Source organism: Acomys russatus, chromosome 8 (genome assembly GCF_903995435.1).
Source record: "Acomys russatus chromosome 8, mAcoRus1.1, whole genome shotgun sequence".
Classification (NCBI taxonomy): Eukaryota; Metazoa; Chordata; class Mammalia; order Rodentia; family Muridae; genus Acomys; species Acomys russatus.
The window spans coordinates 73,608,935-73,753,113 of record NC_067144.1 but is presented as its reverse complement, the minus strand read 5'-3'; positions in this window follow the sequence as shown (position 1 = coordinate 73,753,113).

The following is a 144,179-nucleotide window of genomic DNA, read 5'->3' as shown; positions in this document are numbered from 1 at the left end:
ACATCTGAAACCCCGTTCCAACCCCATCCCAGGGTTCTGGTAGCCGCCTGCTATGCCACATGCGTATTCTTCATTCTCTAGCTCCAGGGAACATTCTGGAAGAAGTAGTGTGGCCATATTGACTACATACTTGACTGCAGTGTTGCATGGAAGGTGCCAGGAGGAATGGCCCCCTATTTTAGGAAAGACTGGTAAAACAAACTGGAAAAACAAATTCTTCATAGCTTCCCCTTGAGACTTTCACTTAGAGGAGGATTAAGGGAAAAGGTTGGTTCACACCAGGCTGCTGGCTCTCAACTGTGACAAAATCACCGTGTATACCTTACTGAGGCTGAGAGCTGTCTACCCCCCACCCCTACCCCCGCTATTAAGGATTCTGCAAACTAGAAATGGCTTTCCTATGGATATTTCTCCCCACCTCCATGACAGTCTTTGCATCATGTCTTTTCCCTCTTTAAAAACCTCTGAGGGCAGATGTTCTAGAGCTTCCTCAAAAATTATGGGATGGGATAAGTGATAAAAAAGAGTAAAGTCAAGCACAAAAGGGGAGTGGGCTTTCCTGGAGGCCTGAGGAGCAGCAACCAGCCTGGCTGGCTGCACCCGCATGCCTTTCTCCATCCCAGGGTTGCTGGGTCACGTGACAGGCGGGACTGGAGGGTCACTGTACCATTAGCACTGAGTACACGCAGGGGACAGGGTGCATACCATTCCTTCTGTCTTTCCAATTCGGTTTCAGCATTTCGTCTAGGTGAACAGCTGGAAGCTGCGAGGTGGGGAGGCTCCCAGTGTGGAGTTGTGATGCTAGCAGGTGGCAGCGGAAATCGATCGATCGATTGGAGATGACTTACTCTGATGCCTTAGACATCCACGTGCCGCGCTTCCCTGCTTTGCATCCCATAACTTGCCTCTGAAACAGAAACAGGAAAAAAGCTGAGAAAATGGTAAACAGGTAGAAAATTAAAAACAAACAAAACAAAACCTCCTTGGGCAAGGTTTCAGCTGGTTTTGTTCTTTGTAAAGATCAAATCCTGACGTTTCCCTGTCTGGCCTTTCAAAAAGCAAAAAGCAAGAGTCTTAGGCTAGAAAGGGAACAAGTTGGTACTGTCTGTACCCACACTGTGTAATGCGAGCTCAGCCAAGAACCGGAGCTGCAGGAAGATTTCCTTGTGGCCAGACTCTACCTCCACTCACGGTACTCCTCCAGAGACCAGGCCCGGAGCAGGGAGGGGCCTGGCTGCTGCTATTATCGGTGTGGTTTTCTGGCCTTTGCAACTGTGCACCAAGAAAGTTAGCGTCTTCACAACTTGAAAGCAAAGGAAATCATTAATTTGGTTCCTGTAGGCCAGGAGCTCTAATCGATCAGGACTCAAAGCATATAGTCTGTTTTTTTGCTTTGTTTCATTTTTAATTTCAGTTGATGAAATATGCAACTCAATAACTTTCCTTTATCTTAGAGCCAAAATCACCAGGACTAAGATAAACAGGAAGATGCAACAGTTCTGAGTTACGTGACCAGACCCCAGTGTCCAGCAAATGGACACCTCAACAGCCTCTGTGCCAAACCTTCCTCTCGGCAGCCAGCCACCCAGCGCCATCAGCAAGCCTGGGTCCTGGAAGCAAGGTGAGGTACGGAAGAGGCCTGGCTCTCTCTGGGGGTTGTGGATTAACTAAAGGAGGTAAATTAGGAGACAGAAATAAACCTTAATACACACGGAGAGCAAGAGCTCCATGGAGATTAAACGCTTTAATCAAGGAGAGGTTAGACAAAGCAGGAGGATTTCAAATAAGCCAGGGAGACCCCGTGAGGGCGTAGGCAGGGAGACCCATGCACGGTCGAGAGAGGTGGCTCCGTTCTCTGGCAGTGAGGAGGCTTTCTTCTCGCAGAGATTCCAAGTGTGATCTGTGGGGTTCGTGTTACTGTACAAATTGGGAACCCTCTTCTCTAAGCACAGTACATAATGAGGGCGAATATAGAAAATTCTCTTTATAGCATGACAAGAGCTAACACAAAGTGGGAACCTCCTGACACAGCCCGTTGGGAGGGATGGAACTCTCGTTCTAAACCTTACTCCACTATGTATAACCTGGATCACCAGCCCCCACTCGCTCGGTCCACACCCACCTGGAATCTCAGAGGACTATGATATTTGGAAATAAGACTTAGCAGATGGAATTAGTTCAGCACCCAGATGAGAATATGCTGTATCACAACAGATTTGAGGTCTAATAAACAGTCCCTTAACGAGTCAACAGAGTGATGCAGAGAAAGTCATGTGAAGTCGGAGGCAAAAATCAGAGCGTGCGGCTAATGAGTGACTAGGGAAAAATACAGTCCCCTGGAACGCGCAAAGGTAGGTGGTCCTGAAAACGCCTTGCTACTTGGATTTTCACCCTCCAGAATCATAGGAGAATAAATGTTGTTTTAAGCCATTGGGTGTGCAGTAATTTAGATAGAGCTCCTCAAAAAACAAAGAAAAACAACAACAAAACAAACAAACAAAAAACCCAGTTAGACCCAGTTCAAAATTCAGAATATTTTCAGTCTCTGGGCCTGTAGACCAACTGAAAGAAGGGAGAAGCCGAAGCCACGAGTCATGACACCTGACTGGGGAAGGAGTCCGTGCATTCACGTTACCATCTCTGTCTCCACATCCACCACCTGAGGAAAACTCTTAGGCACTAAATAGGCTGGAGGCCCAGGCAAAGCCTGGGAGTGGTGCTCCTGAAGTTTTGAATTCTCTGTGTTCTCATGAAGAAAAGCATATGACCACAAAATGAAAAGAGACCTGCAATTGGCACAGCTCGGTGTCAACAGCAGCAAGGGACTGTGGCTTCAGTGAGCTCAGCTGATGCAGGTTGAAGCTGTCAGGCCCCTGGCTCTGAGTTCTGATTGACGTGGAATCTTCTGACCATAGCACAGTTATCAAGATTGGGGTTTGCCATTGGCACCATCTTTACCTAGTCCACAGTTTGTACACACATTTTGTTAATTTTCCAGATGTTTCTTTTATAACATGATATTGGTTCACCCCACTATTCTTATTTTCAGTAATGTTTTTCACTTGATTTAAGCAGAACAACTGGATGTTTCCTCATTAAATTACAGGCCCCAGCCCTCCCCAGCCTTCCCTAGCCCTCCCTAGCCCTCCCCAGCCCTCCCCAGCCTTCCCCAGCCCTCCCCAGCCCTCCTCAGCCTTCCCCAGCCCTCTCCAGCCTTCCCCAGCCCTCCCCATCCCTCCCCAGCCCTCTCCAGCCCTCTACAGCCTTCCCCAGCCTTCCCCAGCCCTCCTCAGCCCTCCCCAGCCCTCCCCAGTGGCTCTTCACACCCAGCCCGTGGAGTACAGGATGTAGCAGGCTCTCCCCCAGGGCCTTCAGATACTCCAGGAAGGACAAGAATCACTCTGAGCGACCACATGGATCCAGAATCACACGAAGACTTGGCCTCATTTCCACAATCTGTTATCTTTTGTCTTTAGAAGTACTTTTGATATATTTATTTTTGCCTTTGCTACTGTCACTTAATTATCCTTCAAGTGTTCTCCCAGAAGTCTAATAGTATTATAATTTCAGAAATAGCATATTTATTAAACATTTAAATTTTCAAAAATTATTTTTATCTATGTGTGTGTGTTTGTGTATTTGTGTATGCACACACAAATGCAGGTGCCCATAGTGGCCAGAAGAGGGCATCATATCCTGTGCTGCCTAGTTTATGTCAACTCAACACAAGGTAGAGTCTTTATAGAGGCTCTCTGAATCCCTCTTTCCTAGCTGGGCTGCCTTGTTAGGTTTCAGTGGGAGAAGATGTGTTTAGCCCTGATACGACTTGAGGTGCCAGGGTGGGTTGGTACCCTTTGGGGACCTCCTATTTTCTGAGAAGAAAGAGAAGAAAAAATGGGGGGGGGGCATGAGGGTGGGAATGGGAGAAAAGGGAAGGGGCTGGGATCATTCTGTAAAATGATTATAGATCAATAGATAGACAGACAAACAGACAGACAGACAGATAGATAAAAAGAAATAAATGACCTTTATGGCCCTCCCAACACAGCAGAAGCTGGCTGTCAGAGGCCTCTCCACACATCCTTGGTTTTGCTTAATCCACTTCCTACCCCTCCTTTCCTTTCTCTCAGCCATGCCTGTACCCCCTACCTGAACCTTAAGCCTTGTCCTTTCTTATCACATATGTCTTTCTATCCTGTCTAATTGTATTTCATATTTCAGTTGTAATTCCATAAGTTTCCATACAGCTTTTAAGTATATACTTCACAAGCAAGCACTGGGGGAGAAAGGACATCAGTGGCCTATCCATCTCTGGGTCCTGCACAGTACAATAAGGACCTGCCAGGCAGGGCGTTCCCACTGGTACAAAGGTGGCAGGACTATTTATGGGGATGACCACTGTTTTCTTGGTTGGATTTGAGGCCTGCCCCACAAAAAGGAATTTATACCTGGTACTGAAAACACCATCAAAACTATGGTTACAGTGCTCATACACCCTGCAGGGAACTTGTTATTTTTGGTAAGTGGTCATGTTGTCAAACAGCCTTCTAAATACTTATATTGGTGACCATAGATTTTGTTGTCCTTACCTTAACCATGGTCAGAGGAGCCCCATATCCCAGAGAATGGTGGGTGATACCCATAACTGTTTCAAGTGCTAAGAATATGTGACTGTGTTCAGATGTAAATGGGGGATAGGAGCTTACTTAAGCTTCAAAGCTTACCCCCAGTGACACACTTCCTCCAGCAAGGCCACAACTCCCAAACAGCACCACCAAACGGAGATCACGTGTCCAAATGCTCAAGACTATGGGGGCATATTCCACTCCTGGCCACATCATAACACAAAAGGCATTTAGTCCAACTTCAAAAGTTCCCAGTGTCTTGGGCTTACAGTTAGGAGGAGTAAAGAGTCCATGATGGCAGAACAGAGGCTTGTCAGCTGAGGGAGGACACCAGGGGCTCACATCTTCAAATCACTAACAGGAGCAGAGAGAGCAAGCTGAGAGTAGCACGAATCTTTCTAGCTCTCAAAGGTCACCCCAGTGACACGCTTCCTCCAACAAGACCACAGCTCCCAGACTAACCACTAACTTGGGGTCAAAGTGTTCAGATGTCTGAGACTGTGGGAGACATTCTTATCCAAACTCCTGTGAACTTCATGGTTGAGAATTGAGCTCTCACAGTTAAGTTCAGAGTCCTGATGACACCCAGAACTCTGCTGCTCCTGAACACTGTGCTCCTGGTCTTAGAAGTTACGCAAGTCAGTGACCTCGCTGATGGCTTAGGGCAGTGGGCGCTGAGCTTCTACCTTTTACGTGTGAAAGAATTCTAGTGACGTAGCCAACAATAACTTGCCAATGAGTGATCCACGTATGTTTTAAGTGGAACGCTCTGCCCAGAGTCCCAGACCCCATGGGAACAAACACAGTGAAGCAGCTCATAGCCTTGGGTGGCTACAGTGGGTTCTGTCTTCCAAGCTCAAGAGCATCAACACCCTCTCTCTCTGGACACCAGCTTGCCAGACCTCCCCCACCATGGGGTGACCTGCTGCCCATCACCCTGACAGTCTCTCCATGGGGATGTGAAGGAAAGGGAATAATTTTGTTCTTTCCACAGGTTTTGGGCAAGCAGAAGTCTCAACTCTGGCCTCTGACCAGTCATATCAAGAGCAGAACTTTCTGGAAGCCGACTCCAGTCTGAGCTTCTAGTCCAGGAAGCTCGTAGGAAGAGATCACTCACCCAACAGTTGTCTTGCCCCAGTTCCCAAACACTGAGGCTGGAGAGGCAAAAAGCACACAGCCACAGGTGCACATGCAGCCACAGGTGCACCTATCTTAAACACAGACTTTTGTCTGTTTTTAAGGGCAATACTTCAAGTTTTCTTCTCAAATATTCTTTATTTTTATAATCATTTCTTTACCTTCACTTATACACACACACATGTGTGTAAGTGTGTATATATGTGTGTGTATGCCACTCTGTGTGTGTGTGTGCATGTGTATACAGCCTCTCCTGTGTACTTGGCTTTCTTTTCTCTTGCTGATATTCAAAGCTGACTCGCTCATTGTTACCATCTTTTCCTTTAAACCTTTGTACGTACTTACAACAGTTGCGCTACAATCCTTGTGTCTCCACAACGTTCCTTTCTAGCACTGGCGTCTTTCTGTTCCGTGAGTCACAGTTTATTTCTACACGTGCCTACAACTGTCTCTGCACCATGAATGACCCTGTTTTAGAGAAGCCCTCCAAGGCCGCTGAACCGCAGCCTCCGCTCTCGCAAGCTGCCTTCCATCCCCTCCATCCCTGAGGCTAGAGGTCTGCTGGGTATGAACGACATCTCTTGACTTCACACACCATGAGGCCGCAGGCGTCTGTGCGAGCTCTGCCCATCTCCCCGGACAAGAAGCCACACAACATCTGCCCACACCCAGCAAGTTTCCCGCTGCTGCGAATAACCAGATGCAGATTCTATCTGCTGCTCTTCACTCTTCTGTTCATTTGAGCAAGTTTGCAAACTCGGTCACAGCTCACAGCCATTACTTGGTTAGCAGCATGTACGCTGCTCTGTAACATCCATCAGAGGGGAACAAAACTAGGCCCACCTCTCCACGCTTGAGTTACCTACACTCTCCTGCACATGGTTAGGGCTGAAACTCACCACGACGCTCAGCCTGATTTACTTTCTATAAAAGGATAAAAAGGGGAACAGAGCATTCACCGTTAGAACCTGTGTGCTGCCTTCCTTTTCCATTCTCAAGTTTTAAGTTAGAAAGGGCGGACAGCTGATTTGCTTGGGTTGATGTTGGGGATATTTGCCTTTACCCGCAAATTGTAAAGGAAAACTAGGCAAATGTGCGTCCCCTTGCTCCTCAGAATGTAGTATGGTCATTAAGAGGGTGACCGTGGGAGTCAGATGCCTGGATTTCAGTCTTGCATCCACCTGTTACTGCCACGTGAACATGGAAGTACCTTAACTCCAGAGGGATTCCTTCCTCGGCTGTAAAACTACCTCACCCAGCAAACTGGACACAGGGAAAGTGCTGCTCTTACTAGATCTTTAAGCACTCAGTGTCCGTTGCTACTGGTGTTATTGCCCCAGATATCTTACCTAAAATAATGTGGCATTTCACTTTATCTATATGTCAGCCCATTGTTCCCCAAGGCCTTTGTCCGTGCAAGGCTCTCCTCACTCATTTCTTCTGTGCAGAAGAGAAAAGCACGGACCCCACTGACTTGTACACAGAGGCTGGAATAAAGCAGAGAAGACAGGGGTGTCACCAGCACTGCAATGCTGTGATGTGCTCTGGTGACTTGGCAGCTGTCCTTTTTATTTTTTTAATCTGTGACATGGGATAAGGGTATATCCAGGGGTTGGGGCTGGGTACAGCGAGACTGCCTGTCAGGCTCTTGACACGCACATTTGCTAAGACAGTATGGGAGAGTCCTGTGTGCGTGACCTAGAGAAGGGAGGCATTAAGCCTGACACTAGTGGAGGAGCTCAAGGGTCCCCCTCCTTGAAGCGGGCTTGTTGAAAGCCCACTGAGTAGGCACCGTAGGCCTCGGTAAGCAGGGATGGGGGAGTTCTCAGCTGTGGTGCTGCCTCCTAAGGACACTTAGCCTCAAGATCTGTCCCACTCTGTTCTGTCAAGGTCCATCCATCGTTTGTCTATGTTAGACACCCCTGTAAGCTGCCACTCTCCTTCCTGTCTCTCCTCCCATCTCTACTTCCCATAGTTTGGTGGAAACGTAAGCCGTCAACCACCTAAGCTATCTCTATAGTCCCTTAATGGAGCATCCCCACTAAGTGACCCATCTTTAGTGACCCAGCAACCCAAGTGGCATTCTAAAAAGCACTGAACATAGACAAGATTGGTCATTGATTGCTTCTGCACACCAGCAAGTGTGGCTCTGTCCCTCTATTGTTGGGGCGCAATGGAGCTAGCCATTTGAGGGAGGAACCAGAAAGGTCCATCTCCCAGAGGTGAAACTTTTAAGCACAGCAAGTCCCTCGGTGACCTGCTCTCTGCTGACACAGCGGTTTCCTTCCTAACCTTTCTCCAGTTTGAACTCATGGTCTTCCCACCGGCAGTTTCAGGGAGCCTCTGGATTCACCAGACCCTCCCTGCTGCTGAGCTTCTTTGGTCACTGTCCCTGTGAAAACTTGGGCAGATTTAATTGTCCCTCCTATATTTGGACCTTGCTGAGGGGTCACAGGATCTGTGCACATGCTGAGGTCCCCAAGCTCTCTTCTCGGGCAGCAAGTGCTGTGTAGGGGACACTTCCTGCTGGCAGTGACTCAGCACCATTGTTTCCTCCTCTGTGTGGGTATTTGGCTGAGCCTCAGCTTGGGTTTCACTGGTCTCTGCAGGTGTGTGTGCTCAGGTTTGGGCAAAGAACAGTCAGGACATGCCGGAAGACAGAAACAGTAAGCTGATTTCTCATCTCCTGGGAGGAAACTCTCAAACTGTGGCAGCCTCTACAGACCTGAGGATTTTGTTGTGTGCAGCTGTTTGTTGAATCGATGTTAAACAAACAAACTCCTCAGATAAGGGCCCCAGGCCCTTAGGGGCTGTTGGAGCATCTACAGTGCAGGAGAGAAAAAGACACAGCACTAAGCAGGTCTTTGGATCTTTCTTAACCTCTGAGGACCAACTGGGTCAAGCTCCTCTCCTCCACCCATCCTTGTGCACACACGGCCCCCGCCCCCCGGCCTTCCTAGGCAGGCTCACAACCCTGCGCGCCCCATTCTCTACATTTGGTGTGACCAGCACTGATCCTGGAAGAGTGAACTCAGGTGGTTCGTGTACAACTGCAGGAGCACTGGCCATTTAGGAGAGCTGTGGAAAAAGTGACACTGAGATGACATTAAGGGACAACCCTTCCTACATCTATAGCAGGGAAGTGTTTACTTGCCCCACCCCCACTCAACCTCCTAGCTCTTGCTGCTGAGATGAAGTGTCTTCCTGTTCAGGCCAGTGCAAAATCCAGTTCCCACTGATGTCCCTGTGAAGGCCTTGAGGAGACAGCTACAGCTAAGCTGCTGCTATCTGGAGACACAACTCTCTGTATCCATCGTTTGCAATTGTAAATGTGCTATCAGTCTGAGAGCCTGGGCCTCGGCTCTCTGGGCAGTTAACAGCAAGCTCCAAGAACAAGACAGAACGAAGTGAATGTGACAGAGAGCACAGTCCACTCTCCCTTTGCCCTCCTGGCTCCTTGTCAGCCAACTAAAAGGCAGTTCCTGGCCGAAAGTGCAATTCTTGTCAACGCTTTTCAGATTTTAATTTATTTTGCAGAAAATCATCTTTAAAGTACCATGAGGAATTTCATTATAAGAAAAAAAATCCTTAAACTGTGCTTTAGGGAGAAATAAACCTTCCTACCCTTCAGACATGGCCAGAAAACCATTGCCCGTGTCTGAGCATTTCGCTTTATTGTTTCATTGTTGTTTGGGGTCAGGAGAATTATTCTCACTTAGATTTAAGATGACTTCTATGGCCATCCAGAACTATAAGGGTGGATGCAGCACAGTCCCCGTACCGTCTCCTCCATGTCTCCCTATGGCTGGTTCAACCACAAACAGCCAAAAGATTACAATGTTTAATTAAGGGTCACAAAGTCCTTGAATTAAAATTTGACCTTGGGGCTTGGAGAGATGGCTGGGTGTTTAAGTGCTTGTTATTCTTCCAGAAGACTCAGTATCCGTTCCCAGCACCCAGTCAGGCAGCTCCCAGCTGCCTGTAACTATGGCTCTGAGGGACCTCATACACTCCTCTGGCCTTTGCAGGTACCTATGCACATACACCCCCACACATAAAAATGATCTTTTAAAAAGACTTAACTTTATTTATTTCAACCTAAAAACTACAGCTATTAATGTTTTCCTTGTTTATAAATAATATTATATCAGCCACTTTCTAGAAGAAGGCATAGTGCTACTTAAGTGGACTTCTTTGAACAATCTATAAAACAGATTGAATGAAATCACAGAAGTTGGTGACAAATGGCGTCATCTGAGAGGACGGTGTTGGTAATTAACTTGCGGTGAATGTCTGTAGTGCCCTGCACAGTGCTGTTTACTTGGCAATTGCTAATCTTCATTTACTCCTCAGGACAATCACATCGGAGCTCTGCCGTTCCGTCAATAGTATTAAAAGAGCTGAGTCAAAAATCATAACTTGAAAGTGAGGCGCACATGTGCTTATGAGATGGGTGGGTCACCGCCCCGAACAGTCTAACTTCTTCCTGACTCTTCTGACGACACTCCCTTCCCTTGGGCACACAAGTTAGGTTTCCAATTTATTATAATAGATACCACAGGGAAACAGACAGATGGTCCCCACCCAAGAGTTTGTTCCTCAAAGTTCTTAAGAGGAAAAGACACACCGCGCCATGGGAAGCTGATGGAGAAGCACACGGGCCACTCAGGAGGCCGAGAGGAGGAGGAGCTGAGGCAGAAAGCTTTGCCTAGGTTTGAGGAGAGGGATGGGTAAGGAACTGTGAACGGACCAGGCGGGTGTAGGACACTGGATGGGGACGCCTGTAGGACATCTTGGCGTGTACAGGTGTCTCTGACTGTCTGGCACCTGTCTCAATCTGATGGAGGAGGCGGCCCAGCCTCCGGCCTCTGAGATCACTCCTTTGTTCCAGCACAAGCTTTGGCATCTTTTTTTTTTTTTTTAATCCCCTCACCTGTATCTTCCCATTTTTCTCTCCTTCCCTCCCTCTTTCACCTTATTCCCCTCCCCTAGGTCTGTGACAGAAGGGAACATCCTCCCCCACCATATTTGAGTACTTCCCCTTGGTAGGGAGGCCTGGTGGAGAAAGGATAAGCAGGCTACCAGGGTGAGGCTTTGGTATCTTTAGGGCTTGTCTAACCCTGGGAGGGATGGCCCCCTACCAGTGTCTCCATTCTTTGCCCCTAGTCAAGTCCCAGGTGCCAGAGCATCAAGAATACAGTTCTTGTCGGGCATGGTGGTGCAGCTTTAATCCCAGCTCTTAGGAGACAGAAGCAGGTGGATCTCTGTGAGCTTGAGGCCAGCCTGGACTACAGCGTGAGTCCAGGACAACCAAGCCTACACAGAGAAACCGTGTCTTGAAGAACCAAAAAAAAGTAAGAATACAGTTCTTGTTCATTATTAAATAAATATCACCAGTCTTACAAAGAAAACAAGGAAACCCAGCATTTGGCAACAGAATAAACTGAAAGGGTACTGGCTTCCCCTGGACACATAACCGACGGGTGACGGGCACGGACTTCCTAAGTCCTCACAAAGCCGTCATTTTACTGTAACCATCTCAGCAGGAACAAAGATGCCTTATGCCTCGATGGTGTAGTTGCTGCTGCACTGACCCCACTGAAGCCAACAACCCCATAGCCGGTGCCCATGCGGGTAACCCTGATCAAACACACTCGGTTACACACAAATACATAGAGGGGCTTGAAAGCAGGAAGGGACTTACGAAGAAGATGAGGGATTTTGTGGGAGGGAGACGGGCGGGGGGGGGGATAAAAAAGGAGTAGGGAAGACCTTGATCAGAGAGCATTATGTGTATGCATGGAACTACAAAAGGATAACATTTGAGAGCACGTTTAAATCAGCACTGGTGTCCCTTCCTCTGGCTATCAAAGAATGAACCCCAAGGAATTGCAGTTTCCCCAGGAGGCTCTCACTGGGGAAAGAAAAAGCAGAACCTCTGGTGCCAGACTGGAAGACGTTGACTCCCAAAAGAGATGTCACTGAAGCTTGCCAGTCTGGTGATGGAGAGACGGAGGCTAAGGCCCCAGTGATGGGCAGAACCACACCTTGACCAGGACGGCTTAGTTACGTGTTATCTTTTATTTAACCTGAACACGTCTGGACCCCAAGATGGAGTTGAGGGGTGCTGGAGCTCTTTGTTATGTCCTCGCTGTGGCTGGGTCGAACCTGTCTCCTTTCTCTGCCATTTACTATTGCTTTCTCCTTAGGCTATGAAGGACAGGTGGCCAAGCCTCACTTCTTTAGAGATGCCCAGACTCGAGTTCTGATCCTTACAACCATGGTGGCATCACCACGGATGCAGATCAGGATTAGGACACTATGCTCCTGTGTCCTCTCCTGGTTCCACTGGGGTTCGCTGGCATAGAGAGACCCCACAGCGGGCTTAGCCGAAGCTCCATGTGGGTTTCCAAACTCAAAGGGTTGACAGAATTGAGCTCCTTGTGACTGCAGGAGTGAGAGCCACTTTGTCAGTCACAGTCATGTTAGCTACATGGCCACTGAGATGGACAGCCCAATCGTGGCTGCTTTCCTCTTCCAGGCCCTCAGATCACGACTCTCTCTCTCTCTCTCTCTCTCTCTCTCTCTCTCTCTCTCTCTCTCTCTCTCTCTCTCTCTCCCTCTGTCTCTCTCTCTCTCCCTCTGTCTCTGACTCTCTCTGTCCGCCCTCCTCTCTCCCTCTCTCTCCCTCTCTGTCTCTCTCTGTCCCCCCTCCTCTCTCCCTCTCCCTCTCTCTCCGTCTCTCTCTCTCTGTCTCCCCCCCCCCAGAGGAGGACACCTGAGTAGCTCAAGCCCACTAAGGGTAATCTCCCTTCACATGAACTGTTTAGAGACCTTGACCCCTGTGCATGCCTCATTGTGCTGTCACAGAAGCCATGCCTCATCCTGCCCACAGCCCCCTTCCTCACTGAAGGAGACGGAATCATTCAAGGTCATGGTCAGGTTGGAACTCTACCCATCGCAGATGAACATCACACGTCTCCGGACAACGCTGAGAGCAAGCTGTCAGCAGAGTTTTCTCTTTTCTGTCTGGAGTGCTTTCTGTGTTTGAAATGGGTCTGGTTGTTGAGAGAAAGGCTCAGCTGGTGCACGGTTTCCTGGCAAAGAGAATGGACACTCCCCTTGGAAGTTACCTAACCCTTGACTCATCTTCAGAGCCTTTCTACTCTTGACTCATCCTGAGTCTAGTCTAAGACCCGCCGGTAACACAGATGTCCCAGAGGGCTGGCGAAGGTGCCTGCAGCTAGTGCGGTGCTGGGGAAGTGGGGTGCTGAGGACCCACATAATGGAACAGTGTTCTGCACACAAAAGGCACCCTGAAGGGAGCAATGTCTGAGTGGAATGCCTCTTCTTTCAGCCAGGTATGCAGTCCTTAATCCCAAACACTGCTCAAACTTTGGGTGTTTAATGCTAGAATGTGTTAATGATGACAGGAAGGGAATATGGGGAAGGGAGGTATTCCAGCTTCTGTCTGGCTACCTTTTGTGGGCAGAAGATTTAGATTTTTTATTTTTCCTGGCTGCTCTTTCCAGGGCCTCTTATTTGTTCTTTCAGGCTACTTGTGGTAGCTCCTCTAAAGGACCCAGGATGAGGTACAGCTAGCTCCTAACAGTTATTCCTGAAGAACGCTTTACAAATGGCTTTGTCCTCATCACCTCTACTTTGAGCCAATGTGAGAGGCCATTTCATGACTGGTCCTAAAATATCTGGGAAATTTAGGTGAATGCCGGGTTTAGTCCAGAGGGGATTTTTTTTCTTCTTCTTTTTTTTCTGGTCTAAATTTAAATTTAATTGCAGCAAGATCTTTATCAATTCTGGAGTTACCAGAATAAGTCAGCAGTTCTTGGCAGAGGATTCTTTTGTGTTTGGACTGATAGAATGGTGATTTTTTTTTTTTTTTTTTTTTTTAACTTTTACTTTTATTGTCACAACAAGAGGTCACTGCTGGCATCTAGTGGTGGAGGTGAGGGTTTGTTTCTGCCATCTCACAGAGTCCGAAGGGCCACTGTCCAATGTCAAATGTCAATAGAGTTCATCTTGAGAAATTTTGGATTTAAACATATTTTGGAGCCAGCACAGGCTGTGTGACTTCCATCAAGGCACAGCGAGTCTCATGCACAGGGTTTACTAAACTGGGATACCCTCCTGTGGCTCTGTGTCCTTTCCCAAGCCGGGACAAGCACTTCCTACTAACCCCTGGAGGCCCACCCTGTGCAAAAATTCACCAGGCTGGGATGGGGAACTGGGACACAAAGCTGGCCTTGAACCCTGGCCATGCTGACTCCTAGGGGCTCCAAGGACTTATCATCATCTCCTCTGTAAGACTGAATTCTCCCCACAGAGGTGCGCCTGAGGTGTCACAGGTGTCAGTGATGGGTGCTCTCAGCGAATGAACTGACGTAAGGACCACATGAAAAAGGAAGGCAACATGGTTAGCCTCCTGCCAGTCTTTACAATTTAAGGCAAAAGCCCAGAAACAGTCCTGTCTTCTGCCTTTCTGTTAGGAAGACATGAATGGTGTTTTTCTTCCCTTACAGCTCTGGGTTAGAGAAATAGGGCTTAAACTTCTCGCCTTGTGACCTTGGGTGTGGTTTAGTGGCTTTAGACCAAATTCAGCCAGATGAAGTGACTTATCAGCAGAGTGTCCTTGAGTATATGGCTTAGCTTTTGCCTCAGTTTCCTTACTTATCAAGTGGAGATAATAGTCCTGCCTACAGACAGGGCTGCCATGATAGTGGTGTGGGTAAATATTTATATGGTGCACCTGACCTTCAGGTAAACTTGCCTACATGTCTGAGTGTGTTCTGCGGTCTCTCCCCAGCTGGAGCACTCAGTGAGTCAAGGGTGTTTTTACAGTATTAACTGACTGAGTGAAAATTCACCCACAGCCCAAATCCTGTTTCAGTCAGCAGCCGACTCAGAGCCAGCACACTTGTGTTTCCTGGGCTTGACTTCCTCAGGGGTGCATGCTCTTAACTGAGCCGTTTTCACCAGTAAGGGTGAAGCAGAGAAGTCTTTGCTTAAGAGGACTTTTTCAAAACTTCTATTCACTACTCTGGAGCCTTTCTTGCCGGACTTCTTACCACCCCAACCCCATGGTCCTTCAGCTTCTATCCTGATATCTTTACTCTTCTCTACCCTGGGTGCAGAGAAAATTTTGTTTGGAGTTGGGATTGCTGCAGAAAGTCCTGGAAAGAATACGGAGACAGCAAAATCTAGCAACTCTACGGTATCCCAGGAGACAGAGGCCTGGAGAGGGGAGACCCAGGAACTAGCCAGTGTGGAAGGGTTCAGTCCCGGCCATTCCTAGATCCATCACAGCCTGGATTACACGGAGGGGAGACTGTGGGCAACCAAGGGTGGTCCTGCTCCCTCCCTGGGGTGAGAAGAAACAGGGTCCCAGGCAACTCTGGGGGCAAGTATGTACCCTCCTTCCCCGTTGGGCTTGGTCAGGGACTGTGGGGACAGCATCCTGTTCTCAGCTCTCCAGACCCAGGACCAAGTCAAACTGTCCTGAGAACACTCAGCCTCTAGTGCCATCGTCTCTGCTGGTGGGAGGAGACAAGAGGGGGCCACACAAAAGGAGGGGCTGACCTAGGGTAGTTCTTAGTAAGGCGCTTTTACCTCTAAAGTGCCCCGAGTCAGAACAGAACTTTACTTTGATCTGATGCCACCTCAGCATCTCTCCAATTGCAGTTGGGCAAATGTCTGTGGCTTCCTGTCCAGGGTGGATGTCCACATGGACCAGGAGTGAGAGTAGGTGGGCTAATTGGCCGAACAAGGGTGCAATGAACTATGCATGGCCTCACCTTCCTTTTCCTGAGGAGTACCAGCCTATGGTGAAGGTGGGGTGGGACATGTATGGCGAGAACACTGGGTGATTCTGAAGCAGGCATCCCAGTGCAGGAGGGAGGGCAGGCATCCCAGTGCAGGGGGGAGGGCAGGCATCCCACTGCAGGAGGAAGGGCAGGTATCCCAGTGCAGGAGAGAGGGCAGGGCAGGCATTGTGGGGTAGGGAGCATGGCAAGGCTACTGCATAGAGAGTGGGAAAAGGTGATTAAGGGCCTGGGCTTGAGGCCTGATGCTAGCCCTAATAGGTCAGTGTTTTGTTATTTTCAGCATCTGTGGGATGGTGGTTCTGATGGTCCTTTGCAGTGCTGGGAGGGAGGCTAGGGGCAAGATCCTGACCTGTCTGCTCCACTGCGTAGTACCCTGTGTTGTCACTGCATGGTATCCAGTCGATTGTCACTGTGCCATCAGTGGCCTGACACCACAGGTACCACTGCACGGCAGGTTCCATAGCTGAACCTGGACCCCATCCCTGTGTGACCCTTCCTGGGGCCCGGCATCCAGAGGCTCCCGCATGGTGTCCGTTTACTGACAGAAGCAGCCGCTATGCAAATGGCTACAGACGTCAAGCTCCTCCTGCAACGTGTCCACTTAGAGCTCTTGAACTCATGGGACCGATGTGACTCTGGGCAGTGAGAGGCTTTAACCATCAGCTTCTTTGGGGACTCACAGTTAAAGAAAGCTGTGTGAGGGGAGGAGGCACGGTTAGGAGGGACAGCGTGTGAAGACAAGCCGCAAACAGCTCACCGGAGGGAGACAGGAATCAAACAAACACCCCCAAACCTGCAGGTGGGCTTAAATACTGGAATCAAATGAGGTCTCCCCAGAGGCTGGAGCTACCGTCATACTATCTTCACATATAAGTCATTAACAGGTGGCCCTGGTCTCCCTCGAGGAGGACAGGAAGGCCAATTCAACCACTACGCTGTGTCCTCTCTCTCCTTAGTGTGGGGGCAGCTGCCTTACTGGGAGCAGTGCGTACCCGGAAATGGCCATCTGGGCCCTGGGTGCTGTTGAAAGTTGGCACCTCCATGGCTAGTACGCGAGCTCTGGCAGAGCAGCTGCTGATGAGTGACTCTGATGGACCAGGGCCTCATGGGGCGAACGCTGTGTCAAGGGACGGTGTACTTGCCTTGAGGCATGTTAGGGTAGAGAGTCAGGGAATCTCTCAGGCAGTTGAGTAGCCCTGTAAGGGACAGGGCAGGAACTACATGGCAGGGAACTTTCTGGCTGTTGTGGACTCAGATGTGTGCATACCAGCTTTGGGACTGGAGGTGATCAGAAGGAATAAAGTCTCCTCTAGCTGTACGTCCCGGTGCACATGTTGATAGAATACGTGGTGTGCATTAACAGGAGGTGCAAGGCACCGTGGAGTGTGTTTCTATCGTGTGCTCACGGAGCAGGTAATCTGTTACCAACGGGGCATGTTATTACAGCGATATAAAGAACGCATCCGGGTCGTGCACTGTGCGCTTGCTGTAAAATGAGGGGTTGATGACGCAATGTGGCATGTTCAACACTGAGACAGGTAGTAACTGGGTAGTGGTGCAGTATGTAATGAGCTGCTCACATAAATGCTTGCTGATATAATCCGTACCATCACTGTAGCACGCAAGGGGTTGGTCAGTACCGTTGCAGGTGTTAAGTATGTGTGATGTGTTCTTGGTGTGATATAGAGGTTACTGGGCACCACTGTGAGGCCTTGTGATGGTGGGTGCTGACTATCAACACTGAGGAGACAAGCATCTAGGCATCCGTGTGAGAAAGTGAGATGGGAAAGGCTAGCCTCTGAGGGTGTCTGGAGAGAAGGGTCTACATTGTGCCAACTAATGTGGGATCGCCTGTCTCGGTCATGGACAAGCCATCCCCGTGTAAATGGAGGTGGTGGTCTGAGTGCTGGCACATGTGCATTGGCTTGTTGCCCTCTGTCCTGACTGTGGGTGCAGTATGTGCCCACTTCTCACAGGCTCCTGTCACTTTGTCTCCCCTGGTGTGGTGAGCTGTGACCCAAACTGTAAGCCAAACAAATTGTTTTCTCCTAAGTTGCTTTTCTCAGGTTTTTGCTTCTGTTTTTTATTAACACAGTGTATATTTTGGTATAGTATATAAGGTATTAATGTCATGTATAATATATGTTGATACAATATGTAATTGTCACTATAGCATACCATATGTACTGATATAATGGCTCATGTGTTGGTGTGGTGCTTATTAGTGTGATATGTAATATGTTAACAGTATGCGTGACATGTAATATGTGTAATATGTTAACAGTATGTGTGACGTGCCTCAATATGTGGCTGAAGTCACAAGGGGTGTGTGACGACTGCAACATGTAACGTAAACGGGACGCTATCAGAGCAGGAGTGATGGCGAGGACGGCCGGCCTGGACTGAAGCCTTGCTCAGGCAACCTATCTGGGTGCAGTTCTTTCCTCAAGGTTGTGTGCAGACAAAACACACCAATCCAAAGTCCGGGGAAGACCCAGACTTTCCACAGCCGAAGGGAAAGTCCACAGGAACTAACCAGGAGTCAATCAGCTGCACATTCACAGGGAAGTTCACAAACCCTTAAACACACACACACACACACACACACACACACACACACACACACACACACACACACACAGATACACACACACCACCACATTGTCAAGGAACAATAACTTACAGCTCCCCTTGCTCTATGACTCCCTGATAAGAATTACACTAAGGGCAGGAAGACAGCTCAGTGGGTAAAGGCCTGTGTCTCCAAACTGATGGCCTCAACTTGACCTCCAGAACCTACATACATGAGAGGACAGATCCCAGCAAGTTGTCCTCTGACTACCCTGCATGTACTATGTGCCCACATGCTACACACACACACACACACACACACACACACACACACACACACACACACACACACGCACCGGAATCTTTAAACCTATTTTAAAAGTTTTCAGAATTATGGTCTTTCAAAAGACCAGGTGTTCTATGTCTAAAGCCAAACCCTGAAATTACCTCATCCCACCTATCAAAAGACTAAGAGTTTTAGTTGCATTTTTTGAGGAAAGATGGTTGTTATAGCTGAATAGATGAAATATACATAGAGACCCGGGATTGGTTGATAGATAGCAAATAGCTAGGTGACAGACAAAAGGTAGATGGATAAATATTAGGTAGACTAGGTTCACAGGCGTGGATGATAGTAGGCAGATGGGAGACATACAGAGAGAGAGGTGATGGGTACATAAGTAGACAAATGCCAGATGGTAATAGATTCACCACCTCAACAGGGGGCCTTCCTGTGCTGTGCAGCCTCCTATGTAGCGGCCTCTCTGGCCCTACCAGAAACACAAACAACCCAAAATATCTCAGACTTGCTAAGAGACCTCGTCAAATGCACAGCCAGCCACGATTGGGACGCTTACTTCCCGTTCTAACAGACAGCACAGTCTCAGGCCCCAGAAGGCCAAGGTCTTGGTTCTGGTCCTCCTGACTGCTGGCTGCGCCATGTGCTCTCCGCCACTCCTCCTCGTCCTCATCTGAAGGATGCTTACGGCTGCACCAGCTCTGGCACTGGACCTTTGCTCAGCGAGTTAGAACGTGGCGAGTTTCCGCTACAGATGCTGACACAAAGTTAGAGCTTCACCCCTCTTGCTTGAGAGCCCCAGGGGCATCAGATGGCGAGGGTGAAGGAAGTGTTGCCTAAGCAGCAAGGAGGAGGATGCTGGGCGTGAGAAACGCTGGCATGCACTTTGAATACTAGCTAGAGATGCCATCCTTGGGGGCCACCACCCGAGGGCATTCATAGGTAATGGCATCTTTAGGCTAGATTTGGGACAACAACACGTTTCAGGAGCAAGACAGTGGTTGGCACGGCATAAGATAGATGCCCCATGGAGCTTGGCATGCTGCACTTATCCAGTGCCAAATCTCTGTTGTGTTTTACAATTAGCAGCTAAAGTTGATCCCAAGCTCTCCAGATTTTTTTTTTCCAGATCACCCCACTGCCTTGAGTCTGAGGTCTGTGGTCACCTTCCCAACACCCAAGACCCCATGTGTTGGCTGGTGACAGAGTCACGCAGTTAAACCGCACGGGACGGCAGCACGACAGGTGGTGATGACAGGGTCTCACCGGTTCATTTCCACTGGGAAACAGTCAAGCGTCAGAATGTCGGTTCACTTTCAGAAGGGTGGATTTCTCTTTGTACTCCTGTGTTTGCGTAAGGGACCAGCACAGAGCTTGATGGCCCCTGGGTGGTGAGAAAAGTGCTAGTTATCCAGGGAGGACAACTTGGCTGGAGGAGGAGAAGCCACAGTACCAGGTGGCCACCCTGCCCTCATGAGGGTGCGGGGACAGAGTGAACAGATTTCCTTGTCTACAGGGAGCTCTTACTTTCAGATACTCCACAGAGGAACAGGCAGGAAGTTAGAGGCTTAGGGCTTACGGGTGTTTCAAACAAAACCAAAGTTCCCCAAAGCAAGCAAGCCCGGAGGATGAACTTTTCCTCGAATATCCCATTCCTGGGAAGAATAAGGCACCAGGGGAAGGTCAGTGTCACCATCTGGTCTCCAACTGACTTGGCAAGAAACACACGGCAGCAATGCTGGCCTTCAGTACAACCGACCACTGTTGGCTCACAGATGAAAAACGAATTAAAAGGAGCCAGATTTTATAATTGTTGGTGAATCTGTTGATGATTGGTGTTGAGACATCTATGACTCCTTTCTTCCCATTTATTACCGTTTGTCATACTCCTCACCCCATGCTTTGGGGACGGTGGCCAGATGGGGATGAGACCGCAGTCATTAAGCAGGTGGGGGACAGATGGCTGCGGAAGGAGAGAGACAGGCAGCTTCAGGGTGGGGCAAAGCTCTGGCTGAAGGCCCAGCCTTCCTTACCCAGGTTCCAAGGCCACGGCAGAGTCACCTAGGACTCTCCGAGAACTGAGAGAGATCCACCTGGCCCCTGTGTCACAGTTAAGGCCAGGGAACACGCCATGGTTGTTTATCTGGGGGAGAAGAGTAAGGTGGTGCCACAGGCTTCCAGTAACGATGCCCCAATGAGTGTGGCTTTCCATCAAACCTTAGACTGTAAGGACAGCGGGAAGAGGGGGCTCCAGGGGGAGGGGGAGGGTTGGGATTCTCCTATCTGTGCTTATCGTTTGAGTTTCTTTGTATATAACACTTCTCAGCCAACTCCAGCCAGGCAGCGCTGGAAGAGCGGAGGCCATACTCCATAGGAGTCATACACCTTCATGAGACTGCTGGCTAGGGTGGAGTGGAGTACTTTGTCTACAAACAATTCTAACCTTGCTGTGCACATGCCTCTGAGAACATAGAAGCTCTAGAATAATCGTAAGGCAAAAATCAAATTTAATTTCATACTTCTGGTGCCATCATCTAATCACAGAGATCTTGAGAAGAAGGGCCTTGGGCCCAGACAGCTGTGTATCACGAAACTGCCTCCCTTGGAGACAACTGTTGATAAGCTCTTCAAGACACTCTTACTTAGAGATCTCCCATCAGCAACTGCTTCATGAGACCATATTTGGGCTTTGTTTCTGAACCGCCAGCCCAAAGCCCAGCCCCACCTGCTGAGCCAGCCTCCTGCCTCCTCCTCCTCCCAGCTGGATGCTGGACCACCCTGAGCATGGCAGCTCAGAAGTGGGCCCAACAGACCCGTTAAATCATCGTTCTTTATGTTACATTCTTGTGCGTTGAAAGGGGCGTGGGACGCTCTTTCGTTCTCAAGAATCGAGGGATGTGAGGTGAGGACTGGAGAGACGGCTCGGTGGTTAAGAGCACATACTGCTCTTCTAGGGGACCAGAGCTTTGTTTTTGGTGCCCACCGCCACCTGTTCCTCCAGTTCCAGAAGATGTGATGATGCCGTCTTCTGGCTTCTGCCAGCACTCACATATATGTGAACATATATACATACATGTGGGTGTGCACATCGGTAACTTTAAAAAAAAATCATAAATAAATAAGAATCAAGAGATATAGGTTTTCAGATTGGAGGACACTACCAGAAAGAATGAGACAAAAGAAAAAGGGGGAAGTAAAATTGACATAGATTCCTAGGGTGGTTTGAATAAAAATGGCCCCCATAGGCCCTAGGGAGTGGCCTTGCTGGAGGAAGTGTGTGGCTGTGGGGGCAGACTTTGAGGTCTCAGATGCTCAAGCCAGGCCCAGTATCACTCTCTCTTCCTGCTGTCTGCCAATCCGGATGGAGAACTCTCAGCGTCTTCTCCAGCACCACGTCTGCCTGCCTTCATGCTACCATGTTCCCCACCACGATGATAATGATGGACTAAACCTCCGAACGTAAGCCAGCCCCAGTGAGATGCTTTCCTTTGTAAGAGTTGCTGTGGTCATGATGTCTCTCCACAGTGGCAATGGGGGCCCTAACTAAGACAATGCCAGACAGCAAGGGAAGGACAGAGGGGGACCAGGACAAGAGGACGCGTGGTCTGGAGACTGTTGAGTGTCACAGAACAGGGAGCCTGAAACATTCTCTCAGACACTGTCTGGTTATTTTTGTTTTGCTTTTGTTTTTTTGCTTTTCTTTTCTGAGACACGCTCTCACTCTGTAGGCCGAGCTGGCCTCAAACTTGCAAAAAATCTGCCTGTCTCTGCCTTCCAAGTGCTGGTGGTATGTGGCACGATGCCTGGCTTGTTAACTCTTGACAGTGGGGTCTTTCAGGAGCCCCTTTGAGTCCTCGAAACCTCAAGTTGAGGCATATTGGTGTTGGGAGGTGAGGGATTCACACAAATCTTAAGACTGTGACATGCACACTACCTGTAGTCTGGCTTTGCAGTGGCCATCATGTCATGCTGAGTACATGACAGCCTGTTCTTATATTCATGGTCCTTAAGTGGGCAGAAAAAAAAAAAAAAAAAGATCCTTGGCCTTTTGTGCTCCCTACCACACACATCGAGGAAGAGAAGGTGGAAAGCGTGTGAGAGCTGGAGGTGAGATTGAGATCGAAAGCTGTGAGATGCCGTCTCCTGGACATGAGCCCCCCATTGGCCTCACAAACTCACAGTAGCTGTTGTTACCTGCACATGACCCAGCCAGTTAAAATTCCAGCATGGTTGGGGCCCCTCCCCTAGCTGGAGAGCTACTAGAGGTTGCTGGCCGCTGGAGGAGGCAGAGCCAGTTTTCTTTGGAGGTGTTGCCATACCCCAGCAATGGCTCAGCAGGTGGACCCATGCCCGTGTGCACTGGTTAGTTTCAATGAGTTGTTTTTTTAAAATATTATGAAGTTGGAAGGAAGATGTGTCGAGAGGGCAGAGGAAGCTGGAGAGAAGTAACGGGGGTGGACATGCTCAAAACACACCAAGGCATGGATAGCATTTCTAATAAAACATTAAAGCTATAGTTCAAAAGAATCCTGCAAGTTTGAAATTGACCAATAGATCCCCCTGCAGTAAACAGTTATAAATACAGACATTGCTGCTGTATAGCAGCTGCGCAGGAAATAGACATCTTATTACTTGCATAACCATGTATTTCAAGAACTAGGTGTAAAAAGTTAATTAATTTTCAGGCAGATCATTGCTGTTTACTGGCTTGGTGCTCAGCGTTCAGGCTACCTGCATTTGCTAGGTGAACCCACGTGATTTCATGATATCCCACAATCCCATGAGAGGTTTTTAGCAGTTCTGCTTTGCAGCTGAGAATGCTCATGCCAGAGAGCACTCCTGCTTGCCCAAGATGGCAGTTACTATACGGGAAACCGAAATTCCACTCAGGTCTGCCTTGTTCCCTGGTCACCTCACCAGAGTGGCTAAACCATGGGTCCCGGTGTGAAATGAAAACACAGCACTCTGTTTACACAATACTAAGACGGTCAAGGTGGCCAAGAAGAATATGAAAGTGAGAACTGGGGTTTTCTGAATTGGGGTCCTTGCATAACTGCCCTGGCAGAGCCCTTTATCCTATTTGTGCGTTGACATAGATTAACTTCCTTAGGGAGCATATGGGAATTATCTGTGAGAAGAGTCTCCCCAAGGAACTTCCAGAAAATGCTGTGCTTTAGTGTCACCAATAACTGTGTCATATCTATACATTATGCAAGCACCAAAAAGGGGCTTTTCTCAAGGGCACAGCTTCACAGGAAGGCAGCCAGCATGCCAGTTCCCCGGGCTCTGAGTGTTTGGCTGGCTCACCTTCCTGTTTTTGTTGACAGGTCAGGGTCCTGCCCAGTGCAGTACCACAGGCTGCTCTCCAGCCTGGAAACCTCCGGATGATGAACAAAATCCAGCTGCATCTTAAAGTGGTTTGCCGGGAGCAGCAACAACACAGGATGTTTGGGAAATGGTTTCCTCCACAGACCTCCATCCCATTTCCTTAGGAGAGCAGTGAGGTGATCTTGTTTGTATGGCGGAGCTCACCTTGAGTTCCGATAAAGGTTTCCTGAGATCATTCAAATTGGAATGGCGACAGCTGCTCGGACTAGCATATCCTTTGTGGCCCTGTGTCTTAGACTGCTTGGTGGTGTAAAAGCACCCACTGTACCACCCGCCTGTTGTCTCTCCCCTCTGCCACATCTCACCCACAGTCTTGCCTTGCTTCACCAGCCTGATGCCCTGGGCCATCAGACAGCCATGCCAAAGGTCTCAAGTCAAGGAAAGCCACTCCAGTTGAGTGTGTCAGCATGCCGGGCCCCGTGTTACTCTGGGGACTCCTGGCTCTGGTCATTTGGGCATACTTCTTTGGTTGGTCGAGAATTTCATAGCACTGACAACACCCAAAGATGCCTCCAGGGAGCACATATTTCCAGTGCCAGCATGCGTTAAATATCTCCCAGATCTATGAGTCTTAAATGTTTACTGAATGTAAAATCAGCTGCAAATACATTGTGCATGCCTGGGATGTACACAGAGTGTCTAATCCCATAGGTCTGAGCTTGAGTTTGGCCAACTGTCCCTGGGAATTCCCAAGCAGGGTGTACCTGGCATCTCAAAAGGGGACTCATCTGTGTGTAAGAGAGCCTGCACATCTGACATAACTGTGCATGATCTCTAAACACCTGTCTTCTGGAAGGTTCCCCTGGAGAGCTACTTCTCACAAATAATTCCCACGCTCGGTACGGAAACGAATCTGTTCTGATGCACAGACTCTCACGCAGAGCACTGCAGAAAGCGTGCGGGTTTTCCTTCCGGGGAGCAGGGAGCAGTCCGCGGTTAGAAGAAAACGGGTGAATTCACTGTCATCCAGTTCCTCTCTCCTGGTGTGCCTTCGGCGTGTCCAGTGCATCTGTGCTTCCCCACGTATGGTCACCTTCAAATGAGGTGCCTGGCTAATCCTGTCAGAGGATTCCTACAGACCTCAGGGACCTCTGGACATTACTCTGTGAGCTCCATCTGTGAGCAGAGTGTAAACCTCCAACCCAGAAGATCTGATCAGCTTTGATCAGCTCGGTCCAAAACTTTTGAAACGGGGAAAGGAAAAGGGAGGAGGGAGATGGCTCAGTGGCTCAGTGCTTGCTGTGCAGTGTGAGGACCTAAGTTTAGATCTCCAGAAATGGAGTTTCTGGAGCTTCCATTCCCTCTGTGTGTACACTGCATCCCGGGCCCTACCCACTGCATGTGCATTCTACCCCAGACCCCTACCCACTGCGTGTGTACTACATCCCGGGCCCTACCCACTGCATGTGCACTGCTCCCCAGGCCCCTACCCACTGCATGCGCACTGCACCCCAGGCCCCTACCCACTGCATGTGCACTGCACCCCAGGCCCCTACTCACTGCATGCGCACTGCACCCCAGGCCCCTACCCTGTCCCTGCTTGTTTAGCTCCCACCACAGCACATTGGAAGAGGCATGGGCTTCAGATGAAGGCAGGAGAGCCTTCCAGGGTCCCAAGTCTGTGAGCACACATATACATACACAAACAACACACACACACACACAGAGAGAGAGAGAGAGAGAGAGAGAGAGAGAGAGAGAGAGAGGGAAAAGAAAAATCTGAAACACTTTAAAGTAAGGACCCTTCCTTCCCCACAGATCTCTTGTGCACACTAATCAGACTGTCTCGAAGAGACTTCAAAATAATTACAGGTCCAGGAGACAGGAAGAGTAAAAGGTGTCAAATTACATGGAGATGGTGCTTGCTTAGGAGAGATAGCTGGTGAGGGAGGGATCTGAGAGCACTTTCCCCATGTCATGTGACCCCTGTCCTGACTTCCCAGTTCCCCAGGAAAACAGGGAGTGCTGCTGCTGCACTCAGTCCCAAATTTCAAGAAAGTAAATGAGTTGCCTAGGTGACCACCTTGCAGGACAACACAAGTGCCCCTCTTTTCCATGCAATTGGTGCCCCCTAGTGGCCGTGTAGATCTCCCCTCCCATTGCACATCTGAAGCCAAACACTGAGCTGGCCACAACCAACCCTGTCCTTGGAATTTCTCACCAGTGGCTCTCCAGGAGTGGTTGTGAGGTCACAAGAGACTGGGGGTCAGGAGTGGGAGAGGAAGCCTCTTCTCTGACTTGTGGCCATACTATGTGCTGGAGTTAAGAAAGTTGTGAGCTCTCTAATGCAGGCACTGGAATTTGAACTCCGGTCCTCTGGAAGAGCAGAAAGTGTCCTTAAGCCCTGAGCCGTATCTCTAGCCCCAGAGATTTGATCCCTTTTCCTTCCTACATTGCTGTCACACGGGTGGGTCCAATTCTCCACGCCCCTGCAGAGTTCTTTATGCCCTCGTTAGACAGCACACAACTGTCTATAACTCCAGCCACAGAGGACTCAGTACCCTCTCCCGGCACCCACAGACACACAGCACTGACACACAGACACATAGATAAAGATGAAGACACTAAGTCTCTGTGTGCAGATGGGATTTCCCCCGAGCAAGGGTAGTGAGCTAACCAGCAAGCAAAGCCTCCACTGACCAAGTGGACAACCTGAGTCTGAGCCTGGACCGCACACTGCGGAATGAGTGGCCTGACCCATTGCTGCCCTCCACATGTGAGCTGTGGTGAGTACCCCCTCCCCAAATTAATTCATTAATTTCATTTTTGCGTATGGACTTTATTTATAATAAGCTGCATGTGTTAAGAACGGTTATGGACCAACCAAGAAAGCCTCACGTAAAAGTTACATGAAAACATTTAGCTCACTTGTGTTTGGCAACCTTGAAGAAAATACTATCCATCCTATCTAGGTGAGTCTAAAGTTTTGTACTAAATTGTTCTCTGTCATAACTCATACTTATCAACTTAAAAAGCATCTTCCTAGACCTCAAAAACATTGTCTTAAATTCTAAACAACTTAAGCCTGTGAACTTCGAATGAATAAAATGAGTCCTCTGAATAGCTAAGGGACATGGGATAGGTGAGAATTGGAATATGTCCCCGGAGCTGGGCTCCCTCTAGTAGCTTGAGGCGTAGTGTAGTCAGAACTAGCCTCATCTGGGCAGGTGCCTCTCATGCCACCAACTCACCAGCCTGAAGGGCCAGACCTCGGCACCAGAAGAGGCCAGAGGCAGCGAAGAGTAACTCTAAGGAGACAGCAAGAAGCAGTCTCACATGTGCCACGTAGCAGGGAAATCTCTATGTGAACAATGTATGTGTCTTCTTGGTTTGTATTTGCTCAAAGCTCAGGCTGCTAATGACATTGGGGGGTCACAGAGCTATATTGGGGTCATGGAGCTATGGGGTGGTCATGGAGCTAATGGGGGATCACGGAGCTGTAGGGGAGTCACGGAGCTATAGGGGGGTCACAAGCTATAGTGGGGTCATGGAGCTATGGGGTGGTCATGGAGCTAATGGGGGGTCATGGAACTGTAGGGGAGTCACGGAGCTATAGGGGGGTCACAGAGCTATAGTGGGGTCATGGAGCTATGGGGTGGTCATGGAGCTAATGGGGGGTCACAGAGCTGTAGGGGAGTCATGGAGCTATAGGGGGGGTCACAGAGCTATAGGGGAGTCACAGAGCTATAGGGGTCACAGAGCTATAGGGGGGTCACAGAGCTATGGGGGTCACAGAGCTATGGGGGGTCACAGAGCTACAGGACGGTCATGGAGCTATGGGGGGTCATGGAGCTGTAGGGGGTCACAGAGCTATAGGGGGTCACAGAGCTATAGGAGGCTCACAGAGATATAGGGGGGTCACAGGTCTATAGGAGGGTCATGGAGCTATAGGCAGCTCACAGAGCTATAGGGGGTCATGGAGCTATAGGCGGCTCACAGAGCTATAGGGGGTCATGGAGCTATGGGGGGTCACGAAGCTATAGGGGGGTCATGGAGCTATAGGGGGTCACAGAACTATGAGGGGTCATGAAGCTATAGGGGGCTCACGGAGCTGTAGGGGAGTCATGGAGCTATAGGGGGTCACAGAGTGCTATAGGGGGGTCATAGAGCTCTAGGGGGGTCATAGAGCTCTAGGGGGGTCATGGAGCTCTAGAGGGGTCACGGAGCTATAGGAGGGTCATGGAGCTATATGGGGTCACGAAGCTATGGGGGATCATGGAGCTAGCATCACAACTGAGCAGCACAGACATATTGAGGCCAGAAGGGAGTGGTGTAAGAGGCTGGAAGCAGGTGAGGCAAGCCAGGCTGAGAATCCACAGACAAAGGACGCTATACATACCATCCAGTCAGCAAACCAAAACCACGCCTAAGTATGGATTACTAAACCGCAAACCCAAGTGACTTAACTAAGAGCGAGACCTATTGCCAGCAGCAGTCAGTCAGCTAAACCCACCATGACTGGTAAAGGAGTCCGTAGAACTGACAGCCGAAACGCCCCTTCCGTGTAAATCACTGGGTTTGGAACGCATAGAAACATGAGTGAACACAGTGAACAGCGTGAGTTCACACAGGCCTGGCGCTCAGCGCACACACAGTATCCTAAAGCACACACTGCCCGCCATTCCCACTGCTCCTCTTGCGCGACGCCTGCACGCAGACGGCTGCTGCTCACCTGTGGATCCTCAAGTGCAGCAATCACTGACAGCTTGAGACCAGGTCGCTGAGTAGACACAAACATTTCACCTGTTCTATTTGCCCATCAGCTTCAGATTAGTAAAGCCACGCCGCATGCATCAGAGGACTCTAATTTGTTGTAATGCTTTCAACGTGTGTGTGTGACTCTGTGTGTGTGTGTGTGCGCGCGCGCGCCCGCGCGCATATGCATGCATGACTTTGGCATTTACCGTATTTTTCAGACCATAAGATGCACTCTTCCCCCCAAAAGTGGCGGGAGGGGGTAATTAGGGTGTGCCTTACCGTCGATTGCTGTCCAACGGGCATCGACTAACTAAGAGGTCACTTACCCATGTCTTCAGTGTGCCAGCTGAGGAACACGTGCAGGGTTCAGTGTGTCTGCGGGAACAGGAAGAGGCGTGGTCTGTATTGCCGAATGCCCCACCCCCACTATCGCGTTATTCTGAGCTGAATGCTGATCTTAGCCTGCAGGTGCAGGTGCTTGTCAGCTTGTTGCAGGGAGTGGGGCAGGGGCAGTGCAGTAAAATGTGTAGCAATAAGGAAGCTCCCATTTGTCCCTCCTTGACTCCAGTGGGGCCACATTGCCATGCAGAAATCCCATGCATATGGGAGAAGACAGGATTGTTCATTCTGCATATGTGAGATGACAGATGGATTGAAAAAGTATGGTCCAAATGTCCTGGAGGGCTTCTGAAAAAAAAATCTGCTTTATTAGTGCTTGACCAGTTCAGAGCACAAATTAGCAAAACAACAAAAAACAGATTTAAAGAGGGGAAGAGTCATTTAGCTGTAATTCCTGGGGTCTGACCAGCCAGTTGAAAGTTCTCAATGTTTCAATCAACAAACCATCTAAAGTCATTGTGAGAGAAGAGTAGAACAAACAGATGGCTGCTGGGAGTCATGGTCTGACTCCAGCAGAACAAATGAAGACGCCTGCTATCACTCAAGTGTGTGACTAGGTAAAAACATCAAGGCAGTCAGTGAAGGAGGAAATCGTTATACGATCATTCTAAGACTGTGGCGTTAGCAATGCCTTAGATGGAACTGAAGATGACATCATATATGAAGACAGCGAGGAAAGCGATGCAGGTGATTGCCAGCAGCTGAGCTTCCTAGATCTGACACGAGCCGTGATGAGCTTTTGGGGTTTCCAGAGGACTAGAGAAGTTCTGGAGTCTCTAAGTCTCTCCTCCTGTTAACACTGTTCAGCATTACCGTATTTTGTTATATTTCGATAAATATTTTATTATACTAGCACTAATTTGGCTCAGAATATTTTTTTTCTCATTTCACTGCTCTAAAAACTGGTTGCGTCTTATGGCCAGATATGTCTTATGGTCTGAAAAATACGGTATACAGTAGACTATCCTATTTTGCTCTGAATCATTTTTCATATTTATTACACTGGAGCTTATGTCAATATTACCTCTGGATTGGCCAGCCTCTCACTAACCCTAACCCTCACTAAACTCTAACCCTATCTCTAACCCCAACCCTAACCCCTAACCACCTAACCCTAACCCAGCTGAAATTTAAGTTACCTCCAAGAAGCCTAAGCACAAAATGCCACAGGGTGGAGGCATCATTCTCATCTTTATGCTAAACAAGAAAAAGGGGAGCATGATGGATCATCTTCTCCTAAAGCATCTCACAGTGTTGTGTCACAATCATGTCTCTGGAGATGACTGACCGCCAAACCCCAAGACTGAGAATTAGTCCCAGAGCCACAGACCGTGCTGTTGGCAGATAGGTTGAGAACACTGGCTTAGCAGCGGTTCCCAGAGCACCAAGAAATGGAATCGAAGGGTTCACCACCACCCTGGTAAGGGCTCAGCAAAGAGCACAGTTGCTGGCATGGCAGAAGGAAGGCTTGGGGGAGTATGCCAGTCGTTCTTAAAGTGTATCTCAGGTCTCAACCTTCTGAATCCCAGAAGCATCCTCCAATTGACTTCTGCCCACCCAGTGTCCCTGTTTTTGTAAAAGCACATAGAGCAGAACCATTACTGGAAACCCAGAAGAAGCAGATTGTTACTACATAGCCTCAAAAAATATTGTAATTTTTCAAAGCCTGTCTCAGTAGGCAGCATGGCCAATACTGCCTTTATTTAAACGAGATGATGCAAATCAGATGCAGATTATTAAGCTTTTGAAACCACCTAGCACACATGAAAGATGTTTGCACAATGAGGTCGATCATAGCTTTTATTGATGACAGCTTTGCAGTATGTGTTCACTGGACATGGAAACAAATGAGAACTAGCAATAAAAATGAGCTTCAAGAGAGATGCCACAGCATGAACTGGATGGACTTTAGGTCTTGGCGTGGAGAGCCTCATCATTCCAGAACATTCTTGGTTTCCAAGTTTTCTCTGTAAAACAAAACAGAATAGTTTTAGAGTTAATAAATCCACTGATTTGGGCAGAATAAGTCGTGTTGGCTCAGGCAGGGATCCAGGGTCACTTTCTGGTAGGTATTGTCTTACTGCCCATTGGGTAAAAGTCAAGACCTCCATTCAAGTCCCCTAAGTACATGGCCTCTGCTCAATATACACTGTATCAACACACTTTCCATTCAAGTCCCCTAAGTACATAGCCTCTGCTCAGGATACACTGTATCAACACACTTTCCATTCAAGTCCCCTAAGTACATGGCCTCTGCTCAGGATACACTGTATCAACACACTTTGCATTCAAGTCCCCTAAGCACATGGCCTCTGTTCAATACACACTGTATCAACACACTTTCCATTCAAGTCCTCTAAGTACATGGCCTCTGCTCAGGATACACTATATCAACACACTTTGCATTTAGGTTCCCTAAGTATATGCCCTCTGTTCAGGATACACCATACCAACACACTTTCCTGACCTTACTCTGAATTGTTACTAAGCCATTACCCCTTTTTGAATGTACTAATCTTCTTCACAAATTTATATCCTTACCTTTAAAGATCTCATTTTAAACGGCTATTAAAACAATTACCCAGCCAGGCGTGGTGGTACATGCCTTTAGTCCCAGCACTTGGACGCAGAAGCAGGTGGATCTCTGTGAGTTTGAGGCCAGCCTGGTTTACAAAGGGAGTCCAGAACAACCAAGGCTACAGAGAGAGACCTTGTCTCAAAAAAACAAAAATAAAAAACAAAACAAAAACAATTACCCATATTTAATATTAAATATAATTTCATAATTTGTCACCACCTTCATCACTCACATTAATAATTTATAAAATATAATATTGACCTTTTTGGATTGCTTTTGTTGGAACTTGCTCCTTTATTTTTACCTCTGTGGACATGTTGGTTATCTGATAGTTTCTCTGAATTAAAAAAAAAAAAAAGTCTTTGTCTTTTTCATTAGGGGAGAAGCAAACTGCCATGACTGTCCTTTTCTCACTAACACAAAAATATGGTTTATTATCAACTTATAGCACTCAAGAACTTCTCCAATTGATAATCTCAAATTTTGTTCATTCTTTGTGTAAGTCAGTCCCAAAGTTCTAAGAAGTACACAGACAAATTTATATTGACAACCCCACTCCTGGTACCAATTTTCTTATTATTTGCTGTTCTGAAAGAAAGTAGCTTAATGGATGAAAAGTTTATTTTGGTTCATGATTTAAGAGAATGCAATCCATGGGGAAATCATGGTGTAAGCTCCACAGTGTTTAGAGCTGGTAGCAGCTACTTTCTCACATCCTAGCTGGCCAGAAAGGAGAGAGACAAGGGCTGCTCTACTAATGTCAGCTTTCTTTTAAACGTGCCTCCTTGGATTATGGTCTGTATCACGTCAAGTTACCACTCTGGCTGTTTATTATCCATGTATTAGCTCACAGTTGTTTCAGAATTACATGCATTCACTTACTTTCTTACTCATTCAAGATTTTAGAAATTTTCTTGGTGAAGATCACCTATATAACTCCAAAATCAATCTCAAATTTTCATACTCTAAGCAAAATTTTTATATATTTTACAGATAATTATTCTCATCTTTTTCTTTTGACTTCAAGTGAAAGCCATTTTCTTGATGTCCTTAGTGGGTTTGGCTGCTATCTTCTATCTTTCTTGAAGTCTATACTGGAGTGCATGAGCCATTGCTTTGTACTTCTTCCATTGCTGAATTTCCACCATCTTGCCTCCTGAAGCATTTTTCAACAGCCTCAATGTCCTGTCTCCTCAAAACATAACAGAGGGAAGAACTTTACCACGTCTATTCCTCAGTTATGTCCTCAGCAACACTCTCTACTGCTTGTGTTTGGTTACCTTGTGTGCTGATCACTCTCCAGTGTGTGTGTCCTCAGCAACACTCTCTACTGCTTGTGTTTGGTTATCTTGTGTGCTGATCACTCTCCAGTGTGTGTGTCCTCAGCAACACTCTCTACTGCTTGTGTTTGGTTACCTTGTGTGCTGATCACTCTCCAGTGTGTGTGTCCTCAGCAACACTCTACTGCTTGTGTTTGGCTACCTTGTGTGCTGATCACTCTCCAGTGTGTGTGTCCTCAGCAACACTCTCTACTGCTTGTGTTTGGTTACCTTGTGTGCTGATCACTCTCCAGTGTGTGTGTCCTCAGCAACACTCTACTGCTTGTGTTTGGTTACCTTGTGTGCTGATCACTCTCCAGTGTGTGTGTCCATCCTCAACTTCTCTCTAAACTTTGGATTTCTGTTTCCATCTTCTGTCTTGACACTGCCGTTCCGATGTCTGAAATACACTCACACAAACTTATGGCATAACATTCTTCCTGCTTTTATTTACTCTCTTTGCCTGTAAGGCTCGAATCCTCACTGCCTCCTCTGTGTTGTATACTTCCATTGTGCAATTGGACAGGCTGAGAACTTTCTCACAGACTACTTACCCATGATAGATGTAAGTTGTTAGAAACAGAAAGTTAATTTTCAATGCACTCGAGAAGCATTGTCTCTGTGCATAGGTTTTACTGTTATTTATAATAGTCATTTTGTGTCTATACATAGTATTCTTCAATTGATAGGCATAGTCTACTCATTCCTGAAGGAAGCCTACATAATGGATCAACTCTTGACAAGGGAATGTGTGTCATGAGTCACAATCAATATGCCGCCACACCACGTGAATTGTAGCACACAATAGAGATTCAATGGAGAACAGAGAGCAATGGAAAATTACAAGTTAAAAACCACAATGATCTAAAGGCCAATGAAGCTTACTTGACTGCCAATTTTCTGCCTTGCAGGAATAATTTCCGAGGAGCCAAATTTAGCAAGAGCGATTTGAAAGGCATTGGGCAAGAGGCTCACAATGAAATACACCAGGCATGACCTCAGGAAGCTGGTCAATAATTGCCCATTTGCATTTTAACTCTTCCTCGTCGTAACCAAAGGTGAATTCCACAAGAAAGCTCCCTGACATCTATCCAAGATGTGAAACACTGTTTATCGGTTTGCCTGCTAATGAACTCATGGCTCAACTCTGCAACTCCTGGAGCAGTGGAACCTATAATCTCTGCTAGGCAAGATAAATCAGGCACTTGGTAGAAGAAAGCATATTTTCAATGTCAACTAAACCCTTTTCCCTAAGCAAAGAAATGAAGTAAGGTCGGTGACATCCCGATGAAACTGTGACAGTTTTTAATGTTGTCCCGTAAGGATCTCAACTCTCCCATGTTCCAGCACACAGATTTCCCCCTCTTTCCTTAAGGGCCCATGCAGGGTCTGTGCAAGCTGGGATAAAGACTTACTGACTACTAGATGAAGAAGAAAGCATTTTGTTTGCATCAACTAAATTCTTACAACCCTGTGAGGAAAGCATTATTATTGTTGTAACTTTATAGGTAAAGAAACTGGGGCTTAACATGGTGAAGCATTTTTCCCGAGAGGTAGAGGTCAGCTTTGAACTCGTTGTTTGTGTAGCTCAGCCAGGGATGATTCTGTATCTATAGGGCGCAGAGCACAGCTGTCTACACTGGTCAAACCATGCTTACACATGGCGCTCAAGGATTCAACTCATGAGGCCAGGAGAACGTTTTATTTAGTCGAAAGGAGTTCACTAAAGTTTTGTATTAATGAATGGAATTTTATTGATCACGGTTTTCCAGGGGAAAAAAGAGAACCAATAAAGTGTGTGTGTGTGTGTGTGGTGTGTATATGTGTGTGGTGTGTATGTGTGTGTGTGTGTATGTTGACAAGTCTGAGTTGACAGTGTGAGCACCTTTGCTACTTTTCTTGTTGCTCTAAAACAGACAGACAAACCAAAGCACATTTCAGCAGGAAAGGCTTCTGTGTTTCCTGGTTTTGGAGAGGTAGTCCGTCCTGTGAGGGGACAGGGCATCTGGAACCTTAGCTCTGACCATGACAGCAGGGGCATGAGGCAGCAGCTCTTTACCTTGTAACCCTCAGAAGGCAGAAAAAGCTGGTTTTGTAATGGGGGCATGGGTGGGGTGGGGTATTTATTAACTATGAAGGCCCACTCCTATCATCTCCTTCCAGCAGGTGGGCCCTACTTCTTGAAGGTTCTACAGACTTCAAAAGACACTCGAAGCTGGAGACCAAACATCCCAGTCAGGAGCCTGTGGGGGATACTTCAGAGGCCACAGGCCAGCAGACTTGAGACCCAGGAAAGAAAATGTCTTCAGGTCTGAAGGCTGCCAGGCCAAAAATACAGCTCAGCCTGTGTACAGGGTGTCTCACATCAGCCTGTTAGGACACAGGGTGTCTCACACCAGCCTGTTAGGACACAGGGTGTCTCACATCAGCCTGTTAGAACATGGGGTGTCTCACACCAGCCTGTTAGGACATGGAGTGTCTCACACCAGCCTGTTAGGACACAGGGTGTCTCACACCAGCCTGTTAGGACACGGGGTGTCTCACACCAGCCTGTTAGGACACAGGGTGTCTCACACCAGCCTGTTAGGACACAGGGTGTCTCACACCAGCCTGTTAGGACACGGAGTGTCCACACCAGCCTGTTAGAACACGGGGTGTCCACACCAGCCTGTTAGGACACAGGGTGTCTCAGATCAGCCTGTTAGGACACGGGGTGTCTCACACCAGCCTGACAGGACACAGGGTGTCTCAGATCAGCCTGTTAGGACACGGGGTGTCTCACACCAGCCTGTCAGGAAACGGGGTGTCCCAGATCAGCCTGTTAGGACACGGGGTGTCCCAGATCAGGCTGTTAGGACACGGGGTGTCTCAGATCAGCCTGTTAGGACACGGGGTGTCTCACACCAGCCTGTCAGGACACGAGGTGTCCCAGATCAGCCTGTTAGGACACGGGGTGTCTCACACCAGCCTGTTAGGACACGGGGTATCTCAGATCAGCCTGTCAGGACACGGGGTGTCTCAGATCAGCCGGTTAGAACACGGGGTGTCTCACACCAGCCTGTCAGGACACGGGGTGTCTCAGATCAGCCTGTCAGGACACGGGGTGTCTCCCACCAGCCTGTCAGGACAGGGGTGTCCCAGATCAGCCTGTTAGGACACGGGGTATCTCACACCAGGCTGTTAGGACACGGGGTGTCTCACATCAGCCTGTTAGGACACGGGGTGTCTCAGATCAGCCTGTCAGGACACGGGGTGTCTCACACCAGCCTGTCAGGACACGGGTGTCCTCACACCAGCCTGTCAGGACACGGGTGTCTCACACCAGCCTGTTAGGACACGGGCTGTCTCACACCAGCCTGTCAGGACACGGGGTGTCTCACACCAGCCTGTCAGGACACGGGGTGTCTCACACCAGCCTGTCAGGACACGGGGTGTCTCACACCAGCCTGTCAGAACACAGGGTGTCTCACACCAGCCTGTCAGGACACGGGGTGTCCCAGATCAGCCTGTCAGGACACGGGGTGTCTCACACCAGCCTTTCAGGACACGAGGTGTCTCACACCAGCCTGTCAGGACACGGGGTGTCTCACACCAGCCTGTCAGGACACGGGGTGTCTCACACCAGCCTGTCAGGACACGGGGTGTCTCACACCAGCCTGTCAGGACACGGGGTGTCTCACACCAGCCTGTCAGGACACGGGGTGTCTCACACCAGCCTGTCAGGACACGGGGTGTCTCACACCAGCCTGTCAGGACACGGGGTGTCTCACACCAGCCTGTTAGGACACGGGGTATCTCAGATCAGCCTGTGAGGACACGGGGTGTCTCAGATCAGCCTGTCAGAACACGGGGTGTCTCAGATCAGCCTGTCAGGACACGGGGTGTCCCAGATCAGCCTGTTAGGACATGGGGTGTCTCACACCATTCTGTCAGGACACGGGGTGTCTCAGATCAGCCTGTTAGGACACGGGGTGTCTCAGATCAGCCTGTCAGGACACGGGGTGTCTCACACCAGCCTGTCAGGACACGGGGTGTCTCACACCAGCCTGTCAGGACACGGGGTGTCTCACACCAGCCTGTCAGGACACAGGGTGTCTCACACCAGCCTGTCAGGACACGGGGTGTCCCAGATCAGCCTGTCAGGACACGGGGTGTCTCACACCAGCCTGTTAGAACACGGGGTGTCTCACACCAGCCTGTCAGGACACGGTGTGTCCCAGATCAGCCTGTCAGGACACGGGGTGTTTCACACCAGCCTATCAGGACACGGGGTGTCTCACACCAGCCTGTTAGGACACGGGGTGTCTCACACCAGCCTGTCAGGACACGGGGTGTCCCAGATCAGCCTGTCAGGACACGGGGTGTCTCACACCAGCCTGTCAGGACACGGGGTGTCTCACACCAGCCTGTCAGGACACGGGGTGTCTCACACCAGCCTGTCAGAACACGGGGTGTCTCACACCAGCCTGTCAGGACACGGGGTGTCCCAGATCAGCCTTTCAGGACACGGGGTGTCTCACACCAGCCTGTCAGGACACGGGGTGTCTCACACCAGCCTGTCAGGACACGGGGTGTCTCACACCAGCCTGTCAGGACATGGGGTGTCCCAGATCAGCCTGTCAGGACACGGGGTGTCTCACACCAGCCTATCAGGACACGGGGTGTCTCACACCAGCCTCACAGGACACGGGGTGTCTCACACCAGCCTATCAGGACACGGGGTGTCTCACACCAGCCTGTCAGGACACGGGGTGTCTCACACCAGCCTGTTAGGACACGGGGTGTCTCACACCAGCCTGTCAGGACACGGGGTGTCTCACATCAGCCTGTCAGGACACGGGGTGTCTCACACCAGCCTGTCAGGACACGGGGTGTCTCAGATCAACCTGTTAGGACACGGGGTGTCTCACACCAGCCTGTTAGGACACGGGGTGTCTCAGATCAGCCTGTTAGGACACGGGGTGTCCCAGATCAGCCTGTTAGGACATGGGGTGTCTCACAACAGCCTGTTAGGACACGGGGTGTCTCACACCAGCCTGTTAGGACACGGGGTGTCTCAGATCAGCCTGTTAGGACACGGGGTGTCTCAGATCAGCCTGTCAGGACACAGGGTGTCTCAGATCAGCCTGTCAGGACACGGGGTGTCTCAGATCAGCCTGTCAGGACACGGGGTGTCTCAGATCAGCTTGTCAGGACACGGGGTGTCCCAGATCAGCCTGTTAGGACACGGGGTGTCTCACACCATTCTGTCAGGACACGGGGTGTATCAGATGAGCCTGTCAGGACATGGGGTGTCTCACACCAGCCTGTTAGGACACGGGGTGTCTCACACCAGCCTGTTAGGACACAGGGTGTCTCACACCAGCCTGTCAGGACACAGGGTGTCTCACACCAGCCTGTCAGGACACGGGGTGTCCCAGATCAGCCTGTCAGGACACGGGGTGTCTCACACCAGCCTTTTAGAACACGGGGTGTCTCACACCAGCCTGTCAGGACACGGTGTGTCCCAGATCAGCCTGTCAGGACACGGGGTGTTTCACACCAGCCTATCAGGACACGGGGTGTCTCACACCAGCCTGTCAGGACACGGGGTGTCTCACACCAGCCTGTCAGGACACGGGGTGTCCCAGATCAGCCTGTCAGGACACGAGGTGTCTCACACCAGCCTGTCAGGACACGGGGTGTCTCACACCAGCCTGTCAGGACACGGGGTGTCTCACACCAGCCTGTCAGAACACGGGGTGTCTCACACCAGCCTGTCAGGACACGGGGTGTCCCAGATCAGCCTTTCAGGACACGGGGTGTCTCACACCAGCCTGTCAGGACACGGGGTGTCTCACACCAGCCTGTCAGGACACGGGGTGTCTCACACCAGCCTGTCAGCACACGAGGTGTCTCACACCAGCCTGTCAGGACACAGGGTGTCTCACACCAGCCTATCAGGACACGGGGTGTCTCACACCAGCCTCACAGGACACGGGGTGTCTCACACCAGCCTGTCAGGACACGGGGTGTCTCACATCAGCCTGTCAGGACACGAGGTGTCTCACATCACCCTGTAGGACACGGGGTGTCTCAGATGAGCCTGTCAGGACACGGGTGTCTCACACCAGCCTGTCAGGACACGGGGTGTCTCACACCAGCCTCACAGGACACGGGGTGTCTCACAACAGCCTGTCAGGACACGGGGTGTCTCACATCAGCCTGTCAGGAGTCCTTTTTTCTTGACAAGTCAGCAGTTTTTGCTCTGCATTGATCATCAAGTGACTGGATGTAGCTCCCCATAGCAGGTCTCTATTCCTGTCACCTGAAATAACCAAAGTAAAGAAAAAGAAAGTCTTATTTTGAGTAGTTTCCTCTCATGATCATGTGACTCAGCTGCTTTGGGCCTGGTGGTGTGGTTCACTGTGGTACGGAGGCACAGTGGAAGATGCCGGTTCACTTCAAGAAGCCGAAAGGAAAATGGAGGTTTGGAGCACGGATAGCCCCTTCGAGTGCACACCCTCAGCGATTTAACTTCCTCCCCATAGGGCCCACCTGCAGAAGATTCCCCACTTTCCAGTAGCCCCATAAGATCTGCTTGTGGCACTGTTGAACTCGTCCCAAACACCTCCAGATTGATGTGTAAAATTTACTGTCACCAGAAAATAACTCGATCAAATGATTTGAGGTTGGACATCAAAGGTGCCCCTTGTGGTCTCCTCCCCCACATCAGCAGGACCAAGCCACCATTCTGCCCCTTGTGATGCTGAGGGAAGCATCTGTCACCCTCAGGGAGAGGACAACCTGCCCGCCACCCTGCAAAAGCAAAAAGAACCTCAGATGCTTTGATGTCTGTCCTTTTGTAAACTGGTGCTTCAAATGCATTTTTTGTTGCAGTCAGCAATATTGTATTGTTTATTACATGGGCAGCTGGTCAGACTGGAGGCCACATTAGTCTAAACTTTGTTGATGGACAGTGTTTTCCTAAAGTATATCATGGTTTTAGCCCCTCCATGAAGAAAGAATGATTCTCGAGCTGTTCATCAATAGGGGGACAGGCTGCATTTGAATTCATCCTGGGATTGATTTTTAATGCCCCCTTTATCTTAGGAGCTCCCTGGCTGCCTCCAGATTGGCTAATTTTGTCGCCCATCACCTGCCATACTTCTAAACATCGGGCTTTGGTGTCACCAAGAAGGAGCTAAGGTGCTCAGACAAACATTTTGTTCTGGGGTAAAGATTGTTTTACTGTCAATTCAGGTAAGGTGCATATACAGGTGGGGAGACGGAAAGGCTCAGGGCACAGAGTCTTGGCAGGCAGAGATGCTGCAGCCAGGATACTGTGGGTTTAAGGAGTTCACCTACAGTCAGTTACATCCCCTAGTATGCCCCATCTTCACACTACTGGTGTGGCTCATATGACCATGAGGAAGAACACAGATCTCTTTAGTAATAATCAAGGCTTCAAAACATTCAGGTCAGGATTAGGGTACACCTTAAAGCAATGTTTCCCTCACCTGGGACTTGGGACACCCCAAGCATAGCTCTATAAAACCTGGTTTGAAAAATAACATTGAAAGTTAAATGCTTTCCCTTGAGACAGTACTTCATGGTGGCAAAATGTTAAATTCTAACCGAAATAGGGTCCCTGACACATCATGACAATGTGTAGGCCTATTCTTCAAATCATGCATAACACAATTTTAAAGGCAGATGTGTAAATGCAGTATCTAAGAGTAAATGCAAGAGAAAACCCTTCTTCAAGGCAGCTCACCATGGATTCAAGAAGATGGAGGCACAAGTCCACAGCGTGGGCCGTGACCTACACTGTTACCCAGGGCACTGTACTCCCACGGGATCTGCTGTTGCTCTCCTCAAAGTCTTAATAGTTTTTTTACAAGGTCTCCAGAATTTCCACTTTGCTCTGTCCCCTCCCCTTAAACTGCACAATTCTGGAAATCTCTGTCTACTGCCAGGTGGCTAAGTGATACAAGTGTGGCTGATAGAACCCGTACTGAACATGTCTGTGATGCTATCATGCATGCTGACAGGAGACTGACAGCACAGGGATGCCTAGAGGCTGCCTCCATGTGCCCTGGTGAAGGAGTCACCTGGAAAGTGCTGAAGAGAAAAGCAGTATGCTGATAAGAAGCAAGCTGAACCCAGCTTCAGAGATTTGCTTCCTGACCAGAGGAATGGAAGCAAGGTGAGAGATGGGAGTCCTACCCCCAAGACACACTCACAGTCCCCTAAAACCTCCAATCCAGTTGTGAGTCTTGGAGAGGCAGGGATGCCTCTGACAAGCAGGTGGGCAGTGAAGGAAGAGACTGTCTTTTCAATGTATCTGATCCAGGGCGCTGTGGCCAGGTGTCAAATTCAGAGAGAAGCTGTGGAACACAGCACACCAACCGGATGAAGGATGAAGTCATGATTGTCTCAATAGATGCAGAAAACATCTCAACAAAGCTCAACATCCCTTCATGATAAGAGAATAAGATACGCATACTTCAACATAGTGTAAAACACACACACACACACACACACCACACACACACCACACTCACGGAGACGCACACAGCACACACACACACACACCACACACATACACACCACACACACACACCACACACACACACACACACCACACTCACAGAGACGCACACAGCACACACATACACACACACAGCACATACACACACACCACACACACACACCACACTCACGGAGATGCACACAGCACACACACACACACCACACACCACACACATACACACCACACACACACACACACACACACACACACACACACTTTGAAAACCTGAAAGCATTTCTTCTAAAACCACGAGAGACAAGGGTAAGCACTCTCTACCCTCTTTTTCATGCTGTCTGGGACTCAGGAAGGAGGAAGCTAAATCACCCTTTACAGGCACCACGATCCTCTATTTAAAAGTTCCAAAAGGCTCCACCAAAATCTCCTAAAATGCATAAGCACTTCTAATAAGTTATTTGGCTAAAGAAATTGCCATTTAAAAAAAAGTAGACCTTTTCTGCACCAAACTTGTTAAGAGAGGAATCAGGGTGGGGAGATTGTTTGGGTTCAGGGAAAGCTGCATACTGACCGCTCAAACACCAGACTCAGATCAGAAGACATTTCTTGATGCTGAATCGAGAACTAACCAGCCAGAGGCGCAACTGGAACTCAGGAGTCAGACCGTGCCACTGAGCCATTTTCAAAGTGAGGTTTTTAAAGGTTAAAAAAAAAAAAACAAACCTAAAAACCAAAAATCAACCAAAAGAACAAAAAAACAAAAAATAAGAGACAGAAAAAAAATCTTTTTTTTTTTTCAGGTACAGCATGTTCATGTAACTGAGAATTAACTTTCCATTGTATCCAGGTGGCTAGGCAAAGCACATTAAACTGATTGGCTGGGATTTAGGGTAGGGGAGCTCTTGGGGGCTTTCCAGCTCTCTGGGAGTAAGGAGCATAGCAGGAAGTTGAGATCTTAACTCTAATAGAACATACATTTATCTTTAGCCCAAACAGAACATGCATTTATCATCTATTGTTTTATTCTAAGCAGCAAGCCTTGAGCCTTCCCGGTTTCAGGCACACAGGGCCTGAGAACTTGAACTTAATTTCACTCTGTGATCAAAATGGAGACTTGGGAGTAAAATGGTTTCTGACAGAAGAGCTAGTCATGCTAAGAACTAAATCAGGTGCCAGTGAGGTGCTATAGTTAAGTAAAAAGTGTAAGCTGATTGTAACAGGGAACTTTTTTTGGCCCACAGCTGGTAAGCACATAGACTCACAAATCTAAGATCAGAACCACATATGGCAAGCATTGACACTCTTTGACACTTTTTGGTTGTGACAAACAAGACCTTCTCCATAGTAAAAGATTCTGGGCCAGTGGGGAAAGTAAGGCAGCTTGTTTGTTTTGTTTTGGGGGAGTATTGTTTGTTTGTTTGTTTGTTTGTTTGGGGGGTTTGTTGTTTTTGTCCCAGCTGAATTGCACACCAGCCCAAACTAATGGGCAAAAATGGTGGATGCTTTGCTTTGGTGCACAAGGGTGCTTTTTAGTCCTAATTGAAATCTCTTGCCCTCTGTGTCCCTATTGTCTGGTATTTGGAGGAGACAGAGTCTTCCTGGGGCCATTTCCCCCAAACTCCCCATTCTGTGAGTTCAGTTTACGTTTGTCTCAGTCCAGCACTCCCAAGGATGCGGACCTTTATTTGATGAATAACCCATGGCCACAAGGTCCCTTCTCTTCTCTGATTTGTGGGCTCAGCCATGTAGCAGAGTATAGATTTTCACCGTAAACAAACAAACAAACAAAAAACTAAAAGTGTTCATACAATTAGTTGCCCACTGCTGGGGAAGACAGGGGCCACTGCCTACTGCTTACGTGTGATCTAGTAGACTTAAGACTGAAGCGATGTCTGATGTGAGAAATAGAGCATTTATATTTTATTTATTTTCAAAGGGTTGTTTGATTTTTATTTGTGTACATGTGTGTCTGTATGTTGTATTGGTGCAGATGTCCTCAGAGGGCACAGGGGGTGAGAATCAGATTCCCTGGGACTGGAGTTACAGGAGGTTGTGACCTGCCAGATGTGGCTACTGGAAACTGAACTCGGGTCCTCTCCAAGAGCAGGATGTGACCTTGACCACTGAGTCACCTCTGCATTCCCGTATCGTATTTCTCATGGGGGGCACACCCAAGACACCTGCCCATCCACAGTCACAGCTGCACTAGTGATGATGGCCAGGAGACGAACCAGCCTAGTGTCCAATGACAGATAAAAGAAAGAGATTGTGAAAATGGTACATCTATGAAAGAGAACTTAATTCAGTCATAAGGGAAAATAAAACCATAACATTTACAGGTAAACTGATGGAACTGGAAACGATTAGGTTAAGTGAAATAATCCAGACTTGAGAAGACAAGTACGTCTTTTCTCTCATATATAAAATATATATTTAAAATCATTTGTGTGAATGTAAATCTGTGTATGTATATATATGCATATGTATGTATATAGTATGTATTTATATATGTGATATTGTATGGTGTGTGTGTCTGTGTGTGTGTCTGTGTGTGAGTATGTGTGTGTCTGTGTGTGAGTGTGTGTCTGTGTGTGTGAGTGTATGTGCTTGAGTATGTGTCTGTGTGTGTGAGTGTATGTCTATGTGTGTGAGTGTGTGTCTGTGTGTGTGAGTGTGTGAGTGTGTATGTGTTTGAGTGTGTGTCTGTGTGTGTGACTGTGTGACTGTGTGTGTGAGTGTGTCTGTGTGTGTGAGTGTGTGACTGTGTGTGAGTGTGTGTCTGTGTGTGTGTGTCTAGAAAAGCAATCATCAGAATGGAGTAAGAAATATTGAGGCAGGGAGGGAAAGAGACGAATTGCATACGTGTGACATGAAAACAGAAAGGGACACTGTGTGAGGGGTGACAAAACCAGCAAGTGTGTCACAAAACACAGAGGGAAGCAGTGTGGGAGAGAACAGGCTGGAGCAAAGTACGATGACATGTGCATGCAGAGACGCCACAGTGAGGGCAGCAGGACGCCTTGGTGGTGGGGAGCAGCACGTGCTGCACAGGATGACAACTCAAGTGTGATTCCCAGACTCATAAAGGTGGAAGGACAGAAACCACTCCCAAACGTTGTCCTCTGCCTCCCTCCCTCCCACACACACACTAAAAATAACCTAAAAGAGAAAAGAAAGCACCAAAATGAAACCAATTACTTTCGCAATTAACTTAAGAAGTTAATTTTTTAAAAAATGCTAAGTATATAAATGAAGTGAAGGATATACCAATTACCTGACGTAATCATTCATTTCCATTGTAAATAAAAAAATATCACCCTATGAACTATCAACATGGATTATTTAGTATGTAAAAATAAAAACTGAAACTAAAAATTAAAAAATATATATATTTTCAAATCTCCCAAAGAAATATTATAAGCAAAATTAAGTCGCTGTGGTTTAGAAGAGATCAAGGTTTCTAACTCAGTCGCTGCACAAGGACAAAGGGAAGCGAGAGCCTTGCCCGCCTCTCTGACCCAGCAGCTGGGCCCTCTCGTGTTGGTTTTGGCATCCCACTCTTTATTTGCTAGCAAATTAATTTGTGTAGCGATCCCTGTCGGGACTCTCCATGATGGCACACAGGGCTGATCTTATTACAAGAGGCCGGTTCTCCCCTGCAGGCAGCACCCTTTGCAAGGAGCCGGAGCTGGCAGAGGCACTGCCCAGCCTGCGCAAGGTCAGTGGCTCAGAAGGAGCAACACAGGTGATTTCCGGCCCCCAGATATCACCTCCTGTCCTCAGCCTTTGAATTTATGCATTGGCTCGCCCTGGCAACAACAGTCAGCGGGGCTGAGAACAGATGTGGCGAGGGATTTTGTTCTTTACTGGGGGTCCCTGTTTTCTTGTGGATGAACTTCTGACGTCTGTTCCCAATCTCCTCAGAAAGCACCCTTGGCTCCCTAACATTTCTCTCCTCGGCGGCAGGATGCTCACTGCCTTCCAATCTCATGCTTGTCAAGCCTGCATCCATATCCCCAGGGCTTTGACTTATCCCCAGGGAACCCTCTGGGCAAACGTCCCAGCTGAGGGTATTAGGAGAGTCCTTAAGAAACGCTCGCCTTTCATAAACTGTAAGACCTCCAGATATCCAGACACCCCAGCTCCAAAGACATCTGGGTGCAAGCAGGCAACAAGGAAACGGATTGGGGATAGGGATATAGATTAATATTGTTTGGGTAATTTACATTTTCAGGTAGATTGAAACAAATATCTATTCGTCCCAAAATGGGAAAAATAATTCCCCACCCACATCTAGCATGGCAAATCTAAGTTTGTTATGGTTCCTGTAGGAACATGGGCGGCTGGAGGGCAGTGCGTCATCAAAAGGCGCACCCCGGCATAGGTGCTGCTTTACAAAAGCTGTCTCAGGCTCCCCGCCCAGCTTCCTGGCAGCTGCAACAGGAACCTTCTCTCTCCAGCATCCGTTACAGCCTTCGGGCGGGGCCTGTGCATCGTGCAATTTGAAGAGCATCCTGAACTTTATGACCTTCCTGGGTGTTGTGTGTTTCCTGAGTTTCAGCAATCTCCTTCCTCCCCAGGAGGGAAGGCTTCCGTTCCTAGGAAACAGCTACTAAGGCCGCCTCGGCAACATTTCCCTACAGGCGCTTGCTGGAAGTTGAGGTAAAGTGGTTGCTGGACGCTGCCAGTATTAGCTAACCTCCCAGGCGCTTGTTTGTGACTGGTGCACTGCTTCAGCGATCTCTACTTCAAAAATAAAATAAGGAATTGAGAACTCTGTACATAGCCAAACAGAACTATTGAAAAGCTTGAAAAACAAGGCCAAGCTCGGGGCCATTTGACCCCTGCCCTAGTTCCTAGAAACCAGCAAAACACCACCTGCAGCTTTAGGAAGACACCCGGTGTGGAAAGCCCCCACACGGCCTGCTCTCTGCCTCCAGTTAACCCAGCCGAGCCAATCATCCTGTTCACAAACCTCAGATACAGCAGCCCAACCAATCAGTTTAAAGGTCAGTCCTCCCCCTGGCTTGCGGTTTTAGCCTTTGTAAGCAGTCTGTAACAGCTACTGGGGTCCTTTGCTTCCCGAGTGCTGAGAGACCCTGACACATCAACAATTGGGACTCCTGGTGTGTCAGTAATAAATTTTACCTATACCTCTCAGCTGGTGTGACTTGGGTTTCTGGTGGCGACCCCCTTACCAGATTGGACTCCCAGGGTCCAACATTTTGGGCTAGGGTCCAACACTGTCAAAGAACAGAAAAGTTCATTCAAATCAAATAATTAAAGACAGTTATCACTGAGATGAAGTTGAGACTTTTTGGGTGCCCGCCTACAGTGCCTGCCTACAGTGACTGACTGGGTTCCCCACCCGGGGTGCCTGTCTACAGTGACTGACTGGGTGCCCCGCCCGGGGTGCCTGTCTACAGTGACTGACTGGGTGCCCCGCCCGAGGTGCCTGTCTACAGTGAGTGACTGGGTGCCCCACCCGGGGTGTCTGTCTACAGTGAGTGACTGGGTGCCCCGCCCGGGGTGCCTGTCTACAGTGAGTGACTGGGTGCCCCGCCCGGGGTGCCTGTCTACAGTGAGTGACTGGGTGCCCCGCCCGGGGTGCCTGTCTACAGTGAGTGACTGGGTGCCCCGCCCGGGGTGCCTGTCTATAGTGAGTGACTGGGTGCCCCGCCCGGGGTGCCTGTCTACAGTGAGTGACTGGGTGCCCCGCCCGGGGTGCCTGTCTACAGTGAGTGACTGGGTGCCCCGCCCGGGGTGCCTGTCTACAGTGAGTGACTGGGTGCCCCGCCCGGGGTGCCTGTCTACAGTGAGTGACTGGGTGCCCCGCCCGGGGTACCTGTCTACAGTGAGTGACTGGGTGCCCCGCCCGGGGTGCCTGTCTACAGTGAGTGACTGGGTGCCCCGCCCGGGGTGTCTGTCTATAGTTAATGACTGGGTGCCCCGCCCAGGGTGCCTGTCTACAGTGAGTGACTGGGTGCCCCGCCCGGGGTGGCTGTGACTGGGTGTCATGCCCAGGGTGCCTGTCTGTAGGGCTCTGCTATTCTTGCCTTACCATGCCAAAAGAAAACTGACTGTAAAGCAATTGAGTCTGATCTTCAACTTAAATACACTGTTCTCTGGAGAAGTGTCCTTGATTGTTGCCCTCATCTTGCTTTATTTATTTATTATTTTGAGGCAGGGCCTCACTAAGTAGACCTGGGCGGTCAGAACTTTCTGGATAGAGCAGCCTAGCCCTGAACACAGAAAGATCTACTTGCCTCTGCCTCCGGAGTTCTGACTGTGTGCAGGAGTCTGTGTATGGAATTCTCTGACTGAAACATCTCAGTAGTTCCCTCATTAACTTAGGATTTAAAGCATTAGATGTTCATTTAATAAAAACAAATTTGAAAATTATGTGAGATTTGTTATTTTGTCTTTTTATTTTTATCTTTATATCTGTCTGCCTATCTCTGTCTCTCTCTTTACATTTCTGTGTGTGTCTCTGTCTCTGTTTCTCTGTTTGTCTGTATGTCTGTGTCTGTGTCTCCCTCCCTCCCTGCCTGCCCCGCCCCCCCTATTCCCTGTATGTGTAGGTACCTGTAGAGGCCAGAAGAGGGAATTCTGACCCTCTGGAGCTTCCTGACAAGGGTGCTGGGAACGGAACCCCAGTCCTGTACAGAGTAGCAAACACTTAAAAAAAAAAAAAAAAAAAAGACAGCACTCTTTATGTCAATCAATCATAACTATACTTTCATTTTATTTATTTTTTGCCCATGGGGGACATGAATTTTAATTTATTCAGATCACATCCCTTCCTCTTACTTGTATCTTCCCGTTCCCACCCTCCCTCCCTCTTGTGCCCTAGTCCCTTCCTCTAGACCCCTAACAGAAGGGGACCTCTGCCCCACCATATGGCCAGGAAAGCCTGCTTCCCCTTAGCAAGCATTCTGTCCCATCCTTGTTTTTTTTTCCCAGAAGCTGTCTCCTACCTGCACAAGAGTCTTACTTTGCTGTAATTGAAGTTGGGGTCCTCTGAAGCTGGGGTGCGCCTGCCTGTTGTCACCCATCTGGGACTTTGTGCCTGAAGACCAACATCCTGCTAAAGGCCAGGGGCAAGGCCTTCTGTGGCCTCGTGAGCTAGCAAAGCCCTACACACTTACTCAGCTTCGTCCAGAGTGAGGGCTCCCGGACTTTCATGTTTATTTCTTATATGCTTATCTTTGTTTTGGCTTTTTTTTTTTAAATCAGATTAAAGAGTCCCCATCTGTTTTCCATTTGCTTCCAGTTTTTGTAAACACTGGGTGCGGAATCCTGCTGCCTACTCAGTGTTTTTTTAGGGTAGGATTTCATATTCTGTTGTCAAGTTTTGTGTTGCTGTAAACTGAGCTAAGAAATTCCACCAATCTCTTTTCAGCTTAGACTGAGCTGATGCATAATATTGTAATCATCAGTGGTTTGTTTTGAGCCTTTCTTTCTTCTTGAGTTAACTTTGCAAAGCTATGGTTACTGTAAAACCACCCTAAGATTTGAACCCGTGGGATCACATTGGCTTGTGGTTGTAAGCAGTCACCACACTTGGTATGTCTGTTAGCACTCCCTGTGTTCTCCTGTTTTTGAGACTAACCTCACTAAAGGCTTGCATGCTTCATCAGTCCTTACAAACGCTGGCTTTGACTTCTCACTTGTTCAGCTTTCTCCATCGATTTGATTTGATCTTTCCTATCCTGCCTGCGACACAGAGTGCAAGAGCACCGGCCTGCTTCAAATGTGGCCTTCTCACACAACAACGGACATGGGCAAGGCTGGTGAAAACACAGGCAAGGGGTCATCTCACTCTGATTAGTATTAAAGTCCAGTGTGATGAAAATTACACATTCACCAAGCAATGGTCCAAACAGGGCAGAGATTACACTGGAAATGTCAAATCTGACAAGATAAATAGTAAAAGCAGGAGGGCATGTCTTGGGACTGTGAACACATATTTAAGCAAGTAATAAAAATGCCCATTTTCTGAATTCATTTATTCAATATTCATCTTACAAGTATTTACGTAGTATTTGCAGGGTAACGGAGGTACACTGGCAAACAAGTCCTCCTCGACTTTGCATTTCAGTAAAGGAGAGATACAATAAATAGAAAAATAAAAATATGTTACCTGATTTCTGATGGAGATAGGGGGTGTAAAGAAAATGCCCTTAAAGGTCAAAGGACAGGGCATCAGTCATTTTAGACTCACTCTTTACAGATAACTGGTAGTGAACCTGCTCTAGCATTTGAATGAGAAGTCCCCCATAAATCTCAGACATTTGGACATTTGGGAAGGAGGAGGAGGCGTGGCCTTGTTGGGGGAGGTGTGGCCTTATTGGAGGAGGTATGCCACTGGGAAAGGGCTTTGAGGTATCAAAAGACTTGCTCTACTTCTGGTGTGCCTCTCTGGCCCCTGCTTGAGAGGTGAGCACTCAGTTGCTGACCCAGCACCAGGCCTACCTCTGGGCTGCCTGCTGCCTGCTGCCTGCTGCCTGCTGCCTGCTGCCTGCTGCCTGCTGCCTGCCTCCCATCATGGTAGTGATGACTCCTAACCCTCTGGAGCTTCATGCCCCAAATAACCCTTCCTTCTGTTAGTTGCCTTGGTCATGGTGTCTCATTACAGTGATAGAAAGAGCTAAGATGCCTACTTCCATATTTTGTGATGCCTAAAAACAATTAAAATAGCATTTTGTACTTAAATTACCAAATACAATAGACAGAAAAGGCAATGGGAATAAAAAGGGAAATTGTATGTGTGTTGATGTGAAGACAGGAGGGCAGACAGACATCTTTGCTAAAGGATGGGTAGCTTCATCACTTTGTGAAACATGATGGGGTTTCCCCCTAATGCCTGAAGATACAGTGAGTTAAAAGGAAAACCATAGAAATGACTGTTGATATCTTTCAGGTGATATTTTTGCTCACTTGCTCACCAGGTTCTGACCTTTTCCTTCCTGTGCAGTGAACACTTCCTCAGAGCGACTTTTGTAGTCTTTCCAGGCACATAACCATCAAGCGATAGCCAGTATTCTCATTGCAATGGTTAGTTTGATGGTCAAGTTGACTGGGAGGAGATTCTCAATGAGGAGTTGCTTACAGTGTGATTGTCTTTGAAGGACTGTTTTAGGCAAGTTAATTCCTGTGCAAAGACCCAGCCCACTGTGTGGCTGGCACCATTCCCTAGACAGGGAATTCCAAACTATATAAGAATAGAGAAAGTGGGCTGAGTGATCAAACAAGCAATGAGCCTGCTTCCTTACAGACCCCAGGACCACCAGCCCAGGGATGGTACCACCCACAGTGGGCTGGGCCCTCCCACATACTTAAGAAAATGCCCTGTAGGTTTGCCTACAGTCTGATCTTATAGAGGCATTTGTTAATTGAAGTGCCCTCTTCTCAGCCAACTTGTGTCAAGGTGCCATGAAACTAGCCAGCACAGTTGTCCCCTTGTTAACACACAAACACATCACTTGTCAACTAGTTCCTTTCCTTTCTCATTTATCCCTAAGGCCATGTGTTAATATTAATATGCATAAAACATAAATAACTTTATAAACCCACAGTCTTTGCAAATTCAAACACATTAAGAGCTCGGTCTCTTTAAAAATCAACAATCTCTTTTAAAAGTTCAAAGTCTCTCAACCATGGCCTCCCTTAAAATAAAAATTAAGTTAAATACTTTTCACACTTCAAGAACGAAGAACCAAGTTGCAGTCACAGTCTGAACAAAGCAAAACCAAAGTCCAACTGGGTAATCACTCCAATGTCTGGGATCCACGGGTCATCTTCTGGGCTCCTCCACAGGGCCTGGGCCGCTTCGCCAGCTCCATGCTCTGCAGCACACACAGCTGGTCTCCTAAGCTAGGGCTGGTTCCACTCCACAGCTGCTGTCCTTGGTGGTCATCCCATGGTACTGACATCCCCAAATGCCATGCCAGGGTCTCTTGTCTCAAGGGCTGAACTTTAACCAATAGCTTGGTTCTCTCCATGGTGCCAAGACTCAACTTTTCTGCAGGACCTCTTTAATCCTGGGCCTTTAACAGCTACTGCTGCTGCTGCACCTCCACCAGTGGCCTCCAGGCCTCACAAAGCCAGGCCTCAGCTGCTCTCCATGACCTTTCATGTCTTCAAAACCAGCGCCACCAGGGTGACACACACACATGAGTTCAGCTCATGGGACAAGGTACAACCTCGCCTACCTCTGGGCCACAGCTTCTGTGTGCTGACCCCAAGGAAACACTTCCAGGAGACTTCACCTCAGTGTTTGAAAGGCCTTCTTAAATCTCCATTAATTTCTCAGTTCCAGTTGAGCAGCAGCAAGTGAGTCTTCCAGCAAAGCAAAGGTTTCACCTCAGTGCCTCTGGTATCTTGTTAATCACAGCTGACTCTACAGCCCCAGCTGACCAGAACCACAGAATCTTAATTGGTAATAGCAAATGTCCCTGATAAAGTCTTCAAACTTCCTTCTGGAACTTCACAAGCCAGGCCTCCTCATGGCCTGCACGGCTCCCAAGCCCCCACCCCAACCACACAGAAATAGCTGCACAATCCTAGTACCAATTTCTGTCCTAATTAGGGCTACTCTTGCTGTGATGAAACACCAGGACCAAAAGCAAGTTAGGGCCTGCGCTGGATGGTTTCTCGTCAACTTGACACAAGCCAGTCACCTGAGAGGGAGGGGCCCCAATTAAGAGAATGTCTGTGAATATCAGGCCATGAGCAAGCCTGTAGGGCATTTCATAATTAGTGGTTGCTGGGGCAGGACCCAGCCCATTGTGGGCGGTGCCATCCCTGGGCTGGGGGTTTGAGTTCTAAAGCAGGCTGAGCAAGCCATGGGGAGCAAGCCAGTAAGCAGCACCCTCCATGGCCTCTGCATCAGCTCCTGCCTCCGGGTCCCTGGCCTGCTTGAGTTCCTGTCCTGACTTTCTTCAGCAATGTACTATGGAAACAGAAGGATAAAACAAATAAACTCTTTCTACCCCAAGTAGCTTTGGTCATGGTGTTTCATCACAGCAATGGTAACCCTTGCTAAGACGGGAAGAAAAGGGTTCATTTGGCTCACACTTCCATACCCATAGCTCTTCACTAAGGAAGTCAGGACAGAAACTCAGACAGGACAGGAACCTGGAGGCAGAAGCTTATGCCGAGGCCATGGAGGGGGGCTGCTTACTGGCTTTCTCTTGATGGTTTTCTCAGTCTCAGGACTACCTGCCTAGGGATGGTACAGCCTCGCAGTGAGCTGGCCTAAGCCACGTCCATCTTTAATTAAGAAAATGCAGTGCAGACTAATCTGGTAGGGACATTTTCTCTGTTGAGGTTCTTTCTGGATAACCCTAGCTTGGGCCAAGTTGACAAAACAATCAGGACAGCCTCTCAAGAAAAAGAGGTGCACTGGACAAATGGGTGTGTGACTGCGTGGCTGGCTGGCTGGCTGGATGGATGGATGGATGGGCGGGTGGATGGATGGGTGGGTGGATGGATGGAAGGGTGGATGGATGGGCGGGTGGATGGGCGGGTGGATGGGCGGGTGGATGGGCGGGTGGATGGGCGGGTGGATGGGCGGGTGGATGGGCAGATGTGGCACTGAATGATGAAAAGTCAAATGATGGCTTACTGGGTTAGAATTAAATAATTTAAGTATTGCTGGTTCTCCAAGCTCATATACCCCAAAATACTGAATTTATTTTCTATCTGAGGAAGCCATTGAGTCAGGAAGGTAGGGTCTGTGACTGTGAGAGCCATAAGAAGGGACTTAACCATTAAAAGACATTTCTATGGAGTACTGTTCGTATGTACCCTCCACGCCTAACGGAAAGATAGCCAATCATGATTAAAAGTAAGAGATGATCTAGTGGCACTCGCGCAGATGAAGAAAAAGTCCATCTCAGGATAGCCTTTGGGACACGAGGGACCGTGTCTTGTGCATGGGATTATCACTGAGAGGATTGGATGATGGTTCGTGCACAGTAAACACAACAAGATCTGGAAGCATCAGTCGCCAAGGTCAGTAAGAAAACGGTCCCCACATCCCGGGAATGCCTCCCTTCCCTTGTGTAATTAAAAGCTCCTGGACCTGAAATGAGGGGACACTGGTGCCACCTGCTCATTCAGGCCCTACTGCTGTCCTGCTGCGGGTGAAGCGTTTGACCTTCCCTTCTGATGACGACGAGTTTACTTTAGCGTTGCCCTTCTGTGATTTGTTCAGTTCTCTATTTGAGACAAGGAGGACCTGGACATCCATCTGGTAACGTCACCACCAGCCACAGTGTGACAGAGAAGGTGAAGTGTGCCCCACGCCAAGACACCCAGCATACAACACAGTGGAGCAAACCAGACCACGCACCCCGATAGAGAACAGTGAAAGCAAAGCAAATGCTTGATGGCCCACAGTCTCTGATAGCTGTAGGCATCTTAGGAGTGATGGGATCTCTCTTCTGATTCAACAAAACAGCCAACTCCCTTGTCCTCTTGCAGAACAAGAGAGAAAAAACAGAGTTGATCAGAATCATAAGCAAGAGATTATTACCAAGGTCAATGTCAGAATCTACTCCAGCAGACGAGGAAGTTCAGGACGTTGGGTCAGCCCTCAGTGACATGTCCCCTCCCAGTCTGGATGGAAGTTTTGTGTGTTCATTGCAACAGGCATTGGAGCCCAGTTATTTCATGGACTGCTCTCACTTAGCTGCAGCCGCCAACAACCATCAGCCGACTTTAAATATAAGAGATCATATGTGGTAACAGGTAGCGTATGCGGGCCTTGCGTCTGAAGAAAGAACCTGCCACTCCTTGCAGAGGTAGAAAGTACGACTCAAGGCAGGCGTGTTAGTTCCAGCCTAACTGCCCAGCCTGCCAGCCCCTCAGTGACTGTGGACTTGCCAATGTCCACACTCTAAGGAGCAGTCTATGAAGTGTCAGGATATGTTCCAACGAGAAGCATCTCTGTCACTTACATCACAGTTTTCTACCCATCATCTCTATTGTCTGTCATACACCTGTGTCCCACTAGCATCTATTTTACATATGATATGCCCATCATATCTGTCATTTTTCTATCTGCCCATCCATGTTGGCTCTTTTTTTTTCTGGGGACCCCTAGCTGATTCTGGGCCTGATTTCAATGGGGGAAAGTGTTTCCTGCAGCTGTAAGATTCCGATGCACGCTGGTCTCAGTTGTGACGGAATTTTATTCACACATTCAGGGCACTGTGGGAGATTTTGTGATGATCTTCCTGGGCTGTGAAATGAGGCTGAGCAGGTAAAGGAGTTGGAAACAAGCCTGTGTGAGCTTTCCCCCAGGCCAGCCTCCCGCATCTAATGGACATGACTTTCGGCAGACAAATGTGCACGACCCGCCCGAACACCTGGAGAGAGTCTGTCTGTGGAAAATGAGGACGCACCTTCTCCCTTCCAGCTCTTTCTACTCTTCTCTGCTTATGTGTAATTAAGCTTTCCAATATCTGGGGCTGTAGCACTTGAATGATTTTCTTAAAGGAAGGCAAGAAATATAATGGAGTTCAATTTTAATTAAAATGAAGTTCATTACAAAAATGAATAAGTGATGGTGCTAATAATTACCAACTCAAAACCACAAAGACTGGGACTGTCTGGTTAGGAAATAAGCACCAGTTCACTCCATATTTAATTCAAAACTTAATTTACTTCTGATTTCTGTAATTGAGGTGTGGTGTGCCACGTTCCAGACTAGAGAAGACCGTTTTTTAGCTCCAGGGCTTCCCCCACCCCCCCCCCCCCCCCCACCCCGACTAGCTGCTGTAGCTTTGTCAGAATGTCCTTTTGGATACTCACTCACGCTGACAAAATAAGAGGGATCTTTCACCTCACACTGCTAGGCAGCTGAGCTCCTGGTGGAGAAGGGGACCCTCTTCTCTGTCTCGGGAGGGAAGTTTGCTCCTTCTAAGCTCTACCCTGCAGCAGAAGTTCTGATTTCTTTAAAAACTCAGTTATGTTATGTAAACAGGTTTTTGTTTTAATCCCAAGTGTGGGATATGGGGGCTACTTTTAGTTTAGCCACAGCTGATAATTGCCTCATGCAGGCCAGGCTGTGGACTGTGCCAGCTGGTAGCACCCTTGTGTGGCTTGGAGAGGGGAGTGGCCTTTGCCGGCTGGAGATAGTTTAATTCTGAGGACTCTGAGAGGGTGTGAGTACTAGAACCCAGAGAGAGAGACAGACAGACAGACGGACGGAAGGAGGGAGGGAGGCTTGGAGGAGACGGAGACAGAGAGAGACAAAGAGAGAGGCTTCAAGAACACCCTGACTACTGAGATTGGTTTTGCCCCAAAGAACTCAATGATTCTGACCAGCTGGAACTAAGTCTAAAGAGACCTATGTTCCCTGCCCCTTCTAACCTTTTTCTCTCTTACGTAGGTTTGGTGGGGTTGATAGAGGCTTAAAAACATGTCAAATAAGTTAGTTTTTAAACTAACGCCTACACTACTCCAGTGCGTGAGCGTCAATGTTACCGGCTTTCTGTTCTCTCTCAACGGTCCCCACCCAGCAGGAGAGCATCTCTGGATGTGCACATCAGGTAGCAGAGCGCTGGCTCACCATGCATGCAGCTCTGCATTCCATCCCTAAGACCCCAGAGAGCAGATGTGGCCGGGCCTGCCTATAGTCCCAGAACTTGGGAGGTAGACAAAGAAGGATAGGAGGTCCCAAATCATCGGTGGTTACATTGAGCATTGGGAGCCAGTGTCACTGTCTTACAAAAATATGAAAAACAGTAACCCAGAGGGCCGCTGCATTAGGGTTCCAGTCCCTCTGATGGAACACCATTGTTGTTTTAAAATATCAGTGTTATTAGTATGCCCGGCTAGCAATCAATCAAGACACAGACACTGGTTATATTTTAAGATAGCCTTAGTTAACCCAGGGCAGGGCAGATATCTCTGCCCCAATCCCATGCCATCTATTTCTAATAACTTCTATTAAGATACCTCCCATCCATAATCCCAAATACTTGTTAATATTCTTCATCTGGGCCAAATCCTCATCCACGTCGGCCACGTGCTTTTCTTCCACCTAACCCACGGCGGCCTTCTTCTCTTCCCTTCTCAGGACCCTCTTCTTTTTCCCAGGATTCTCTCTCTCTTACTTCTTCCCAGGATTCCTCTGTCTCTCTCCAAGCCCAGGAACCTTAGCCACACCTGTCTCCTTTGCTCTGCCCAGGTGGGATGCCTTTTTATTAATCAAAAGGTGGGTCACAAAGACAGCAAGCAGTGATCAGCATCAAGATACATCAGACCATCCTCCAACACACCGTGACAAAAAAGCAAGGTGGGAAGAAAGTATTTGTTTGGCTTACACTTCCACATTTTAGCCCATCACTGCAGAAGTCTCAGGCAAGGCTGGACTACGGAGGCAGGAGCTGATACAGAGTTCACAGAGGTGGTGCTGCTTACTGGCTGGCACCTCATGGCTTCCCCAGCCTGATATCTTATAAAACTGAGGCCCAACAGCCCAGGGAAGGCACCACCCACAATGGGCTGGGCCTTCCCCACTGATCACAAGTTAGGAAAATGAGCTACAGCTGGATCTCTTGGAGGCATTTTTACAATTGAGGTTCTTTCCTTTCAGATGGCTTTAGTTTGTGTCAGGTTCACATAAGGCTGGCCAGGACGCTCGACCCCTTTTCAACTTGATAACACAAACATATCACTGTTCAGCCACAACCTTTCCTTTCCTGTTCACCCCGAAGACCTCACGTTAACATCAACATCACAATACAAAACATTTTGCAGATTTAAAAAGCACCACAGTCTTTATACAAACTAAGTCTTTTGTAAAAATCCACAGTCTCTTTTAAAACCTAAAATCTATTTTAAAATTTAGCTTCTAAGCTGTGGGCTTCTATAAAATAAATAAATAAATAAATAAATAAATATTTCTTACTTCAAGAGGGAAGAACCAGCGTGCAGCCACAATCTTAACGTTAAAAACAAACTCCAAAGTGTAAATAACTCACTGTCCAATTATCTGTGATTCATTTTTGATCTTCTGGGCTCCTCCAAGGGGCTTGGGTCACGTCTTCAGCTCCACCCTCTGCAGCACACATGGCGTGTCTTCCAGGCCCCAGCAGGCTCCACTCCACCAAGGCTGCTGTCCTTGGTGACCACCCCACGGTACTGGCATCTCCAAAGGCTGGAGACCTTGCTGCCACTGGGCTGCACTCTCACTAACAGACTCTCCTGATTTCTCCTCAGAGGCCCTGGTCCTGTCACACAGTGCCAAGCCTCAGCTGCTCACTCTATGACCCATTCATTGCCTTCAAAACTAGTACCACCTGGGTGACTCTTACACTCTTAAGTTGAGCTTCTAGCATGAGGTTCAAGCTTGGGGGCTTCTGGAGCACAGCTTCTGTGTGCTGACCCTGAGGAAACCGTTTTCAGAAGATTTCCCCTCAGTGATGCTGGTCTCTTCTTTAAAAAGTCTAAGTGGATTAAAGACCTTAACATAAAACCAGAGACACTAAATCAGTTAGAAGAAAAAGTGGGGAAGAGCCTGGAACACATTGGCACAGGAGACAGCTTCCTGAACAGAACACCAACAGCCCAGGCCTTAAGGTCAACAATTAATAAATGGGACCTCATGAGGCTGAGACACTTCTGTAAGGTAGGAGACACTGTCAGTAGAACAAAGCGACAGCCTACAGACTGGGAAAAGATCTTCACCAACCCTGCATCTGACAAAGATCTAATATCCAAGCTATATAAGGAACTCAAGAAATTAAACACTCTATTGGGACTCTAGGTGAGAGAAGCATGGGAGAATGGGGAAATAGAAGGATCCAGAGGGGCCTAGAAACCTACAAGAAGACCACTATGATGGTCAGATCTGGGCCCAGGGGTCCTGCTCAAACTATGGCACCAACCAAGGATAATACGTGCAGTAAACATCGAACCCCTACCCAGATCTAGCCAATGGACAGAACATTCTTCACAGTTAAGTGGAGAGTGGGGTCTGACTTTCTGGTGCCCTATATTTGACCACGTCCCCTGGATGGGGAGGCCTGGTGGCACTCAGAGGAATGATAGCAGGCTACCAAGAAGAGATTTGATACCCTATGAGCATATACAGGGGGGAGGAGGTCCCTCTCAGTCACAGTCTCAGGGGAGGGGAGTAAGGGGAAAATGGGAGGGAGGGAGGAATGGGAAGATACAAGGGATGGGATAACTATTGAGATGTAAACTGAATGAATTAATTAAAAACAAAAACAAAAACAGAAAAACAAAGTCCCAGCTGACCAGCATCCATTGTCCCAGCAAAGCAAAGGTCTTACTTTTGCGGTTCTGGGTCACAATTCTTTAGCTCTAGCTGAGTGGACACCACAGATTCTTCACACAGAAGCCTCAGGACAAACTTTGCTTCCCTCTCAAATTTCACAAGCCAGGCCGCCATTGTATGCGCCGCTCTTCGCATTCTTCTTTTCCAGTTCACGTGGAACATCTCAGCTCTCAGCACTCCATGCCTGTTCTAGTGCAAAGCTCCAAGGTCCTTCCACAATCTTCCCTCCACAAAGCAGCATGGTCAGATCTGTCACAGCAACACCGCATCCTGTCTTGGTATCAACTTGTCTCAGTTAGGGTCACGATTGCTAAGATGAAACATCATGCTCAAAAAGTTGAGGAAGAGAGGGTTTATTCGGCTTATTCTTCTACATGGTGGTCCCTCACTGAAGGAAGTCAAGACAGGAACTCAAACAGAGCAGGAAGCTGGAGCCAGGACTGACGCAGAGGCCACGGAGGGGTGCTGCTTACTGGTTTGCTCCCCGTGGCTTGCTCAGCCTGCTGTGTTACAAAACCCAGGACCAACCAGCCCAGAAATAGCCCTACCTACAATTGTCTGGGCACCCCCTTATCAATCACTAATTAAGACAATTTTCTACACCCTGATCTTATGGAGTTATTTTTCTCAAGTGAAGTTCACTCCTTCCAGATGACTCTAGCTTGTGCCAGGTTGACATAAAACAAGCTAGGGCAGCCATACCCAATGCCCAGCAATGCAGTATTGTCAAATTAGGAACAAATCATTTGGGAATGTTCTCTAGACCAAGGTTTACTCTTTAATGAAGGAGGTGGTGCTGGAGAGGAGCCGTTGTGACACTCACCGGTGCCGTTCCAGTTTGTTATGTTGGTGAACAATAGATTTATTCTGAAAAATAATTTCCAATAATGAGCCTTGAGGGTTCTCAGATGTTGTACATTCCAAAGCTGGATTTTAAACACCTGTCTCAGTCTCTGAGCTGATTAACTGCGCTGTGTTTACAGAGACGTGCTGGCGCATGCTCAATATAAACATGCATTTTTTTTTCTCCTTTTCTTCATTGTCTCTCTCCCTTTTCCTCTTCCAAATGATAGTGTCTGCTGGGGAAAACCTGGCCACTAGGTAAGTAAACATTGTTAGTCAAAGATTAGAACCGAGGAAGAACCAGCTAATGAAGCGCGGACTGTCAAATCACCTGTCACAGCATACCAAAGTGGCAATCCCCAGCTAGACATGACTCCTCCCTTCTTCAGAAATAAAGAGAAAAGTGCTTCTGAGATGAATGATCCTGTCGTGGCATCTTGGCTGTTCAGGGGAAAATGAGGCCGAGGTTTCCTAAGGGTTTTTGATCACAGGGAAAAATCAAATTTCTTTCCCTGAGAGCAAGGCACCTCCAGCACAGTGCCCTACATACCCCTGATTGCACTGTTCTGGGCTGTGGGGACCCTCCTGTATGTAGAGGGGTGTTCAGTGGCAGGCTTGATGTGTTCCTGTGAGGTGCCAATAGGATGCTCCTCATTAGTGGTGATGGAAAGTATCCCTAGACATGGTAGATCGGGGTCAGGATGCAGAAAGTCTTCCCCAGGGTTGGAATGAGTATCCTAAAGCAAGTCTGCCTCAGCTTGAGCACGCATGAACAATCTCAGCTCCAAGACCCCACGTGGGTGGTAGCATTCCAGTCTCCAGTGCCCCGCCCCCACGTTGCCCCTCTGAAAGGTGCAAGCGAGCAAATGAGCACACGTCTCTCACCAATGCCATTCTGAAGTGTGATGTCACCAGCTCTCACCTCTGGCACAAGCCCATGGCACTTGGATTTCCCTTGCAAGGAGCACACAGAAGGAGTATAGTCACACCAACTTCCTGGGAGAATGAGGAGTTGGCCTCAGGAAAATAAGCATCGAATATAACCGGTCTGCCATAGAAGCAAACAAACGGTTAATAGTGTCGATTTTTAAGTATGATTATACCTAAGGATGGGCTTGATCACCAACTAATGGATCCTGTTTTAGCAAAAATACCTCTGTTGCTCTTCCTCCATGAAAAATTGTTTCTGTAATATTGTGCATACTGGCAGATGTTGCTACGTACCAACAGAATTAAGAATTCTTTCCTTATCTGCCAGGCATAGTGGCACACGCCTTTAATCCCAGCACTTGGGAAGCAGAGGCAGGTGGATCGATGTGAGTTCAAGGCCAGCCTGGTCTATAAAGCGAGTCTAGGACAACCAAGGCTACATAGAGAAACTCTGTCTCAAAAAAACAAAAACAAACAAACAAAAACCAAAAAAAAAAAAAAAAAAAAAAAAAAACCCAAAAACAAACAAACAAAATAATTCTTTCCTTATCTAAGTGGGTTTCTCAGGACACCATGGTTGGTTGCTATTTCCTGTATCTCAGTAAAGGGAGATGCTGTACCTAGGGAGGGAGCTTCTCATAGCCTAGGCCACCAGCACTCCGCAACACTTCCCTGTGGATACATAGAGACTCAGCCACTGCTGACCTACTGGTAAGTCACCGCACTCTGACTGGGCAGGGAGGGGCATTAAGGGGAGAGGGCATGGCTCACTAGTTAAGACCCTGGTTTTGATCCCCCAGCATCTTGGCAGTGGTCTCAAAAACTAACAAAAAACGTAAATAAACGTGGCTTGGTGGTTTATGCCCATAACTGCAGCACTCAGAAAGCAGAGGCAGGATCATTGTGAGTTTGAGTTCGCAAAGAGACCCCATCTCAAAAAACAGAAAGAGAAGGATAAAGCTTCAAGTACTCACTACACACACACGCACACGCACACGCACACGCACACGCACACGCACACGTCTTACCTGACTCCTGAGAAGGTCTTTCTCTTCCTGACCTTGTGGCCTACAGCTCCAGTGAGACCATGGTGGAGCAAAGCCTTCCTGATAAGCCCCGCTCAGATCTGGCATACCTAGACGTGGGCTCCAGACAGGTGGCCAGGGTGACACCTGAGGCAGAGTCACTGCTGCTGCCACACCTGGTCTTTCATTTCCAGCAAGGAGTACCAAGGTCATGAGCACAGACTTACCATCTGGTGGATCTGGCAAAGAAAGCTTCCTGGGACTCCAGGTGACTGGAAACCGGGCCAGAGGAACCACATCCCATCTTCCTGGTTTGGCTGTAAGCTCAGGGCACAGCAATTTGCCTAACAGGAGCCGGAAAAATGGTAGCCGACAGTCTCTCCTTGAAAAAGGACAGACCCGTCCTGCCTCAGGAGCAACAACTGAGTTCACTGTGCAGGTCTCTGTAAATAATCTGTCTGGCACACGGACATAAATTCTGGGTTCTGTCTGTGGAGGTTATGGCACTGGACACAGTAATTAGGAAACTGTATGCACAGACACCAATGTGACAATTTTTAAGGGGTTCCTCAGAGCGCAGTCTGCCAAGGTGAGACGACACAGGTAATGACCTGTCTGGTGACACTGGTTCAAGTATCTTCAGGCTGAGGTGCTTGGTTAATGCTCTTATTCAGAGGGCAAACGAGATTAAATAGATGTAGTGAGGAGGAGCCTTTCCTCAGGTGCAGAGGAACAAGTGCAGAAGGATGCTCACCAGGGGGAAGCCGGGAGAGACTGTAGCCCGGTCTGTCTGCAGATGGAAAAGCACAGAGACTGTAGCCAGGTCTGCAGATGAAAAAGCACAGTGCCTTAATCTCCCACCTTGCCTTGGCAGATTAACAGGTGCTAGGTAATTTTGAGAGCATTGAAGATATTTTAAAAGAACACCCCAAGTTTTTAGCAAGTATGGAGTGGATTTAAAGATCAAAGCTACTTCCTGGGCTCAAAATATCTCTCTCCACATCCTTGGCCTCCCTCCTGCATTGGAGAGCCCTTCCCGCAACATCACGCCAGCACAATGCAGGATGCCGCTGAAGAAAGTTGACTGTCTGAAAGCAGGAAATGCTTTTGGAAGCCACTGTGTTCAGTAGGTGCAAGAACTGCCCAGAACTGTGATCAGAAACTGCCACCAACTGGGTGACTTAGGGAGTGGTCTAAGTGAAGACAGCATTGGTTTCTTCTGGAGGCTGTGGGGGAGAACCAGTTTGTGCCTGTTTTAGGTATTTGTGTATTTGCCAGTGACATTCACATTTCTTGGCGTACTGAGACATCACTTGGTTCTGCACCTCAGCCAGCCACAGCACACACCCCACCCTTCCAATACGACTCCAAACCTGTCTTTGACAAGGGCACTTAGCAAAGAATTACGTCTGGGTTCAGTGAATCTGGAATGACCTAACCTTAATGTAACTGTGTCTACAAAGGCCCCATTGCCAAATAAGGGCCCATTATAACCACAGAGGGCTGGGACTGGAACAAATTCTTCTTGGCGGATGAGATTCAACTCACAGCCCTAGATGTGTGATCTAAGTCTAAAGAGTGTCAGGAAGGAGGGATGTGAGGATGTGATGAGTTATCCTGAGGACAGAATCAACTGGCCCGCTTGGTAAAACTTTGAATGAGAGGAAAGGAAGCAATGTCTGGAGGGTCCGAGGTATATTATATTTATGAATGAGAAAATCATGCATTGTGCTTGGCAAATGTTCTCACAGCAGCCGTGGTAGATGTATGTCAGTTACTCAGGAGAGACAGCAAACTCCCTCAGATCTATACTCAGTATGTGAAAGTTCCAATAAACCCGAACAGGAGAGAGTATGGGCTGTGAGGAGGAGGGGAAGACATGGGCGCAGAGAGGGAGGCAGGCAGGAAGGACAGAGAGAGGAGAGCTAGAAATTTCTCTTTTTGATTCTAGGTGTCCACTGAGACCCATAGATCGAGCATCCCTGGGGTGTCTGAGCATTTAAATCAGTGGGAAGACCCAGCCTGGACTGACATCATCAAGTCCACTGATGGCCTCCATGGAATATCACACTTCTAGGGGGATAATTCTCTCCCCATCACTGATCGGACAAACCAGAGCTCCCAGTGCTCAGACCTTTAGTCTGAAGGACTTAAACCAAATGCTCCCTGGCTCTTGAGCCTTCAGACATAGATTTAATTATAAACCAGGGTCTCAGGTTTGCGGACAGAGGGTGGGAGGAGTCTTGGGCCCTATAACATGAGGCAGCTCTTACGTCTTCACCCTGATACGGTCTGAGGCCGGGAAGCCATAAACTACTCTACACCAGCTGTGGGGTTTGGTGGGATCTGCTTCACCCATGCTGTCTTCTTTTTGGTGGCATCCTTGCATTTAAAAAAATTCTTCATTATTTATTCATTTTCATTCCTATTTATTAAAAACAAATTCTTTGTTATTTGTAAGGAAAATAAAGACTTCGCTGCCAATAAAATTTCACATGTGTGTTACTTTTCAAGAATTGCCTGGGGATACATTACCAGATCTCAGAAACTCACCTCATATCCACTCGGAGTCTGGCAATGTAAGTAGATGATACTAACCATGCTGGAGGCCAGAAATGGAGCCTGAAGGGTAACGATGGATTAGTAAGTCATGAAGGTGGCCTCAGTGCCTCCCCCACACCACGTAAAAAGGCTATGATGGGATCCCTGCACACAGACTGCTGGTGCACACCCACGTTGCACCCCGCCCCATCTGTCCACAGATGCTGCTCACAGTTGAGGTAAGTTAGCTGGAGTTATGGGACTTCCGAGGTCCCCGTAGCTCCTCTTGTCTCCCAGATGTCATAAAGAGACTCCCTTCAGAATTTTTGCCTCCCCAGATATGAGACGCATAAGTAATAAAGTCACAGTGAGTTATTTATTTTTATTGCCCGAGATGAAATTGGACCGCAAACATGCTTAGAGATTTCAGATTTTAATTGTGACTAATTACACTCAGACTCATAAAATAGCCAAAACAACAGCCAAGGCCAAATTAGAGAAGGGTGGGGCTGGTCCCCGGAAGCGAGTCCACCAGCGTGGCCAGGCTCTGTGTGCCAGCCAGGTCTGCACATGGCTGGCCAGGGACAGCTGTATGGGACCTAAGGAGCCAGCGGGCCTCTCTTCCAGCTCCCGAAGAGGCCTAAGTCCTCATGGTTTGTTCATTTTCTTTCTCTAAACTCTACAAACAGAAGCAGCTAGACCAGAACGGCTTGTGCAGTGATCTCACCGAGGGGACACTGGGGCACAGACCAAGGACCCTACTCACAGGGTCAGCAGGATGGTGTCTCCACTGGCCCGAATCACCACAATGCTGGGTGATTCAGTCCCCACTCTTCCGTCCTGGTAGCTGCCACCTTTTAAAGATGATGAAAGAATTGTGGAGGCTCAGCCTCTGTCTGTTTCTGTCTCTGTCTCACCATCTGTGTGTTTGTCTGTCTGTCTCTGTCTCTCTATCTCTCTGTGTCTCTGTCTCTCTTTTTCTCTCTGTGTATGTGTGTGTGTGTCTGTGTGTGTGTGTGTGTCTGTGTGTGTGTCTGTGTATGTGTCTGTGTGTGTGCGTGTGCTTTCTATCCCCCGTACATAGCATGTTTGGGCATCCTAACCCTTCTGCATCTCTCCCATTCTACCCACATCCAAATGTTAGAGGCAGCAAAGACCCAACCAGAGAGCGTAGCTTTGATCTGCAAACTAACCTGCTGAGGGCCAGCTTTCTCCATCTGAGGTACACACCCCAGGAGACAGTGCTGCCAGGGCTCTGCACCCTGAGTGCAACATCCCTTGATCCAACAAAGTGTGGAAATTATGTGAATGCAAGTGCACTTGCCGTCCACACGTGTGGTCGTCTTTCTCATCCTGACTCCTAAGCCGTTGAGAACTAATTGTGTCATGTTAGCTACTGTGAACAATGTGGAGATGGGATGGAGTGCGTGGGAGGATGTGCACAGGTCATATGCAAACATTCCGCCATTTTCTATGACAGGCCTGAGCGTGCATAGATTTCTGATAACCATGGGTGTGCTGGCTAGTTTTAAGTCAACTTGGCATAAGCTAGAGTCACAGCAGAAGAGGGAGCCTCAACTGAGGAAATTCTTCCATAGGACTGGATGTAGACAAGCCTGTAGGACGTTAGTGATTGATGGGGAGGGCCTGGCTCATGCTGGGTGGAGCCATCCCTAAGCTGGTGGTCCTGTGTTCTATAAGAAAGCAGGCTGAGCAAGCCATGAGGAGCAAGCCAGTAGGTAGCACCCTCCATGGCCTCTGCATCAGCTCCTGCCTCCAGGTTCCCGCCTGCTTGGGTTCCTGCCTCCAGGTTCCTGCCTGCTTGGGTTCCTGCCTCCAGGTTCCTGCCTGCCTGGGTTCCTGCCTCCAGGTTCCTGCCCTGCTTGGGTTCCTGCCTCCAGGTTCCTGCCTGCCTGGGTTCCTGTCCTGACTTCCTTCCACGATGAACAGTGATGGGGGAGTGTAAACCACATCCTCCCTTAGCTGCTGTGCACATGGTGTTTCATCTCAGCAGCTGTGACTCTAACAAGACAGCAGGTCCCAGGTCTCCCTGCATTCTTCTGCCTTCCCCACCCCCACTGTAGCCAGTCCTAAGACATTCACCTGCATTTCCTAAGGAAACGTTCTCCTGCCCCCTGATGCACAAGACCTTGCTGCTTTCCCGCAGGCCCCTACATGGGGCACTACCCCTTTTGTTGCCATCTCCTGAGAGTAAGTTTGTTTCCTGAGCTCTACTGGGTCACCTCTTGTGACTCTCCCAGAACCATCACATGCACATACACATCTGCAAGGACACCACACACCCCTTCACACACACATGCTCACACCCATGCACACACACCTGAACACATACATGCGTGCATGTGCACACACACATGACACACACAATATGCACACACATACCTGCACACATATGTGCACACACCCTCACACACACACCCCACACATAATACATTCATACACAACACATACATACAGACACACACAAAACACACACAACAAGGGGGCTGGAGAGATGGCTCAGAGGTTAAGAGCACCAACTGTTCTTCCAGAGGTCCTGAGCTCAATTTCCAGCAACCACATGGTGGCTCACAACCATTTATAATATGATCTGATGCCCTCTTCTGCCATGCAGGTAGAGAACTGTATATATATCAATAAATAGATCTTTAAAAAAAAACAAACAAAAGCAACAACAAAAAAACCAAAACATGCACAACACATACACAAAAGACACAGAGACCACACACACACCAAACATACATACACACACTCACACACATAATACACACAATGCACAACACACACTCACACACATAACACGCCACACACACACACACATAATACACACAATGCACAACACACACTCACACACATAACATGCCACACACACACACACACACACACACACACACACACACACCACTAAAACATACAACCTTGTTTGTGTTGAACACATCAACCACCATCTTTTGAAAGCTCATGTGCAAAATGCTGTAGACAATTGTGGAAAAGCAAACACAGTGGAATATTCCTTCCAGGACTCACAGTCTGGAGGCGAAATGAAATATGTACACAGACAATCAGACTATTAGCACTGTGTCCCACCGAAGAGGACAGTGAAGGGCTGTAGAAGAAGCCGTCCATTAGTACCCTTCTTGTGTCTTCCCTGGGCCATGAACACACAGGCTGAGATATGACACGGAATTTAGAAATGGCCTGCCATAACTATGGTCTATATTGCTATAATAAAATGCATTATCAAAAGCTACTTGGGGAAGAAAGGGTTTATTTTCATTTTACACTTCCACGCCACAGTCCACAAGTAAAGGAAGGCAGGGCGGGACTCAGGGTGGGAAGCTGGAGGCGAGAGCTGAGCCAGAAGCTGTGGCGCAGCGCTCTCACTGCCCAGGTCACCGCGGGCTCCTCATTCTGCTCTATTATATCACCCCAGGCCACCATTCCAGGGGTGACACTGGCCCCCAGTGAGCGAGGGCCACCCACATCAGTCATTGACCAGGAAAATGTCCCACAGCCTCATCCACGTGTCAATCTGATAGGGACATTTTCTCTTTTGAGGTTTCCTCTTCTCAAAGGTCTCTAGTTGTGTCAGGGTGACAAACAAACAAGCATACTGCTAACAGGGACTTGGCCTTACTTCCCGGGAAACATGGACAAGCAACCTCATATTTATAACTAAAAATACAGTGAACATCCAAACAGTTTGTAGCTTCCTATGGTTTTCTCCCATGGGCCCACTCTAACACAACTGGACACTGTGTGTAGCGGCTCTCTGAAAATATTAGTTCAAATGACCTGAGCTTTAAATGTTCAGCAAAGAGTAAGGAATTGGTGATATGATCAATTTGTTATTTCTCTCACCCACCCACCCCCAAATTAAAGAGCTTCACCAGCTTTAACTGAGTTTGGTATTTTACAAATGTCTATGTCCAAGATGTAAGAAGAAGAGGTGGAGACGAAGGAGGAAGAGAGAAAAAAGAGGAAGAGGATGAAGGATCCTGGAGCCCACTGAATTCTGACAAGGCAGCTCCAGGGTCTACCTGTCTCCGTCCCCCTCTGCTCCGGCTCCCGACAGGTACCAGCAGGCCCTGATTTTGCACGGGTGCTGGAGAGGCACCTCAGGACCCTGTGCTTCCACCGCAGGTGCTTCGCAGACTGAAGTGATAAGCAGTTCTGTGTCGGCTTAGGCCGCAACATGAGAGCAGCAGGTAAAACAAGGTTTCTGTTTGTGTCTGTGGTTATTTCCAGAGGAGACAAGCGCTGGATCTGTAGACAGCCTCACGAAGATCCATTCTCAGCCAAGTAGGCAGGCATAACCAGTCCACTGAAGACGGTAGTGGATGCTTGACTGAGCTGGGATTTTGTTCCCATATGGTGCTCAGACCTCCTGGCTTAGATTGGAGCATACACTGCTGATCTTTCAGCTCCCAGGCCTTACACTCAGCGTCCATCCCAACGTGCTCAGGTATCCAACATCACAGGCTCTTCAATCCCATAACCATGTAGATTTTGGCAATATAGTGATAACTGCTTTACGGATTCCAGCTCTCTGGTGACCCCTGACTAACGCAGGAGACATAGAGTCATTCAAGGGAAGAGAATCGAGTCACACAGAAGAATCCCAGCCGACTCACCCATCATGTATCACAAAGAACATTTTCATGAAAAAAGAAACACTGGTGTACAATATAATTCTGGTCATACGAGCTGTCAGCACAACCCTCTTGTGGCCTGTGTGCAGTTCACCCTTGTTCATCCAAATGCTGATTTCTCTATCCCACTATCTGGATCGGTCTGACAATTGCATTGTGATGTTTATTCTAAGTATCTCCTGTTTCAAGTTTGTGTAAATATGTCTTTTATGTCAATAAAAACAAACTAGCCAATGCTGAGCAAGAACAGAGAATAGGGTGGGACATCCTGGTCCACGGAGGGGAGGAGAAAGAGAAGAGACTGGGAAACATCAAGAGAAAAAATGAACCAGGCCTAGGAGATGATTTGAAAGCAAGTGTAATATGGGAAATCTGAATGGGAAGAAACTATACTAGCATCGAGGTTAGGATGGAGTAATTATTGTGCAGCATTGTGCTATAGGCTAACTAAACAGATCCTGGTCTCTCTGTGTGGTTATTTGGGTATAAAGCTGGTTAAGGAGTAACCTTTGAATTCACTAAAATAATAATTCGATATTAAATATTACTAATCATTCAACAGTGAACTTACACAAAGCATCATTGGACTCTCATGACCATGCGCTTGTTTGTTGGTTTTGTTTAGTTCTCATTAAGCTGAGTACTCATCATCTGGAGTTTTCAGAATCCCTGGTGTTGCAGGACATTTGATCTCAGTGTGACCCCTGAGATTGTGTTTGATCTCAGTGTGACCCCTGAGATTCTGAACTCTAAAAATCAGTCATCCCACTGTCACCCCGGAGATTGAACTGTGAATCCCTGTTTCTTGGGTTTGGGCCCTAACACACCTTTAATCCAAGAACTTTCTGTTTATTGTAAACAGGTGACTAAGGTGTGGTTCAGCCAGCCTTACACACACCTCTAATCCAAGAGCTTTCTGTACCCAGGATTTAATAAAGTTAACCCCAGGTCAAGAGGCAGAGCAAGAACCCAGCTGACAGGGGTTAAAGAGCAGGAGGAAGTTTTTGTTGAGGGGTATTTAAGACAGTGTGTAGAGTAGAAGGGTCTTTAGTCATTGGTGCTTTGGGTCTTTAGCTTGGGGTTTCAGCTTGGCTCGAAGCTCTCCAGCTCTTGAGCCTCCTCAGCCCCTTGGCCTTTGGCTTTCTAGGCTTTGAGCTAGCAAGTGTTTAGCCTTAGGTTTTTCTTTTCTTTTCTTTTCTTTTTTTTTTTTTTTTTTTTTTTTTTTTTTTTTTTTTTTGCCTTTTCCTCCTGGGCTGTCAGCTGAGCTTGTGAGCTTTTTTGGACCTTCTCCACTGGGACGTGAGCTGAGTAGGAAGGTCTGCTGGGCGCTTTTCTGCCTCTCTGAGCTAGCTGGCTTTTCACCTCAGCATCTGGCTCCTGAGTCTTTATTGGTAAAATAGAACAATCAGGGATTTTTTTTTTCAACTAAAACAACACCTGGAACCCAAATTCCTGTCAAGTAAAAGTATGAGGTAGCTTGTACCTTCCACGGTCACTTTCCAAGGAAGCATTCATTACAAGGAGGAGGATGGGGAGCAACGTTCTCTGGGAGGGTGAGGAGCACACACGCACGGTAGACACTCTCGGATCACGACTGTCATGGCTGCCGTGCCTGGAAGTTGGCACTCAGCACCCGCCCCCATCATCTGACTCTTGCATGCGCTCTGTTTTCTCTCTCTCAAGGTGGTCTCTGTGCCTTCCGCAAACACGGAAGGAGAGACTGAGTGTAAAGCACTGAGCTCCAGAGCGAGGCTGCTTTGGTATTCTTACAAAAAAAAGCCTGATGATGAGTGCGTCAGAGCACACAACCCAACAGCCATGCGTGGACTGGTCGCTGAAGGCCACGTGGGTGTGAGGTGGAGAGGTATGACATTTGATTTCTAAAGGTCAAAGACATGGCTTTCCTGTTCTGGCATTTAGCCATCCCCAAAAATACTTCAGTTGCTGAGGGCCTGGGATCTGTGGTCTGTGCTGCCTGAACTTTGCAGAGGACCAGGAAGCAGCCAGTCGCAGAGGTTGAGGAAAAGCCTTTCAGTGGAAACAACAAAGTGATGCACAGTCATGGGTTTTAACTTTCAGATGTAAATCACCAACCCCCTTAATGAAATGCAATGCTAGTGTTTTGTACATAATTACAGAATTTTGGAAACTGTTAGGAAAAGTTTGCCCAGCTAATTATTTGTTTTTATGAATAAGAAGCTAAAAATGTCATTCAGGAAAAAAAAAATGTTGGTTTAGACAGAAGCACAGCATTCCTTCTCTAGAGAAATGAAACGAATGATTTTTGACAAGCTAGTGGGCCTGTCCTCTCCACACTTGCTAGGAGTTGGGTCTCCCTGAATTCCAAGAGCAGAGGGCTGATGGCACAGGCCTGTCTAGCCCGGAGTCCTGAGAAGTGTTGTTACTGATGTCTGACTTCTTTGATGTACCAGGAAGTGAAACTAAGATAATCTAAGAACTGTTAAAGAGCAAACCATCCTGGAGGCACCTACCCCATGGCCTCTGTGTGGTCTGGCACACCTCCTTCCTCGTCCCAGTTCAGTCTGAAGTGTAGACACATTGTTAACCAAAAGGGTCATTATAAAAAAAAAAAAAAAAAAACCTGAGAGGACGCTGATGTGAAAACAAGAGGTCTTATTGCCTTATGTGCATTCTTTATAAAACCACGTTCTGTCCTGAGATGTGAAAATACCCTGCGTGTTCATCTAGGCTTCTCGTGCTAGGTGGTTTTAATGTTCAGGCTGTAGCCCTCCTGGTCTTTACTTTGAGGCAATGAATCAGAATGAGCATCCAGCTTTATTATCAGCGCACTGGTTCTTCCGCGATGTTCATTTCACGCCATTGTTCCAGCAATCTATTCTCACAGCAGCACCACTCGCTTTGACTTCATTAAGCATTTTCCCTCCTGGTACTAGATTAAAAACAAACCTACACTTTTGGATACTATCATTTAACTTTTCATCTTACTTACAGATTGATTATTCTCTGTGAGGTTTGGCTTAGGTTGAGTGTACCTCATTATAAACCCACTAAGAATTTATGTAGGTAAATTCGGTCTATTTGTATTTTTCTACATGCAGGCATCCAGTTAGACCAGCACCATTTGTTGAAGATGCTGTCTTTTTTGCATTGTGTGGCTTTGGCCTCTTTATCAAAAATCAAATGTCTTGACTGCACATGCTGCCGAGGATGTGGAGAAAGGGGAGCACTCCTCCATTGCTGATAGGAGTGGAAACTTGTACAACTTTGGAAATCAACCTGGCGCTTCCTCAGAAAATTGGGACTAGCTAGCTCTACCTCAAGACCCAGCTATACAACAAAGACACTTGCTCAACTATGTTCATAGCAGCTTTATTTGTAAAAGCCAGAATCTGGAAACAACCTAGATGTCCCTCAACTGAAGAATATATAAAGAAACCGTGATACATTTAGACAATGGAATACTACTCAGCTATTAAAAACAAATCTTGAAATTTGCAGGCAAATGGATAGAACTGGAAAAGATCATCCTGAGTAAGGTAACCCAGACCCAGAAAGACACACATGGTTTATACTCACTTATAAGTAGATATTAGCCACAGAATACAGGATAGCCATGCTACAAGCCACAGACCTACAGAAGCTAAATAAATTCTCATTCAGAAGGGCAAATAGAACAGACACCAGAAGTAGTTGAAGAGAGGGAACAGGAAGGGCGCCTACCATAGAGGTCCGCTGAAAGACTCCAGCCAGCAGGGATCGAAGATACTGAGACTCACGGCCAAACTTTGGGGTGGAGTGCAGGGAGCTTTATGGAAGAGTTGGGGCATAGGAAGACCTGGAGGGGACAGGAGCTCCATAAGGAGACCAATGGAGCCAACAAATCTGGGCCCTGGCAGGTAAGGGTGGGGCTGCAGAGACTGATGCACCAACCAAGGACCATGCATGGTGAGGACCTAGACCCCTGCTCAGATGTAGTAGACAGGCAGCTCAGTCTTCTTGTGGGTCCCACAATATGGGGAGTAGGGGCTGCCTCTGACATGGACTCTGATGCCCACTTGTAGATCACTTCCCCCTGGCAGGGTGGCCATGCGAGGCCACAGAGGAAGCAGATGCAGGCAGTCCAGATGAGACTTGATAGGCTGAGGTCAGATGATAGGGGAGGAGGGTTCCCCCTTTCTGAGGACTAGGGGAGAGGGATGAGACAAGGATGGTGGGACCGGGAGGTGATGATGGAGGAGGCTACAATCGGGATGTAAAGTGATAAATTAAAATAAAAATCAGGAAAATATTATAATTAATAGAAAAATATTATCTGACCAAATAACTGGCACCAGCATTATAAGCCACGAAGAAAAAGTATTGATAAGGTGGACTTTGTTAAAATTACAAACCTGTATATTCTGCAAAGAGAATGGGAAAACTGACCCTTGAATAGAGAAAAGCTCTAAAGGCAAACAAGGCTGGGGTCAAAGTGTAAGGAACTCTTAAAACCTAGCAGTAAAACAGACATCTCACTTTCAGAATGTCTAAAGCACATGAGCAGATCTCTCATCAAAGAGATCTCAGACAGAGAAAACGTGTGGGAGACACTCAACATGCCATAAAGGATCTGAAAATTAAAGCCACCAGACGTCCCTGTTTACCTATCGCCGAAATGACCAAAATCCCGAACACTAATGCCACCACCAAATGCTGGTAAGGGCTAGGAGCAGCAGATAGCCTTGAGAAATGGGACAGCCACTTTGAGAGACAGTTTGGTATTGCTATGGTTTGTGTCTGGCTGCTCAGGGCCAGTGCTCGGCACTTCCCTGTCTGTCTTCTCCACCTGACTTTGGTTATAATGACATAAAATTTAAATGTAAGTCAAAGTGTGAGTGTGTGTGTGCAGGGGCAAGTGAGGGCCAGAGAGAATGCTTTTCAATCTTCAGAAACATTTAAAATACAGACACACTATGTTTTCAGCAGTTTTTATTACTTTTTAAAAGGTACCTAATTATTTTACCTAATCTCCTGCAATTCTTATGTTTTTTGTTTTTTTTAACTTTGTTTTAATGCCTGTTCATTTTGTCTTTAATTGCCCAGGTATCGTGTTTTCTAAAGTCTTTTTTTTTTTCGAGACAGGGTTTCTCTGTGTAGCCTTGGCTGTCCTGGACTCACTTTGTAAACCAGGCTGGCCTCGAACTCACAGCGATCCGCCTACCTCTGCCTTCCCAGTGCTAGGATTAAAGGCGTGCACCACCACCACCACCTGGCATTTTCTAAAGTCTTAACTATTAACTGTTACCCCCACCTTTTTTTAATGAGTGAGATTTTTTTGACTCCCAAATCTAACCTTTCCCCCTTCAGTCTGTATAAATGCTACTTTTCTTCAATTCTGATATGCATTAAGATGAACAACTTTGAAATGAGGATTATTTTTCTTAAATTGTAAGCAAATTCCATGTTCTGCCCTAACTGTTGGGGAGCAAGCATTTGTCTTGAGGTTTGCAGATTCCTCACGGTTAGACCTGAGTATGGATCTATGCTTTTACTTGGCTGGAAATGCAGTATTTTAATTTGAACTCGTTGGGGAGCCATGGCCTTTTGCTTTAGATTGCGGCTTCCATTCTGTTTGCTACATTAACATGCACACACAGAACTGAGCTCCCCCGGCATCACTAACATGCACACACAGAACTGAGTTCCCCTGCAACACTAACATGCACACACAGAACTGAGCTCCCCCAGCAACACTAACATGCACACACAGAACTGAGCTCCCCCGGCAACACTAACATGCACACATAGAACTGAGCTTCCCCAGCAACACTAACATGCACACACAGAACTGAGCTCCCCCGGCAACACTAACATGCACACACAGAACTGAGCTCCCCAGCATCGCTAACATGCACACACAGAACTGAGCTCCCCAGCATCGCTAACATGCACACACAGAACTGAGCTCCCCAGCATCGCTAACATGCACACACAGAACTGAGCTCCCCAGCATCGCTAACATGCACACACAGAACTGAGCTCCCCCAGCAACACTAACATGCACACACAGAACTGAGTTCTCCCAGCAACACTAACATGCACACACAGAACTGAGCTCCCCAGCATCGCTAACATGCACACACAGAACTGAGCTCCCCAGCATCGCTAACATGCACACACAGAGCTGAGCTCCCCAGCATCGCTAACATGCACACACAGAACTGAGCTTCCCTGGCATCGTTGTTGTCTCTGGTCTCAGGGTTGTGGCTCTTTGAAGGTTATGTTCTGTTTAAGTACTTACCTGGCTTTGCTTTCACATTTAGAGATTGGGGCTTCCAGGATTTTTTCTTAAGCACATTATGAAGTGTGGATCCAATTTTATCCCCATGCAAATGAATCCAGCCTCTCCAGCACCATTTCCAGGAAAGTTCATAATTTCCCCAATGATTCAGGAAAAGTCACAGTTTCCCCAATACTTTCCCAGATTTCCCGAATTCCCCAGTGGGAGTTTATGGGCTCTGGGGATGTGAAATTATAAAAGGATTCCTTAGAGTCTAAGGAACTGGGACTTTTGTTGGACCTCACAGCCGGTCACTTAACACCGCTGCCCTACTGTGTGCCCAGCCTGTTTGTTTAACCCATGCTTAAGAAAACAGCATAGCATCCACCATTATCATCCTTGGGTTTCCTGTGCTAGCTAATGCCCATCTGTGATCCTGCGTCACGTACTCTCATGTCCCTGACCCATGAGCAGCGCACATGCAGATGTATGTAGGTTACAGCAATCATTTGCTGAAAGCGGAAAGTAGGACAAAAGCAACCTTATAAAATGAACATCCACCATAAATGTTTAAAGCAACACACGGATACTGCTTGATAGCAGTAATATTTGTAATATTGTGTGTTATCTGGGTCAGTTGGAATCACTGGGCCTCGCCCTTGTAAACTATGTCAACGGTTTCTGTAAAGTGTCTCTTTCCTCCCTCACATGATATTTTCTGTGCTGTCCAATAAAAGGGACAGCAGACAGAGACACAGAGAGAGAAATTCACAGCTCACCGTCAAATAGCAAACAGGATGATGAAAGAAACAGGGCGAGAAATGTAGGAAATCCTCCTGGTTGCATTACACCAAGGAGAAACGCTAATTTCTTGTCTTTAATGTGATACTGACAGATTATTGGTGACTTATCATTAATGTGTTCGGGCTGATGCAGTACACAGCAGCAGATGCACACTCAGAGTTTCCACACATGCGGCTGTGTTGCACTGTTACCACAGATGCAGAGCCACTCTCTGCTCTGCATTGTGGTGTGGAGGGCGAATGGGATGCCAGCACACCAGTTAACTGCAGGAGCGCAAAGTCTATTCCAGCACCCAGCGAGCCCCACCCATCTTCCTCTTTAGAAAGTTGTTAGTTAAAAATCCACATTGGAAAAAAAAAAAGTAAAGATCCACATGGATTCTGGTGACAGTTCACTAATGCCAAGACAAAAAAATCCTTGTTGGCATTTTGTTTGTGTGTGTGGTTGAATTGCTAAAATTAAATGACATTACGTTAAAATTAATTTCCAGGAAAATTGACAGATATGTAGAGTTTTTCTGTTTGTGAACAAAATAGCACTTTCATTATTATTCAGGTCAATCCTGTAGACACATTGTAAAATCTTCACTTATTTTTTGCCCATTTTGCTAATTTTTGCAGATTTGGTATTAATTATATGTGTGTCTCTGTGTGTTAGTATGTGCAGATGGCGACCAACTTCAATGGCAAGGTCACAAAGCAAGCAGCGATCACTGCGTGCCGTAGGACGGAATGTCTGTGAGACTCCCCCATGTCCTCCGAGTGACGCACTGAGGACTTTCCACATGCCTCTGAAGGGTTAGTTGCCTTTGAAATCTCTGAGGAGAAATCTCATTCAAAAACAATTCATATACATGACCAAAGCAGAAATCAGCCAGCGAGAGTGCATCACACTGAAGAAACATATGACAAAGTAAATGGAAAACGATCAGCAAAACGAAAAGGCGAGTGGCCTGCAGATTGGGGAAAGCATTTGCCAGTTACAAATCTGAGCCACATGTCTGACAAAGTGTTCAAATATCTACACACAACACAATGGCCAAATAAATAAGCAAAGGAATGAATAACTGGATAATGTTGGGCAATTTCCCTAAGCACAAACCACATTGAAATATCACCCCACACTTGTTAAAATTTAAAAAAAAAAAAACATTGGCAAAGGTATGAGGTTTTCAGGGGGGCAGAATTCTTGTGTATGATGGTGGAAATCTAAACCGATGCAGGGTCCATGAAAGCAGTATGGAGATTGCTCAAAATATGAAAACAGTATTAACGTGCTAACGTCTGTCTTTGGGGGGGGGAGGTATATAAACATAACCATTCATCTCCGATGTAGACTAAAGAAATAAGGTCGCTAAAATCCAACCCACCGAGTTTAACTGGCTTTACTATAGGAATGTGGATAGGGGCGACTGACCCACCCACCGCTCTCTCAGCAGCTAACCACTTGTGCGTCCCGTGGGGAGGTAGTGCGCCTCGGAGTCTGTATCCGAACAGGAACGTTGGGAGCAGTTCTCCCAGAGCAGCCTATACACTCCTGGCACTGGAAAGCGAGCCAACATGAAGAAGGCTTCCATCTCAGTCCCGAGCAATAAAGGCATCCGCGGTGTTTTCAGCAATCACATCTTACCATGTGGTTCCGGTGCGCAGCCAACAACAGGGGCAAAAGTTCATGCTGTGCGGGATGGGAATCAGAGACATCTCTGACCAACAATCCATAAGAAGGCAGCCTACCCTCGGTACTGAAATTTTCAATTAATGTAGCTTCTGGAAGTGTTGCTGTTTCTCCCACATGTCAGGGTGCGTTGCTCAATTTCTTCGGCTATTGTTTTAAGACTTAGAGGTACAAGGTGTGGCAGGATCTTTCTCTTCACCTACTTGGGTGTCCTGTGTTTCTTAGGCAACCATAAAACTCCCAACAATTTCATAGTTTTGCCCAGCCTCTGCGCGTTGTGTGGTCTGACCTCTCGCCCTCACGCCTTTAGCTGTGTCGGCACATCTTCAAGGTGTGTATTTAAGCCCCTAAAACACTCAGAGGTTAGGATTATATTAAACTATTGTTATCAATTAGTGGGCAGGCTCCCCATCCAAGCAAGTGACAGCTGGTCTTGGAATTCACCCGCTAAGGGAATACTAAAGAGGGTATTAGCAGGTCCAACAGCCCAAGAAGATCCCAGAGATTAAATTACATGGTTTCTGGGTTATTTGTATTATTATTAACTACACAAATACGCAGTCTGCCATATGTACTGTATACTAGAAGTGTCCTGAAAGGTCTGTTCATTATCTCTTGCCACCAACAATGACTGTGAGGTGTTATATCTCACCTGCAGTAAGACTTTTACTGTGTACGTGCATTTAAAGGCAAGTCATATACCTTATATTTCTACAGTAAAACACAGAAGGTAAAGCAGCTCAATTGAATAATTCTATTAGACTTCTCTGTAATATGCCCCGATAGTTCTACGAGCCGGTTTATTAAGCAAACGTCCCACTAAAGAATGGCAGCTTTTGCTTTCTCCACTCAAAGGTGAGTTCACAGGAGTGAAACAGGCTGTGAGATGAGTCTCCATGGAGACACCTGTGATAGGTGGGCGACACCGCTTTTTATCCCAGAGAGTAATTACTATCTTTAGTCACATAATCATTATTTTTCTTACGCATGACTCCTTTTAGACATCTTTTTTTTGACAAATTGTACTTTAAATGTAAATCATCATTAGAAATTTCTATTCATACCGTACTTAATATTTTAACAAATTTGACTCAACATTTTTCATTCTAAAAATAAATAAACTCAAAGACCCTGAGCTGCACCTGAGGGAGTTTCCTCCCACTCTGCCAGGATTTCTTCCTGTGTGTAATAAAAATCAGCCTTGCTCCCCTTTCCCTCATACGTCTGGCTATATGATCCCTCACAGGAGACACAGGGCAAGGCTCTGCCGCCTAAACACAGCGCTCCACACGCTTTCCCTGTTGCCTGCTGCAGACTGGGCCTCGTCTTTGTCACTGCTGCTGTCTTGTGTGCCTGCCTTTCCAGGACCATTGGCATCTCCACCATCTCTGCATCGCTCCCTCTCTGCTGAGGCCAGACTTTGGACGAGGATATAAAAACAAAACAAAACAAAACAAAACAAATAAACAAACAAAAAACTGGCTTCCCAAACCTTACTTCATACCAGCAATGTTTCCATACCTTTTTTTTTTGTTTGTTTGTTTGTTTGTTTGTTTTGTCTAGTTTAAGGTCTAATGTCTTTCTGCAAAGGCAAATGTTTAGTTAACTTTCACTCCCACTGCCACAAGCTAGTGTGATGCTCGCTCTCTCTAAAGTGTCATGCAGTGCACCCTCTAAAAGCTGAGGAGACGCCTGTATGCACAACCTCTCTTTCCAAGGCTTCAATCTCCGACTTGAACTACAGTCCTCTGTTAATCCTAGAAACAACCATTTAAAGTTTCAAATCACACACTGTCTGAGTAGCGGGATGGCATCTCTCAGTATCTATGCCTTCCAGCTCAGAATGTGACCCGTCCGTCTATATATTCATGGTGCTGATGTGACCTGACTTGTCTCCCAGGCACTTAATGACTATCTTAGGTTTCAGATCAACTTCCAGACATGGCAATATTTGCACTCAGGCTTTTCTAATATTACTGTTTAATAGCCCCACATCAGCAGGTATGCTGGGGACTCAGGGCTGACAAAAAGAATCCATAGTGTTTACATATTCCTCGCACCATCTCAGGGAAGTATACTAAATAAAATACAATTATATATAAAAGGTATGGGGTATCTGCAGACACATGATTTTAATTTCAGCACAGTTTACCAATCACTTTATGTCACTGTTAGTTGTGCTGTTAATTAATTTACAAACACATTATATATGTTTATATATGTATGTGCATACACACACACACACACACACACACACACACACACACATATATATATATATATATATAGAGAGAGAGAGAGAGAGAGAGAGAGAGAGGTGAATACATTACATTATGGCCTGATGCCACCTATGGTCTTGGGAACCCACAGAGCCTCTCAAATTTATTCACCTTGGGCCGGGGGTTACTACAGTCACAGCTGCCACTTTCATGTATATTTAGTAGTTGGAGCTGGAAGTGTTGCCTTTAATCTAATTCACGACTTCCTCCAGTTAAGATCCATTTCCCATCATGAGAAAGATCCTTAATCCCCACAGGGACCATTTTTCATTCATGCTTTGGGGTGGAAACAGACGTTTCTCTATTCCAAGCTTCTGTCACGCGGGCTTTATTTATAGCCCTCTTTACTAAACTCAAAGCACTTATTTTGGACACTTTGGCTCATATTTTGAGGATCATAGAAATAAAAGAGCATATTTCCAGAGTTCATCTAAGATCTCTTCCCATAAAAACTATCAAACTAGTTACAATAACTGTACATTGATTAGTAGCTCAGTTCTCAAGTGTGTGTCTGTGTGTATATGTAAATGTGAATATGTGCATGTGTCTATTTATGAATCTATGTGTGTGTATGTAAATATGTGTATATGCATGTATCTATGTATGTATTTGGGCAATAAGAAAGACCAACTCATGGAACTGAAGGGTCAGCACTCAGTTTGACAAGAGAGTCAAAGTTCTGGTCCGCTACGAGGTAGGTTTGGCCTCAGAAGAGCCCAGCTGAACCCTGGGGACTCAGGATCAGTACAGCATGAAGACCGAGAGCAGATTCTCAGGTCCCTTCCCACTCTGACAGCCAAGCCTCAAGATAGCCACGCGTGTGACTAAAGCTGCATAATACTTAGACAAACAGAACAAAAACATCGCTGGTGAAGGTACGCTCGGATGACTCACAGAGGCGGCCGCCGCGAGCCAGGCTTTTCCTATGACACAGGTTAATTGTCCTTCGTATTTTGTGCCTCAGCCAAGTCTTCCTCATCCTTCACCAGTGAGCAAGGGAAGACAAATGTCCTCATCTGCCAGCACAGTCTCAAACAGAATGCTGGTGTGACAGGGGCAGCGCCAGGGCCGGTGTGACGGGGGCGGGGCTAAGAAGTGCCGCTTGTTGCCTGGTGACAAGGAGGAAGGAAATGCGCACTGGCTGTTCACTGTCCCACTTCCCAAATTGCTTTATCTTTTCCTTCCGCCCATTTCTTCCTATTCCCCTCCTTCCTTTGTACATTTATTTTTCACGTTTATAAATGTCCTTAGGACATTAACAATGCTGAATGACAACATGAAGGCCCATATGCTCCCAAGGAGTAAATACACACATATATATACATGCAAATATGTATATACAGGGATGCGTCTATACTCTCAGAGAAGACTTACTCTCCAGGGAATAGAAAAAAAAAAATGAAAATACAAATAAACTTAGAATAAAAGCAAAAGGCCTTGCTAAAGCAGAACACACCTGACTCCAATCATGTTAGCTGTGACTTTGAAACAGACTCTCTGGTGCATGGCTCAGTTTCTGCATTTCTTTAAAAAGGCATCAGGAAAGCCAGGCACAGTGCTGTGTGTCTATAGGACTCTCTGGGCGGTGTGGGAAGCCTGAGCTGTTCTGCCCACAGCCACTTAGTTTCTCTCTGGATGCCATCTGTCCTCCATCAACTGCAAGCACACAGTGTCTTGCTTTTAACTCCACAGAACCCGGTGAAGGCCCCTTGGGTACAGGGCAACTCAGGCCTTCTGCTCTCAGACCCAACCTGTAGAGCTTAGAAGTCAGTGCTCCATGGTTACTGCATCATGAAGGGTTTTACTCAGAAAAATCACTGACATCTGTTGGATGTGTAAAACAACAACAAACAAACAAACACATACTGAAGTGTCAAGGTAAACCACCACGGCCCTGTGTCACGGAGCCCCGCCTACATCCGCTCATCTGGGGCAGGGACTGCTAGACCATAGAGAGAGAGATAAGATCGCCACGCTGGAAATTCAGGTCAGCGAATGCAGAGCAACATAAGAACAAGAAACTGCAGAGTCCGCGGTCCCAGGGGAGGCCCATGCTGCCATTGGCTTCACCTCCAGGGCTCTACAGATTCCAGATGAAGATCTGACTGAGTTCCTCAGCCTCTGACATGGAGAGGGAAAAGAATCTCTCTGTACGAGACATGTCTGGAGCAGAGACCCATGGATGCCATAGGCTCCTGCCAAACTTCCTGTCTGACGTGAGGCAAAAACACAGTCAGTATGGAGTACGGATTGCCCAAAATATACTGGGAGGGCTACAGGCAGAAAATCTGGTGGGGGGTTGATGATGGGCAGGCGCCACTGGAGATGTGTGCAGAACACGCGATCCAAGACCCAGACCCATCAATACGTTGAGCTCCAACCTCAGACTCACAGGACCCTGGTCCTCCTCTGCGCACTTCACCCTCCATCAGCGGAGGCCCAGTGTGGATCCAACAGTGCATCTGAAAGAACTGGTCGGTCAGGCCCTGGCAGAGGACTCGGGAAAACCGAGAGCCAAGAGATGAAACACAGCAGTCAACCACAGAGGAGTCTCTGACTCTGACAGCTATGGGCTCCCCCCTTCCCCCAACACAGACATATCCCCAGGAGGCTGCTTATCCATTCTGAGCCTAAAGGCCTGTCTGACTTTATTCCTGATACTCAACACAATGTAATGTGCCTGGCTGTTAATGAAGCATCACAGTTCACGCCAAAAGCCAAGGGGGGAAAAATCAGCAGTCTAAAGAGAAAATTCCAAGCATTAGCAGCAGGCTCAGCTATGAGGGGGATACGGGAGTCCTTGGGCACGGGGGGCAGTCCTGGAAACCACAGTGTGACTGGGGAAGTGCTCTGGTCTTTGCAGGTGTGCTCCGAGGTTACAGACTCCTCCCAGCAGAGCACTTCTTCCTGACTCATGTGAGAAACTTGTGTGCAACCCAGTCATGTAAAATACACGCACAAGCCAAACACAAGTATTATAATGAAATCTCAGCCTGTGTGTAACTTTATCATTTACAAACGACGAAAGCGAGTCCTCCTGCCAGCTGCACTGTGCTCCCTCCCTTTCATGCAAAGACTCCTGGCTGAGAAGTGATCCTGGACGCACTCTCAACCTGTATCAGGGTTGATTGGCACTGTGATTTTACAATCATCGATGTTGAGAACGCTGCTTCATATAAATAGGTAGTAACATAAAACAGCGGTAGTGTGTGTGTATGTGTGTGTGTGAGTGTGTGTGTGTGCATGTGTGTGCGCGTGCATGTGTGTATGTGTGTGTATGTGTGTGTAAGTGTGTGTGCGTGTGTGCGTGTATGTGCATGCGTGTGTGTGCATGTGTGTGCATGTGTGCACATGTGTGCGTGTGTGTGTGAGTGTGTGTTTGCGTGTGTGTATGTGTGTGCGTGTGCATGCATGTGTGTGCATGTGTGCGTGTGTGTGTAACCATCTAGAAGTTGGAAATTCTGTCCTCAGACTAAGCCAAAATCCACTTGACTAATTTTTATGAAGCTCAAGTCAGTAAGTCAAAGAGCAATTTTTAAAAATCAAATAATAACACAATATTCCCCAAAGATGTATTAACTTGATAATACTGGGGGATGGTGGCAGGAAAATATTGAGTCTTTACAATTAAAATTTGCCTCTGTAAGAGCAGAAAAGTTTACAAATACAGTAGAAGCTGCTGTTCATGGTACACAACAGTCTCAAATCTGAGTTAAGATGTTTTAGCATCCATTAGCATGGTGTGCCATGAAGGGGTGTGTGTGTGTGTGTGTGTGTGTGTGTGTGTGTGTGTGTGTGTTCAGAGCCCAGGCTGCCACAAAAGCTCAAGAGGCAATGTCTGCAAGAGCCGTGTCTGCAAGAACAGCCTGGACTCACGGCCAGTTTGGTTTTGACTTAATAACTCATTTTGTTCCCAGTGTTTGCTGTCACCGTTCGAGACAAGGTCTCACTCTGTAGCCCAGGTTGGCTTAGAATTCATTACACAGCCCAGAGTGACGTCAAACTGACAGTTCCGTCCCTGTCTTAGTATATCTTCTGGAGGGAGGGCGCAGGGCGGGCCAATCAGGAAAACAATAATCAGGCAATTAGTCACTCCACGCCTTTGTCGGCTGCAGTTTTTGTTTTGTTGGAGGGTGAAAGCTTGTACCACTCCCAGAACCGAATGCCACCAGCGTGAAAAGAACACTCTGCCTTCTCTTGGGCTGACCGAGGAAGAAATGGTTATCTTTTTGTTATTGCCCTTGGTTTGGCTTTGTGGTCCAGTAAGAGCTATGGAGCCTAAGCTCACAGCATGTATTAGAGATAAAAAGAAACAGCTAATTGTGTTTTACCATTGCTCAGTTTACCTTCCAGTATTTACTCACAGCAAGCTACCCTGTGCTCACTTGCTTTTTTTTAAATCTTGCAATGAGATGGAAATGCTTTCTGACATGTCACAAGCAGTTTGGGGGATTTTCCATCGCTCAGTGAAAGAGCACATCTCAAAGTTTTAAGCTACTGAAGGATCTGATTCCTTTCTCTCTGGCTTGACTCCTTGCCCACACCAATGGGGGAGACGAAATGAAAGGACAGACAGGCAGTGTCACTAGAGAGAGAGGATTCTGAAGAAGGGATAAAGGGAAGTGTGGATGTCAAAGCAGTAGCCGGAGAGGAGGAAGCATTAGCAGACAGGACCTGTCTGAGGAGAGACTCTCCACGCAATGTGAAGTGCGCACAGAAACCGTTCCAAAGCTAGGACAGATGTCCAGCTCAACTCCTGATGGAAAAGGAAGACGGTGGAGGAGAAGTGCTGGGAGGAACCATCGCAGGGGCGCGTTTCAATGCCGACCGGTGTCTAATGAAAGGTAGCAGACCCCAGGGCCTGGAGCGCAGAAACGCAAAGCTCGATGGAGTACAGCCCAAACCGGCCTCCCATTTGACAAAGCAAAGATGAGGAGGAGACCGTGAAAGAGCTGGGGAGAGAAATGATGCAAAGCTTGGGTCGCTCACGGAGGAACATCGGCCTTCACCTCCACTGACTGCTGTGGAGTTTCTCACTTTATACGGATGATGAACAGTGCGCTGTGGACAACCCTCTCTCGTTCGTGTGAGTGGGGATGAACGGAGGTCCTGTTGCCTGAGGAGCACTTTCCAACTGTCACAGTCCCCAAAGCTGATGAGTTACAATTACTGATGAGTGGCATCCTCAGCACTCCTCTAGGGGCCTCTGGGAAGAGCTTTCTCAGCAAAGAGCATCCTGAGGTGTGTGCTTAATCACAAGACATTACCTAATGGATGTAAAATTGGATACTGTTTTTATCTCTGACGGGAATGGAGCTGACGTCCCAAGGCAAGGTTAATGCATAAGGCGAGAGGAGCTTGAGATGCAATTTGCCCCGAGATGAAGGGCTGGGACAGGAGTTGGAAGTATCCGGGAAGCAGGCAGGCAGCTCGGCGGGGCTCTCACTCTCAGCATGGCAGTGGAAGAGCCAATCTCACCTGTGGGGTCAGCATGGCGGTGGACGAGCTGATCTCACCTGTGGGGTCAGCATGGCAGTGGACCAGCCGATCTTGCCTGCGGGGCGTCCGCTTTGGCTTCCTGTCCAAGGGTGCTTCATCTCCAAGAAGAGACTTTGTCCAGTGTTGCTTGCAATTAATTATGGTTGAGTAATTAACTCTCCCTGCTTCTTCCTTTTAAGCTCTGTAGCAAACCGTTTATTTAAATATATAATATACATTTATAACCAGATTGGCATTGGTGTCAATAACCAGAGGGGAAAAAGTTATACAGACATTAGCCTTTTTCAGGATAATAACAAACAAATGTAACAGTTGCCAGAATGCTTTTAGGCAATGACATTCTTTCCTTCCTCCTCTCGCCCAGCAAGGCTCTATGCCATGCGCCTTAGGTGAGAACCCCACAAACACAGCACCGACCATCAGGGCCACACTCAGAGAATCTCAGAATTCTGACTCACAAATTGTCTTAGTCATCCTGGGCTGATAGGAAGACTGTTTGGGAGACTAGGTACCTTATAAACACCATTCCCCAAGTTCTGGGGACTAGAAACCCAAGGTCCGTTTCCCAACACTGCTAGGTTCTTGTTTCATCTATAACAGAGTGTAATAGGTTAATAGCTTAATGAGAACAGAGACAAATCAAATGCCACAAGGTCCTTTCTAAACTCAGCAGGACCTGAGCACATCTGAGCTCACAGAGACTGGCTGCACCAGCCGCCCCAGCCTGCACAGGTCTGGGCTAGATGTGGTCGCAGCACTGAGAAACCCAGGGTCTGTCTTTAACTGATACCGCCTTAGCTTTCTCTGACAGGCTCACTGGGCATACTAAGCTCTCTTAAGGCACCCAGGCAGTTGGAGTTAAAGCCATACCCAGCACATCTGGCTTCCTCGCTTCTAAAAATCACCTTCCTTCACTCTCATGGACACACATGGACGCACCACTCTCTCCGCAGTCTACCTTGCACCTACATCTTCAAACGTCTTTCTGAAGTCCCATTTCTCCTCATGAGGAATTTCTACCCATTCTTCAAGACCCAGCTGCAGTGCTTTTTTTTTTCTGTCCTGCAAGGCTTCCCCAGATCCTCTGGGTTCCTTAAAATCCCGCCCCCTCCCCTGCCCAGAATAGAATCTCAGATCCTTGAGAGTTGGACCAGACATTCCTCATCTGGTCTTTGCTCCTTCCTTCTTTACTGCCCTCCAAGAAAATGTCCCAAGGCCTGGAGCAGGGACTTGTGCTGCAGGGCAGGCCTTGTCAAGTGATCTCAAGGACTTGAACCTCTTGGAGAAAGCTGCTAACCTGGGGAAAGCCCACCCATCTGTCTGCATGGCCTGTTCTCACGTTGGTTCTCTCTCTCTCTCTCTCTCTCTCTCTCTCTCTCTCCCTCCTCCCTCCCTCCCTCCCTCCCTCCTCCTCCTTCTAAACCATAGGGAGAAATTAATTTCACAGGAAGCAAATCAACAGTTGGTTATGCTCTGCCTTTTTATGAAGCTCCAGCTTTAATGCCTGGTGCGTGGCCACTTAGCCTGTCTAACATGTGCAGACATGCCATGAGGAGAAAACTGATGCTGTCCCCGAAGCCAGAGGGAGGGATGAAAATGTGCTTCACTGCTCTGCATTATCCCAACAAGCCCGGGGACATGCCTTCCTGCCCGGTGATCACTCCCCCAGCATGGAGAGATGCGATGGGCATAGAGTGCAATCTCAGAGCCATCTCTCCCTCAGGGAGGCATGCTGCTTGTACACATGCGTGGAACCCGCTCACAGCAACGGCTCACCACAGCTTGTGTGTCCAGCATCTTTGTCTTCAGGGCACACTGCTGGGAAGAACACAAATCCTGCCCAACCTTGTGGCAATTAGCTGAAGACAGGGAAGACAATGACACTTCTCCCCTAAGTGGCTGAATTTCCTCTTTGTAGGCTTGAGAACCTCCCCTTCCCTGCCTCCCGCCCCCCCCCCCGCCCGGTGTGACAGACAGAGGATAGCTACCTGACATGTTAACAACCTTACCTTAGGAGGACAGATCCTAGACACCAGTATCCTTTCACTTCTACACTGGATCATCTCTTGATATAAAGTTTGATTAAAGACACTCTGGCTTTTCAATTTTTAAACTGTATTCATTTACTTTTATTTTATTTACTTGTTTTGCCCCACGAGTGGCCTGAACCCGTGGGGATCCCCCTGCATGCTGGGATTATAAGTATGTGTCCACCTGCTTGCCTGTCTTTTCTTTTTTCTTTTTTAATTGAAAATATTTTTTCATTCAATATATTCTGGGTATGGTTCTCCTCCTCCAACTCCTCCCAGATCCTCTCCACCTCCAAATCCAGATTTCTGTCTGTTGTCTCTCATTAGAAATCAAACAGGGAGAGAGAGAGAGAGAGAGAGAGAGAGAGAGAGAGAGAGGAGAGAGAGAGAGAGAGAGAGAGAGAGAGAGAGAGAGAGAGGGAGAGAGGGAGAGAGAGAGAGAAAAGAAGAAGAAGAAGAAGAGGAAGAGGAAGAGGAGGAGGAGGAAGAGGAGAGAGGCAGGGAGAACAACAGAGCCAATAAATCTGGGCCCAGGGGACCTACAGACACTGATGTGCCAACCAAGGACCATGCATGGTGAGGACCTAGACCCCTTGTTCAGATGTAGTAGACAGGCATCATAGTCCCATAATATGGGTCCCATAATATGGGGAGTAAGGGCTGACTCTGACATGGACCCTGTTGCCCACCCACTGGTCACTTCCCCCTGGCAGGACAGCCATGCTGCAACAGGGGAAGAGGATGCAGGCAGTTGACTTGATAGGCTGGGGTCAGATGATAGGGGAGAAGGGTTCCCCCTTTCTGAGGACTAAGGAAAGAGGGGAGGGGGTAAGAGAGGGGAGGGTGAGACCCGGAGGAGACAAGAGAGGGGGCTACAATTGGGATGTAAAGTGAATAAATTAAGAATAAACAAACTTAATAAATAAAAAACAAACAAACAAACCTGTATAGAGCAAAACAAGCAAATGAAGAAAAAAACTAATTTTTCATTTGTGAGTGGTTATCAGTTGGAGTTAGCTCCTGGGTTAGGAATGTGGGCTTGTGTCCACTCACACACTCGGTGCAGGGAGGCCGTCTGGTCCAGACTGGTGCAGGTCTTGTGCATATGGCCACATTCTCTGTGAGTTCACGCGCACATACACACACACACACACACGCGCGCACACACACACACACACTCATGCACATGCACACACACTCGTGCACGCACACGCGCACACACACACTCACGCACACACATGCACCGAGCTGTTTACATGAAGCAGAATGAAAAAGTTGAGGCCCCAGTCCTTTAGGCTCAGTTTAATCTAGTCCACGCCACACTGGAGACCGCCTTACATTTCCACATCACATTTAGCAGACAGTCGTCTATCACCAGCCTAACAACACTGGCTATATTTTATAACCAGTCACACACAACAACAATCCATTCGCCAAACCCTTCAACAGCGTGCAGCCTCCCAGCAGCCAGGAACTTTCCTCCCCAGTTCACAGTGCGCACTGGTTGCCTTGACAACTGTCCGTCTGGGGCTTCCTTGCTTAGAGAAGGAGGCCGCTTTTGCCTGAAACAACCCCTGGGGGATGATAATGAACTACGGAAACGCAGTGCTAATAGCCCTGAGCTTGGGTCCAAAATTGTCAGAATTCTGCCTGAATCATACCCTCCAAGTGGGCAGCGGGGTGGGGTGCCGCAGTTTCAGTGGACTTAAATCGAAAAATCAATTAAAATAGCAACTAAGCCCGCACCCAGTCCTGCTAGGAAGGAAGTGCCAGGGAGCATCGGAGGAGCAGAAACTTTGTGAGCCTCATCTGGCTTCCGAGGGTCTCCTTGAGATGTACTCACAAGAGCCACTGTTATGCGCTGCTGGTCTGAGAGGACACCCAAGTCTAAAGACACCGAAGAGGAGATGGAGCCCTCTTGTTCTCAGTGGGCACAAACATCTCTGGCTCACCCTGCGCTTTTGTTGTTGTTGTTCAGATTCCTCCTGGTTTTGGCTTTTAGGACGATCTTTGTCAATTCTTCCCTGGGACAGTCTAACTTCCAAGCTCAGCCCGCAGGCCACGCCCCGTCCTCCACATTCTCGGCCCTGCAGTCCAGGCCCAGTCTTCCACCTGCTCAGCCCGCAGCCCACACCTGGTGCCTTGTAAATGCTCTGCTCCGGGCAGTGTTTGAACTCACGGAGAATCTTTGGGGCTCTTTGGTGTCTCTGTTAAGAACTTACTTGTTCTGAAGAGACAGCTCAGACAGTAAGCGCTTGCCAAAACCATGAGGACCTGAGTTCGACTCCCACTTTAAGAAGAGAAATCTGAGCGTGGTGGCCTCCTACTGATGAAGAGGCTGAGACAGGAGAATCCTGGGGGCTCCCAGGCCAGATGGCTTAGCTTATTTCATGAGCTCAGGACCAGTAGATGGTGCTTGATTAATGGCACTTGAGGTTGACCTGTGGCCTCCACACACACATACATACATACACACATACACACATACACACATACACACATACACACATACCTGCAAATTATCCGTACTTGCAAGGGCAGAGTTAGACCTCAAAGTTTACCAAGTTTTCTTGAACTATAATTTACAATGCATAATGCCAGGCCAACATGTGTGTGCTACTTGCTGTAATTAGATCTGGAATGTTCTCCAAAGGCCAACAGAATCCAGCCTCAACTGGCCACATGCAGAAGGTGTTAGTTTGGTGATGGTAGATTCTGTTTGTCATTTGTGAACTTCACGGCAAAAGGCATTGTCCTCACCTCTATGTCTTCAGCAAGCAGCAGCATCCCACGCAGGAGGTCTTCAATACTGGTCTGACACAAGAGGCAGTTACAAATTCAGTGGATTGTAGCAGTACCAACTGTTGTCTCACAGGCCTGTTGGTGTGAGGCCCAGATGCAGTGTGGATCAGCTCTGTCTGTGCTTTGGGCCTTAAGAGCCCAAACTGGGTGTCAGCAAAGCATTGTTCTTTCCTGGGGATGTTTTGAGGCAACAAATCTGTGTAGAAGGAATCTCTTGTGTATTGTATGGGTGCAACACCTGCCAATAATAAATGTGATGGACTATAAGTGAGGCAGGAAATGGACGGTGGGACATCTGGCAGGCAGAAGGGATCCTGGCCTAGAGCCAGGCACACTAGATTCAGTTGGCAAGATGTGAGGATGGATTCATGGTAACTGCGCTCAGGTAACCAGTCATGTAACAAAATGTAGATTAATAAAGTGGGTTAAGTTATAAGCTAGTCAGAGAAGAACCTAGCTACACGGCCTAAGTATTTATAAGTAATATTTGAGTCTCATGAGCTTTTATTTCCAAGGAGCTATGGGGAAGGGAGAAAAATCCTCCTATAAATCTGTTTCCAAACTCATTCACCTTAGGGTCCGGCTAGGTTCCAAGAGGTTGTACCTGGCTCCCCATTTCCTGCTGGCTGTTGGGAAAGCCTCATGCCTACTTCTAAAGGTCTCCCACATTACCAGGGCTTGGAGCCCAGGTGGATCACAGCTGTCTCTAGGCTCTGCTTCTGTCTGCTTCCATCTGAGGCTTTTAAAGACAGGTGCAACAACAGTGGACCCAGCTGGCATCCATGACAATCACCATCTAATAAGGTCAATCTCCTTAGTGTGACCTGTCCCCTCAGTGCCACATGTAACACCCTTCACAGCAGCTGAATGACAGTTCTACGTGTAACACCCTTCCCAGCATCAGATAACAGTCCCACATGTAACACCCTTCACAGCAGCATCAGATAACAGTCTCACATGTAACAACACCCTTCCCAGCATCAGATAACAGTCCCACATGTAACAACACCCTTCCCAGCATCAGATAACAGTCCCACATGTAACAACACCCTTCCCAGCATCAGATAACAGTCCCACATGTAACACCCTTCCCAGCATCAGATAACAGTCCCACATGTAACACCCTTCACAGCAGCATCAGATAACAGTCCCACATGTAACAACACCCTTCCCAGCATCAGATAACAGTCTCACATGTAACACCCTTCCCAGCATCAGATAACAGTCTCACATGTAACAACACCCTTCACGGCATCAGATAACAGTCCCACGTGTAACACCGTTCCCAGCATCAGATAACAGTCCCACATGTAACAACACCCTTCATGGCATCAGATAACAGTCCCACATGTAACACCCTTCCCAGCATCAGATAACAGTCCCACATGTAACAACACCCTTCCCAGCATCAGATAACAGTCCCACATGTAACACCCTTCCCAGCATCAGATAACAGTCCCACATGTAACAACACCCTTCCCAGCATCAGATAACAGTCCCACATGTAACACCCTTCCCAGCATCAGATAACAGTCCCACATGTAACACCCTTCCCAGCATCAGATAACAGTCCCACATGTAACACCCTTCCCAGCATCAGATAACAGTCTCACATGTAACAACACCCTTCACAGCATCAGATAACAGTCTCACATGTAACAACACCCTTCCCAGCATCAGATAACAGTCCCACATGTAACACCCTTCACAGCAGCATCAGATAACAGTTCCATGTGTAACACCCTTCACAGCAGCTGGATGACAGTTCTATGTGTAACAATCTTCACAGTAACATCAGATGACAGGTCTGAGCAGATCCAACATGTGTTTTTGTTTTTTTTTTTTAATCTAAGGAAGAGTTAAATATGTGTTCTGTCTGTCTGTTTTTCTGTGTGTATCTGTCTCTGCCTCTCAGTGTATCTGCCTCTGTGTTTCCTTTTCTCTCTGTCTCTGCCTCTGACTCTCTCTGTCTGTCTGTCTGTCTGTCTGTCTGTCTGTCTCTCTCTCTCTCTCTCTCTCTCTCTCTCTCTCTCTGTGTGTGTGTGTGAAGTAAAGTAACAGAATAGACAAAAAGTACTTTTGAAAAGGCCAGAGTTGAAGGAGTTGTATAGGGCTATAAATACACAGTGAGAAAGGTAACTCTGAGAAAGGCCAGGCATACAGATCAATGAAACAAAATTGAGAGCCCAGAAATAGATCTACCAAGAACAGAGCACTGACTTCTGGTAAAGATGTGACAACAGTCTGGGGTTAAGGGCTGTTCCCTTTAACAATCAGCACTGGGCTGCACACATCTATAAAGGGATAATATAGAGCCAGGCCTTACAATGACTCAGAGTGAATAGCAGACTTGCTACATTATAAAACTCCTAGAGAAGAAAAAAATATCTTTTTTGGTTGCAAAGTTTTAAAATATAGTCCCAAAAGCATGATTTAAAAAAAAGAAAGAAAGAAAGAAAGAAAAAGAAAAAAAGGATAAATTGTATTTTCTCAAAAGAAAATGCTTATGTTCTGAAGGAGATAGGCTTTAGAAATTAAACTGTACGCTAAAAATTTGGAGAAAATACTGGAAAAATCACATTTCTTACAAAGGATCACAGTGCACAGAGAACTGCAAAAGTCACAAACACAAGGCATCACACATGCTTGCAATAACAATTTAGGAAGCTGACACTAGAAGAAGACAAGTTCCAGAGTAGCCCAGGACAGATGGTAAGGCCCCATCTCAAAAACAGGCAAAACAGAGAGGAAGAAATAAAACAAATAATCTCATGTGGTTTTAAATGATGATCTTAGCAGGCATGCCATCAAAGACAGCAAGCAAGCATACAAAAATGACTAATGTAATTCATCGCCAGAGACAATGGAAACAGTGCTGTAGTGAAGTCCCATGACCTGCTTGGCTAAACGCACATAAACTTGCAGGTGGCACATGCTGGCAAGGAACTGTGTTAGTTGCTTTTCTTGTGTTGCGACACAACAGGGTAAGAAGCAGCAACTTAATGAAGGAAGGAGCAGCTTGTTTGGGCTCACAGTTTGGAGATATAGTCTGTCACACAGAGAAGCGATGGTGCCTGGAGTGGGAGGGAGCTGGTCACAGTGCCTCCCTGGGAAGCAAAGAGAAAGACGCAGGCTTGTGCTCAGGCAGCTTTTCTCCTTTTATGAAGTCCTCAGATACAAAAGCAAGAGACTTTCTGTCTTCCCTCAAGAGCGTCCCGGAGCAATGGTGACTTCCCCTTCCTTTCGCTGAGCACAGTGTTAGATTTCTAGTCTGTGAAGTAGACCATTCAGACAGAATACAGAGAATAAAGGCTGCAGGGAAGAAAAGAAAACTGGTTCTAAGCACACACACACACACACACACACATGCACACGCACACGCACACACACATGCACACACACATGTGCACACACACACACACATACACACACATACACACACTGTTGTCCACTCAGGCCTTAAAAGTAAGAACAAAAGAAGGGTCTTAGATTCAGAGGGAGCTCAGCCCAGGGCCACGCAGAGTGGATGGCACCGCGTGCACATTAGGATGGGGAGCCAAGACCTCGTCAAATTGACCATCAATAGTGACCTTTACAGATAGGGAGCGATGGGCTCTCATTCAGCCCCGGTTTGCTGACAATCTCAAACAGACAACAGCCCCAGCGGTGTGGTGGTAGCTTCATGCAGAGTCTAATGCAAACGCACCATATGGCCCAGCGGCCCCGCCCCGAGTTACTCAAAAATGGGAAGCCTGTGTCCTCATAGAGGCAGCTCCATGAATTATAATGGAGTATCTGCAATTGCCCAAAGCCAGAAACGGCTCATATAGCATCCACGTAACAATGGGTAAGATTTGGTCTGTGGGTACAGCATATATTACCCAAGAATAAACAGAACAATCCTATCGATCAACACAGCGCGGATGGATCATCAATGACGTCTGCTATTAAAGAAGTACAGCACCAAAGGCTGCATACTGTGTAATCCTCTTTCCGTGGCCTTCTAGACCAGGCCAGACTATAAAGTAGAAGACAGACTAACAGTTGTCAGAAGCTAGGTGACAGGGAAGAGCGCCCTCAGCAGAGAGCATGGCGAGGCGGGACTAGAATGGTCCTCTAAGGAAGTACGGCACACGTGAGTCAATGACCATTTGTCAAAACCTGTAAAACTATGCCATAATGAGTTACATTTTCAGATTGCAAGTAACACTTTGAAAATTACCCAGTCATCTATGTCAGTGTATTGACTGGCTATCCTTGTTAGCCTGACTGGGTTACAGTAGCCTAGAAACACAGCTCTGCTTATGAGGGCATTCCTAGAGAGGGTTGACTGGGAGCGGAGGGATTGAGTGTGAACGGCACCTCCCATGGGCTGGAGTCTGGGACTGACTATACATGGTAGAGGGTGACTCAAGAGGTAAAAACAGCTTATGAGAAACGCAGCTACCTATATCCCATATGAGGCACAGCCACTGACACGGGCAGGATGAACAGCTGCACTGCGCGGCGGCTCTGGCAATCCTCCTTTAAGTTAGAGGCAAAGGATGAAAAACATATAGAGACCATATTGTGATTTCGCTGGTAAGTTTGCTCTGTTCCTGGGATATGGGTTACCACTGTAAGCCGCTTTATGTGTGTACCTCAGCTGAACAAATAAGGATTGTATTAGGTATAATGAGAGTCAAGGGCCTCACAGTCAGAGACAGAAATTACAGATTAGGGCGTAAGGAGGCCCTGTGATGGTCTCCAGCTGGTGCTGTTTACTGAGGCTAGAGAGCCTTCTGTATGCAGGGCCTACCTAGCAGGCAAGAGAGCTCTAGGGCAGAGCTACAGAATTACCAACAGCCACAGTTCAGTGGGCTCTCTGCTTCCAGTATGGCTGAGATGTAACGAGCCAAGCCGCCAGCTCCTGCTGCCTCAGAAAGATGCCCAGAAACCATGGGCTGGCTGTACCTCGTAAGCCACGAGTCAAAATATACGTCTACTTTAAGTTGCTTCTGTCCCAAAAATGACAACAGGAAGTAAGGCGAGGAGGCAGGGCTGCATCAGCATAGGATTAGAGTGTCTGTAGGAGGAAGAGGCCTACCCACTGGGGCCAGATGATGGCTCTGCACTCGGCCCAGGCCCATGTTGCCCCTGGCTGCTGGTGCTTCAAGGACTTATTAAAAATCCTAGAAACTATTCGAAGTGTGTGTGTGTGTGTGTGTGTGTGTGTGTGTGTGTGTATGGTGTACATGTAAGCATGTGTGCTAGGAGCAAGAGTGAGGGACGACAGGAGTCAGGGTCCTCTGGGGAACAGAACCAACAGAATGAATGTTTATTGAAAGGCGTTTACTAGATCGCTTACATGATGTGGGTCATCCAGTAGCCTTTGTCTGTGCACTGAAAAGGCTGAGAAAAGGCTCAGTTCATGAAGCTGAGACCCTCAGCAGTCCCAGTCCGCCACTGCAGACCTGGGACACTCCTGGAAGCCGATGGTCTTCAGTTCACATCAGAAGGCCAAAGAAACTCCAATGTCAGTGAAGAACGGAGGCGGCGGCCATGGCATCAAGTAGAGCAGATGCACTCACCAGCAAGGATGAAGGTGGGCAGGCAAAGAGCAACATCACTGCCTGGGACCTCCCTACACCTGGGCTCATAACAGAAGGTACCACATGCTCTGTGGGAGCACCACGCCCAACCCCACCCTGCCTTTTCCCCAGTTACTTCTTCTAGGAAATAGCATTCAGGGGCTGCCCAGAGGCATCTCTTAGTTGATTCCAGACCCAATCAAGTTGTCAACCAAGGTGACACATCATTAGGGACCTTACTGCATGTGTGCAAAGGCACAGGGAGCAAGCAGAAGTGAACATGTTGTTCACTGATCTACAGAATCCACATGCTGAAAAGATGGCTGTGGAAAACATACATGGAGATTGGATGGTAGCATCCAAACCCTGGGATCCACCAACCAGTAAAGAGCTGGAACTGTGGGTAACAGCCTTGAAAAAGTTAACTTTTGACCAAGCCTTGCTTCTGGCTCAGGATTCCAGCACCTAGCCAGTGTCTCCTTCCTCATGGTCTCTGACAGGGGCTGCCAGCATCTCTTAGCTGTATCTAGAGAGGACTCAGGCAGGGCAGAGCCACTTGTGCACAGACAAGTGAGCTCAGATGGAAGGTCAGAAGCGCTGCGGTATCTCACCGAGACTCAGGAGTCAGAGTTTGATCCCATAAGCTTCCAGCTCAGCATTAGATGGGCACCGAGGCTGCCACCGGCACAGAGGGGTGACCTCACCACACCCTCTGAGCTGGGCTGCGACCAACCGGTGAGGAAGAAAGTGCAGAAAGTGCGCATCCATTGCTTTTCAAACACTCCAGGTGCTTGCACACGTGCTAGTCCGCGGAGATCAGCCTATTTTCCTTGGAGGCATGTATTGGGAGCCCCCTGTTGATAGAGATTATAGGAAGAGTCTCTGAAACATCCTTTGTGCTGGTGCTGCTGGTAACCTGTGGTCTGGCAGTAGGGTAGAAGCCGAGAGCTGTGGGTGCTGGGGGAAGGAAAGGGCACTGAGACTCAGAGAGACCTCACTGCACCGGTGTGGCGCCTTAGCTTGACGGGACACCAACAAGGCATAGGCCACTCCCAGTAGTGTGAAGCGAGTCTGTCACTGCAGATTTGGCCTGTGACAAAGTATAATGCCTTTGATGCAAAAAGACAACTGGAAACATGGAAATAAAACTGTTCATTTCTCAGAGTTTTCCATTCCTCTCTGGAACATATTCAGTTAGCTCAGGCCAAAAGGTAAAAGAATAATATCACTCCGGCTGGAGGCAAGACAGCATGGCTCTGTCATTTACTCATTTATCTATCTATTTATTTATTTAATGGTCACTTTGAGGTCTAAGACTTCCTGAAATACGTCTGAGCTTTTGCAAATAGATGCATGCCTATACATACCTTTACACATGTATCATTAAAACAAACAAACAAACTTAAACTGAGCACGTCACCGTCAGAACAGAGTCCTAGCGCAGATACCTGCTTCCTGAGAGTGGCAGATGGGCTGCCAGCAAGGCCCAGAGAGGAAGCCATGCATTTTCAGTAAGTCTTCAACTTGGCTTTGAGGCATTGACCAGTGGTCCGGATTACTGGTAATAAGCCTCCCTCACACTTTTCATGGCTTTCTTTTTGTGTGTGCCCCACTGCATTTAACCGAAGTTCCTTGTCCAGCTACAGGTAGGTGAGAGGCTGATTTCTGGTGTTACTCTTTATCCCTGTTCCACTTTATTCACTGAGGCAAGGTCTCTCAATCAAACCCAGAGCTTGTACATATGGATCTGGGAGCCCCTACTTCTGCCTTCTGAGGCTGGGACCACAGGCAGGTTACTGCTACCACCTGTGTTTTCCCAGTGGCCCACTCTCCAGGCTCCATGCTTGCAAGGCAGTTTACTGAGCCATTGCCATGCCCCTAGAGTTTACTGAGCCATTGCCATGCCCCTAGAGTTTACTGAGCCATTGCCCTGGCCCCTGGAGTATACCTGAATACAGTGCCACCTTTATGTAAGGGGCATGAGCATTTGGTGCCTTGGGCACTCACAGGAACATTGGTACCAACTCCCAGAGGATGCTGCTGGGCATCTGAGTACTCAGTCACTGACCTCTGTCTCAGGTCATTAAGGCAAGAGAAATAATGTGCCAGGTATTCGCGACAGGGCATCTGGGCATCTAGAGATGTGTAAAATGAGGGAAAGCTGTGACCGCCATCCCAATGAGCTCTGTGCGCAGAATCCATTCTTCTGGGATGTTTGTAATTCACAAATCATTATGTGAATGTAGCTGTTTTAACTCGGTGCTTTGCGAGTCCAGGATCACCATGCACGCCTGCAGCTGCAGACAGTAGGAGTGTGAGAGGCAAGAAGGCACAATGCTTCTGACAACGGGGCTTTGCAATCAGGCTGCGGGGAAAATCAACTAAGCCACTTACTGGCTGGGAACAAAGCGTGACCACCTAGGCCCCCTTCTGCAAATTTAATCAGGTAACCCCCACCCACCTGCTTCCAGAGGGGTGCAGAAGCGTTGACACAGAACAGACTGTGGCCTAGAAGAAACATGTTACTATTAAGAGATCACTGGGTTGGGGGTAGGGACAATGATAGCATCGTTTTGCAAGAGTCTACAGGAGGACCAAAAACAAACAAAAAACCAACCAACCAACAACAAAAAAACACAACTAAGAAAAAGTGCTGTTCCTCCCAGGGCCCACTTCAGTGCCTAACATCCAGCTTGCAGCTGTGCTCCTGCTTCAGACAGCGGCTGCATAAAAGCAAAAAAGCAACCTCTGACTGTCGATCTCTGCACCGAGGGCACCGCAGGCTCAGACGCTCACAAAGGCACGCAGACTCCTCCTTCTCTACAGCAGTTACCAGTGCCCAGAGGGCTGGGGAAGGGCCATGGAGAGACAAGCTAAGTGTGCACACATGGGACAGGCAGAGAGGCCAGCTTGCTGTTCAGCCTTCTGGATGCTGACCGTGCGGACCCTGTGGTGAGTCTCTGAAAGGCCCTTGCAGATCTCTCTCCCCACCTTATCAAGATGCTGGCCTGGCTGAGAGGAAAATACCCCCTCCCTGTGGTCCAACTGGGTCAAGTCATGTCCGTCCCCCCCCCCCCCCCCCCCCCCCCCTCCCCCCCCCCCCCCCCCCCCCCCCGGCTCTGTGGCAGTGTTCTACCTTACCCTCCAGAAGACAGCTTTCCGTAGCTCAGCTCAGCTCTGGAAGATTCTCTATCATCTATGCCCACCAGATAAAACTGGAAGGAAAGCGCCTACCATTCATTTACTGCTTGCCTAAAGAAATACCCAAGGCTGTGTACTTCATAAGGAAAAGACGCGTTAACTTCCAGTTCTAGAGGGGCAAGGTTAGGGGCTGCGTTTGACATGATGCTGGCTTCCTGGCTTCCTGTTAGCTCAGCTCCAAAGTGAGTCTCAGAGTAAGAATCAGGAAATATACACCTGTGTCTTCTGAGCACTCTCTCTCTCTCTCTCTCTCTCTCTCTCTCTCTCTCTCTCTCTCTCTCTCTCTCTCTGTCTCTCTCTCCCCCTCTGTGTGTGTCTCTCTCTGTCTCTGTCTCTCTGTCTCTCTGTCTTTCTCTGTCTCTCTCTCTCCTTTCCCCTCTCCCACCCCTCCTAGCTGTATTTCTTCTTCTGGGTTGTTAATTTATGTCAGTATCTATCTTGGTCCATCTTTCAGGGGCACCACTCACCACACTGCTCACCAGCTCTTCCTCCTGTTCTTCCTTGGCTTCCAAGCTTGCCACCACTACCACACACACGTGGACTTGCCAGGACTAGGACCTACACCGCACCACTGTGCTCAGGTGTGTGTCTCAGTCACTCGGTCTCCTTACTGCTCATCACCTCTGGCATGGCCATCCAGTACTTCCCCCATCTAATCTTTCTGATGCTGTGACCTCCGTGTTGCCTCCCTGTCTCACCAAGGCTCCCTCTCTGACACCTCACCATCCCCTCCTCCTTCTCTACCCAACCTTTGAATCTTCCAGGGTCCTGGCTTGAGCTTGCTCTTCTGCACCGAGGCTCCCCTCTTTTCCCATAGTTGGTAACATGTTTGCAGTGTGCCCGTCTTATTTCTAGTGAGAAAGTTTTCCTTAGGTTAGTCTCCTCCTCTGAATGTGAGCCATACACAGCAAATTGCTTTTGGATTTTTTTAAAACTTCCATGTGAGTGTCCTGTGGCCACATCAGAGTTAACTACCAATGTCTCAGTTTCTATCCTTCACAGTCTGCCTGCCTGATTTTTCTCACCTCGTAGTCTGGCATGACTGCTCACTGCTGGACCATGGAGTCTGTCTGGTGACCCTCCCACATCTCATATACAATCAGACTCTGAGCCCCAGGATGCTGTAACACCATCCATTACCATGTTGCTGATGCTGCAACAAATCATTCATTCATTAAAGGTTTTCTGCCTTTGAGGGATCATGAGATTGGGTTGGCTCCATTACAATATCTAGGGTGGGGATGGATCCATGAGTAGCCATCCAGCCCAGCGGTTACTCCTACAGAGGGCCAGGCTTCAGTGCCTAGCATCCAGCTTGCAGCTGTCCTTAAGTCCAGTTCTCGGGAACCTGGCGCCGTCTTCTGGCTTCCTCTGGTAGCAGGAACGGAGGCAGCTCACATACATACAGGCAGGAAAAGCACCCATGCACATCAGAAAAATAAATAAATCTTTGAAAATATATCTATGATACCATCGCATCTCAAAGTCTATCCCCTCAATCCTTCCTTAAGTCCTTGGGTCCCCTGAGGCATCACATTCTAGGATTAGGCACACTTCTAGAGAGGCATGGTTTTCCTGACTTCCTGTACACCACACACTGCAAGTCCCTCCATATCCCTCCATGTCCCTCCACTACCCGCCTTCCAGTGACTTACCCAATGAATGCCTCATTGGTCTCTACTTGACAACACTACAAAGAACCTTCTCTCTAGTGAGCAAGGCCGTGTGGAGCCTGCTCCCACCTCCAGCTGGACACCTCCAGTGGCTTCCCTTTGTCGCTGGGTCTAAAAGTCAAATGTATTCAAGACTTAATGAGTCAGCCTCTGCCTTCTCCCACCACTCACACTCACCCTCCACTGTCCCTTCTGCTCTTGGAAGAGTCTGTGCCTGACAGTGCCTCATCCCGTGGGCACTAGAATAAATATTCCCTCCAGACCAACTTTCCATATCAGCTAAGCAAAATCTAGCCTCTGAGCTCATGCCACTTTCATCCTGCGCATGAGCACACCACTCTCTCTTCATGAACAGGAGAGCTGTGATCGTCTTCACTCGCTTTATCCTTCACGTTTGGCCTGTTTAATGGTCCTCTTCCTGACATATGTACACACACAAACTGAACAAAATTTAAATGAAAGATGAAGGACAACAATTCTGTGGACTGCTACCCAGCCTCTCCCCTGAATATCCTGGTCTCTGACACACAGCAGACATGATGGTTATTTGTTGGCTACATTAACCCATGTGCCACAACCAAGGATGGGAGTCACAGCTGCGTACTTGACGTGAAAGGAGTGTGCACAGTGGGCGGCTTATGTTCCCATAATCTCACAAGATGTAATCAAGAGAAATAGGCAAATATGTCTTCCAGTAATGAGGAATGCTCCCCAGAACCTACAAAGCCAGTCAGAAAAGGATTTTTTTTTTTTTTTTTTTTTTTTTTAACCTTTAAATCTAGGGGCTTCTAAATGTGAGGAAGAAGAGAGCAAGTCACATGACAAACCAGGATGATAACCAACTCCTAAAGATGTAGAGAGACTGTCACACAAGGGACAAATGGGTCCCATTCACCACATGCCCTTGACAAACAGCTGCTGCTGTGAGCTCTCACTTCCAGGCCTCTGAGTCTGCAGGCAATGCTTTTTATCGACTTTTACAGCTTCCTGTTGTCCTTACAGAGACAAACTGTTGGTTGCTTTAGGGAAAACAATGGCTTGCGTTGCTTGGAGGTGTGGCGTCCGTCACCAGCCACACCTTCACAGACAGCTTTACGGCCCAGTCTTTCACCTACCCTCTGCTCCATGCCTCTTTCTTGAGGGATGTTTTGAGAGGCACTATTTAATCACCACCTGGAGTAATGACTCTCTGTTTTACCTCCCAGGGGACGTTTTGTTGCCTGGGGAAAATTCTGGAGCTCACAGTCTAGGGAGGTGGCTGTGTTCCAGCTACTGGTGGGCTGCTGCTAACTGCCCATTAGTGCACAGGATAGCCCTCACCAAACAGGAAGACCCTGATCTAAAGGGAGTCAGCTGTGCAGACTGAAGAAGAGCATGTCCAGGGGTGTGATGGTACCATAGCTGCATACAACAGCAGGCCACAGGTCCCAGACTACAGCAGACCACAGATCACATATGTAGCAGACCACAGATCACATACTACAGCAGACCACAGATCACATATGCAGCAGGTCACAGATTACATACTACAGCAGTCACAGATCACATAATGGAGCACCAAGAGAACAGGACTCATCACCTCATCAAGGAGATGGCCCAGGGCCCTGCCTCTTTTCACATCCTCTGAAGACTGACATCTGTAGTGCAAACCAGCTTCCTCATCTCATCTCAGTCCAAAGAACCTCATACTGAAGTTGAAAGCCCATGACACTCCCTGCCGCCTGAGATGGCCCTGACTGTCCCAGCCTGGGAAACCTCCTTGCCCACATGGATGCCTAGTGCCCCCTTGACCACTTCTCTGTCTTCCTTGAGACAGAGCTGCCTCTCATTCATCCACTTTCAAATCCAAGTGTCTCTTCTCTTCATGCCACAGTCTGTCAAGCTCTCTGATCCTTAGCTCAGACCATTTGTGGGCAGTTCCCAGCCAACGACCCAGCCCCATCCTTGGACGCTTTGCGTACGTGCAACTCCCAGGCCATGATCCACCCCCATCAATGGACATGTTACCTATGAGCAGCTCCCCGCTCACGACCCCAGCTCTATCCGTGGATGTGTTACCTACAAACAGCTCCCAGCACACGACCCAGCCCCGTCTGTGGATGGTTACCTATGAGCAGCTCCCAGCCCTGTCCCTGGACACATTGCCTATGAGCAGCTCTCAGCCCACGGCCCCAGCTCCATCCATGGATGTGTTACCTACAAGCAGCTCCTAGCCCATGACCCGGCTGTGCCCGTGGATGCGTTGCCTACGAGCAGCTTGAAGTCAGTGTGCTGCACCAGGTTCACTACCCCACCTCTAGCCCCATTTTTGCTTTCTCTCCACTAATCAAACAATTACTTCACTGTCTCCCCAAGATCATGCCTTAGTGGTCACCCCGTCCTCCATGAGGCTCCTGTCCAAGAGTCAATGACACCAGTGATGAGTCATATAAAAATTGGTCTCATTGCCCTCTCCTCACGGTCCCGCCTTTGGTGACGTTCCCACCACGGTCCCATTCGTTCCAGAGCCATCTTTTAGTGGGGTCTTTGGAACTGTAGCTCTTTCCCCAATCAGCACTCATTTCACCCAAGGAGGTGACCTCCCTAAAACAAAAGCCCACTGTTTGAGCCCTCTGCTTACATCATGAGGCCCGCTGGCAGACTGGTGAAGCTCTCCCAGTCTACGGGGGCACAGCGAGTCCTGCTGGGGTCTGCTCCACGCTACTTTGTAGTAACGGCTTTGTGCGACCCTTCCCACACTCAGAACCTGAATCACCCTGAGGTTCACGTGTATCAACTTTCCTTGGCTATTTATCATTCAAAGCATCTCCTACTGGTGTTTCTATCTGGGATTAGTATTATACACACATAGAGGAGGGGAGAGGAGAGAGGAGGGGGAGGGAAGAGGAGAGGGGAGAGAAAAGGAGGGGGGAGGGGAGAGGAGGGGAGGGGAGGGGAGGGGAGGGGGAGGAATTGCCTCCCTGTATTCAGCAGTAGTTAGAATCTAAATGGAAGAGAAGAGGACAGGAAGTCGGGAGGGAGTGAGGAGGGAGGAGGGAGGAGGCAGGAGGATCTGGATGGTTAAGTGGAGTCATAGGCTCTCCTACAATATGGCCTCTAACATAAATATGCAGCTTTTTTAAGTAATAAAAGTCAAGGCTTGGTCTATATTTTTAAAAAAAAGAATCAAAAAAAGCTCAGAAGAAGAAGGGGCCGGGGTGAATGTGAGAATGAAATTCTCAAAGAATTAATAAAAGTATCATGTTTTTAAATTGGAAAATTATAATTTCATGCTGCCCAATGACTACCAGTGTTGGCATCTCAAGACTTATCTGGGATATTGTCACTAACATAATCTCAGAATTGTGATATTTCCCCTAGGATTATTTTCATATGTGTCTTCTTGTATACTGAGCTACAATGTTTTATGTACCTTTTTCATCAGACAGTGTCTGTGAGGTCATCTCCATCACACTCCGGAAGGCAGACCCTGCTTGAATGCTAGCCGCCACATGGAGACTTGACTTACTGCTGTAATTATACACCTCTGATCTGTGTCAGACTCTATTCTTTCTGACAGTAAAGGGCTGTGTTATGCCTTGTGCGTCTAGCAAAAGGCACAGAGCCAAGAGAAGAGGTGACAATAGCTGTTTGTTAAGTTTGGAAATTGAATAAACATACGTTTTATTCCAAACACATCAACAGGCCATGGCTTGGTCTATCTCCACAAGTGACAGGTTTTAACCACTCTGCCACTGAATTCAATTTACCATGATCCATTTCTGAGTCCTGTGAAGGTTTAACATCTCCCGAGCTTGTGGAAATTAAAAATTAAGCAACACTTTAATAGACCTTCATGATGGAAATAAAAGTTGTGATAAATTAGCTATGTAAATCAATTTTCTTCTTAAATTACCTTGTTTCTTTCAATTACAGAACCTAGACCAGTACTGCGGGTCCTTTAGATTTTCCTGACCATAAATAATTGGTACTTTCTTAGTCCTTTACGCAAATCACTACCCGTTTTACAATCTATAGCAAAGTATCCGGTGCCAGTTGATGCTTAAGCCTACACAGCATTCCTCCCCCATTCCAGTCCTCAGCACCCTCACTCTGTACTGAGTAATCCAGCACAACGAAGGAAGAAAGACTGATATTTATGCAATCCCATTGTCAATAAAATTTTTGTTAATAACGTCTTTCAGTAAACTCATCAAAATATAACCAGTGACTCAAATGTGACAAAACTTATTGCCCTCACCTTACAAGCTTATTAAGCAATGCTAGGCATAAAGCATAAACAAAGTGCCCATGTGGGTAGACGTGATGAGCCATGCAGGCCTCATTCATTAAGCAGGACAGTAGGTGGGTGTCTTAGCCAGGATTCTTGAGTTATAAGTAACGGACTGCCCTAGTTTGCCTCTTTGCTCCTGTAATAAAACACTGACCAAAAGCAACTTGAAGAAGAAAAGGCATGTTTTATTTTTTATATCACAGTCCGTCACTGAGAAAAGCCAAGGCAGGAACCTGGAGGCAGAAACCATGACAGGGCGGACAGTACTGGCAAACAAGCCTGTGGACTGTCTCAGTACGTGAGGGCCTGATTTCAGGGTGGGGAATCATGAAACATGTGTGTAATCAGTTCCACTGAACATGAGTAAATCTGGGCTGCGTTAGACTAGGCAGCGCCATGTCTCTGCGTGAGGCTTTAAGCAGTGCACGTTGTTGAAATGCCCACCATCACTCCCCTTTCAGCTCTTCAGGGGTTCCCCCTGGCTGCTATTCGATTTGTAAGTAGTCAAAAATAGTACAAAACTTAAGGAGAAGAACTTATGGGGGAGGAAATTGAACGTGGAGACAATTTTACACATGACATCAACTAATCTAGAGATATGGTGACCCTTCAAACATGAGAGTCCTTTGGGCGGCAAAACACCGGGGATCTGAGCATGAGAGCAGAGTGCTGTGAGCACAGGCAACATGGCAGAGCGCGCACTTTGGAACAAGGCTTCTTCCAGTGTGGGATGCCAATCAGCTGGGGGGAAATCCCAGGTGTCTCTGTGAGGTTGTTTACTGAAGTGGGAAAGATCCACCATGAACGTGAGCAACAGCACCCTGCGTCCTGGGCGGGGAAAGGAGGAAGGCTGCACCAGCCTTCATCTCTCTGCCTTCCTGACTGTGGCTGAAGTGTAGCCATGCTCCTGTCGGTACAGCTAAACCACTCACACGGTTATTCCTTCCCATCCCTGACGGGCTGTACCCTCACACGAACCCCTCGTGCCTTACGTCGCTTTTGTCAGTGGGTTTGTTTTTATTTTTTGGTTTTTTGTTGTTGTTGTTGTTTTGCTTTGGTTTTTGTTTGTTTGTTTGTTTTGTTTTGTTGTTTTTTGAGGTAAGGTTTCTCTGTGTAGCCTTGGCTGTCCTGGACTCACTTTTAGACCAGGCTGGCCTCGAACTCATAGCGATCCGCCTGCCTCTGCCTCCCGAGTCAGCTGTTTTGTTACGGTGAGGAGAAAAACAACTACTACAGAGCATCCGTGAGATGCACTGATCTTTGGGGCTGGTTTGTAGGAAGAGTATGGAAGAGTTCGGAGCTGTGAGCTCCAGGGTGGGAGTGAGGAGGCCAGAAAGATGAGGAGGGGGTGGACAGGGGAGGCCTGGATGGTGAGGCGTCCAAGGGGAGCAAGGACGCTACGGGGACGGGCATGGAAGCTTTATTTGACCTGTGCTCTGAGAACCCGAGTGAAGTCGAATACAAAAGTAATGGACTGATTTGTTTGGTGGAGGAAACTTCAAGACAGGGTGAGGCGCGGTGGTGCCTCTTCATTAACTCTGTCCATGAACTACAGCTAACGTGGAGCAAAAAGATGTAAAGATGTGATTCTTGTGAGGGAAGGCAGATGAGCAAACTCATCGTGAATCCCAGTCAAGACAATGCAGTAACTGTGAAAGAGATCAGCACCGTTAAAGACGAACCCCTGCTCCGCGATACAGCAAGGTGCCCTGATAGCAAAACCCCCACCAAAGGCACGACATTGAACACAAAAATCCACCTGAAAGTAGAAGTGTGAACTGAGAATCCTGCTGCAGGGGATCTTGGGTAGGAAACAACTGCCGCGGACACTCCCCCAGTTTCCGCCACCATGACACACAGAGGCCAGCGCAGTGGTGTCAGAGGCTGGGCAGAGCGCTTTGCAGTGTTGTCTGCTTGGGGCTAGCTTTTCAGACACACAAAATGCAATAGTTTCTGGGTCATGGAAGCTTACACCAAAGTTTTAGAACGCCACGCAGGCCAGGTAATGTGTGGCAGGGTCAGATTCCCTAAAAGGAGGACCAGAGAGGTTACTGTTTGAAACTGTGAGGATGATGTCTGAGTGTTAGTGGAGATTCTGGAACGTCTGAGATGCCAGGACTGTAGAATATATGCTATAGGGTACACACAGGCACATAAGAGACATGGTCTAAGAGAGAGGCCTGCGGGCCAAGTGTCAGAGAAGAGAGGCAAGGCTACCTGAGGGTGTGGAGCCCCGATAATATCGGCAAGAGCCTCAGGTGTCGGCGTGAGCTGTAGGATTTGGTCCTTTCCCTTTGGGGCCTGGGCTTGATCCATCCTGACCTTTCCTTGTGATGGACTCGTCCCTCCTTCTCTACATGAGTGAGCGTGTTTGTTCTGTGCCACTGTATAGTGGAAGGACATAACTTGTATTCTAGTATTTCAGGTGCTCACACTGACAAGATGAGTCTCAGAAGAAGCGGAGTGACACTGAGGATGAGGTGCTGCACTGCGGACGCACTCCAAGGCCTCACACTGTGACTCCCTAGGAAGGTGAAGGCCTGACTATGCCAACTGGTTTTGTGTGTTTCATTCCGACCGGACTGAGAAGACACATAATCTCACACTGGTTCCATGAATGCGGGTTCTACACCCCGAGCCTCGCATCCACGTGCAAGTCAGCGTCTGGTCACACAACTAGAGCTACATTAAGTCGTGCCCAAATGACTGGTGTGCACGACGGCCAAGAGAGAGGACGTAGAAACTTACATCAAACTGTGATGCCTGATGGCAGCTGTTTTTGAAGAGCACACACTTCTAGCACAAACTAAACAAAATAAAAGCATGACTTGGTTTTTAATGTCCTGGGGAAATACATCTTTTGGCTCTCTGCTCCAGCTGTTGTTCCAGAATCATGTATCATCAGGAAAAAACAAAAACAAAAAACGAATTGAGCGCTTATAGCAAAAGGCTCATTCTGCATCTGAGCACCAGGCACACCTTTTCTTGAAACCATATCCCAAGGTCAATAAAACCATAGGAAGAATTACAGAATACAACCACAGTGCACGTTCATATCGACCACAGGCAATGACTAACCCTACAAAACAGCTGCCTGGAAGAGTAGGCATGTGCCACACCCAATGTCCTAATGAGGCCCCGATCAAACACTCAGGAAAGGTGGGTGGTACCACTGAAGACTTTCTGTTGAAAACCATGCCTCATTCAAACAACAAGGATTTGGCTGCTAACTCCCCAGGCATACCTCACAGTACTCCCTCGGGGACTTGGAGCTCCCTTGTTGCCTGTCAGCTTTTGTATGACTGCGTAGCTGGTAAGCCTCTTTCTGGCAGGCTGAGTTACAGACATGATGCTTTTTTTCTAGGTGGCATAAGATATTAACAGTGATCGCAGCCAAATCCAGTTTATGTTTTCTGAACTCCATGGCGCTTTAGGGGATGTGTTTAAGGACCTGCCCTAAGTCTATACAAAACAAGACCCAGAAGATCCCACAGCCTGCCTCGGTCGGAACTCTGCATCCCAGATCCTGGATCCTCCTCTAAGACCTGTGTCCCCAGTGTGTCTGGACGGAGGAGGTAGCTTAGGAAGGACACTCGCTTTCTTGGGGACTTAGAGCTAGACCTTCGGCCTTCAGTCAGGCAGCCTGGGTCCAGGATGGCAGCAATTCCACAGTGGTGACATCAGAGCCGGCTGTCATGCCCTCCCAAATCTGTCTATTCAACTTCAGCCCCAGGACCTTGAGAGTTGACCTGATTTAGACACAGAATTGTCACATATAAAATTAATAACATTGTGCTTGCAAATGCAGGGACCATCCACTCCACTGTGACCATTGTCCTTAGATGAAACTTGAAGACAGACAGACAGACAAAGATGAAGAAGAAGAGGAAAAAGAAGAGGAGGAACAGGAGGAGGAAGAGGAGCTGGGCGGGTTTCAGGAGCCAAACAGATATGCTCTTTCCCAACTTCAGAAAGACCTAACCTGTCTTGACCTATGACCTCTGACCTCCATAACTACGAGGCAGTAAATGTCTATTGACAATACTCTCGGTTTGCAGAACTCGGTTAAAGCAGCTTTAACACACTGATGCCTGCAGTGTGCTTTACTGTGGAGTCAAGACTGTAACCCTGGACACGGACAGGGGATTGTTGTATTTATCATCCTTTCTGGAATGTCAAAACCCAAAGAGGGGCTGGCTGTCACCAAGTGGGTTAATGTTTACAAGATCTTTCTTTTAAATGTTCTGTTTGGTTGGTTGGTTATTAGTGTGTGTCCACGTGTGTGCCATGGTGTGTGCATGGATGTCTGTCAGAAGACAGCTTTTAGGAGTCCCTGTTTCTGTGCCTTCCCTTGTCTAGCCAGGGTCTCCCTTGCTTCTGGTGCTGCACTGCATAGTAGAGGTTAAGGTGCCCCAAGCCTCTGGCCGGTTCTCCTGTCTCCACCTCTCACCTTGCTGTAGGAAGTGCTGGGGTTACAGATGTGCACAGGCGCCCTTTCATCTGGGTTCCAGGGATAAAACTCTGTGGTGAGAATCACATGGCAAACACCTTAACCAAACAACCCATCTCAGGTCCCAGACTTGGCTTTTTAATCCCATTGTACCCAGTAACTTAAAGTGTGGTGCTGTACTTGTGCGCCTGCTCGGTGTGCCGGGTGGTGATAGCCCGTTAAAGAATTTTCACAGAAAACAATTGAGATTGCCTTGGTCCCCTGCTTGAGATGTGCCTGAAAGATCACACCATAACTACAAGCTTTTCCAGCAGCTTTAGGACAAAACCAGTAAGATTTTGACCTGAGCTGACCTAACTCTCCTATGAGGTAGCGAGCTGGTTTTGCTCAGCCTTTTGCTGATTAACAGTGTGATTAACAGTGTGATTAACAGTGTGTCCGAATGATGTGCAGGGAACCGTAACCACCCAGCCAAGGGCTCAGAGCAATTCACATGGATACATTACAGCACGCTTACCCTCCGCCCATCGCCTTTGCCCTCCCTAGGTGCATCACTTCCGTGTATTTGTTTTTAACTTCTCCTCTGGAGAACTAAATTCATGTTTCAAGTTACGTCACGAAGTATTTATATACATCTTCAGCTCCTAATAGGAAACCAATGATCACTACACGCTTTAGCAGCCCCCATTTAGCCTTGCAATATATGCACTGAAGTGACAAAAAAGTCACTTTCTTGGGGATGTTAATTATACAATGACCCTACCACTGGGGTGGAAACAGTGAGTGAGGGAAATCGCTGCCTCACCGAGATGCAAGGAGGAATAAAGGCTTGGAGGGAGGGAGACAGCCACTCCCCGCCCCCAGCTCCACGCCTGGGCCTGCTGCTGTGCGCTCCTCAGCTCCCCTTAGTCAAAGTTTAAATTATCATTGTGGGCATCTAATTAGCTTCATTTGTCCTGCGTTTATTTATACCCTCGCTGGTAGCATTGCAAAGGGCAAGTCACCCTGGCGGTAACAACATAATTACATCTGCACATACGTTGCGTTTGTCTAACACGCACATGGGAGAAGAACATGACGGTTTCAAAAGGATGGAAGATGAACGGTTAAGGAAAAGGCTGGGTGGAGCCGGAAGCACACGTGCCCACATACTAATGTAACGTGTAGCGTGTCATGTAATTGTCCCTGCTGGCATCCAGGTCTTTGGAGAGCCCCTCTCATTCCCACACTGTAAGTAGATGCAAAGGCTGCAAAACCGTGTAACAAGATGGCTTGAACCTCCTAATGTCTCAGCAGTTCTGAAGATGCCCTTTGTAGCTGTTCTCCCTCTAAGACAAGTGGCCTTCTCAGACCTCTGCTCCACTTAGGAACATGGTGTCACCCCTCCCACCCCCACCCCAACCCTACCCCCCACCCCAACACCCCACCCCCAACACCCCACCTCCACCCCCCAACACCCCACCCCCCACCCCAAGCTCAGAACCTGGGGATCACTTGTTAGTGCCACCCCACCAACTTCTAACTATTGAACTACACAGTTGGGGGGAGGCACAGCAGGATCCTAAAGGCCTCCGAGCCACAGACATGAGATGCCCCACCCAGCCTCACCTTGCCCAGTCTTTCACATGCTGCAGGGTAGCAAGGAGAGGCTGCCTTTTGTCCCCAGGAACCAAGAAGGCAAAGTACCTGGGCCTCAGTTCTTGTGGAGTGGGGTTTTGTTTTTAATCAGTCTTCCTTGCAGATTATAAAGTCAGCCTCATCAGAACAAATGTGCTCAAAGGTAATAAGCAAAGAGAGCCTGTTTGAACAAGTCCTGCAAGAACCAAATCCTTTTCTATTTCAGCTCCGCCGGCGTCTACTGGACACTCAACAGACACTTGCCCAGTTAGAGGAGTAAAGGGAAAAAATGTGTAAGCAAGTGAACGAATCTTGTCCCTTCTCGAGTGGCTGGTGTAAATTGCAAAGTGTCTGTCTGAGAAACACAGCACCCAAGTGACCGTGCCTTGGCCTAGACCACTGGAGAGGAGAGCCGGAGCTAGCCCACCTGACTACCGCCCACACGTCACCTCCCACTCATAATCATGAGGGATGCAGTGAGAGAGCCTCTGATAGCGAACACACTGCTTTAAGGAGAGAGGGGCATTATTTGTTGGGATATACATGGCCACAGGCTGGGCGCCATTTAAGCAGGCAGGGGCTTGCGGCTGTGATAAAGAAGAAGAAAGAAGCGGGTCAGATGGCTGCGGCCACCACACAATCCCACATGGCCTGGTCTCAAGGCCAGGAGCTAGTGTTTATGGGGACAGAGGAATTAAGGCCAAAGGGACACAAGCAGAGTCCCACCTAGTTAGGGGATGTCCTGGGGACAAACTGTCCTTGCTTGAAGGGCACCGGGGTTATGTTTGACTGTCACTGCCAGCGCAGCGTGGCTTTCTCCTTCTCCGACGGACGGAATTTAATAAAAGATGGGCTTGGTGTTCGACTTCCTCTTGTTGACATTTCACTCCCAGAGCATCTTCGTGCTGACATTTAATCACATCTCGGAATCTTATATAAGCTACACCAGTGACGTGGCTGGGCATCGAGCAAAGCAATAAAGAAAGGGATAAATCTCAGCCTGCATTTCAATGTGGCTCAAAGTGAATTTGGATATTTTATTATTTGGACCCATCTACTTCCTTCTTGTAAAAAGTACACCCTTGCTACCAGAAGCCTCAAGAAGACACCCCAAGAGGAAGTCAGTGATGCTGGGGAGTGAGCCCTGTCTGTCTGATGAGGGGCTGGTGTGACATTTACCACGAAGAGACACACAGCCAGGCTGCTCTTCATCCCCTGTTCCTCTGCATGCAGAGGTTGACACTTTAGTAACCGTGCTGGCCTTTCAGTCACCTCTTGCCGACCCTTTATCTGAGGAGCCGTGTCATTCCCGCCACCATTGGCTCATCTTCCACCCACTGGGCGAAGACAAGCTACTGGAATACTGTAGACATCTGACCATAGATTTCTTCCCTTTCCTCATAGGACCAGTGAGAGGCAGAAATCTGGGTGAAAGCCTGATTTCAAGTACCTAGTTTATCCTTCTGGGAGGCCCCAAAACAGATGGCGGAAGGGACAAGCAGATGTGTCGAGTCCATGCAGGAACCGCCCTTTGATGGGCAGCAGAGGTGACCTTCTGGTGTCCATCTGTCTGGCTGTCGTGTCTGCTTCTTGGTTGGCTCACAGCTCCACTGGGAAAGAACATTATTACAGACACATAGGAAGCCCATGACAGTGCCTCCCACTGAGTGGGCACGTGGGCCCACATGGTAAGCCACTGGCAGCTTAGCTTTAGGAGGGGCTGTCCTGTGACCAGCCCTGTGGTCATGTGCTTTCCTGTGGCTCCTGCTGGTGCCAGCTGCTCTCTGAGGGAGCCTGTGAGGGGCTGGGCATCTCTGGCAGAACTGCAGAGAGCTGGTTGGAAGGAAGAGGGAGATGTAGGCGCACATGTGCATATGCGCATGCTATATTGTGTGTGCATGCATATATGTGTGCCTTGTATAAGCCTTGTGTGTCTGTACTGCATACATTGTGTGTACTTGTGCATGTTCACATGTGCTGTACGTGCACATTTGCACACTACTCACGTGTATGTGTTGCATGTGTTCTGTGTACATATGTGTGTGTGTGTGTGTGGTATATATATTGTATGTATGCACATGCATGCACCTGCACATGCACCTCTAGTGTGCAAGTTGGTGTGTGACACTTCTGTGGCCTAGAACCCAGGGAAGTCCCCTGCTTCCATAGAAAGGATTGAGTGACTCTCTTAGGGTCCTAAATTAGACCTAGGACAGCTTCAGTCGTGGGCAGTGGGAGGAAATGCCCTTCCATTTCTCACAACTTTACCATAAACACTTTAAAGCTTATCCTGCAAAGTTTAACTGAGGAAGGGAAGGACATGGTTTTCCCACAAATCTGCGTCTTCCTAGCGTGCTGATAACTGTCCACACCATGAAGAAGGTTTTACTTTTCTTTGACGGCTGTGATGCCAGGGACCAAGGTCTTACACATTGCTGGAGTCTGACTGAGCTGCATCTCTAGCCCTTGGGGTGTCTGTCTCTGACAGGGTCTTGCTGTGTACCCCAAGCTGGCTTCACACTCTTCCTCTTCCTACATCTTCCCCTGGGGTGCAGGCATCACAGCTGTACGTGTGCTACCTCGCCTGCCTCAGCAAAGTGCTTCATCTCATAAAATGTAGGAAGTTGAGTACGAATATGTTAAGATGCGTACAACAATGCCAGCACCCACTGCGTGTCCCTTTCAGAGGACCTACCATGTCATCCCTGTCCTGACATAGCAGAGCTGATGAAGGAGCAGGGTGACTGAGCCGGTCAGCCCCAGCTCCAGCCTTAAGTGCCTTTCCAATATGTTTATTTCCATACCATTATGGGCAGAAGCAGCAACTTCAAACAAAACACCAGAACGGTACCCAATCAATCAGAATCAGTCTTACCCAATGATCTTATTAGATGCGCAGTTGTAGTTTGAGACACTATTAGACATCAAAGCTGGAGTTCTCCCTGCAGAGAGTATGAACCCCAAGCTTCCCATCCCCAGAGAATCTGACTTCTCCCCACCCACTGCCCGCTGGAGCCCTGAAGTCACCCCTCCAAATCAGCTTGGCAGATGTCTGGAGCTGCAGCAAATCTGTGCAAATTCTTTCACAACAGCCTCTTGCCCGTTCGTCTTCATCACAGCTGCTACCAGCAATGGTCGCAACATGTGGCTGTCAGCGCCTAATGCCTGAGGGAGACATGACATTCGGAACAAGCGGTTGCTTGATTGCTAAGCAAACAGTCTGGGTGATATTTTTGGACATAGGGATCATTATTCAACTGGGACGCTCCCAACAGGGCTCCTGCTAAAGGCGTCACTCACTGTGTCACTGTGTCAGCGTCACAGGGCCCTAGGGGTGTAGTTCTCAGTGGCTTCCGGCACTGTGGTCATGATTTAGCTGGAAAACTGTTGTGATTTGCTTGCCACACACAAAAGCTCCTCAACAACAGCATTGCTTCAGGTGGTTTAGGTGCGGTGGGAGGCGGTGAGGCGCACGTGCCTCCGCTTTGCTCCACAGGATAATGGTTGTATTCTAGGGATGTCGGCAGGAGAGAAGTGGAAAGGACAGTGGCTTTCTTCTGCCTGGGCACCAACATCCAGTGATGCCCAGAGACCCCAAGTCCGTCCTCGGGTTAGAATCCTGAGTCTACCGTGGACAAGGTCTTGCATCCCTGCGCCTCAGTGTCCCTGCCTTTAAACCGGGATGAGGGCAATGAAATGGCTCTGGTTAATGAAGATGACGCCCCACAGGTCTCACAATGCCCGGTATGTGGTAAGTAATCAAGCAACATTAATTACTACCATTACTAATAACAGAAAGGCAGTCCATGCTAGACTATTCCACAGATCTTGTCCTTTCTAGAATTGTCACGAGTTCTGTTTTGACCAAATAAACATTGATAAGGTAGTTTCCAATGTGTGAGGATACATTTCGTCTGTAAAAACAAGACTTCTCTGTACAACCTTCTTTGACACATGTTTATGATTTTCTATTGTAAAGATAGCCACTGGGCCGGAGATTTGTAGATATTATAGACTAGCGCTTGAGGTGCCTGGATTCTAACCCTCACTCCCACCCCTGGCCCCAAGACCTCCTAGTCCACAGTTACTAGGCTTGCTAACTCTAAATTTCCCTATTGCTGGAAGAGGGTGTGACATAGTACATAACCTCAGACATTATTTCCAAAATAACATTTCCTTTTAGTAAGTTTAAAAATGGTGTCTTAGAGAACTCACTGACCATGCTCCCTCCCCTACTCTCAATCCTTGGGAGACACAGGACACTCCATAGAGTATGTAGAGTCAACAATTAGGAAAATAGATTAAATACCCCAGGAAGGCAACTCGGATTGATCACTTCCTCGTGAAGTCATTTTGGCTAGATGCTTCACCAGATGTCAATAATCCTGCCTGCGCTGTCATGTTGTCCATAAATCAAGTCTGAACATCAATACCGTGAATGCTTCCTTGAGCTTACAACAGACATAGTAAAACAAACACTAGTGTTTTGTAGCTTATGTGAGTTCTGAGCAAAGTTAAATATTTTATTTTCCTTACATTTTCCAAAAAGAAAATTGAGAGGCACTAATAAAATAATATTTTCAGTAAATTGATGGGCATGCTCATTTCTTTATTGTAATTTCTACAAGAATGGCTAGTTGGCTTTCATCACTGTAGCCAAAAATACCTACAAGAGCAACTTAAGTGAGCAAGGACCTATTCTGGCTCACAGTTAAGAAAGTGTCAGTTCATCTATTCACTGGAAAATACGTGGTGGGACAGCGCAGTTCATGTGGTAGCCAAGTGGGGCAGCATGTTGGCTCTGTGTAGACTTCCACCTTTGGCCCTGACCTGTGTGAGGACGCTGCCCATACGTATCAGGGTGGCCTCCCTAACTCAGCTAAGTCTCTCTGCAATCTCTGCTCCCTCCCAGACACCATGGGTTGCACCCCAGCAACTTCCTAGGTGGCTCTAAGTCAGTGATCCCTGAAGTAAACTGTTCGGTTTTTATACTAGGTGGTGTTGTTTTGGGTTTTTTGTAAGTTTCAAAACAACCATTGTGGCAGTGATGGGAACTATGGCATTTGTTTCAAATTTCACACTTTCCTCCAAGGTCAGCTTCACTGTCCACCTATGATCACCAAATCCCTGGCGTGATTGTTTAGGGGAAATCCAGCATTGACCGTCCTGAGGAGCCATCTCCAGGAAGTGCTGCCACCGTCCTAAGTGAGGCTCTGGCACATGCTTGGCATCACTGTTCACATGCAAGCGCATGACCCTGGAAGATGATTCTGCGGGAGCTCCACTCTCTTACAGTAGGAGATTTTCATGGTGAAAAGCCTCTTTTCCCTGGTTTTATACACACACACACACACACACATACACACACACACACACACACACTATAGTGCACAAATTACCACTTGTTTGCCATGGCTATGTACAATTGCTATGTTTCATTTAAAATAAATGTAAAACATGAATGTAGATGCTGAGTAAAGAATCGTGTGTGTGTGTGGTGTGTGTGTGTGTGTGTGTGTGTGTGTGTGTGTGTGGTGTGTGTGTGTGTGTGTGTTCATGTGTGGAGGTACAAACACACACGTGCCAACCTTGTGTTGCCTTCTACATTGAGGAAGGGCCTGCCCTTTGGCTGTTCACTGCTGTGTGTGCTGTGCTAGATGCCCTGGAGCTCCGGTACCCTCCTACTCACACCTCCCATCTCTAAGAAGGAGAGGAGCTGAGAATACAGATGTGTACTACTATTTCAATGGACTCTGGGTATTCAAAGTCACATCCTCATGTTTGTCCGAGAAACACTTGCCCGCTGAGCCATCCCCACAGCCCTAAATTCACTTTAAGTTATTTATTCATGTACACGTGGGTAGAGAGAGGCCAGAAGAGGGAACCCAGTTTCTTTCTCTCTCATTCTTTTCCTTTGTCCTTTGAGGCAGGAACTTCTTGTGAGCCTGGATGTGGTGCCACGGTCACATCTGGAACTGTATGCAAGCCTCCAACGAAAAGCTTTCCTTACAAGAGTTGCCTGGGCCATGGTGTCTCTTCACAACAACAGAGCAGCAGCTAAGACATAATTTCTCTGTTTCAAGCCATCTCCTCCATTTCTAGGAGTCCTTGCTAGGGTCACCCTGATAGATTCCTGGAAATTTCCACTGCGCTAGGTTTCCATGTCACTCCACATATGACCTCCAATTCCAGTCACCTCTCTCCGTGTCTTTGCCTTTGTCCCTCCCTCCCCCACCCTACCCTCACCTACCCCCACTCTACTTGCAAGACCTGTTCTATTTCCCTTCCCTTGTGTCTTTCCTTGAGCCTCTTTGTTGTTTAGCCTCTCTGGGTCTGTAGACTGTAGGGTGATTATTATTTACTTAACAGCCAATATCCATTCATAACTGAGTACAAACCAGGTTGGTCTTTCTGGGTGTAGGTTGCCTCACTCAGGATGATTTTTTTTCTAGTTCCATCCATTTGTCTGCAAATCTTATGACGTCACTTTTTTAAACAGCTGAGTAATGCTCTATTGTCTAAATGTAACACATTTTTCCATATCCATTCCTTGGTTGAGGGACATCTAGGTTGTTTCCAGTTTCAGTCTACTATAAATAAAGGTGTTATGAGCAAGTGTCCTTGTGGTAGGATGGAGGTCTTTTGGGTATATGCACAACAGTGGTATGGCTAGGTCTTGCAGTAGATCGATTCCTAATTTTCTAAGGAACTACCATATTGATTTCCATAGTGGCTGTACAGTTGCACTCCCACCAGCAATGGAGTGTTCCCCTTGCTCCACATCCTCACCAAAATGAGCTGTCACTAGAGTTATTGATCTTAGCCATTCTGACGGGTGTAAGATGGAGTCTCAAAGTAGTTTTGATTTGCATTTCCCTGATGGCTAAGGATGTTGAACATTTCTTTAAGTGCTTCTCAGCCATTTGATATTCCTCTGTTGAGAATTCTCTGTTTAGATCTGTGCCCCATTTTTTAAATTGGATTGTTTGGTTTGTTGATGTCTAGTTTCTTTATGTGTGTGTGTGTGTGTGTATATATATATATATATATATATTTTTTTTTTTTTTGATAAAGTTAGTCTGTAGGCCAGTAAACTGCAGCAATCCATTTTTTTCCTTCTTGGAGCTTGGGTTACAGGTGTGTGTAGAAACATAGCCTGTTGAGTCCGGGCTGTGATCAGAATCCTTATGCCCTCAAAGTGCTCCTAACAGCTGGGGCATCTTCCAGATGCCACTTGGCACTCAGGAACTGATGCATCTCTGTAGCCCCGCCCCCACCTCCCAGGCCCCCAGGAACTGATGCATCTCTGCAGCCCCGCCCCCACCTCCCAGGCCCTCAGGAATTGATGCATCTCTGCAGCCCCGCCCCCACCTCCCAGAACTGTTGCTGTGAACTGAGTTTCTGACATGGGGATTTTAGCACCAAAGCAGACAGCTGTTAGGTAGCAACAAACATTGAGACACCACAGGCTAAGTTTCATATTGATTTGGACAAATAAAGAGTACATGTTCACTCTTCTTGTGGGCATATCTTGTGTCATGGAGATCTTTAATGCTCTCTTCTCCAAAACTCACCGGGGACATGGAGCTTTACAGAGGAGGTTGGGCCACGGGACTCCAACCTCATAAAGGGATTCATTGACGCTGTCGCCTCAAGAATGAGCTTCTGATAAAGGAGATGAACTTGGTCTGACTTTCTCTTGTTCTTACACCTGAGCACCTGCCTGTGAGCCATGTTAGGATGCAGCGTGAAGTCCCGCCCTCTCCAAAACCAGTGCCATGTGACTGGCCTCTTGCCCAATAGACACCGCCTATAACCACCCACTCTGTGGTGTCCTAATACACTAAGGCACTCACTAAACACCAGTGGGCTCTCCTAGCCCCAGCTTCCTGCACAGTCATATGACTGCTGGGATCTGGCCAGTTCAGCTGTGGTCCTGAGCGCTGTGGCCTAAAAGCACTGGCCCTAAAAGCAGTAATAACCACAAGAGGCCAGCCAAACCAGGGGTCTGTCTGAGAAAGGAGAGTCTGTGTGCCAAGACACCTCAGCCTGGGGACTGATTACCTGTGGGTGTGACCTGTATGACAAATGTTTCCTCCACTCTAGAATCTGAGCCTTAGGTGCTGCGCGAAGTGACATGACAGGAATCAGTTTCTTTTGGGGGAGGAGCTGAATTGTGACAATGAAAGACCAAGTACCGGGGCTTTCTGTCATCAGCTAGATTTTGCATATTCTAGCAAACTGTATTTATATGTTCCCAATCAGGCTAATTTAGGGACACATTTTCTCATTTAAGTAAATCAACTCTCCCAAAATGAGAAATCATCCTAAAGAAAGCCTTCAAAATACCAATGACTTTCTTCACAGAAATAGGAGGGGAGTGGGGGGGGGGGCAGGGTGATGATCCTAAAACTCACAAGGAACCACAAAAGACCCAGGAGAGGCATCAGAATGCCTGACTTCAAAACATTCCTGTAACCATAAAACAAGCATTGAGGTGAGATAGAGGCATGAAAGATGACACACAGACTCCCGGTAGTGACAGAGAACTCAGAAGTTCTGTGTGCACACAGCAAATCGGTCATTGACAAAAATGAAAAAAAAATCATGTAGTGGAAAGGGGACCATGCCTTTAGTAAATGGCGCTGGTAAACCTGGGGTGTGCACGCATGCAGAACCCTGAAGCCATGCACCAAGCTCCCACCGCACCTGTGAGCCAAAGTCAAAAACAAAACTCCCGATTCTCTGGAATTTCTATAGGTGAGAGTGGACATAGAGGAGAAGCTTGAAAACGTTCACACAGATAAGGATTTTCTTGATGGGATCTCAAAGGCATAGGATAATTTAATAATAAAATATAAAAACAAATAAATGAGCTCACATCAAAGTACCAAGTGTTTGGAGAGCAGAAGAGTCAGTCAGCCCAGCAAAGAGAACCCCGCCGAGTGGGAAAAGCATTTGCAAGGTATCTGTCTGACAATGGATTCATATACATAATAGACAAATGACTCAAACACTGAGCACCAAAAATAAGGCCACATCATCCCCTTGAGAAACGGGCTAATGATCTAAGCACGCAGTTCTCAAGAGAAGACACACAAATGGCAGCAAATAGTGTGCTTACGGCTGCTAATTGTCAGGGAAGCACAGATAAAACTATAGTAAGGAGTGGAGTCACCATAGTTAGACCATTGAAAAGATTTAAAAAAAAAAAAAAAAAAAACAGCGAATGCTGAGAAGAAGAGGATGGAGAGCACTCCTATGCAGTGCTGGTGGGACTGTGAGTCCATATGCATAAGCACAATTGGGAAAAAGGTAAAGGGTCTGGAGAGATGGCTCAGCAGTTAAGAGCACTGGACGCCCTCGCAGGGGACTCATGTTCAGTTTGCAGCTCACAGCTACCTGGACTCCAATTTCAGAATATCTGATGCTGTCTTTTGGCTTTCATGGGCAGCAGGCATGTATGTGGTTCACATACATATAAGTAAAAATTAACTAATTAAAGTTAGAAGCAAGGGCCTAGAGAGAGGTCTCGGTGGCCAATAGTACACACAGCTTCACAAACTCCCGAGTTCAGTCATCAGCACCCGTGCTAGGTGGGTTACGACCTCCCGTAGCTCTTGTGTTAAGAGGATCTGATACTCTTGGGCTTCATGGACACGTGCACATGGCCACAATCAGATACACACACATACACATAATTTAAAAATAATAAAATAAGCCTTTTTCTAAAGCTAGAAGGTCTTAAAAATGACCCAGTGGTTAAGAGCCCTGGCTGTTCTTCCAGAGAACCCAGGGTCAGTTCCCAGCACCCACATGGCGGCTCACAATCATCTGTAACTCCAAATTGAGGACATCCAATGCCCTCCTATAGCCTCTGATGGTGCCATGTTCATATGTGGTGCACATACATAAATGCAAGCAAAGCACTTATACATATAAAATAAAATAATTTTTAAAGAAAAGGATAGAGGCCAGGCATGGTGGTGCACACCTTTAATCCCAGCACTCAGGGAGGCAGAGGCAGGGGGGTCGCTGTGAGTTCAAGGCCAGCCTGGTCTGCAAAGCAAGGCTACATAGAGAAACCCTTTCTCGGCAAAATCAACACCCCCCCCCCCGAAAAAGAATAGAAATTCTTTAGAAAACTAGACACCGAACCACCACAGATGCAGCAGTTCTGTCTCTAGATGGGGAGAAGAAGGAGACAAGATCACCACACAGAGACTCTCGCGTTGCCGGTTGCGGTTGTGCCTCTCAACATGTGAGCGGATAAGGAAAATGCGCAATGGGGCTGAAGGCGAGGACCAGAGTGTAGGAGCATTTGCTGTGCGTGAAGCATGGGACCCTCGTTCTGACCCCAGCTCTGGGGGGAGGGTTTCAGAACCAGGAAGTTCCTCAAGCTTTGTGGCCACCAGCCTAGCCTGAATTTCAGTGAGGGACCCTGCCTCTAAGGAATACTGAAGGACACCTACTGACTTCCTTTTGCCTCCAGCAATGTTCAGATGCACACATACACACACACACACACACACACACACACACACACACACACACACACAGGTAGAAAATATGTCACACAGAGAACATTATTCATCCATAGAAAGAGCAAAATATGTCATTTGTAGTCACACAAGTAGGACTTGAGGTCATTGTACTAAGTGAGATAAGGCAGATGCAGCTTTTTAAGACCCGAAAGCCCTCAATCACATCGAAACTAGACAGCCAGTCTCCTAAAAGTACAGAACAATGGTCACTAGAGACTCGTGAGATTAGCAGGGAGGAAGGCAGGAAAGAAACTAAATAAAGAGCATCTACAGTTAATAGATGACTATTGATTAGAATAATTTGTGATAAATTTCAAAATAACTAGATGAGTATAAATCCCCAACACATAAAAGCAACTGATGTTCGATGAGAGAAAATTGCTTGTAGTGGCTGGGAGAGTGCCTAGTGCACAGTGTGCCAGCCCAGCAAGCTTGAACAGCACCCCCAAAAAGTCCAGGTGTGGTGAGTCACACCTGCAGTAATCCCAGGTGTGGTGAGTCACACCTGCAGTAAGCCCAGGTGTGGTGAGTCACACCTGCAGTAAGCCCAGGTGTGGTGAGTCACACCTGTAGTCCCAGCACTGGGAAGGTGGAGACCACAAGATCCCTGGAGCACGTTGGCCAACCAGTCTGGCAAATCAGTGAGATCTAGATTCCGTCAGAGATCTCACCTCAAAACATAAGGCAGATAGTGACTGAGAGACACCCACAATAAAAAGTGCCTGCCACCAGACACAAAAACATACATGCCACACGTACACACAAGCAGAAGTATTGTCACTTCTATTTGCTCATCACACAGTGCACATATGTATTCAATTATAATGTATACAGTAAGACTGCATAACTATTAATGTCTCAATAAAAATATGCAACAATGTTAAAACTTGTGCACTGTGTCCTATAAACCAACATGGAAACCACTGCAAACGCCATTATCTCCAGGAAGCCTATTAGAAATGTAGCATTTCACTTAATGAGTATTTATTCTTCTAAATTGTAGGCAGGGTGTAGGAACTAGGATGGGATGGGGTTGAACATATCCCTGGTCTCACACGGAGATGGCAAATGCATGCAGATGACAAAGCTGGGGTGCTATGACAGGCTTGGCTGGGCACAGAGTGCTGGGGGTGGCTCTTCTAACAGGACACAGCGGAGCAGACACTGAAAAAGTAAGATCTTGTGGATATTGGAAGGAGGTACTTCCAAGCAAAAGGATGTACAGTAGGAAGGTCTGGAGAGGAGCCTCTTCCTACAGCTCAGCTCAGCTCAGGAGAAAGGCAAGGGTGGGAGGGAGGATGAGAGCAGTGCAGCTAAGCATCAGAGCTGCAAGAACTCCAGCTGAGTGTTGGGGGCTGGTAAGGGTGAGGTTGCTCTGGGGCCTAAGAGGCCGTTCTGCTGTGACTAGGATGAGGGGATCTGCATATGGGTGAGTAGGGTGAGCCAGCGGGAAAGGAAAAATGGTGGAAGCAGAGAGAACAGACCACCACTTCCCTCAGCTCAGTTTTCTTAGGAGGAACGAATAAGGTGCTGATGATAAGCCAAAGGAACTCCCCCACCGGAGTCTTAGCTTGATGACCAGGGAGTTTAGTGGTCTTACTACTTTCAGAAGCATGAATGAGCTTCCTGCTGCAGTCACTGAAAACCTCGTGCTAGCTCGGGTGACGCCCCCATGGCTGTGCATATGGAGTAGCCCTCCATTTGGCCTGTTAGCCTCTTGTGTACTCTAGCACCACATGCAACTGGGTTAGAATTACGCAGGTGGGAGAGGACAATGACACATCAGAGCGAGTGGCTGGGACTTCAGGTGAGGATCTAAGGGCCCTCTTTGCACATTCTTTCTACAAAAGAACCTCAACAGGTTCGGTCTTGTTGAGGCTTGTGCTGCTGACTAAGGCAGTAGAGTCTGTTAGGGTCAGAGGGCAGCATTCTATGTCACCTGACATGCGCGCGGTGGGATGCAGTCCCTCCCTCTAGCTTGCCTTGAGCTAGTGTTTATCCATGCCACCACATACAGTGAGACCCTTAAGATCTAGAAGCGAAGATGCTTAAAATCCAAAATCTGGGGGAAACCCCTCTTATTTATCCATTTGTCTGTTCCCTGAAGTCAACATGCCTGGCTCCCATTGTTGGTTTCAAAGCTCCTCTCGGGTTCTGAAGTATTTTACGGAGGAAAAGAAAACCCTTACTGTGGGAACCCTTGCTCATCACATGACGCGTAAGTGACTACTGACCACGCTGGGAACGCTAGATCCCTGAACACACCACTCTGATGACAAGTGTGGAAGACAAAGAACTACAGTCTTGAAGATTAAAAACACCAGAATTTGTTTTTTTCAGTGAACAGTACTGGAACTATCAGTTGAGAGAGCTGTGTTCTGCGAGGTTCTATTCCCATAGACAGACGTGTGATATGAAACATTTTTTTTTAATGAGTCACAGACTGGGAGACTCATTGAGGAAGACATCCCCATCACAGTCACTTTAAAGGTAAAAACAATCTGTAATGTAAGAACAGTGCTGAGACCCTCTGATGCAAAGGCTAAAAAGAACAGAAAGAAACACGGTGAAATGTGTGTCCTTTGGAGGGCTGCCGTGGCCGCACACACACCTGCATACACGAAGACAAAAACCTAGGCTTTGGTTCCAACCACTGCTCAACAAACCATTATAGTTAGTGGCTTAAAGGGGCACACGTTTGTCTTCTGGTTTCTTAAGGTCAGGAGACCAGGCCTGAATAACCTGCGACTTGAATCAGTGTCTCTAGAGGCAGCGGCAGGGGTAGGGTCTCCTCCGAGGCCGACTGGGGGAGGCCGGTCTCTGTACCCATGGGGCTGCTGGCAAGTCCCAGTCCTTCTCTGGTTGTTGGCTCAGACTAGAGCTGTCTCTGGCTTCTGGTAACACAGTCTTTCCAATTGGCCTCCTAACTCACCTGTACCAGGAAGGCAGGAGACTTATGGAACATATGCCAGCTAGCTCGTTTATAATTATAGATGTGGTGTGCTATGTTCGACTGGGTCAAGCACACCACATTTGCCACCCACGCGCAGGCAGAAGAGGTTAATTACACAGGCCCACGACTGACAGGAGGTGGGAATGCCTGGCAACTTAGAGCCAGCCAGTCACAACCTGTGGAGTGTGGCAACAAACTATCTGTCTTGTAATCATTCTGGAAGGAACAGGGGATTTTATTGATTGATTGATTAATTGATTGCATAGAGTTTCAATTACTTTTTTGACAAATTACTTTAAAGAATTGCCAATTTAAAAAATCAATTATGCTTCCTTTATAAGATGTCAAGTGTTCCAGAAAAACAAGTGACAATGACAGACTACGTCTCAGATATTTTTAAAAGAACAGTTAATGTTCCCTCTCAAAACAGAAAGAATGTTTTAATAATCATTTAGAAATGAATCTGGGCATATGTTAGCCAACGCATGTAGTTCCGGCTCACAAGAGACTAGGGTAGAAGGACCCTGAGTTTGAAGCCAGCCTGGGTTACACAGAGAGTTCCAGGCCAGCCTTACCTACATAGAAAGAGCTTCTTGTCTGTGATTCGTAACATCAGTGTCAACCTGACAGGGTCTAGGACCCCCTAGAAGACAAACTTCCAGGCATGTCTGGAAAGAAGTTTCTAGAATCAGTTGGCTCAGGTGGGAAGAACAACCCTGAGGAAAAGTGACACCTTTCCACCGCTGAGTCTCAGACTGAATAAAAAAGAAGACAAGACAAGCACCAGCAGTTGTCTCCTGCTTCCTGCCCGCAGGTGCGCTGTGGGCAGCCCCCTTGCCTCCCTCCCCTGCCACTGAGCCTTCCCCTCCAAGATTGGCTGAACCCTCACACTGTGACCAAACAAAACAGTTTCCTCCTAAAGTTTCTTTTGTCAGAGCAACAAGTACACTGCATCAGGAGGAAGTCAATAAAGTATAACATTAGATGAGCGGCTCCAATCGCTTGAAGCTGCCGTGAGAGACACCACAAACACCAGCTGACCCCACTCTCCCGGGGCTGAGCAGACTATGGACTGGATAGACCCACTTCCCCGTTTGAATGCCAGTCTTTGTCTTCACAGGACCAAGAGAACAGGACCCTCCCCTCCTCCCCTAAGCTCACGCCTCGTGTTCGTTAGAATGCCACCCTCATGGCTGAGCTGAGTCCCAGAGGTCCCCCTTGCTAATGCTACCACGTGGAACTGTACAATTTCAGCATGTGAGTTCAGAGAGGCCCAAACATCCAGCCCATAATGTTCACGGAGTGAGCGTTTTCAAGATGGAAGCGGGCAGATTTCCCCACTTCCTGATCCAGATATGTCACCTGTAAAATGTCAACACCGGGTGGGCTGTCTTCAAAGCACTTGATACCGAGACGGATAGAACCACACGGTAGAAGGAGAGAACAAAGTCCCTTGAGTTGCCCTCTGACCCCCATTCTTGCACTGCAGCACACGCGTGTGTAATTATGGTTTGGCTGTTAGGGATGATTTGGGGAGGGGAGGCAATTTTTTGTCCCTCTTCTCTGAGACTCTGTGCCCTTCCATCCTTCCTTGTCTATCATGAGAGAAGCGCGTTTACCTGCCCCCTCAGGGAAGCACAGCTGATGGCTAATTTTGACCTTTTCACTGTCACATGAGAGAAAAGGCAGAGGTGGATTTTGGGAGCCATCCTGAAAACCCTACAGAAGTGACCAGATGTCACATCCCCATGAGGTGACTCCCTGTGCCCAGGGGTCTTAGCACCAGATGCAAATTGGCTGTTGGGCTGAAGCGAATGTAATTTCATTCCCATTTGTGTTGGAAATATTTGCCATGTTTAACTCTAGACAGGCTGCACCATTTGTCCTCTTGGTGATGGGACAGTGAGTTGGCTGGGTGACCTATGCGGGCCTAGGTTAATTGGGGGGGGGGGAGAATGTAGCCACCTTCCTGATACCCCAATGGACTTTCTCTTCCTTGAAGGACAGTGGGAATTGCGCGATGAAGCACACAGCACAGGTCTACAGGGCCTCTATGCAGCCAGGCCTGAGCCTCCGTCCCTCGGTTCCCCAGACGCCTCAAGTGCACAGTCGGCAAATAATGCTTGACCTGTCTGGCTGCTTTGAAAACTGTGTTTAGGGTTCAAGTGGTTTTTCAACCTTGAATTAGCAATGTTTCTACATTTTCACCAGAAGCAATATTATGGCAATCTGAGAGGAAAAGTCCACAGACCTCATCTTGCCTAAAGCACTCAGTTTGGGTGCCACTGTCCACCCACTCTTGCACCGTGTCCCAAGGAGGATGCCCATGTGTGTTTTCCTGTGGGCAGTGCCCGCCAGTTTCCATGTTGCCGGGTAACTTTGGATGTGCTGTGCACTTCTCACCCCTGGGAGAGTCTCTAAGTAACTGATCGAACAGTCTAGGAAACCTGCCTGCCTCTAAGGTGGTGCGCTTACCAAACACTGGACCCTGAAATATCTTTTACCAATAAAGTAATACCTTCAGGACATTTCCTCTGATGTTCCAACATATCAAATAGCACAGATACTTAGGAAATGGTCAAAGCAAATGTTAATAGGGAGTAAGGATGTGAGATCAAATAATAAGTAGTCAGCAGTGATCACCAGCAAGTTCCCGCCCTGGCCTCCTGGGGAACCGGAAACCTGTGCAGCCCGTGGCCGCTGCTTGCTGGCTCAGGGCTACACGGCCTCCGGGACACACGGCTCGGGATCTATGGAGTAAGCTGGGGCCCGCGGCAGTGTGCAGCAGGAGTTGACACCAGGAAACTAATGGGATAATTGTCAAGGCACTAGCATCTGCAGTAGCATGGCTTGACTTCGCAGAAGATTCGGGCTGTGTAAAACACAGTCTGGAAGACGGTGGCTTCTTTATTGAGGCTTTGTACACGTAAACTGTGGGGACACTGAGAGGCCAGACAGGAACCCATGAAGGAATGAAAATTGGCACTTAATCCAAATAATAGAAAACTTAAAATAATTATTTTATTTTAAATTACCTACTAGTGTTAAACTGTGACACACACACACACACTCATGCACACTTAAGCAGGAAGCACTGAGCCATCTCTCCATTCCTATAAAATGTATAAACATTGCTAATCCAAGGTTGTAAGAATGCTTGAATCCTAAACACATTTTTCAAAACAAAACAAAACAAAAAACCAGACGAGCTGGTGAGCAGAAATTGCTCAGCGTTATTTGCTGTCTCTGCATTTGAGGCGTCAGTCCTTACAGAAGATGGTGGCAGACCTTCTGCAGCTGGAGTTTCAGGCAGGTGTGAGGCACCCCCTGTGGATGCTAGGGATCAAGTGGGGCCATTACAAAAGCAGTGTGTACTCTCGACAACTCAGCCATCTTTCCAGACCATACTGGGAAACTTCAAATATTTTTTGAACAATTTTGTATCTGGGAATCTATTTTGCAGATAAAAATTTGAACCCAAAATATTATTTAAATGTTTATAATGATACAAATGGAGACATGCTATAACATTAAACACACGTCAGACTCTGAGACTATACAGACAGAGCCAGTGCGAAACACCTTGCTAGTGGCTGTTTGTATTAGATACACTTCAAAATAACATTTTTGTCACAGTACGGCAAATCAAATATGTTACTAAGATTGAATTCACTTACAAGAGAGAGCAGGGGAGGAACAAGTAGGCAAGACGGAGATCTTTAAAGGGAACTAGGAAGAGAAAGTTAGACTTTGACTAAAATAAAACTGAACAGTGAAAGCTGGGGACGCAAGGAATGTGCACCAAGAAGCCAGAGAGAACTGGTTACCCCGAGTCTTTGTCCTTCATAGCTGGTTTATTTATTATTAATTAATTAACTCATTAATTAATGACCTGTGGCCAGGTCAGGAAGAGGAGAACAATCTCCTGGGTCACTTACAGGGATGCCTCGCCCCAGCAACACAGGCAGACACGATCTTTCTCCCCACATGCTCAGTCTCTACAGAGCTCCTGTGAGGGGCTGGTGTGCCTGAAAACTGGTCTCTTTTAGGTGACTTTACCTGTGTGTGTGCTGTGTCCCGCCAACTGCTTGCTGAGCCACACCACGGTGACTTGTGGCTTTTTGACTCCCTGGAGCCTCTTATAACTGCCTGTGTGGGAGAAGAAGGAAGTTGGCTAAAACCTTGGAACAGCTTCGGAGCCCCATAATGGATTAAGTCTGCGCAGAAGGCTAGGACGGGGTTACTGCGGTTAATAAATAAAGGTAACAACAGCCACCACGGTCCTAATTTGCTCAATTTCACTCGATTTATCTTTCAGGCCGTTCACATCTTGTCTGCTAGGGGATTTATGGGGCTAATAGCTTAAGCATTATTCTTGTCACTGGGCACGAAGCATGGCAAAGGGCCTGGGGAGGCAAACCAGCATGAGGAGAAACTCGTGTTCTAAAGGAAATGGATGCTCCTCTCAGGAGTTTGCATACAATGTATAAAAATTAAATCCAGGCTACTTTCCTGAACTGTAGATTTGTTTAAAGCAGCAGGCAAAATGTGTTATCATTTACAGCTCATGGATTTATGTCATCATAAAACCTCTCGCTTCATAAGACATGCTATATATGCATGTGTGTGTAGCAGTTTTTCAAACTTTCGTCTTTCATTGAGCAGAGCTTATTAATTAAATTTGCTCTGTGACATCTTCATCCACAAAATAATGTATTTTGGTCATGCTGGCCCCGCCCTTTTCAGTCCCCCAGTTCCTATGGGGTCCCTCTCCTATGTCCCTGGTTCTTTTTTGTTTTGTGACCTAGTGGGTTTAAGCAGAACTGCTCGTGTGACCATGGATGTGGAACGAGCCATTGGAGTCTGCAGGACTCAGCATTGCACCAGAAGGCAATAACCCGCCCCCACCCCCCCAACCCCTTACCCCCACCCTCCAAACCCCCCACCTCCCCCCACCCCCACCCCCCAGTCACCCAGAACCCTTCAATAGCCAGTAGTGTAACACCTTCTGATTCCCAAGTGGCTGGTGGCACCGACTGGACTCCCAGGTCGTCATTGGCGTTTTTGTGGTATCTGATTTGTGGAATACCACACAGATAAAGGAAGAAGGTGAGCATGGTCTTCGGCTCCCGCTTTATCTCAGTTAGATGGCTTGAGGCAGGAGCTCTCCTCCTTTTTTGAAGTATAAAGGAAAGTTTGGATTGTTTTGAGTTGAAGTCATTTGTGGTGACTGCTAAGAACTGACTAGGGCGTCAGCATCGCAGGGGACTGATCCGATGATTTTTATCTCACACTTTTCCAGATTTCAAAACTAAGATCTCTACTAGTTCAGCATGGACCAGAACATGGCCCTTAGAATAGATGTCACCAGGTCCCAGCAACATGGGCCTTAGCACAGATGTTACCAGGTCCCAGCAACATGTCCCTTAGCACAGATGTCACCAGGGCCCGGCAACATGTCCCTTAGCACAGATGTCACCAGGGCCCAGCAACATGTCCCTTAGCCCAGATGTCACCAGGGCCCAGCAACATGGGCCTTAGCACAGATGTCACCAGGGCCAGCAACATGGGCCTTAGTACAGATGTCACCAGGGCCCAGCAACATGGGCCTTAGCACAGATGTCACCAGGGCCCAGCAACATGGGCCTTAGCACAGATGTCACCAGGGCCCAGCAACATGGGCCTTAGCACAGATGTCACCAGGGCCCAGCAACATGGGCCTTAGCACAGATGTCACCAGGGCCCAGCAACATGGGCCTTAGCACAGATGTCACCAGGGCCCAGCAACATGGGCCTTAGCACAGATGTCACCAGGGCCCAGCAACATGGGCCTTAGCACAGATGTCACCTGGGCCCAGCAACATGGGCCTTAGCACAGATGTCACCAGGGCCCAGCAACATGGGCCTTAGCACAGATGTCACCAGGGCCCAGCAACATGGGCCTTAGCACAGATGTCACCAGGGCCCAGCAACATGGGCCTTAGCACAGATGTCACCAGGGCCCAGCAACATGTCCCTTAGCACAGATGTCACCAGGGCCCAGCAACATGTCCCTTAGCACAGATGTCACCAGGGCCCAGCAACATGGGCCTTAGCACAGATGTCACCAGGGCCCAGCAACATGGGCCTTAGTACAGATGTCACCAGGGCCCAGCAACATGGGCCTTAGCACAGATGTCACCAGGGCCCAGCAACATGGGCCTTAGCACAGATGTCACCAGGGCCCAGCAACATGTCCCTTAGCACAGATGTCACCAGGGCCCAGCAATATGGGCCTTAGCACAGATGTCACCAGGGCCCAGCAACATGGGCCTTAGCACAGATGTCACCAGGGCCCAGCAACATGGGCCTTAGCACAGATGTCACCTGGGCCCAGCAACATGGGCCTTAGCACAGATGTCACCTGGGCCCAGCAACATGGGCCTTAGCACAGATGTCACCAGGGCCCAGCAACATGGGCCTTAGCACAGATGTCACCAGGGCCCAGCAACATGTCCCGTAGCACAGATGTCACCAGGGCCTAGCAACATGGGCCTTAGCACAGATGTCACCAGGGCCCAGCAACATGTCCCTTAGCACAGAGGGATGCTGTAGACACAGATGCCAGAATACTCACATCCTGAGCACTGACAGAGAAGTGAAGATGGTGGCTTCTGTGATGAGTGTTGGGCAGAAGTGACGATGTGCTGGCTGAGATTATAGCCATGGAACCGAGAAGTCTGGATCCTACCCCACCAGTCACTCCCTCAGCCCATGTCTCCCACAAAAAGGATGTACCCAGGAACAGGAGACGAAAGGATCACACTAATATTTTTAAAGACTGTTAGAGATCTGTAGAAAGCTACTAGTCCACACCCGCGGTTAGAAGGTGCTGGGCCTCAGATGCAGGGGCAGGGGCTGGCTTACTTTTTCTTTCTCCTGTTCTAGGCGAGTTTCACTCCCGGGCAGCCTGTCCTCTGTGGGAGGACACACACACCTGGGATATACAGGGTGCGTCCTTGCTGCCCGTGACCTTTCAAAGAAGGGGTTTCTCCTCCTGGTCCAGCAACTGCTCTCATTGCATCTGAATCTTCTGCCCTTTTTCTAAACCTCTCATTGGACAAAGGTGTGGACTAAGCTAATTACCATGCCTCATCCATTCGTCCATGCCAGGCAGGCCAGGCCACACTCTAGAGATGGTAAAGGAACAGTGAAAAGAACAACAGTGGGAACTGGGGAGACAGCTCAGGGGTAAAAGTGCTGATGACCTGGCTCAGTCCCTGGGACCTACATGATGGAAGAGGAAAACCAGTTTCAGCAGGTTTTCTTCTGACTTCTACATGTTTGTTCATCATGGCCCACAGTCTGTCTGTCTCTCTCTCTCTTTCACACACGCACACACACGCACACACACACTCATAAATAAATAAATAAATAAATAAATAAATAAATAAATAAATAAGCAAACAAAGTTTAAAAAAAGGGCAACAGTGTGACACCAAAAAAGGAATGGGGAGATACATTTAGGAAACATGGCAGATCCACTCTGTTCTGAAATTCATGTCTGAGAAACAGCAAGCTTGAGCCTGAGAGAGTCAGGAGGTCAACAGGGACAGATGCAGAGCTATCCCAACAGGTCAGTGCAGGGAGGTAAAAGTGGGACAGTTAGCTGCTCCTTCTCGGCTCCTGGGCTCAGTTGGCGTTTTCATGTCAATACCCACAGGTCACTGAGGCCATGGCTGCACTTCACTTGCCCTCCCAGGGACAAGCACGCACTTCCATAAAATCGGAGCCCGTAAATCTTCAAGGTTTGGAGAGCGGCTTCTCAGGAGAGGAAAGCTAGATCGATCTAAGCTATCTCCCAGGATGTTTGTGTGGTAACTTAGGGAAACAAGACATCTGGTCAAATAGACTACACGGCTTACAGGACAGAGTTCAGTCCTGGGAAGAAGCAGCCCCCAATTCTGTTTTCTCCATCCTTGGGAGACACTCACTTCTGCCCTGCCCTGTGGTCTTATCTGTACGGCTCATCCGGCTGCATGAGAATTGCGCAGAACATGACAGCCACTCAATACATCTGACCTTTCTAGGTTTCTGATGAGAATTACTATGTCTGGTGCTCTCAAGCAGTCCAAGAGGAGTCCAAGATGGTGCCTCAGAGACCCCAGCTTCTTAATGGTGAGATTCCCCTGGGGAGAGAGTGACCACCCAGCAGGAAAGAGCTACTTCCTGTCTGCACCTTCCGTGTCTACACCTTACCCTGTCACCTTCTATTTCTTAGCAGAATCGCACTACAGAGTTGCCAGGATCCCATAGAATGTACACGAAGATACAATACCAGCAAGAAAATGTTGGCAGATTTAGGAATCCTTTCTTTTTAAAATTTTTATTTGTATACATATGTGTGTGTTACCTATGTGTGCTTGTGGCAGGGGTACTCACCAGTATGCCACATGTGGAGGCCACAATTTGGTGGTAGGGCCTTCTCCAATCCCTTTTTACCTTATTTTTGAGACGGGGTCTCTGACTGAACTTTATAAAGTGCCCATATCATCTGGAGTGACTAGCCAGCAAGCCACTGGGACCCAGCTGTCCCTGCTGTACCAGCCCCGGGCTTCTGTGTACGCTTTGGGGATCTGAACCGAGGTCCTCGTGCATGTGCCATGAGCTCTCTACCCTTGACCCAAGAGCCTTCCCAAATCTCAAGTTAAAAAAAGTCTCCCAGTGCTCTGTGCCACTCCTTTCAGCTCGTTTATTTATGAAGCCGGTCGTCTGCCAACCTGCCTGCTTCCATTCCTTTGCTCATCACTGTGACTGATGCCTGACAAGATGGATTCAGTTTGACGCGCAGTTGGGGGAGGGGAAGACACAGGCCATGGGGCAGAGAAAGCTTGGCAGAGGGAAGCTGTGTGGCGGTGGGAGGGTTCACACCTCAGTGGCTCCGGGAACTGAAGGGGACTGGGGACACCTGATAACCCATAAGGTCTGATACCCAGAAACCCACTTCCTCCATTGTGGACCCACTTCCTGTGTGTCTTACAGCTTCCTAAAACAGCAGCACCAGTGGGAAACTACTTATGCAAACACGGGAGCCTGTGGGGGACATTTCACACCCAAACTGTCATAATGCCTTAGAAAATTCTCTTGCCCCTCAAGGATTTTTCTCCTTCCGAATCTGTTTTCCCCATCATCTTTAAACATGAGGGAGAGATCATCTTAGAGTAAGGCAGACAGTTTGGCAAGAAAGAGGAATGTGAGAGCTATGAGTTGACCCCATGACAAGACAATAGTCTGCTAAGGAAGGCCAGCTGGGGGCTAAGCTGGCTGGACATCACCTCTCACAAAGTAAGGCTTATTACCCCGCTTGCGTGTGACTCATCTGGCGCTGCTAAGCTCACCCTGGCTTCTCTCCCTCTGCAGCTGCTTCCTGTGTCACCCACACGCTCAACCAGTCAACTCTGTCTCATAATTGTGGCCAGTGGGGTTTTTTTCCCCTGTTACCTTTGCATGGTTTTACTGCCTTATTTCCTTCTGCCTAATTTTACATTTAATTTTTGTTCCAATTAATTTTGCTCTCCTCCTGGATGAGTCAAATATCCGAGTATAATTAATAGGAGTGAGACTTTGTTTATCCAGCCTGTGCTTGCTGGCTCTTCTGGAAGTGTCCAGAACCTCCGTAGATAAGCATTCATTATGTTTCCCAGGTGGAAGCACCTGGAGACATTTTAGGGGGGTACACCAAAAATAGAAATAGGGCGAAATGGTCCCAGCAGTGCCAGAAAGATAAAATTATAGAGCTATATCAAGGCAGGGGGTGATGGGGTAGTTGGAGCTGGTGGGAAACTTCCTGAAAGAGATGGGCCCTCAGCTTCCATAGTTACTGAGCAAGACAGATGTCTTAGCAGATGTGTGGCTTCAAACCCAGAATTGTCCTGAACAAGCAAGTGAAGGCACGTCAGAGGGGCCGGGCTGCTTAGACAGTGCCAAACAGTGGACCCTGGACACATCCACATGCCTTCTCAGAAGTCACTTGTGCAAAGCCTGCGGCAGCTGTGATGTCACTGCAGACAACAGAACAGAGACGCCATTGTGGCTCCAATCCCAGCATCTTGTACAGACCGTGGCTGACTGAACAGCGCCATCCTGCTCAAGATGTTGCACAGGCCTCAGTAGAGTTCATATTTGGAGGAGTGAGACTGTCAGGACTTTTCTTGTCATTATCTAAGCCCTGTCCTGAGGAGGCAAGAGATGGCCGGCTCTTTGCATTTCCCACAACAGACCTGTTTTGAGAAGGAATACACCACTTTCTAAGGCCTACTGCATTCTACAGACAGTTAACTTCAATGGTCAGTGTGACTAGATTCAATACACCCATGGTATTCATAGAACACAGCTTTGGGCATGTCTCTGGGGAGGGTTCCAGAGAGGACTGTCTGAGACACACACACACACACACACACACACACACACACACACACACACACACGCATGCACACGTCAACCAAATGTTCTCAAATGAACACATATAGTCTAGAAGAAGAAAAGAAGAAAAAAACTGAGCCGGCTCCAGCTCCTTCTAGTCCACAGCACGCATCTCCTGGAACAAAGGGACTTAGTGTTGAGACTTGCAGGCATTGGGAACTCCAGGAAATGAGGGTGATGGGTGGCATGACAGGCGACCTGTCCTGTAAAGCCCAAACTCCATGGTCTTTTCCAGCAGCTGTCAAAGGAAGAATCAATACAGCAGTTTGGGCTTTGGTGGAAGAGCCCTGAGAAATGATGCTAAGGAGAGGAAAACAGGCTCAGGGCTGGGCAGGATGTGCTCTGAGACAGTCAGCTCTGCAGCAGTGTGTGGCTGCGGCTGCAGTTAGCGGTGAAGAGCAGAGGGAAGAGTCAAGCCAACGTCCTAAGAAAAGCAGGTTGAACGCACAATGAACGGTACTGAGGAGCTGGGACCCGTGTGAAAATGCTGGCGTCCGGTGAAGGGAGCCGTCAGAGGACCAGTGAATGGCATCGGCTTTGGTATTTTTCAGGGTTCGCAGGAAAGAACACAGGCTTAAAACAGGCTGCGAAGGAAAGGGCCAACATATTGCCAACAGTTCTGGGCAAGCCTCTGGCCCACAGGGAGAGAGGGGTGAGGTCCCCCTCAGCTGATCTGGTTCTCTCCTCTGTGTCCCGTTCCATGTGGGGCAGCGCTATCGCCTGTGCTATGTTGACCTAGGAGAGGTCTGACCCTCCCCGGCCCCCCAGCCTCCCATCACTGTATCTCAGAATGCTAGAGCTGAGGACCAAATGCCGCCTGTTCTGGAGGAGCCACCACGTTAGGTCTCCCTTGGGCCCTGTTGGCGACTCACGACAAAGACTGTTCTAGAGGGATCAAGAGGAGCGCCCCGTCCGAGCCCTTGTTCACAGACTGTGCCCAAGGGTGCTCTGGTAAAAAAGAAACCTTGATAAATGGGAGAAAAGGGCTCATTTTCTCCCAAAATTCCAGCCTGTGGTCTGTTACCATGGGGAAGTCAAGGCGGGAACTTGAGACATACAGCTACTTTGTATCCACAGTAAAGAGCTCAGGGAAATGAATGCCGGCACACACTCACGTTCTTGCCTCCTGGGGAATGAATGATGTTGGAAGTTGGTCTGATGTATTTTGATGCTAATTACTGCTTGCTGTCTTTGTGACCCACCTTTTGATTAATAAAAAGCCATCCCACCTAGGCAGGGTAAAGGAGACAGGTGGGGCTAGGAGAGCAGAATTCTGGGAAGAAAAAAAAGACAGCCACAAGGAGGAAGGAGAGAAACCTGAAGGGAAGAGAGGAAGGCTGCCATGGGTTAGATGGAGGAGAAGCACATGGCGGGGTGGATGGGGAATTCACCCCAGATGAAGAACATGAACAAGTTTTTGGGATTATGGATGGGAGGTAGCTTGATAGAAATAGGTAGAAACAGATGGCATGGGATTGGGGCAGGTATGTGATATTGATAATACAGGTAAAACAGATAATTTTAGAAGCAATAGAATGCTATTTCCCACAGTGGGCTGCCCTCCCGCATCAACTAACTTATATAAGAGAACACCTCACAGACATACCCACAGGCCAGTCCTATCTAGATGTGATGGCTGGTTTTATGTCCACTTGACACAAGCTAGAGGCATTTCAAAAGAGGGGCCCTCAGCTGAGAAAATGACTCCCCCAGCTTGGCCTGTGGGCTAACCTGTGCTCAACTTTCTTGATTGACAACTGATGTGGGGAGGGCCCAGCTCAGTGTGTGCACAGCCCTGGGCTGGTGGTCCTGGGGGCTATAAGGAAGCAGGCTGAGCAAGCCCTGAGGAGCAAGCCAGTGAGCAGCACCCCTCCATGGCCTCTGCATCAGTCCTGGCCCCAGATTCCTGGCTTGTTTGAGCTCCTGGCATGACTCCCTTCAGTGTTGGACTGTGGTGCGGAACTTCACGTGATATAAACCCTTTCCTCCTCAGTCGCCATTAGTCGTGACCTTTTACCCCAGCAGCAGAGATCCTAACCTAAACAGTAGACAACCCTTAATGGGATTCTCTCCCGGGTAACCCTGCGTCGAGGTGAGAATTAAAGCTGATCATCACAGCCATAGCCACTGGTTGGGGTGAATTTGACTCTAGCACTTTCAGCTTGTTAATCTTTTCATTTAAAAAAGTCTTTTCACTTGATAACCAAGAGAGCATTCCCAGCCCTGTTTCAAACTACAGATGAGTTCATTTCTTTCTTTCTTTCTTTTTTTTTTTTTTAATCCAACCAGACTTTAAAATGAATCTTCCTGAAACAGACCTCTTCCATATTTGGGGGCTATATTTGTTCCACAAAGACTTGACCCAGTTAGCATATAAAAAAAAACCCTGACTACATTAACCATAAGAAACAAGGTGGCAATTCTCACACAGCCAAGTCAGGCTTAGGCTATGAAACGCTTCTTGAGGCACTGCGAAAGCCAGTGACAGACTAGCTGTGAACTCTCTTAATGGTACCCTGATGACACCGAGTCTTTCATCTTGCCTGAGGAGCTCCTTTTCCTGACTTGCTTGGTGGCTACATCTGAGGGTTCCTGTTCAGAACAAAGAGGGTACGTGTATTTCTTACACCTTTTTCATCAACAAACACCCAGTCTATGGATTCACAACTATTTTGTATTACTCTTTCTATATTTTTATTTAAAGTGTACAAAATTAAATTTACCACATTATTTATTTCTATCACATCCGTCGGTGATGTTAAGTGCAGTGTGTTGCTGTAGACCAAGGCCCATGTTGTTTTCATCTTGCGTAACTGAACCTCTGCCCATTAAACTCCCTCTGCCCAGCCTTGGCAACCACTGCGGCCTTTCTGAGCTGGATTACCCTAGGACCGACCGCACATGGTCAGGGTCTTGTTTTTGTGTTTCTGTGACTGGCTGAGTTATTGAACTTGATGCCATCAGTGTCCACCATGCTGCAGCATGTGTCAGAGCATCTTTTGTGAGGCTGGATAACTTCAGTGTGTGCTTACTATTTCTCCATTATCCATTTTCCTGCTGAGGAGCCCTTGGTGCACCCTCCTTGGCTGCTTCAGGCAACACCACTGTGAAGACGGTCGGGTAATTATTTCCTTGAGATTAATAGTTCAGGCCCTTTGCTTACTAATTCCCAGTACTGGGCTTTATGAATTGTACTATAGTTTTCGGTTTAGGGTTTTGGGCGTGTTGTCGTGTGAGCACGCATTGTGGCTGCACAACTTTACAGTTCTACCAAGAGGCTACCAGGATTTTAATTTTTCTACATCCTCACCAGCAGTTGCTATTTTGAGGAATTTTAATTTTGATTGTGTTTTTCTGGTACTCAATTTTCTAATGGTTGAAGGGAGACACTTTGCTTGATTTTTACTTAAATTTCCTAATGACTGGAGGCATTGAGGAGATGTTATGTGTGCTGGCCATTTGTATACCACCTTTGGAGAAATGGTTATTAAATTCCTTTGCCCATCATGTTTTTAATTGAACTAGCTTGTTGAGTTGTAGGAGCTATTTATATATCCTGGAAATTAACTCATTACCCGATATACAGTTTGCCTTTTTTCCTTGGGAATGTGTCCTTTGATACACTGGAGTTATAATGAAATCTAACTTGTCTGGTTTAAGTTTTTTTGCATGTATCTTAGGTGCAGGATCCTAGGAATACAGAACCAATGAGGCCACCATCCTTATTAAATGTTTGCCACTAGCAGACACTCTGCTAATTAAGCATATGCAATAAACATTTGAATTTTGACAACTCTCTGAAGTAGAATTAATTTGTCTTGGACTTTTAAAAGTTCAAATAGACAGAAATCCAATTAAAACTAATGACAAAAAGACATAAGTGTAAGGCCCATGCCTATGGGAGAAATTGGCCTTCTGCAATTACTGATGGGAACAGAACATGTCCTGGGTGTCGAACCACATGACTCCAAGTTAGCAATACCAGCCACAAGGCTCAGTTATGGAAGAATCCTTGGTGCTGAGCAGTAAAGGAATGGATTGGGAAAATGTGGCAAAATTACACAATCAAGTCTTTGGTGCCATAAAGAAGATGCTGCTATTGGACCCAACTCCCCAGCTAAGTCCCACCAAAGGCTCCTTCTGCAAGCAAGACCTCTTGATCCTCCAAATGGCACAACTCCCACCCCAGCCATATGCTGGTCCATCAGTGTCTCTCCTGTACTAATAGGAGAGGTCGCAGTTCCATGAGAATTGTTATACACCCTTTATGTCCCTGGTTCCTCGTGTCTCACATGGTACATGACCAATCAGTACATCATGAGTTAGTATTTATCTTAAAAAGAATGTTCTGTGAGATATTTTAGCCAGTGAACTATATGCAGATATTACCATATGATATCCTTTCAACTAATTACATAGGACTGTAAACCAACTACTTATAATACAGATTTGTGCGTGGTGATTGATGATTAGTAGATTGTTCTTGGTGATTGGGGGTTGGTGATTGGTGGTTGGTAGTTGGTGGTTGGTGATTGGTGGTTGGTAGATTGTTCTTGGTGATTTGTGCTTGGTGATTAGTAGTTGGCAAATTGTTTTTGGTGATTGGTGGTTGGTAGTAGTAGTTGGTAGTTGGTGATTGATGATTGGTGTGGTTGGTGATTGATGATTGATGGTTGGTGGTTGGTGATTGATGATTGATGGTTGGTGGTGCTAGGGCTTATGTTGCATGATAGGAGATAGAACTCAGAGTCTCACACACGCCAGGCAAGTGTCCCACAGAGTCCCACCCACACCCTTTAAATTTTATTCTGAGGCAAGATCTTGCTAAATTTTACAATGTGTCCCTCAATCTTTCTGCTTCCACTTCCGGAGTAGCTAGGGTTGCAGGCTGGTGCAGGTGTCCTCTGTTAGAGCAGATCTTTGACATTTTAATGCTAACTGATTTTTTTTCACAGTGAAAACTGTATTGCACAATTTGTAGCATAGTAAAACCCACAGGCAAAAAAATACCATGTTCCAAGTCATTGTATTTTAAAATATCCAAAAGTTTCTGGACATTAATCCAATAGTCATCAGCATTCTAAATCACTAAAACTGTCTGTTATACTCACAGGGATGTACACTTCATTTGAGGGATATTTGCAATGGTCAAGGCTCCTATGCTAATGCCTGCACTTGCATGCACCATTTACCTTTAAGTGTCACTTTCTAAAATGTTGTTATAATTTCAACAGCATCTGAATTGGTCCTTGAATCCCTTTAGCAAGTGAGAAAAAAAGACAACTACTCTCTCCCTGCCTTGTGTTTCCTAAGAGGCCAGCCTCCAACTACAGCATGGCATTAAAAAGGGATCACTGTGTTCAGAAATGTCTGCCCACCTTAGGGCTTAATTAAGCTCTCAAGACAAAATAAATGAGTGAATTAAAAATGAAGATTTAAAAAAAAATCAGTCCGGTGAAAGATGGGACTAAAACAGCTGGGGAGTCTGTGGTATTTTTCATTAAAATTGGCAGAAAAGGACTGAAGGGACTGTCTCTCTTGATAGTTCATCCTAAGTGTGCGCTCCAATCTCCCATGTTATTTACCATCTTCATAGAACCTTTTAGTGGGACAAATAGCCAATCCATCAACCTGCTGACATTCCTTCCTCCTGTATTGTTATATTTGCTATAGCCATACATGTTTCTTACCTTTAAAAGGAAATTCAATTATTTTGGCACCAATTGAGCACAAAGCCTAAATTGGTTAACAAATCACGGCTAGAAGCTAAGGGACCTGGGATCGTGTGAAACACTGTAAATTCCAGCTCACCCAGTGTGAGGCAGAATTTTGATAGTTTTGGAAAGACCCTAACTAATCCTCAGTCTCTTGACTTTCCCACCTGGATTGTAGTGAATATTATATTAGATATAAAATCTAACTTATTAAACAACACATTAAGTAATTACCTTGAAAAGGCAAATAAGCGATTCTCTGCTATCAAATGTGTAGAGTCTCTTCCCCAGTGGCTCACTACCTGAAGAACTCCGCCCTAGGGGATGAATAAAAAAATAAGTGACCTCCTGGGGGCTTACTGTGGGGATTTGGAGGTGCTTGCCTTTCCCTCTGACTTCATTTAGACTCTGTACCTCTCTGACCCACTTGTAGCCTGCGATGGTCAGTGTTAATTGCTGACTTGACAAAAATCTAGAAGAACCAGAGAGATGGACCTCTGGGTGTGACTAAGTTAATTGAAGTGGGTGGCATGATTCTCTAGGAAGACCTGTGGGCGGTGTGATTCCCTAGGAAGACCTGTGGGTGGTGTGATTCCCTAGGAAGACCTGCCCACCATGGGTGGCATGGGAAGAACCTGCCCACCGTGGGCGGCATGATTCCCTAAGCAAGCAATCCTAGCCTGTGGAGAAAACCAGCTGATCTCTAGCTTGTCTGTACCTTGCCCTGATGGACTGCAACCTGGAGTTGTGAGAAAAATAAATAAAGCTTTTCTCCTTTAAGTTGCTTTTGCCAGGATGTTTTGTCAACTCGACAAAAGAGGCATTAAGACAAGGCCAAGGCTGGGTGCGGATGGAGTAGGCAACTCAGCAAACACTGGATGAATGACAAACAGACCATTGACAACAGGTGCTATATTTGCTTGAACAAACAAAAACAGGGAGGTAGTAGATTGTCCCTGGAGGGCTGGCTGACCAGATGAGCTGTGCCTTGGGGAGGGGTGAGTTTGAACCAGAGTAGGAGCCAGTGTCATCTGTGTGACTTCTACTGAGGCTCTGACTCTGTCATCAGATGCTCAACATAAGGGGAGGACTCAGAAGCTCACCCTCATATATTAGCTCAAAAGAGAGAAAGCAGAGAAGCTTCACTGAATTAAAAACACATTTTCTGTAAGCACAATTTCCACCCTCTTGAGGACATTGACTGCTGTCACTGAGGAGCTCTGAGGAACAGTGAGGTCACTTCACAAGGGATGTGTGTACTTTCCAGGAATTAAGGCTTAAGAAAGTCTTTGCCTTTATTTGAAACTAACATACAGAATATGAATTTGTATTGTCAATCATATCCAATCCCCTTTGTGAAGCAAAAAAAAAAAAAAAAAAAAAAAAAAAAAAAAAGGATAATTTATGAACAAATAAATGTGGCAAGATACTAAAATGTATCCAAGGTACTAAAGACATAACTCAAGATTGGAATACCAGGCCGACAAGCAAATCCCGGGGTGTCCCAATGGCTGAAAGTGGACAGTGCACTCACCAACCCTTTGCCACTGGGGTGTGCAATTGTGGAGAAGGGCGCATATGAGGATGTGCCTTCAGCAAGGGCAAAGGTGAGGGAGGGTAAAAGTGCCCTTGAGAGTTCTTAAAAGAGTAGCTTGCCACTTCTAAAACATCCCAAGATGAAGTGATTGTGTTATTATCTGTCAGCACCCCAAATTCAGCAGGCAAAGGATGCTCCTTTGTTGCCCCATTTCAGGGTAATGTCATTTCCCTCCCAGTTTCTTGAGGGAAAGAGAACAAAGAAAGAGGAATTTTAGTACCTGCTGCAGTTGTTGTTATGGTTAGAGTTGCTGGCACTGTTTGGCGAGGCTGTGGAGCCATTAGGAGGCAAAGTCTTGCTCAAAGAAAGACATAGCTGGGGTGTACTTTAAGGGTTGGTAGCATCACCCCATTCCTTGTTCTCCATGTGCAAATGACAATTGTGATTCCCGTCTGCTTGGTTCTGCCACCGAGCCTACCTACCACCATGTCCTCCCACCATGCCTGCCCAGCACCGTGTCCTCCACCATGTCTGCCTACCACCATGTCCTCCCACCATGCCTGCCCAGCACCGTGTCCTCCACCATGTCTGCCTACCACCATGTCCTCCCACCATGCCTGCCTACCACCATGTCCTCCCACCATGTCTGCCCAGCACCGTGTCCTCCCACCATGCCTGCCCAGCACCGTGTCCTCCACCATGAACAACTCTATCCCTCTAGAACCGTGAGCCAAAATAATTCCTTCCTTCTTCTGCCGATTTTGGCTGTGGAATGTGATCACAGCCACAGAGAAGGAATACCCGTGGGATTCAGCAGGTGGATTTACCTAGTAGAGGTGGCTGTCGCTGGCAGGAGGTCGTGGCTGCACTGTCCCTACACAGTCCTGCCTACAATACTGCTCATAACAGCACGTGTGTGATAACACAGAGTTCTGCTCTTCCTTATTGTAAACAAGGCTCAGAAATTCGGGGCTGGTAACTTATGTCAAATATTTTACTGTACTTAAGAAGCAAACACAGCGCACCTAAGGTCTTTAACAGCTTTTGTATTAGTCAAGCATGAATAAGTGAGAGTGGAGTTATTAGAAAAACAGACTTAAGTGATACTGTGGGTACAGGTAGGAGGGCTAGAGAAGAGGATGGCATGGCTCCGTCCTGGCACAGAATTCCCAGGGACACTGACAGCAACTCCAGTTCAAGGCCAAATGCCACAGAGCCCTTGGGGGGCTTGGGTACAAGTCCCAGCATCCAAAGGCCGAGGAACCTGAATTCTAGCATGGGAGGGGCAGGAATAGGGAAAGGAAAGTGTAAAGCGGGTCACTTAGCTTTCTCCTTCTGTGCCTAAGCCTCAGAGCTACTGGGCAGTGCCCGAGATACAAGGGTCTTCCCCTGTCAGTCTGCTGACCCTGCACAGAGCTGCCCTGGAAACACACACACCCTGGGTGTTCCCAGAACTCTGTCCTCTTTGTGAAGCCTCTCAGTATGACCACAATGACCCTCAACACTAACTGTCACTTCTGCTCGGGAGGCGTGGCTGCTATCCAAAAGCAAACCTCAGTCCAAATAAGGCTGCATGGTTCAGAGACAAGCCCCTGCACAGTTGGGCTCACGAGGGTTCTGTATGGCGTTGTGTGGGAGGGGTCACCAGCCTGTGGCTGTGGAGGGAGATGCCAAAGACTTTTAAAGATGGGGTCTTGTAGTGGTGGGGTGTCTTCTGGTCCTGGCGTCCTGAGGAAGAAACGATGTCCCAGCCATGAGGTGAAGACCTTTGTTCCACTAGGATAACCTGCCTTGATGTGTTGTCACGGGCATCAGCTACTGTGAGCCCAAGGCTACAAGGACAAGTAGTCAGAGGGAACCCTCCAGAAATGGTGATCCAAAGTAATTGTGCTCTCTACGTAAGCTGACTATCTCAGGTGGTGGCTACAGAAATAAGAATATGACTAACTAACACCGGAACAGTACAGCCTAGGCTTCCCTGTTACCATGGCAACACCAGATGGTGACATTAGGGGACACTGAAGCCTGTGGATGAGGGGTACCCATAGAAGCTCCGTGAACCCTTTGGAAAACCTAAAATCATGCCAATGTTTAGCTTAGTTCTGTCTTATTTCCTTGTGATCCTACCACAGCACGAAAGCTGACA